The sequence below is a fragment of the Chiloscyllium plagiosum genome, unplaced genomic scaffold (assembly GCF_037043375.1).
Source record: "Chiloscyllium plagiosum isolate Xiang-an unplaced genomic scaffold, Cpla_swu_hap1 HiC_scaffold_51, whole genome shotgun sequence".
Lineage (NCBI taxonomy): Eukaryota > Metazoa > Chordata > Chondrichthyes > Orectolobiformes > Hemiscylliidae > Chiloscyllium > Chiloscyllium plagiosum.
In genome coordinates this window covers 22,061,380-22,205,558 of record NW_028270189.1, presented here as the reverse complement: position 1 = coordinate 22,205,558, position 144,179 = coordinate 22,061,380, and the positions used below count along the sequence as shown (strand labels likewise).

At 43.4% G+C, this 144,179-nt stretch overlaps 1 long non-coding RNA gene across 5 annotated transcripts; it reads left to right on the top strand.

Annotated features, from left to right (window-relative positions):
* The first annotated feature begins 65,164 nt into the window (after window positions 1-65,164).
* LOC148135057 (uncharacterized) lies at window positions 65,165-137,437 on the top strand. Of its 5 annotated transcripts, XR_015755453.1 has the most exons (8): window positions 65,165-65,235; window positions 65,873-65,979; window positions 68,690-68,772; window positions 70,489-70,580; window positions 71,481-71,567; window positions 75,302-75,406; window positions 93,182-93,290; window positions 112,974-113,732. It is a non-coding gene; the product is annotated as an uncharacterized LOC148135057 (long non-coding RNA). The 5 variants fall into 5 exon arrangements; XR_015755454.1 differs by lacking the exons at window positions 75,302-75,406; window positions 112,974-113,732 and adding an exon at window positions 137,307-137,437; XR_015755450.1 differs by lacking the exon at window positions 75,302-75,406.
* The last annotated feature ends 6,742 nt before the right edge of the window (window positions 137,438-144,179 follow it).

Here is a 144,179-nt window from a genome sequence, read left to right as displayed (position 1 = left end):
ATAAAATACCAGGAAATGTCCTTTAAACAGCTCAGCACAGTCACTGCTCCCAGAACCACAGCCGCCGTCTTCTCACTGCAATATTTACTTTTCAGCTTCTGGCAACAAATGGCCACAAACCGATCAAAGGTGAAAGTGACGGTGAACCAGACAGAGCAGTCAGTGGCTGCATAAAGCAGGACGGCGTGGATATTACACACGGGGACGGAGACCCTCAGGAAATAAAACTGTTCCCGATAAACAATGGGAATGTGTCTCAGGATCAGGTCCAGGACAATGACCAGGAGATCCGCTGCTGCCATGGCCCCCAGGTAACGTCTGACACATGGAGACAATCCACAATCTTTATAAAGCAGGACGTAGATGGTCACTACGTTAACTGTGAGGAAGGAAAACAAACCCATTATCCATCAGCCCGGAGGCAAAGGGACCCGTTTGATCGGGGACCCAGTGAGATTTTCAAATCTGTTCCTGTATTCAGTATTATTACAATAATTGGAGCTGGAATAACAAATGGGAAGGTCTGAATTATTGACGAAAATGTGACATAAACCACAATAAACCTTCCCTCCCCAAACACACAGAGACACATCCATAAGGACAGATGGTTTCTAGAACATTCCCACACACTCGATCACTCGAGAGCAGACACAGGTCACTCCCTCCCAGTTCCTAATACGCAGGGTGACACGTTGCTGTCCTGAAGGATTCTCTCCCAGTTTCCTGAAGACAAACGGAGTTTGGGAATTTCTGTATTTTGGTCTAAATTGTGGTCGATCCTGTGTCGTGGAGAAATGTAAACGCAGGGAAAACGTAATCACCCCTTTAACTGCCTGAGGGGCCTTTGGAACAGTATCTCCTTCTCCCTGGAACGGGATCTCTACCCTCGGGATCTTATCGTTTGTTCAATTCACTGACGTCCGGCCATTCACAAACAATGTCAGGGAAAGACCGTTCCCGGGAATGTCAGTTATAGAATGTCGGGGACAGAACGTTCCGGGGAATGTCAGTTATAGAATGTTGGGGACAGAACCTTCCTGGGAACTCCTTGAGCTCTCCTTCACCTTCCCCCCTACCACCCCTCCCCTCTAACCCCCCCAACCAACATGATGTACTGTGCCTGGACACATTGTAACATTAATGGGGTGAGAGACGGAGGGTCCAATCACAGGAATGGGAACTGGTTATATCAGCTGAAATGGTTAGATATACCACATTGCTGAAAATGTGTTGCTGGTAAAGCACAGCAGGTCAGTCAGCATCCAAGGAACTGGAGAATCGACGTTTCGTGCATAAGCATATGGAGGATAGTGGGTTGGTGTAGGTAAGGTGGGCTTGGATCGGCGCAACATCGAGGGCCGAAGGGCCTGTACTGCGCTGTATTCTTCTATGTTCTCTGTTCTCAGCCCTTCATCAGGATTCTCCTGTTCCGTGGATGCTGACTGACCTGCTGTGCTTTTCCAGCAACACATTTGAAGCTCTGATCTCCAGCATCTGCAGACCTCACTTTCTCCTCGAAGATATACCACATTCTCAATCCACCTCACAGAACCAGCCCAGACACCATCAACCCAGAGGAGATATCTGTTCACCGTGGAACACAGTGTCGACCAGGCCAGTGCTCTGCTCAGTACAAACCAGCAATCTGTCTAGATTCATCCATTATACTGGTCAATACAATCCAACAATCTGGCCAGAGTGGAATACTGCACTGCTCATGTCAGAGCACTTATCTTCAAACGCAGGCACTTTGGGAAGCTGCTATAGAGACACCCAACTGCATTGATCTCTAAAACAGGAGCAGTTACCCTCCCAACATTGAGGACTGTGTACACCAATCCAGTGCATTGATCTGTAAACCAGGAACAGTTACCCTCCCAGCATGTAGGACTGTGTACACCACCCTAGAGCATTGATCTGTAACCCAGGAGCAGTTACCCTCCCAGCATGTAGGACTGTGTACCCCTCCCCAGTGCATTGCTCAGTAACACTGTGTTAGATCACTGCCCAGCATGGGGAAACTTCCAACCCATGGACTTTGGGAAGCTGCTATAGAGACACCCAACTGCATTGATCTCTAAAACAGGAGCAGTTACCCTCCCAACATTGAGGACTGTGTACACCACCGTAGTGCATTGATCTGTAAACCAGGAACAGTTAACCACCCAGCATGTAGGACTGTGTATACCAATCCAGTGCATTGATCTGTAAACCAGGAGCAGTTACCCTCCCAGCATGTAGGACTGTGTACACCACCCTCGAGCATTGATCTGTAAACCAGGAGCAGTTACCCTCCCAGCATGTAGGACTGTGTACCCCTCCCCAGTGCATTGCTCAGTAACACTGTGTTAGATCACTGCCCAGCATGGGGAAACTTCCAACCCATGCTGGAAGTGACAGGATGTGCAGCCCATCCATTTACAACTCCATATCTCCATTGGGCCATGACAATGGGGTGCAGTGGGTGTGAATATCACTACCAGAGAGAGATGGCGGGGAATCAGTTTAAATATCACCACATGGGAGGGGTTTGGGGTATAGACAGAGTGAGGGGGAGACTGAGAGACAGTATCATGGAAGGAAGTGTTCCCAGGTTTCAGAATGCTGAAATGTAGACACTTCGATAACATCCTGGAACATGAGCCTGTCTTCCCAGGAAAGATGGGAAAAGGGATATTGGTGTGAATGCAGATGAGTATTTGTTCTGCATCTTTGTAACTGGAAGTAGTTTCAAAAGAGTTTATGCCTCTTTGGGCTGAATCGCACAGTAATTTGTCTTTGTGTGATTTTCATTCAGTGTGACAGATGGACTATTTGCACAAGGATGAGCTAGTTTCCTGATGTTATCTTATCGAACTCACCTCATGAACTGCCCCCTCCACCCCATGGTGTCCCTCTCATTCAATGCCAGTCCGATTCTCCCACCCATCGAGGCTGGAGGTACACACCATCACCTGGGTACCCCTGGATATTCCATGATCCCTAGCAATGGTGCCGCCTTTAAAATGTCAATGGGCAATTGTTGGAGCTTTCTCTGTTACAAGCTGTCCTGCAAAGTTTACCCTGAGCATGGCAGATAAGGGCTGAAAATGTGTTGCTGGAAAAACCCAGCAGGTCAGGCAGCATCCAAGGGGCAGGAGAATCGATGTTTGGGGCATGACCCATTCTTCAGGAATGAAGAACGTGTGCACAGCAGGCTAAGATAAAAGGTAGGGAGGAGGGACTTGGGTGAGGGGCGTTGGAAATTCCTGAAGAAAGGCTCATACCCGAAACGTCGATTCTCCTGCTCCTTGGATGCTGCCTGACCTGCTGCGCTTTTCCAGCAACACATTTTCAGCTCTGATCTCCAGCATCTGCAGTCCTCATTTTCCCCATGGCAGATCAGGGACAATTACACCACGGTTTGTCGACAGGGACATGGAGGTCCTGGTGGATGGGCTGGTAGGGGGACACACACCACCAGACCCAACGAACATGGTCTGAGCTCACCACCCAGCTCAGTGCGGTATCTGCAGTCTGAAGAAATGTCGAGCAATCCAGAATAAGGGTGAATAACCTTCCTCACTCTGTCAGGGTAAGGGTCACTGTATTTTCACTGTATATCTGTTATGGCACATACCCCCAAACAAGGCTCATTGTTCACCACTCTCACTACTGCAGGCAACAGCTTTTCTCTCCCTCTCTCGCTCCTACCGCCATGTGTGGAGATTCTGAAACATCCACATCCCACCGACCGAGTAAGGAGCAATGTTCAGTGAAGGGCAAGTCTCATTTTAAACCCACTGGCAGCTCCGTTTCCCTCCGGCACAACTTAGAAGGCGTGGCCCTGATGCCATCTCCCTTTTGTGTCGAGCTGGTACAAATGGAATCCCCACGGTCTCGGTGGGTAGGAGGGTGGGCTCACAACACATCGTCACCACCACCTCCCAGGAATGGAGCATGGAGGCTCCCTCCTACACCTCCCCCTGTAAACAGCTCAGGTACTGAAACTAATCTGTGAGAGTTACTGCTCTCCCAACCTGTCCTGATATTTTCAATTAACCATAATTATATAATTGCAAGGCTCTCTGCTCCTGCAACCCCTTTATAACGGAGCAGCCTGTTTTATTTTGTCTTTCAACGTCCTTCCTACCAAATTACATCACCTCACACTTCTCTGCATTGATCCCCATCTGCCCGAAAATTACACCAACCCGTCATTGTCCTGTTAGTGTTCCACACTGTCCTCCATTAACTTCACAGTTCTTCCAGGTTTGGTGGCATTTACAAACATTGAGATTGTTATCGCCTCACAGTCCTCAAGAAACAACTGAAATCCTTCCACACGCACAAGTGTGAGTACGTGAAATACTGCTATATTCCCATGGACGGAGTTGAATAATGAGATGTTGTCAACAGACCAACAAAAATCCTGACACACACCAGACATAGTGAATGAAGTATTGACAAACCATGGATCAAGAAAAATCCGGATAGACTCTGCTTACCTTCATTGACATTATGGTATTAATGTTATGAAGTTGAAAGTGTGTACTGTACCTTTGATAGAGTGAATACTGTCCTGAACTGAGAGTTTCCAAGCGTCTGTGTACATGAGGGATTGGCAGACCCAGAGTATCAAGGACAACAGAAAAATATGTCACATTTCGGTGTTAAGTAGATCCCTGAGCTGCTTGTGGCTTGGACAACGATTCGAATTTTACCAATCAGCTTAAACTATACCACAGGAAACTAAAACCAAATCAAGTTTGAATTTATCGGTTTTCAAAAATTGCACCAATGAGATGATCCGACGTCGTGGATATTAAAAATGAAAATTGCAGACAGAGTAAATGCCTTCAACGCAGATCCAAAAGATTAGGAAACACTCTCTATCAAAGGTACCTGTTCATATCGAACATATTCGCAGTAAAAAGACAGAAGATAACCCAGGGAGATCTTTAGCAGCAAGAAGACACACAAACAACAGCTGCTGTGTGATTTTGAAAGTAAATTAGTGCAAATTTAAAAAGTGTCTTATTGAAAGAGTGTATCGTTACAGAGTTGGAGTGGGGTAATAAACAATTAAGAGAAAGGGGCTCTCAGAGTCCAGAATGTTTGATGTAAAATGTTCACTTTTAGAGTTAGAAAATTAATTGATGTTATTATTTAAACTGGAATTTGCGAATTCTCTGTCACTCATATTTTAACAGCTTCCGAGACGAATTGAGTATTTCTTTATGTTTCATTTAAGTTACCAGATGAGCTTCACGCCGTGTCCTAACCATTCCCGTTTGTGTCTGTTTGTGTCTCTGTGGTGCTTAAAGTGATGCAATGCCACCCCCTGCTGGCCGTTCCACGCCACTGCAAAGGCATTGGCAGAGGGTCAAAACCAACAGGGATCCATTCAGAGAGGGGGAGGGAGAGGGCAGCTGTTCACAGCACCATCCAAACTGATGTCTTATCCATGTACTGATCTAAATGTCCTTTAAAAGTTGTAACTGTCTCTGCTTTCACCACTTCCTCTGAAAGTTCATTCCACACCCAAGCCAGCTTCTGGATAAAATAATTACTTCTCATGACTTTTGTAAACCTTTTTCCGCACACTTAAAACATCCCTCAGTTTTGAATCCCCAACTCTAGGGAAAGACATCAGCCCTTCAACTTATCTGTATCCTGTATGATTTTATAAACATTTGTGAAGTTACCCCTTAATCTGATACTCTCCGGTGAAAAGAGCCCCAGCCTACCCAGCCTCTCCTTGTAACTCACGCCATCCATTCCCAGCAACATCCAGGTTAATCTCTTCTGAACCATCTCCAGCTTAATAATGTCAAGGTCAATAATATCACAGTGAATAGTCAAGGTATTTTCTAATGGTACGGGGAGTCCAAAGCTAGCGGACATAGGTCCATCGTGAGAGGGGAAACACTTAAAAGTGACCTAAGGGGCAGCGTGTTCACCCAGAGGGTGGTATGCCAATGGAATGAGCGGGCAGGATGACCAGACTGGGCACAGTATTCCAGAAAAGGTCTCACCAAAGTCCTGTACAACCACAACATGACATCCCGATTCCGATAATCAAAGGACTGACCAATAAAGACAGTGTGTTAAACACCTTCTTAACACACTATCTGTATGAGATGCAAATTTTAAAGAATTATACCTGACGACCTAGGTCTCTGATCTGCAGCACTGCCAAAGACCCTACTTTTAATTGTATAGGTCCTGCTTTTGTTTGATTTACTAAATCCATTACTTCGCATGAATCCAAACTAAACTCCACCTGCCACTCGTCAGCCCAGTGAGTGATATTACCACCTCCTAATTTTCCCCGTTTAATTTTAAAATTCCGTCCCCGTCTCCAGGAGGCCTGCACACTCCAGCTTGATTTTCACAAAGACCCTGAGCTTAGGTTGCCTTGTGTGGTTAGGGGTGGGGGAGGGACAGATTGCAGACACAGTCAATGGGGAGGAGGCGCTGGACAGAAATCAGCGGCCTGGTATCATTTCATGGTTATAGGAAGAGGGCAGTCACACACGTTATTGGTGGGTAATACTGGTCGGTGCTTTGGGTCCAGAAATTATGGTCTTTCTCCGTTTCTGATGTTCAGTAAAAATTATCTATTTTAGACCCTTCATAGTGCAGAGTGTGTCTGCAGACTTCTTTCCCTAATATTGGATACTACAGGTAATAGAGATTAAAGATGTTCGTAGTTAATTTCGATGGCACAGCACGTGGACTCAACATCCTACAGTTGAGACAAATGTCTTGCACTTGTTTAACAATACAACGTGTTTTGTGTCGTTCAGTAATGGTAACCTGATTACAATAAATCCACATCGAGCTGAAAGCTGGTACTTCAGATATGATCCAAAATCTGGATATGTTAGTGTAGTGGGTAGTGGCAATGTCTCTGAGCCAGAGCTCTCGATTTGATTCAAATTCATGAACTTCCGTAGTAGTGTTCCTGCTCTGTATTAGAAGGTCTGAATTCAAGTCCTGCCTGTTGCAGAGGTATGTCAGAACAGGCTGATGAACAAACACACAGGAGAATAATGTTACGGCTTTATGTGTATTGCCGAGTGATGCTAGTGTCCCTACCTCCGGGCACAAAGTTCTAGGTGTAAAGCCCACAGAAGTGTTTCACAATACATCGGAACAAACTGATTGAAATGGATTTAGAATTGTGACCTGTTGGAGAAGGAAGAGGTGTCAGTATTGACTGTCAGAATTTAGGCCCAGGATGACTGAAAGTACAGCTATTCATGTTGATTGAAGTCACGTTTCGCCACAGTAGCAGTTTATAAAATCAGAATGGTCATGGATAAGGTGAGTAGTCAGGGTTTTCCCCAAGTTAGGAGGCGTCCAATACTAGAGTGCATTGGTTGAAAGCGAGAGGATAAAGGTTTTGAAGTGGCCGAAAGGGCACCTTTCCACACAGAGGGTGGTGTATGCATGGAATGAGCTACCAGAGGAAGTGGTGGAGGCTGAAGCATCTACAGCATGGAAAAGGTATCAGGATGCTGACAGACCCGCCAAACGTTTCCAGCATTTTCTTTATTTGTTAAAAAAATACATTTATTTTAACACAGGTATTCTGAATACACCAAACATTTTATTTTTTAATGACGCAGGGACATGTAAACTCATCTTTCAATCGACTGAGACCATTTTCTGCTCAGGGTATGGCTATGTGTATGACAGCAGCAATGATGCACCTACATGGGGCAAGGAATGTGATGGAGACATAGTTTGGACAATGTACAAGGAGATCTCACATGGTCCAGTTTGGGAGAGGATGACGTTATTGTGTGATTCAACTCAGAGAGGGAGAAAATGTAATCTGCCCGAAAAGGAACGGCCTATTGCACTCTCTCGCTCCCTCATTGCTCATCACAGCAATGTGTGCGAGCTAAAAAAAAAAATCTACAGTCATTGTTTCCATTTTTTTATAATTCCTGCAGTGTGGAAACAAGCCCTTCAGCCCAATAAGTCCATACCAACCATCCAAAGAGTGACCTTCCCAGGCCTGTTCCTTTACATTTACCACTGACTAACGTAACAAACCTAGAAATCTCCAAACACGATGGACAATTTAGCATGGACAATCATCCCAATCTGCACAGTGGGAGGAAAATGGAGCACCCATTAGAAGCTCACACAGACAGGGGAAGAATATGCAAACTCCACACTGATCGTTGCCCAAGACTGGAAGTGAACCTAAGTCCCTGTTGCTGTGAGGCAGCAGTGCAAACCATTGAGCCACCGTGCCACTCTTGAGGTTATCCCTGACCAGAATTAAATGGAATCTCCTGACTGCGTAATGCAAAGGGAATTCAGCAAAATCCAACTGTTCCAGGATGAAATCCCATTGCTAGCAGCTTGTGGGAGTAGAATATCTTCAGAAGCAGAATAACATTTTGGACAATCTATCAAATTTTCCTTTTGTCATGAGTTACACTAATATCTGGACAAAGTTCTTTCAACTTCAAATTTCAGAAATTTTGTTTGTGTGTGTGTGTGTGTGTGTTTCTCAAAAGGAAATATCGATTCTTTATTTGGATTCTTTATCGAATCCAAACTGTTTGCCATTTATATTTCCATCATAGTTTGAGTAACATTGCTCTGGATCATTAACGTGTTGTTTCAGCTGATTAAAGAAACTAGCCTGAAGTGTTGCTAAAACTGACCCTGACCCAGTCTGAGACCGATATCATCGGCCATATCACCGACCTGGTTACAGTTAACATTTGTTGTGAGCAGTGGAGGAGTGGGACTAGAAAAGGAAACAGTGACCCCAAAAGCTGGGGAACTATAGACGGGTGAGCCTGATGGCAGTGGTGCGTGAGTTGTTGGGGGGGATTCTGAGGGATAGCATTTACATACATTTGGGAAGGCAAGGGCTGATCGGGGTAGACAACATGGCTTTCTACATGGGAAATCATGTCTCATTAATTTGGTTGAGTTTTATGAAGAGGTGACAAAGAAGATTGATGAAGGCAATTTGGTAGACATTGTCTATATGGACTTCAGGAAGGTGTTTAAAAAACAAAGAGCAAAGAAAATTTACAGCCCAGGAACAAGTCCTTTGCCATCCAAGACTAAGTCGATCCAAATGTACTGTATAAATCTGTCGGTCAATTACTAAGCATTTGGATCCCTCTGCTCCCCACCTACTCATGCATCTATCCAGGTGTATGTTAAATGAATCTACCTGCCTGCCTCTACCACCGCTGCTAGCGACGCGTTCCAACCCCCACCCTCTGTGTGAAGTATTTACCACGTGTATCCCCCTTTAACTTTGCACTTCTCACTTTGAAAGCACGACCTTCCGTTATTGAATCCTTCACCCTGGGAAATAGCTTGTCTCTATCCACCCTGTCTATATTCTTCATGATTTTGCAAAGCTAAATCAGGTTCCCCCTCAATCTCCTTTTTTCTAGTAAAAATAAACCTAACCTACTCAGCCTCTCTTCGTAGCTGGTATTTCATTCTGATTGGTTGACAGATGAGTAAGGTTCAGTCACGTGGGATACAGAAGAAGCTAGTCACAATTGGCTTGAAGGAAGAGGGATATTTTTCAGCCTGGAGGCTTGTGAGCAGCAGTGTGCTGTAAGAATCAGTACTAAGTTCACTGCATTTCATTGTTTATGTAAAGGAGTTAGATGTGAATATCGGGGAAATAGTTAGTAAGTTTACAGATGACATCAGAGAGGTGGTGTAGTAGATTATCTCAGAGTACAACAAGACCGCAATTAGATGGGACAAAGGGGCAAGGAATGACAGATGACGTTTAATTTAGATAAATACAACGTTTTGCATTTTGGGAAGGTAAATCAGGGCAGACATTATACACTTAATGGGAAGATCCTGCGGAGTGTTGCGGAACAAAGGGGCATAGGGCTGCAGGTGCATAGTTCCTTGAAAGTGGAGTCGCAGGTAGACAGTGTGGTGCAGAACACATTTGGCACATTTGCCTTAATCAGACAGAGTATTGAGTACAGGAGTTGTGGTGGCATGTTGCATCTGTGCAGGGTGTTGGTAAGGCCATTTTAAGAATTCTGCATACAATTCGGTGTTCGGCAAAAATGACTTACACGGATGTTCCTGGTCTGGAGGGTTGAGCTTTAGGGAGAGGTTGATTAGGTTATGGTGTTTCCCCTTGGACTGTCAGAGGTTGAGGGGTGACTTTATAGAGGTTTAAAAAACCATCGGGGCATGGATATACTGAACAGTCACGCTCTGCTCCCCAGGGTAGGGGAGTCCAGAACAAAAGGGCATAGATTGAAGGCGAATTATTTCGAAGGGAGCTGAAGTTTAATGTTTCACACAGAGAATGGTGTGTGTACAGAAAGTGCTGTCAGAGGAAGTGCTGAAGGTGGTTACAATCGCACATTTCAAAAGTATCTGAAAGAGGAGGGATATTGGCCAAATGCTGACAAATGCAACTAGATCAGATTTGATATCTGATCGGAATGAACAGATTGGACTAACGGGTCTGTTTCCGTTCTGCATGATTGTCTGATTCTATAAGAGGGATGACGAAAAATTCTGACAGAACCTTTCAAGTCGGAATTCTCTTCACTGGAAGTTTATTGTGCCTCTATATTCACATTGATTGAAAGCTGCATGAGGTAAATATTTGACAGAGAAGTGAGTCATGCATAATGGGATATAGACAGGAAAGTGGGGCTGAGACCAGAACCTGATCAGCCATAATCTTAGCGCCTGATGGGGAAGGCTCAAAGTGTCTAATGACCAACTCCTGCTCCTCAGTCCCATGTTTGTATATTCCATTCAGCCCCTCAAACCTACTAGACAGGAGCAGTTGGAGGCTACTTACTCTTGTAACCTATTGCACAGAAACAGAGGAGACCATTCTGCCCTTCAAGACTGCCCCTCACGCTTTGAGATGATTTGGGAAATGTAATTGAAAAACTCAGGCACGGGTATGAAAGAGGCCGCTCATCTCTCTTTACAGTGCTTCCCCTATCTGCAACTTATGCTTCATTTATTTGTCATGTTGTAGACCCAGATTCACTGTGAATACAGCCCAAAGAATTCACCCAGAGATGGCTCACAAAATCCTCTGATTTCACGGACTGCAATATTCAATCACAGAACATTCATGAAAATAACACCCACTAACTTTCCAATAACAGAATGGGAGAACATCAGAAACAGGGGCAGGTCGTTCACTCCCCAAGCCTGCCTTGTCCTTCACTAAGATCGAGGCTGATCTGCTCTTGGTCTCAAATCCTCTTTCATACCCAATTCCTCATAGCCCTCAACTCTCTGACAGATTGATATCCATCGACTTCCTCTTCAAATACTTCCAGTCATCGAGCTCCCTGACCACTCTTGAGAAGAAAAATCCTGACATTCAACACCACCTGTTTGAAGAACACACTTGCTGCTCCGATACCATGGCCTATTGATGTGAACAAAAGAGGTTGACACAAGGGTTCAGGTACAAATGACTGGCCCTGATATCAAGGCAGTGGTTGACTTCTGTTGACATCAAGGAGCTTAACAAAACTGGATTTAATGGGTATCAGAGTAAACTCTCCAGTGTTTGGAGTCAAACATGGCACAAAGGAAGATGTTCATCATCTCAGTCCTGGGTCAGCTCTGTGGGAGTTCCTCAGGGTAGCTTCCTCTTCACAAACATCTTCAGCTGCTTCATCAATACTTCCCTGCCGCCATCCTCCCCACCATAAGATCAGAAGTGGGGATGGTCGCTGAAGTTTCCACAATGTTCAGAATAATTTGACGCCCGTCAGCTCCTGATCCAGCCTGTGTCAATGCCAGGAATACCCAGACTCCATTGAGACTTGTGCTGTTAAACTGTCCGTAATATTCATGTAAAAGCACTGCCCGACACTACGCAATGCCACAGTAAAACAAGAGTTCATTCAGCACCTAACGCTGGTTTCACAGGGATATGAGGAAGCCATTCATCCCATTGACACTATTGGAGAAGAACAAGGACAACTCATTCAGTGGCTGCAGCCTATTACTCAGGAAGAGAAGGAGTCTAGTGTGATGGACCACACCAGAGTCCCTCGAAACTATTTGAAGGCAATAGCCTAGACTCTAATATTTTCTCACAAACTTTGAATTCTAATGTTTTCTTATTTTAAAGGAAATGTAAAGTGTCTGTTCCAGATGCAATGTGACTGGTCAAACTACATGGTGGCAAACAAAACCCCATTTATTGAAACATGAAAGTAGAAATAAAATCAAAGAAAGAGCAATTTAGAAAAACGTAATTCTATTGGACAACTTAACACAATAATAGATCAAGGAGATATTACTAATGAACTAGCCCAACAAAGGAAATTTCCATAAACACAGCCCTTGACAAAAAAGGAAAATTCAGGAATTGAAAACAGCATCAAGAGAAAATTCAGAGAGAGTAGCAGCCAGGAGACATTTCCTGAAGATTCCAACTCTGTGCAGAACCCTATCGTTTTTGATGTTACTGAGAAACCAAAACCCAGTGATTCTAATCTGTGCGAGCTGGCCATACCCATTCGGGCTGCATTAAAATAAACCCAAGGCCTCCCTAGCTGTTACTCAAGTGTTCTTAAGTAGCCAGCATTCAATCTCTCTCTTAAAAGAAACCAGGACAGAAAAAAACCTCTTAAAGCTACAGTATCATCACATTTGCCAGCACATCAAACAGGAACCAGGGGTAACCCAGTCAGGTTCTTGGTCTTGTCCAATCGGACGAGGAAGAAGCCAATCAGTCCCTTGAGTCATTAAACACAGGAAAAGGAGGAGGCCACTCAGGCCCTGGAGTCTTTTACACAGGAACGCTAGGAGGCCATTCCCACCTCAATGCACTTACACGGGGGCAGAATAAAGTAATTGATGATTATTCCTGATGAACTGCTTATGCCCGAAACGTTGATTCTCCTGCTCCTCGAATGCTGCCTGACCTGCTGTGCTTTTCCACCAATCGACTCTCTACTCTGATCTCCAGCATCGGCAGTCCTCACTGTCTCCTGATGCTGTAACATGATCAACAAGTGAAGTAGAGGCTGCACAGACAGACTGCTCCACGTTGTTCCTCCTGACTCCGCTGCTCATGATACGCACGTGGGACTTTAACGTGGTTTTCTAGCGGTGAGCAGGGAACCATATGTATTATATGAAGTCTCGAGAAGGCATCTTTCATCTACGAGAAGCCAGCCTGGTGTTCTCTGTGTAGAGGAAGCTGGTGGGAAGGTATGTGGCTGCTGTTGGGGATTGTGAGCAACCTGACGTTCAGTATGGGTACACACGCTGATTGCATAATAACATGGGGAGAGTTAATTTAGGCATATGAACGATTAGAAATTCGCGTTAGACTGATGAATGGACTCTCGAAGTTCAAATAATGCTGATCTTGCTCATGTTGATCTTGTCTAGTGCACGTCCTGTTCAGTGTAACCTGTATGCCTTACACTGTCCAAGTCTATTTACACCCTAGGATCTGCCTGGCCATGCTTACTATGATCTTCCTCCACTGCTCATAAATAAAGTGTTTCCCTGTACTGAGGTACATGTGACAATAAATCAAACCAATCAACCCTGGGTAAATTATGGAATTTCTCAACCTGTCAATATCTCTTTTGGAAATAAGTGATCACTGCCACTCCTCGTGTTTCAGCATCACCATTTCTTCGTCTCTCACAGCTCTACAGATTAAACACTAAGCTTCTTCACTCTATTCTCATGTTACCATCACCCGTGTCTGTGGTAAGGAGATCATTCCTTACAAAGGGAATCAAATCTGTAGAGAGTGCCCCAAATACTCTCTCAGCAAGGCTCGACAACAGCAGGAAGATGGCTTTATTATGTACTCGAATCATCTTACAGTGAAGGACAGCATACCATTAACTGCACCCATTACTTACACAGGGTTTGATTCAGACCGGTCAGCATAGACTTGTGAGTGGGAGATCATGCTTCCCTAATTTCTTAGAGTCCTTTGGTGAAGTGACCAAGAAGGTTGATGAGGGCAGAGCGGTAAACGTTGTCTCTGTGGATTTCAGGAAGGCCTTTGATAAGGTTCCACATGGCAGGCTGCTCTGGAAGGTTCCATCACGTGAAATGCTGGGGGAACTGGCCAATTGGATACACAGTTGGCTTGATGGTAGGAAGCAGAGAGTTAAGTGGAAGGATGTTTGTCAGACCGGAGGTTGAGTCCATAGCTGTTTGCTATCTATGATCTGGTTGAGAATGTACAAGGCATGATTAGTAAGTTTGCAGATAACACAAAAATAAGTGGTATCGTGATTAGTGAGAAGATGATCAGAAATTGCAGCAGGTCCTTAATCAGGTGGGCACGTGGGCCGAGAAATGACAAATGGAATTTAATGTAGAAGTGTGAGGTCTTGCATTTTGGAATCTCAAATCAAGATAGGAGTTCCATGGTGCATGGTAGGTTCTTAAGGGGTGTAGTGGGCAGAGAGACTTTGGCGGTCAGGTTCTCTGAGAGTGGAGTCACAGGTAAACAGGGCAGTAAAGAAGGCATTTGGCATACTGGCCTACATTGAGTATAAAAGTTAGGAATTTATGTTGCAGTTACACAGGACTTTGGTAAGGCCGCACTGAGAGTACTGTGTTCAGTTTTGTCACCTTGTTATAGGGAGGATGTTATGAAATTAGAAAGAGTGCAGAAGAAATTTACAAGGATGTTGCCAGGACCTAATGGTCTGAGTTATAGGGAGAGGTTGGACAAGCTAGGACCTTTTCTTTCGAGTGTAGGAGACTGAGGGGGGAAACTTATAGAGCTGTATAAGATCATGTGGGATATGGATAGGGTGAATGCTCTCAGTCTTTTCCAAGGTTTAGGAAATCGAGGACGAGAGGGGATCAGTTTAAGGTTAAAGGGGAAGGAATAAAAGGGAACCTGAGGGGCCATTTTCTTACACAGAGGCTGGTACGTGGATGAGCTGCCAGAAGATGTGGCTGAGCGGGTACATTAACAACATTTCAAAAGCATTTGGATAAAAATGTGGATAGGAAAGGACTGGAAGGATATGGGCCAACTGCAGGGAAATGGGGTTAGCGTTGATTGACATTTGCAAGGCGGAGTCAAACCCTTCTGTTAATTAAAACCAAAGTCCCAGAAAAGTTCGCCTCGCCTCATAATCTGTTAAAATATGAGCGATGCAGATCTCCTACATTCCACTATTTAAACAAAAATTAGCAAGTTCGTTTCTTAACTTTAATAGTGAACACTAAACAACAACTATTCACAAATACAAGGCCCTCTTTTCTTAACTACTTACTATCTGACTCCAACTCTGTAAAAAATGATGTTCCAACAACCCATATATTAAACGCTACAATCTCAAAACCACACAGTGTCCATCTTCCCCGCTGTCTTCACTCTTCCAGCTGATGATCTCCCTGGGCTATTTTTTTTTAATTGCAAGTAGATTTACATGAACATGTGTCTTTGATAGTGATTGTTTGAAATGTCCAGTTAGCACTCCTGCTCTACAGCAGCTACACTGCTGTTGGATAGCAGTGGCTCTCCCTCTAGTGTTCAAAATGCTGGGTTTATATACTCCCCATGATACACTAATTCTCATAACTTGATAGCTTTCCAGGTGTCCAAACAATAATATTCAAATTCCGTTGGCTTCTTGTATACATTGCTTGTATTTGAATTGCCGACAAAACAGCAACCAAAACTCGGGTATCCATTTCCCAGCTAACTGTTACATTTGGAACAGCTTGACCTTTAGCTGGAATCTGTGGCTGTAATTTCTATTCAGCAAAATCCGTTCTGTCTTAAAGTGACCAGACATGTTTTCGAATTCATTATATCTGACCCCTTCAGAAAAAAAAAACATGAACCAGCAGGATGAAAAGATGGCTTCATTTCTTTTCATCTAATTCTTAATCAAATTATTTCGAAATTCAGAAGTATTCATCTCAGCTATACCATACATATTAATTCTGCACACATTTATAACACTGCAATAAGTCAAATCTTATCTGAACTTTTTCTTTTAAATGCGCGATAACGCATCTGCTATCACATTTTAGGACCAACAGCATGTAGATTTTGTAAGTTTAAAGTCGGTGTGATAAGACTCCAATGAAATAGTCTCGTATTCTGATCTTTAAATATTCCAAAAAATGCTAGGGGTTTGTTGTTGTCCACAATCATCTCCAACAATTCCTTTGTCATATAAACATTAAAATATTGTCAGTCCAGTGCGGAACTTAATAATTCTTTTTCAATAAATGGAGATTTTGTATTTTTGTTCTGGTGGATATTGAATTTTTTTCAACAAGTCGCGAATTGGCCATTCAATTCCATCATCATCTTTCTGTATCAATACATCTCCGACCATTATATCCCGAGCGTCAAACACAATTTTCAAAGGGTTTCAAAATATTTGGTATAGTTAAAACCGTTGCTGTGATTAATCCTGCTTTAAAATTCTCAAATGCCTCCTGGCATTGTTCTGTCCACCACAATTCTGTGTTCTTGTTTAATAAATCCATCAGTGGTGCCAATACACTGCTGAAGTTTGCAACAAAATTCCGATAGAATCCACTCAGTTCCAAAAATTGAAGCACCTCTTTCTTTGAGGATGGTCGTGGAAATTCCTCAAAGCCCTTCATCTTTGTGTTCCATGGGGTCAACCTTCCATGTCCAACGTAATGTCCTAAGAACGTCAGCTCTGCCTTCGAGAATTCTGTTTTCTTTAAGTTTATTACCAAGTTTTCTTCTTGTAATCGTTCAACATGCTCTGCCAACTGTAACATGTGAGCTTTCAATCACTTGCTAAAGATCACTACATCATACAGATAACCTGCACAATTTGTACATCTGGCCACAACTCTGTTCCTGAGTCTTAAATGTGTCTGGAGCATTATTCATTCACATGACGTACTCTAACTTTTTTTTGTCATATCCGGTATCTTTACCAGATAGTTGAACTGACTCAACATTTTTAAAAAATTTGAATGGGGCCACTAAACTTGGCTTTAAAGTGATTTCCTTGCACTGGTGGCAATACGATTTCCCATCATCCCCACGGGAAATCGTCAAAGTTTCAGAGTTTTTATCTGCCACCTGCTTCATTCCATGCTGTATCCTCTCCAGGTGCTGTTTAGCTAACTCACCTACACCATTAATTTCTCCCTCACCTCAGACACACAATCCAAGTGTGAGATCTTTGATTTCGGTCCTGCCAATTTATATTTAATTAATTTCAAAGGACCTCTCACCTCATGTATGAATATAAATTCAAAGGAAGTAAACTGAATAGATTTATTTCGGGCATCTCTAATGGCAAACAATATAATGGGACACCTTTATTCCAATCAGTCGGGTAATTCTGACAGTGCGCCGTTAATATTGTCTTCAGCATCTGATGCCAACTTTCCAAGATTCCCTGGGATTCGGGATGCGATGTACTTGATTTAAACTGCTGTGTGCCGAAGCTATCCATGACGTCATTAAACAGCTGAGCGGTAAAATGAGACTCTTGGTCTGACTGAATCACACTGCGTGGCCCACAGTGAGTAAAGAAGGCTACCAACTCCTCCACCTCTCTTTTTGACTTAACACCCCATAATGGAATTATCCCTGGAAATTGGGTAGATACATCTATTATGGTCAGCAGATATTGCTTTCCACTTTTATTTAAAAAGGGGAGCTCCACAATTAATGATAAGCCATGTGAAAGGTTCTTCGAATACAGGAATTGGCAACAAAGGTGCTGGTCTTAATACTGCCTGTGACGTACCTACCATTTGGTATGTATGACATGTACAAGAAAAATTAACCACGTCCTTGTGCATTCCAGCCACTAGAAATGCTTTAGCCTGAGTCTTCCGTGCATCAACTCCTTTGGCTTTTTCTTTCGGTTTTCCTTCCTGTTGTAACTTATGACAGTGGGATCTTGTTCCTACACAGTCTGGAAAAATCCCTGGGTATTTTTCTTTTTATTCCCCTGTTCCCTGATTTTACTTTGGCTTCTCCACCACAAGGGATGCCTTTCCCACCTTGGATCCTGCTAAATCGTTCCCAAGAACAAACTGTATTCCTGGAACTGACACCCTGTCACTCAATCTCACTGTTACTTCCCTAACTTTGATTTGGAATTCCAACCTAATGTTTCACAAGTGAATGTTTAATTTCTGTCCCCAGTTCACAAATTATCACGCTGTTGAGTAACATGTCAGAAAGAGAGAAACTACTTCCATCTCTTACTAATAGAGGCGGAGGGAAAGTGAGGACTGCAGATGTTGGAGATCAGAGTTGAAAAGTGTGGGGCTGGAAATGCAGAGCAGGTCGGCAGTATCCGAGGGGCAAGAGAGTTTCCGTTTTTGGGATGAGTCCTTCATCAGGAAAATGGGAGGTAAGGTAGGGGTAAGGGGATGAGAATTAAATAGGAGGGTGGATTGGAGTTGGGTGGAAGGGAGCTTGGAAGGCGATAGGTAGATGCAGGTGGGTCTGATAGTGATAGGTAGGAGAGGAGGATGAAGTGGATAGGCGGTAGGACAGCTGGAGCCCTCAAACCATACAGCATCAACGTTGACTTCACCAATTTCAAAATCTCCCCTCCCACAACCTCATCCCAGATGCAACCGTTCAAATTAGCACTGCCCTCTTGAACTGTTCTAACTGTCCATCTTCCTTCCCACCCATCCACTCCACCCTCCCCTCCGCCCTATCACTATCACTCCCACCTACATCTTCCTATCGCCCTTCCAGTGACCCTCCAACCAGCCCAGCTCCGACCCTCCGATTTATCTTTCAGCCCACTTGTCCCCCTGCCACATTTCTGAAGATGGGTTTATGCCTGATATGTCGATTGTCCTGCTCTTCGGATGCTGCTTGATCTGTTGTGCATTTCTGGCTCCTCACTTCTCAACTATTAGAGACTGAACAGATCCCGTATCCTGCTAAATTATAACTTCTTGTTCTCCCCCCACACCCCATTTTTTCTTAGTAAGATTTATCTACGGAGACACATTCTTTATAGAGATCAGGCACTGACTCCATACACAGCCCCTGCTTAGGCTGTGCACTCTCCTGCAGCTCCTCGATTCTACTTGGGGTCTCCTTTACCAGGTTCACTAATACCACTGGCTTAAACTCTTTTACCACATCTTTTCCCAAAGTTTCTTCCTTCAACCTCCAGTACTGTGTGTCCCAGCTTACTGCAGTGAAAACACATTTTCCAGTGCCCTTGTTAAACCATCGGCACTGTAATTTTATGTGTTCCACTACGTTATAGTGAGAACGCCTGAGACCTTTCACCTCCTTTCAGCCCCTTGGGCTTTTGTTTTCACCTGTGGTAAACTATAGCCAGTGTGCTTTTCTCTATGTATTGTAGTGTAGGATCTCCCCTTCTCCCAATTTCTATCCTTCACAAGATGAAAATCCTCCCAGAAGCTACATTTCATCTCATGAACCAATGCATACTTAACTGCCATTTCTGCTGCACTTCTCACTTCTTAAAATTCCTGTTCATTCACATGAATTTCTTCGATCTCTGGAAGTGAGTCTTTAAACTCGTCCAGCAGAATAATCTCCTATCGGGCCTCACAGGTCTTATCCATTTTTAAGGCCTGCACGCATTTATCAAAATGACCGTGGTTAATTCTTTCAAACTCAATATAACACTGACCAGGTTCCGTCTCTATATTTCTGAATCGCTGTCTATATTCTTCTAGACCAATTCATAAGCACTCAACATAGCCTGTTTGACATCTGCATAATCTCTTGCTCCGTCATGTGAAAGCACTGCACATACCTCTCAAACTGTGCCATCCATCTTAGTCTGAACTACCATTACCCACAAGTTCACTGGACACGCCATCTGACAAGCCAATTTTGCAAATGAAATAAAAAAGGTTTTGGCCTTTTTCTCATGAAATATGGCAATGTATTAACACAGTTGTATCCATCCCTACGTTCTCCCTTCATCTTCATTCTGCTAATTTAACTTTCTTATCTAGTTCCAATCTTCTGAATTTCAAATTCTCCCTCCCTTCCTTTTTCCTCTCTTTCTCTATCTTTTCTCTCTCTTTCTGTCTCTCCCTTTATCTTTTAACTCCAGTTGCCCCCCACCTTGCAATTTAAGTTTTATCTATCTCGACTGCAGTTGTCCGTTTCTCTGATGAACCTAAGTGCTTGACCAACTCCATTATGAATACAGCTTTCCTTATGTCCCTGGTTAAACTCAATTCTAATCTACATGTTAATTCTAAAAGTATGCACATCCTTTGTCTTTCTACACTTCCTTGGCAAATTTGGGAATCATCTTCAAACTTCAGAACCTCTTTTGTAATGCTAAAAGCCATTTATTTTAATTTAACCAACCACAAGGAAACAAAATTAAATGAATGTTGTCACCTCTTTTTTTTAAGGTCTAGGTCACTAACTTCAAAGTGATGTAATCTGCTTGGACCTTTTGTACCCTAAATCTGTCCTTATTCCATGCGACAAGCCCTCAAGCTGTTATGATGTCGATGTCTAACACCTGTGTTAATTAAAATCACGCACTCAGAAAAGCTCACCTCGCCTTGTACTCTGTTAAAACACGAGTGAAAGAAAACCCCCAAATTCCACTACTAAGATAAAAATAACCATTTATAAGTATGTAAGTTAGCTCACTAAGCTTGAAAGTTAGTTTTCAGATGTTTCCTCACCGTGACTATTGAACATCATCAGTGAGTGTCTCTGGTGACGCACTCGTGGTATGTCTCGTCTTTCTATTTATAGGTCTTAGTTTCTTAAAGTGCGTGATGTCATTTCTAGTTTTTTTGTTCAAGGGAAGGTAGATAGCATCTAATTGATGTGTTTATTGATGGACTTCTGGCTAGAATGTCATGGTTCTAAGAACTTTCGTGCGTGGCTTTGTCCTAAGAAGTGTGTGTTGTCACAGTCAACATGGTGACCTTTTTTGTCTGCACGTATGGAAACTAGTGATAGTGGGTCATGTATTTTGGTGGCTTTGGTGTTCATATATCCTGCTAGCACGACAACAGTTCAGATTGAAATGGAGGAAAAATTATTTTATATACACTGTTTAATCAGTGTGTGTTCAGATAAGTAACATTTTTCATATGTGTACAACACATTCTGAATGAACAATGGACACACAGTCAACGAAACATGATGCACACGATGTATAACATTTATTAAGCATTAAAACATTTGATCCTCATCTGAAGTGATACCTTCCCTTTCTCTCAACGTTCCCCCTTTTCTGGGATTCCGAACTCTAGTCTCTCATTCTTACCAGGTTGTCTGTTATAAATTCTTGCTTCTCGTGTCCCAACTTATTTCAGTTAATCCTCTTTCTACAAGCAATTAAATATGTTGACCTGCAGGGTTCTTTCCAAAACTGGTGTCTGTCATATTATTGGAGAGAAAAGTCATGGCATCAGACCCAGCATTTGAACATGCTCTGTTGTACATGCACAATACAAAGGACTAGAGCACACAGGAACTGCCAAAACAATGAGGGAAGTACATCTACTTCTTTCGATAATGTAGTTTTCTAATTTTCCACATCTCCATATCAATATCCTCACTCTCTCTCGTCTCTGTATCTAGTTAAGAAATCCACCAGTCATTCTTCGTTGCCCATCTCTCAAAACTCCTTCTTTCAGTTTATACGCAATGCTTTCTTCACGATGTAATGTGGTTATAATTAAGCAATGTAACTACAAAGACATGCGGGAGGAGCTGGCCCGAGTTAATTGGAAGGGAAGCTGAGCAGGAAAGACCATGGAGCAGCAATAGCAGAAGTTTGTGGGGATAATTCGGAAGATAATACCAGAAATTCAACCCCAAGAAGATGAAACATACTCATGGGAGGACAAGGCAGCCATGAGTTACAAGGCATCAAACCAAAAGAGAAAACATACAATGTGGTGAAGATGATTGCGAATCCAGAGAATTCATTGGCTCTGAAACTACATAAGGCTGGCATCACAGACACTACGAAGCTCTTAATCATGGTCAGGGAGAGAAGCAGAGGGAAACACATTCACTTTAAACACAGAATATGCCATTTTTCAAGGAAAATTATTCAGGTGAATTAAATATTTGAATTAAGATCAGTTAAATGCTTTTGCGGAATGTGTCAGATTGGAAGCAAGACCCGGGGAGACAGACCCTCAGCAGAATGAGAGTATGAAAATTGAAGTATTTCCATATCAGAAAGTGCAAGGCTCATGGGTGAATGGGTCTCAGTGAGAATTGGGGAACAGACAGCAGAACTGCATTGCAGATATTGCAGCTGGAAACTGTGTATTCATGTAGTGCTGTAGACCACAGCAGCAGGAGAAGCAGACCTGCATTCAACCACAATCTGTAACTTTTTGCCAGGGTAACACCTCAGTCTGTCATTACCATCAACACCATCTATGGCTCAGTGACAAGTGTGGGTGAACATGTCAGATTCAGAATCACATGAACTTTAACCTGATGCTAACTCATTAAAGCTACCGCACTTGGCCAAGAGATCTGATCGAAACACTGCAGTCCTGTCACATTCAGTCATAAATGGTGATGGACGATTAAACAAATGACTGGAGGAGAGGGCTCCACAAACATTCCTATCCGACATAATGGATCAGACCGCACATCAGTGTAAAAGAGAAGGATGTTTTATCTGCGCCATCTTCTGCCAGAAGTATTGAGTCGATGATACACCTCACCCTCATCATGATGCCCATAATATCACAGATTCCAGTCTTCAACCAATTTGATTCGCTGCACGTGACATGAAGAAACAGCTGAACACAGTAGATACGACACAGACAATGGATCCTGACCCCATTCCTGCAATAGGCTGAAGACTTGTGCTGCACAAGAAGCTGTGGCCCTGGGGAAGCTCCAACTCTAACATCGCCCTGGCAATGTGAAAAATTACTCAGCTAAGTCCAGTCCCCTAAAACGGGAAAAATTACAATCTGACCAATTACCACCTCCTCAGTCCCATCATGACAGTCAAATTGGCGGGAGTTGTTTTTGACAGAGCTGTCACGCAGCACAGAAATAACCAGCTCAGCATGGTTTTTGGCAGATCCCCATGTGGCGATGGTGTTGTTGTGGAATTGTCACTGGATTACTAATCCAGACGAGGCTAATAATCTGGCAGCGGGTGGAAGTTAAAGATAATTAATAAAATATCGAGATCTAAAATGTGCTGTCAGTAACAGTGACCTGAAGCAAATATGGATTGTAACCAGAATTTCCTTCTCCAATGTACTTTTAGGAAGTGAATCTCCCATGATTTCCTGGGCTGGCCGAAAAGTGACTCCAAAGACGCTGACATGTGATAAACATTTCAATGGTCTCTGAAATTGCCAAACAAGGGCACTCATTTGTATCAAACTACTACGAGGTCTGAAAGGATGAAACCGGACAGAACACCCCGCCTCAGCATCAATGTCGGAAAAGAGAATGGGAACACAGTCCTGTCGACCCTGCAGAAACCTCCTTCCTATCATCTGAGAGCTTGTGACAGCATTTACAGAGCTTTCCCACAGACTGCACAGAAACATCCGGTATGGAAAACACATTGAGCCTCCCCATTCTAGTTCTTGGAAAAAAATCTCCTCAATGCACTTATACACGATATACATATCTGTTAATGTGAGTAACCTTGGGAAACTATAAAATAGGCGGTGCAGTAGTACGTTTGGTCCATCGAGTTTGCTAACCAGTTCAATATAATGATGGTTGGCCCTTCATTTCCATACCATATTCCTGCTCTCCCACTATCCCTTTACTGTCTGTAAATCCTTATTTATAATCAGTGTCTCGGTTTCCAGGTGCGAGCGAATTCCCCCGGTTCCCCAGTCAGTGAGAGCAGATATTTATAATCATCTCAATGCAGAGTGATTGCCTGTACCTAATACTGTGCCCCCTTGTTTTAGAAGTCCCAGCCAGGAGAATTATCATCCCTGCTTCCAATCTGTCTCACCCTATCAGAGTTTTGTATATTTCACTGAGATCTCCACTCATTTTCCTAAACCCCATGGAATACTGGCCCAGTCGCCCCAAACTCTGCTCCCACAACAAGCCCGTCATCCCAGAGATCAGTCTGGTCATCCTTTACTGCTCTCCATCAATGTCAGGTTTGTCCTTTATTAGGTAAGGAGACCAAAACTGCACACAATATTGCATAATGTTCAAGATGATATCTCACCAAGTCCCTGTATAGCTGCAGTAAGACACCCTTTCTCCTGGATTCACATGCAATGAAGGTCAACACACCATTTATCTTCCTCACTGCTTTCTGTTTCTGCAATATTACTTTCAGTGACTGGTGTACAAGGAGATGCAGATCCTTTTCAGCGTTGCAGCTCCCCACTTGGTGGGTCTGTTTACACTGGGCAGCGTGCCAATGCCATGCCCAGTATTGACTTCTGGTTGCAGAACTCACTGCGCTGCAGGGACCTCAGAGGTTCATGCAGAAGGAAACAACAAAAAGGAACATCCGTCCCTTTGTACATCAACATGTTTCAACCAATCCTTTTCAAATGGTAGGCTGCCAATTTATAATTTTCATCAAAGGGCACACCGTCACCTCTATCCACATTGTTCTCCATCTGTCACGTATTTACCCATTCACTCCACTTGTCTTAGTCTTCTCGGTGCTTTTTTACATCCTCACCCACTCACAATCCCACATCCGTTAGTGCTGTCAGCAGGCTGGGATATATTGTATCTGATTCCAGCAACCAAATGTTTAATGGGCATTGGGAACAGCTGGGCCCCAAGCACCGATCCCTGCGACACCTCAGCAACCGTCCTCTGTTAATTTCTATTTATTTATTTCGTGAATCTCGGAGTCACTGGCAGGGATTGCTTGACCCTTTTGCCCTCGAGAAGGTGGTGGTGAGCTGCTTTGTTGAACGCTGCAGTCCACCTGCTGTGGTTGACCTCTAATGTCATTAGGAAGGGAATCCCAGGATTCTGACTCAGTGACTGGGAAGGAGCGGTGATAAATTTCCAAGTCAGGATGGTGAATGGCTTGGAGGGAACCTGAAGATGATGGTATTCCCATACATCTGTAGCCCTTGTCCTTCTAGATAGACATGGTCGTGAGTTGGGAAGATGGTATCTGAGGATCTTTGGTGAATCATTTCATTGCAGCATGTCGATAGTAAAACACTGCTGCTGCTGCTGAGCGTTGGTGGTGGAGCATTGTGGATGAAGGGACAGTCAGACTGGCTGCTTTGTCCTGGATGGCATAAAGCTTCTTGAGTGTTGTTGGGGCTGCACTCATCCAGGCAAATTGGGAGTCTCCTATTACACTTCTGACTTATGCATTGTCGATGATGGACATACGTTTGGAAGTCAGGATGTGAGTTACTCGCCGCAGTATTCCTAGCTTCGGACGTGCTCTTATAGTTACTGTGTTCATGTGGCGAGACCAGTGAGTTTCTGAGCAATGATTACACACCAGGAATCTGATACTGGGGGATTCAGTGATATTAACACAATTGAATGTCAAGGGACAGGTTAGATTATATTTTATTGGTGATGGTCATGGTCTGGCATTCGTGTGGGCTGAATAATACTTGCCACTTGTCAGCCTGGATACTGTCCAGATCTTGTCACATTTGAACATGGACTTCTTCAGTATCTGAGGAGGCACACATGTTGCAGAACATTATACAGGCATTGGCGAACATCCCCACTTTTGACCTTAAAATAGAAGGAAGGTCATTGATGAAGCAGCCCTGAAGAAGTTTTCGGTCACTGCTCGAGGGACTCCTACAGATTTGGAGCTGAGTTGACTGACCTGCATCAACCATAACCACCTTCCTACGTGTCAGGTATGAATCTAACCAGCAGGGGTTTTGCCTCTGAGAACCATTGATTCCAGTGTTGCTAAGGCCCCTTGATACCACACAGGGTCGAATGCGGCCTTGACTTAAAGGGCTGTCACACTCACCCTACCTCTGGGATTAAGCTCTTTTGTACATGTTTGAACCACGGTAATGAAGTCAGGAGCTGAGTGGCCCTGGTTGAGCCCAAACTGGGCGTCATTGATCAGGTTATTGCTGGACAGGTTGCTGCTTAAAAGCACTGAGACATTCCACCACTTTACTGATGATCGAGAGTAGACTGATGAAGTGGTTTTTCTCCGGATTTGTTCTGCTTTTTATATATAGGAGATACTTGGGGTAATTTTCCACATAATGAGGAAAAGCCATTCTTGTAACTGTATTGCAACAGTTTGGTTAGGGGAGTGGCAAGTTATGGAGCACAAGTTTTCAGCACTATTGCCAGAATGTTGTCAGATTATGGACCCTATGGAGTATCCAGTATCTCCAATAATTTCTGGATATCGCGTGGACTGAATAGAATTGGTTGATGACTGGTAACTGAATCGCTGCGGACCACTGGAGGAGGCCGAGATACGTCATCAACTCAGCACTTCTGACTGAAGATTGTTGCGAAGGCATCAGCCTTATCTTATACACTGAAGTGTTGGGCTCTTCCATCATGGACAAAGGGGTTATTTGTGGAATCTCTTCCTCCAGTGATTTGTTTAATTGTTCCCAACGTTTCTCGACTAGATGTAGAAGACCTGCAGAGCTTAGATCTGAACCGTTGCGTGTGGAATCACTTACCTCTGTCTATCACTTACTGCTTATGCTGTTTGCGCACAAATAGTCCTTTTTGGTGGCTTCACCAAGCTGACACCTCATTGTCAGGTATGCCTGGTGCTGCTCCTGCCATCCTGCACACTCCATTGAACCAATGTTGATCCTCTGGATTGATGGTAATTGTTGCGAGGGGGATATGCCAGGCCATGAGGTTATGCGGGAGTACAATTCCACTGCTATTGATGACGCACAGCACCTTATGGACATCCAGATTTGAGCTGCTAGATCTGTTCGAAGTCTGTCCTATTTAGCACCGTGATAGTACCACCCAAAAGGGTGGAGGTTATTCTCAATGTGAAGGTGTGTGACTTTGTCTCCACAATAACTATGTGGTGGCCACTCTTACCGATACTATCATGGACAGCTACTTCTGCAACTGGCAGATTTGTAAGGCTGTGGTCAAGTATGTATTTTCCTCTTGTTGGTTCCTTCACCACCTGCCGCCAGTTATGTCCTTCAGGACCCGGCTCGATCAGTAATGCTGTAGCTGAGAAACTGTTGGTGGTGAACATTGAAATCCCCCACCCAGAGTACATCCTGCGTACGTGCTACCCTCAGTGCTTCCTCCAAGTATTGGTCAGCATGGAGGAGTACTGAGTCATCAGTTGAGAGAGGCTGGTACATGGTAATCAGCAGGAGGTTTCCTTTCCCAGGTGCAAACTAATGCCATGAGACTTCATGGGATACGGAGTCACTGTTGAGGATTCCAAGAGCAATTCCCTTCCAACTGTATCCCACTGTGCCGCCACTTCTGCTGTGTCCGTCCTGCTGATGAGACAGGAGATATCTGGGGAAGGTAATGGGGAGTCTGGGACATAGTCATACTCACAGAATCATACTTTTCAGAAAATGTCAGGCTATTACTTGACGAGTCTGTTTATTTCTATTCACTGATTCCTGCCACTGTCCCATTCTAGAAACATGTCCATATATTAGTCTCAATCCACTCAGATTTGATTTTGCAAATTGGGCTTGGAGCTTTACCAACATTTTTCTAAAAATCAAAATGTTTTACATCAATTGCTTCTCTTTCATTTGTCTCCCAGTTTATTTCTCAAACATAATTCCCATTTCATAAATCTATGTTAGTGTTGTCTATGACCATTACTTTCAGCAACAATAATTTCTGCTAAACCATTTACTTACTATGTTTATTGTTCCATGTACTCTACCATTTTCCCACAATACACTCGGTTTTCCTTGTATTGTTAGAAAGTTTTGTGAAGACAGAACTTAAGTAGTGGCTTCATAGTTCTGCCATTTCCCTGTTCCCCATTCTCCATTCTCTGGTTTCAAACTGTAAGGAAACTGCACTTGTCTTCTCATATTTCTCACATTGACATAATTTAACAAGCTATCACTGTTTACTCTTATAACCCTTATGAATATAACTCTTCAGAAATCCATCAATTCCTATCTTAAACTGCTCAATAATTGACCTTCCACACCATACACTCACAGGGGCATAGACTCTGTGCCGACAGAAATAGAGCACGATCTATACTAGTCCCACTTTCCGACACCAGGCCCATAGCATGGAATGTTATGACACTTCCAATTGCTCGTCCAAGTACTTTTTAACTATTGTGAGGTGATCATTCCCCTCTCAGGAAGTAATCCCAGAACCCCACACCTCGAGGTGAAAAAAATGTTTAAATCATCTCTCAACCTCAAACTCTTCACTTTAAAAGTGTGCTCCTTTGTTCTTGACCCTCTGACTAAAAGGAACAGCTGCTGTCTATCCACCCTGTCCGTGTCGCTTATAATCTTATCCTTCTGAATCACTGACTCCTCAGCTTTCTCTGCTCCAAAGTAAACAACCCGAGCTTATCCAGCCTCTCTCCACATCTCATATGTTCCATCCCAGGGAACATCCTGGTGAATTACCTCTGCACCCTCTCCAGTACAATCACACCCTTCCTGGAATGTGGTACCCGGAGGTACATACAGTACTCCATTTTGGCCGAACCAAAGTGCTGTATTGCCCTTATAATATACACCCTGATTAGGAAACGCTACAACCCAAGGTCCAATTCTTAACTAGTCCATTAACCTATCCAGAAGAAAGTAAGGAATGCAGATGCTGGAGATCAGAGCTTAAAAAATGTGTTGCTGGAAAAGCGCAGCAGGTCAGGCAGCATCAAAGGAGCAGCAGAATGGACGTTTCGGGCGTAAGCCTTCTTCAGGAATCTGCCCGAAATATCGATTTTCCTGCTTCTTTGATGCTGCCTGACCTGCTGCGCTTTTCCAGCAACACATTTTTAAGCATTAACCTGTCCAGTCACATTCAGGGATGTGTGGAGAAGCACAATCTGAGCTTGCCAGTGTGCTGCCATTCATTGAGTCCTCCCATGCCTGGTTACATCTCCCAAAGTGCATCACCTCATATTTATCAGGTTGACATTCCATCTGCCATTGATGTGCCCATCTGACCATTCCATCTGCATCTTTCTGTAACTTAAGGCCTTCCTCCTCACTGAGAAACACCCAGCCAATCTTTATGTCAAACATACACTTACTTATCACACCTTCCCAACTCTCCACCTAGCCCCCTCCACATTCACATCTATATTTTGTTATGAATAACACAAACAATAAGGGACACAACACTGATCTCTGTGTTACACCAGGGGACACTGGTCCCCATCACACAAACAGCCTTCTCTCACCACATTCTGTCCTCTGCTACTAAGACAGTTTTCATTGTAACTTGTCAAGTTATCCTTCTTGTGAGATTTTATTTTATTTTTCAGTTTCCCAGGTGGACATTTGTCAAAGGCCTTTCTACAAAACTAAACAATCAACTTCCTCACACTAATTCAATCAAATCCATTACATGTCACTTCCTTCTGATAAAGTCATGATAATTATCCCTGATCAAACCTTGCGACTCTGTTTGGAGTTCAATTTTCTCCTTGCCTATTTTATCCCGTAGTTTCCTTAACAGTGATCGAATACTCGCTCGTCTATAGTTACCTGATCTATTTCTCCCACCCTTACTGTGAAATGGAATCGTATTAGCAGTTCTCCAGTTCTCTGGCACCTCCCCTATCGTCAGATTATAAAAGAGAACAAAGCCTCAAATCCAATCTCGTATTTTACATCAATCTGTTCAAGAGCTTCCCAGTCCATCTTCTTGAAATCTCTACCTGCGTCCTCCTTCTCCCAAGTAAAATAGATGTGAAGGTCTCATGTAACAATCCATCAATGTTCTCCAGCTTGACACACAGATTGCCCCTTTGGTTTCTAATGGACACTAACTCTTTGCTGAATATTCTCTTCTACTTGTCCGTGTAGAATATCGTGGGATTCTTCCACATCTCGCCTACTTGTACTTCTCCATGTCCTTCTGTTATTCAGTCCCCTTATGTTTCTAAATTTCACTGCAATCACCTCTCATGTTTTGAAACTCGATATCACAGGCTAAGTTTCCACATCAGACAATCTTGCCATTTTAGGGATTAATCTGGATAATACCTTTTGCAGTTTCTCTATAGTCAATATGTTCTTTCTTAGATTGGGACTCCAAACGGTACACAATACTCATAGTGTAGTCTCATGAACATTCGATGCAACTGGTGCACGACATCTTCTATATTCCAATTACATTCACATGAATGTAAACCTAATTTTTACTTTCCCATTTGCATATGTTCTTCCTAATACCTCTCGTTTTAACTTTTCTTATGATCTTACTGTGTGAGTTCATAAAAAAAAAAGCTCATGAATCTCCAACTATATGTTATACATTGGTTCTTCCTTGCGTATGTCCACAAGAATCATCTTCAACCCATTCCAAAAAATGTTTGCCACTTCTGGTTTTCCTTTCATCGGTACATTCTCACACTCCCCAATTATGTTATTACCTTCTAAATATCTAGTAACATGTTCTTTGTAATCGAGTCCAACAGATATCTGACTGTGATGACAAGATAACTGGTCTGTAGTTCACCACTCTCCAAATTCATCCTTTCTTAAACTAGTGGATAATATTTATAACCTTTGCCTTATCCAGATTGGCTAACTGCCTTTCGGGAATGTGTCGGAAAATAATGTGAAAATCGGCGATGCAATCAACATGTCTCTTGCTGGTTCCTCTGAAATTCGTGTATGATGTGCATCTCGTCTGTCAGATTTATAAATACTCAATCCAGCTTTCTTTTCAAAGATGACCCCAACACTGATAAGAATGATCTTAGATTTTACGAACACTTGGTATTTCTGGAAGAGTTTATGGACATTCTTCCATGAAGATAGAGGCAAATAACCTATTTCTTTTCCCTGCGATTTCTCTGTTCTCTGCAATAAATTATCCTGAACGCACACCAACTGTTCCACATTTGACCTTGTTTTTATTTTTTTCCATACATTGATTGACGCTTTTTAGCATCTTTATGTTTTTCTTTCGTTTGCACGCTTTTTCTCTTTTTGATTTTCTTCTCAGTTTCTTGGACATCCTTTGCTGGGTCCCACATTTCTCTGAATCCACTGGCTTACTGCAACACTTGGCATTTTTCTAAGCTGCCTCCTTTCATCTAATTGGTAGATGAAGGTGGGGTTGAAAGTGATAGTCGGAGAGGAGGGCGGACTAGATTGATAGGAAGGAAGGTGGACACACAGGAATGTTCAAAAGGGCGGTGCTGATTTGGAAGGTTGGAGTGGGATCAAGTGGGATTAGGGGAATGGGGAAATGGGGAAATCCACTATGATCCCCTGTGGTTGGAGGGTCCCAAGGCAGAAGAGGACGCTTTAATCCTCCAGGCTTCTGGAGGCTCGGGTTCGGCGATGGAGCAGGCCCAGGACCCTCATGTCATTGTCAGAATGGGAAGGGGAGTTAAAGTGCTCACCCACTAGGCGATGGTGTCGTTCAATGTGGCTGTCCCAAAGATGTTCCCTGAAATGATCTACAAGTTGACCTCCTGCCTCGCCAATGTAGAGAAGACCACATTTAGTGTAATGGATGCAGTAGATGAGGCGTTCTGTCTCCCTTCATCACCTATCACTTTCAACCCCACCTTCATCTACCTATCACAATCACAGCTACCTCTCCCCTGCCGCACCCTCTTCTCATTTATCTCTCAGCCCCCTTGGCCCATAAGCTTCATTCCTGATGAAGGGTTTATGCCCAAAACATCGATTTATCTGGTCTTAGTATGCTGCCTCACTGTGCTTTTCCAGCACCACATTCTTCGACTCTGATCTCCAGCATCTGTAATCCCCACTTTCTCATCACACCTTCAGGGCTTGCATGACTCAGATTTCTAACGGTTACTTCAAATTCAACAAAAACTGCCGTGTACTCAAACAGCGTAAAAGAAAACCAATACATTGTGGTCACTGTTCCCAAAATGTCATTTCCGTCAAAAGTTACAATTAGCTCTTCTGATCACTCCATACCAATTCCGAAATAACCAGATCTTGAGCTCAGTGCTCGACATAATGTTCATGTAAACCATCTCACACGCGGTCATGAAATCAATTTTCCTAGCATTAGCATTCAATTGGGTTAACACCGTTTAGATAGAATTTAAACATATATTATTATTGCAGTACCCACTAATGTGCATCTCTCATTTCCCGTTTTATTACATGTCCAGCATTTGTGTTGCAGTTTTCACTTTGTTGTATAACTCCCATCAATGTTTGCTCCACCTTATTAGATTCTGTGGAATCTGAGTGATGTGGGCTCTGGAGTGATTAATGTAAGAGATCATTTCGCCACATCGTTTATGATCTTCTCAAACTTTAATTTCTCCAGATCTCCTGTTATGCTGATGGAGTAGAGAAAGAGAATGATCTTCCAACAATGCTCTGTATTCCCCCAGAGAGCTGAGGCAGCTCTAACCTGGGTGGGAACCTTACAGCAGGCTGGTAAAGTTTTGCTGATGCTGTACAGGGTCTTAATGAGATCACATCTGGAGTAGTGTGTACAGATTTAGCCTCTTCTATGAAGAAAGGATGTTGTTATATTGGGAGCAGCTCAGAGATGGTTCCCTCAACTGATTCCTGCAATGAAGGTGCTAGCTTATACCGATAGGATGACCAGGTTGACCCAGTAGGCATTGGGGTTTACAAAAATCACAGATGATCTAATTTCAACATAGATGACAGAAGGAGTCAACATGTGAAGCGAATTACACAGATAGTGGAGGAATCCATTCCGTTCTCCAGCCTGTTACACAGGAACAACAGGAGGATATTCTGGCCTTCGACCCTGTTACACCTAAACAGGACGAGGCTAGTCAGCCCATGGAACCTGACATACATTTACAGAAGGAGGCCAATCAGCCACTCGAGCCTATAACAGTAGGCCATGCTGCACCAGTATCCTGTTAAACAGCAACAGGATCAGTCCATTCAGCGTCCTCAAGTCTGTAACATAGGAACTGGAAGAGATCACACAGGGACTGCAGATTGTAAAACTGGGATAACAGGAGGTCATTCAGACCCACCAAGCCTATTGCAAGGCACTTGGATAAGGATAAAAACTATCTGAGGCTTCTTTCATGAAAAATCAAGAAGTAATTTAGACACATGTCTATTGTATGGGAACAGGAGAATACCAATCAATCCCTCTGTCCCATCTCCGGGATACATGAGGAGACCGTTCAGTATATCCACCTGTTATGGAGAAGTATGAGAAGACCCATCAGCCCCTCAAAATGTTAGACAGCAACAGGAAGATTCCATAATCTCCCAATCCTCTGAAGTATCAACAGGAGGAGCTCATTCTAGCCTTGGAGATGACAACATGGGAACACCAGAAAGACGTCAGCCCATCGAGTTTCTACACCAGCAGGATGATGAGTCCATTCAGCCACATATGACTCTTACACCGCAACTGGAGCAGATCTCTTAGAAACGTGTGCCCATTAAATAGGAATTCAAAGAAAACGTAAAGGCTTTCGAAAGGGAAGAACTTATAATAATGGTATACATTAGGGACTAAAGTGTAGCAATAAACTATTGTAATTTAAGGCTAATTGTTAGAGTCCATTGTTCAGGACACTTGCAAAGTTAAACCACAATCCTTCAAAGTCAACATGGTTTTACAAAGGACAATCAAGTTTGAAGTGTTTGCTTGAGTTATTTGAAGATGTCACAAACTAGGTGGATCATGGGAGATGGAACACATCTGGTCTTCCTGAAGGCATTGGATATGTCGCTTCTCCAAAGAGTAAATGGTAAGATCAGACAGCATGGGTTCAGGAGTAATTTATTCGCTTCGATGGAGGATTGGTTATCCAACAAAATGGAGTCAGATGGAATAAATGTGTCATTTTATTTTGGCAAATGCAATTTTTTGGGTGCCATTGATTTCAGTTCTCATGCCTCATACATTTGCGATCGATGGTATTACTGTACTCGGTTGAGGGATAGAAAATAAGATGCCACATTTTCAGATGACACCCACATCGGTGGGAAATTATTTCGGAATGATGATGCAAGAGATTTTAAAACTATATGGATCGGTTGCGTGAATGGGCCAATATTTGGCAAGGATAGTTAAAGGGAATAAATATGGGGATATTCAAGTTGGTCTGTATAATAAAAAGACAAATTATTATCTAAATGGAGAGAAAGTTCAAAGTGCTTAGGTGCAGAGGGATCTGGGTCTGCTTGCATATCACAGAAAACCTGCCTGCGGTTCTGCAAATAATGAGAAATGCAAGCATAATTTCAGTGTTTATTTATAAAAGGATAGAGTAGAAAGGTGCAGCTATGCAAGGCATTAGTGAGGCTGCAACTGGAGTATAGTTTGGGTGGCCCGCAGAATGAGGTATTTCCATTGGAGACAATTCAGAAGAGCTTCATTAGATTGCTTCCATTTTTGAAGTGCTTGCCTTATGAAGAGAAATTGAGCAGTTTAGACCTATACTCACGAGTTTATAAGAATGAAAGGAGATCTCATTGAGGTCTGTAAAATGCTAAAGGTAATTGAAAGTGTAGATGTGGAGTGTATTTTTTATTCATGTGGCGCAATCTACAACAAGAGACTGGAGTTTTAGGATGGAGAGATGGCAGGAAAGTGGAACAGAGGCCGTGGTGACATCAGACTCATCGAGGGGTTGGATACCTCACAGATACTCCTTGTTCTTATTCAACCTTTTCTGTGTTGCCCAGGAATAGGGGAGGACTGGGTACCATACACGAAGCAGGCACTCAGGAAAAATCAGTCTCTATCAGTAAGTGAGACCGTAACCAGTAGGGTCACACACCGACCAGCGCTGGGTTCTCAAATATTTGCAATCTATATTAATGATCAGGAGGATGGAACAGATATACAGATGCTGTTTGGTGATGTCGCTGTGTTAAGCAAGAGATTAAATTAGCAAGAGAAATTGGAGAGTCTGCAAATAGATTCAGAGAGGTAAAGGCAATAGGTAATAGTTTGGCAGGTGGAATTTAACATGATTTCACCTGTCATTTCATTTACAGGAATAATGGAAGGCAGTATGTTACTGAAATGGAGAGGGATTACAGGACTTAATGATACTGTGTACTGAGGGGTTCAGTCAGATCCGTTCAGACATGGGAGGTTTTGCTCCATCCCTGATCATCTGCTCCCAGACACTCAAAGTGACCCTATTGCTCTCCGTACACATGGAATACTTTGATGTGGTTGATTGGTGGTGGGGATGATATTTAGAAACGTTAATCAAGGGGACAGCCTTTATCCAAGATATATTCATTTCTTTCTACGTGGAGACCCGATGATGATGGGAATGGCTGACTGCTTCTGAATGAAGAGGCCGTGACTGCCAAAAGGACAGTGAGTATTCACCAATACAATGTACAGTGATGGGAACATTAATAGAGAGAGAGAGAGAGCTCCTACAGTTCCTCTACCTCTCCCCATTGACATGGATACTCTGCAGATGCCATGTACACCATCGGGAATCCCACTATACTGGATACAACCAGCAGCACCCCGCTGTGGGAGAACAATGTATTTACCTCATCTACCACATATATCCTACATTAGCGAATGGTGACATTGATGTTGAGATACTGGGAAATGATGGATATGTCACCTAGTCCTGCCTGGAAAGTTCTGGATCATAGAAGCTGAATGGAACAGTGACCCTATCAGCCACTGGCAGCACCATCCCACCACCACCACCCCCCCCCCTCCCCACCCCCACCCTGGTGTGAAGCTGCAGGTCGCGTTGAAAGAGGTGACACCGCTCTGTGACCAGCTCCTTGTTCAGTCAGGGCCCCTCACACTCTGCTCCTGGGTCAAGTGGAGTTTGGGAAGCTGTTCCTGAAAACCCTATGTGGATACAGCAGATCCCTTTCTCCACACACACACTCACTGTGTGGTTTCACAGCTTCCCCTCTCTGCAGCTTCTGCTCCATTTGTTGTACATGTTGCAGGCTCAGATGCTGTAATTACAGTCCCCATGCTCCATCCAGTGTTGGGTCACCAATTCCTCAGGTCTCCCTGAATGTCTGAGGCAACTTACAGCACGAGCAAAGCATTCCCTGCCCCTTCACTAAACTTTCAATTACAGAAGTCAGTCAGAGGCCCCCCGCTACAAGTGTTGTGGACCAGACCAGATCCCCCCAAAATATTTCCAGAAGGCCGTTTAGACCCAAACCTTTCCTTATTTTGAATATAGATGTGAAATGTGCGTTCCAGATATGTTGTGACTGGTCAAACCACTCGACATTAAGCAAAATATAACCTATTCAAATGCTTTAGTTAAAATACAGTCAAAGGAAAGAACATTTTGAGATAGCTTATATTTTGGAACACTTACACAAACAATGGATACCGTACCTTTTGGTTTACACCGCTTGGCACAAAGATATATTCAAATACAGATCCTTACAGCAGTTTTCCAATCCAGGAGGAAACAACATGAACAGAGATCTCACAGAGAAAAGCAGTTGGGGATCATGTATTGAAACTTCCAAAACTTCTGGGATCCCCAGCAGGTTCGGAATGCTGCAGCTAAAAGCAAAATGAGGAAATCTGGTCTGGGATAGCTGGCCATTGTTACCACCGTTTTAATGAAACCTAAAATCTCAGTTATTTATTTAAACTGTTTTCAGACAGCAGTTCTGCACCTCTGCCTTTAACATCTCTCTTTAAAAAAACCCAAGAGAAAATAACCTTTTTACAGTGATAGCATTCTCACAACTCCATCTTTAATAAAATAATCCATCAATACACAATGGTGGATTCATTTTAGACATCCTAATCTTCCTCTATTAGTAGACTGAAGTGCATATATATTACATTGACGCTGAGCATACAAATATTCACATCTATTTCGATTTCAGTCATTTTACTCCTGCCACAGAATGCCTTTGTCTTTCTTCATCCAAGTCTCCACAAAGTGTCAAAACTTAGGTTTTCTCGCCCTGTCACCTGTGTGGTTTCAAACCGAATGGCACCAACAATAAGCTCAATCGAAACAGACTGGTATTTTTCTCCCTAAACTACTCCAAAATCTTTAAGGGGTCACGATCACTGATAAAGATTTGTCTCTTGTATGTTATTGGCAATGTAAATCTGAAATGTTGCAACACCAACACCAAGCTCAAGACCTCCTTCCCCATTGTGGAATAAATCTGTTGATTTTCCACTGGACACTCCAACCACACGTTACATAATGGAGCACTTCTAATCTTTCCAATAGTCCTTCTGAATGACATAGTTCCTCATGTCTCAGCATAAACGAATTACATGCTTCTGTACCTCTTAATGCTCTAATCTCTTTACCTGCTACTCCTGGCCTATGCCAGTAAACCTTAACAAGACCTCACACATTCTTCTCCATCTCTCACAGAAACCAAACTTTGATTTCTGAACTCAATCATCATCATCAGCCATTTCAGCTTCTAATCTTGCCGTTTTAACTCTCTGCTCTTCCACACGAGTTCTCACGACTGCAAGAAGTGAATTGTTGAACTTCTCCAAAATAAGAATCTCTCTAAGAGGGTCATAGGTTTGCTCTGTTTTTAATACCCTTACTCGCCTTTCAAAATTACTTTGTTTGATCCTTTCAAACTCAATGTGCGTTTAACCAGGGACACTATTTTAGGTTCTTGTAACGCTGTCTGTCAGTTTCTGACGCAGGCTTATATGCACTTCAGATGGCTTTCTTCACCACTCCATACAGGCCAGATACCTCCTCCGATAGGGATGCAAATACCTATCAGCTTTGGATCAACTAAATCCACATGGTCGCCGGCGTCTGCATTTGTTTAGCCACTTTCTCAAATTAAATTCAAAAGGCTTCCCCACCCTTCTCATCAAATTTAGAGAACGGCTGGATTCATTTAAACAGAACCCCATTAGGCCATTGGTTACAATAGGGTAGCTCAACCGCACTATCCTCCTCGTCCCACCGAGATTCTACCTTCATCTCCGCCTTCTATGTCAACTTTACCCTCTAATTGCTAACGTTTTAAGTTGAAACTCTCTGATTTTCTTCTGTCCTTTTCTCTCTTTCTTCTTAATTTCCCTTTCTTTTATTTCTACTTTTCATCATAATTCAAACTCTTTCAATTCCTTCTCATGTTCAAAGAATATCCAGGTTGTCTGTCAATTCCTACAGCTTTGCCATCATTACCTTTTGTAAAAGCCCCAACTTTACTTTTCCACACCCAGAGAACTCTTAGTAACTGAATCTTTATACACAAAATACTGTTTAAACTAACCGAATTCAACATCCAGAAAAAAGACACTTTCAACTACCATACTCGAACTTTGAACCCAATAGTCTCCCGGTGCATACTCTCCAGTGTCTGCATGACCTTATTCTGGATTCTCTGGTTTCGTCCCACAATCCAAAGGTGTGCATATCAGGTGTATTGGCCATGATAAATTGTTCATAGTTTTCAGGGATGTGTGGGTTAGTTGCCTTCGTCGGGGTAAATGTGTAATAATAGGGTAAAGGAATGGGTCTGTGTAGGTTACTCCTCGGAGGATCGGTGTGGACTTGTTGCGGAGAATGGCCTCGTTGCAAATTCTAAACCCAATTTGGTATTATCGATTTAGAACCGGACAAGAGTCCCCAGTTGGCAATAGTCGAACCAGGCTGCCTCAAACTGTTTTAAGAAGGTAGGTTGGATGCCAACCTTTCCTTATTTTAAAGGTGAGTGTTCCAGGTGTCAAACTATTCAAACCACTCACCATTAAGCATAGCACAATATATTTAAACACTGTAATGAAAATCCATAAAAATGAAGATGAATTTAGAATAATTTAACTATTGGAAATCTTAACTGAATAATGTTTACAGTACCTTCTACCATTGAACTGTCCCAATATACTAACATCCCATAAACACACTCCCTGGCAAAAAGGAACATTCAGGCATGCATCCTTGCATACAGTTCTCCAATCCAGGAGGAAACAGCATCAAGTGAGGTTCCAGAGAGAATAGCCGATATGGATAAATTACTGAAACATACAACCGTTCTGGGACCCCAAGCACCTGGTGATTATTATCACTACAATAAAAAAACCTAGAAATCCTCATCTGTGCCAGCTGGCCACTGTTACTGCAATTTATTGAAAAACCCTAAAAGCCCCATAAGTTATTTACTTGAGCCGTTTTCAGTAGGAGGTTTTGCCTTTAAGACCTCTTACTAAAAAAAGGGAGAAAATAACCTTTTATTTAAAAAATGACAGCATTGTCAGGCAACTTATATGCCTGGTCCTTTACTCAGTGAGCTTGCTCGTGTTACTGATCGCAAGGTCACCTGAGAGGGACAGCCACAGGTACAGACCAAGTTTCAAGGATATTTTTCATAACTGCTGAAACACTCCTGACAATGGACCATCACATGGGACATACCAGGAAGTGAACAACAGCTTGACACCCCATTTCATTATTTCTGAGCTACACTAGGGAGCCAAAACCCAAGGCCAGGGAAAGATACAAAGGGGCAGAGAGATTCACATTAAAGACAGAAACAGACAATTAATTAACCGAAAAGATGTTGTGGAAATATGTGGAAAATGTCTGGGCAGTGGAACTAACTGGAGAATTGAGATCTTCAAGAGTAAAATTACAAGAATGAGAACATTGAATGAAGACATTGTCAGATCAGCTGGAATGGTTTGTTACATCAAATTCGGAATCTGCTTCACAGAACACCACAAACAACATAAACTGGGACAAGATGACAGCCCAGCATGGAGAGCTGTGCAGACCATGCTAGTGTGTTGCTCAGTAAACTGCAGGATCTGCACAGCATAGAGAGTATTGCAAACTTTACTATCATATGCTAACTATACTCGCATCAGATTACTGCCTACAATGGGAAGGTTTGCCCTCTCTGCCTGTGTGTGTGTGTGTGTGTGTTTGTGTGTGTTCATCAGAGTCTGAGAGAGAGAGTGTGTGTGTGTGTGCGCGCGATTGGTGTGGTTGAATGCGAGACTCATTGTTTGAGAAGAAACGCACATGAAGAAAACAATTTTAAGTATGATCAACTGGCAGGCTTTTTTGTTAATCAATAGAGAGAACGACAGAAGTTTCATGGACAGATGAGGTAAAGTATTTAAGAATGTTAAAATGAAGGCATTGCCAGACACAATAGCAATATACATCGGCGTACACATGAATGACAGATGGATGGGAGTTTGGTGTGAGTTAGAATCAGATTTGTTTCAGCAGGTTTGAAGCCGGGAGCGTCAGTAGCAGATTATTGACTTCATTAAGCCTGTACTTCATAGCTCAAGGTTCAAACCGCAGATGGAATAAACCAGTGAGATATATTCTAGAGTGGTGAGTATTTCAAGTTCGAAATGGTCATGGAATGGTGTCAAGAATCAGCTCATAGTCAAAAGGACCTCCCACAGTTGTGACTTGTCTGCTTTAGCTGCAGATATTGGCCAGGGATGAGATGTAAACAGTGACAGAACAGTAGACGGTGACCTCCATGCTCTTAACAGCAAAGGCAATGATAAAATGCATTGTGGTTCTCCCTGAAACTGAATAGATCAACATAGAGACCCGTGAGTAACACTGCCAGAGCAGAGAGCGAGACAGTAATTGAACACCTTCATTGATGCAGTTAGCAGTAGTCTGTAGAGTGAATATCTGGATGGAGAGATTCAACAGGAACAATAATAGTGGCAGGAAGTGTAGACAATATGAAATAACAATAATACACTCATAACTGGTTTATAGAAAACAAAATCTGGATAGTGACACTCACCAGGAACACCAACAATAGCCAGGAAGGGATAATAAAAGTATTGAATAACGCGAAGAGCATAATAGATCTGCGATGATAAAGACAACCAATAAAATGCAGAAAGATACCAAACATAATCGGATAAGCTCCTGTATATTGTTGGAATTTTCCTGTCTAATGTTCTCAGGTTCTGATCCATTGTTGGAACATTCCAGTCTAATGTTCTCAGATTCTGATCTCTCCTCCCCCTCTCTCTGGATCTGCTGATCCCTATCAGTGCTGTATTTGATGCTTCCGCTCATGTTATGGGTTGACACATTGAACGGAGACCATTTATCATTAAAAGATGGAAACCCTCCACAGGGATAATTAGAATCCATGGAGATTGGCATTAATCACAGTCACTGAACAAATCAACTCAGTTAACCAATTCAACACACCACTTTTCATTGACTGGTTTTGGATGGAATGGATGAGGGTTGCTGACCTTTCAATATTCTTAATCTTTTTTTTTTCCTTGTATATGAGAGTATTAACAAAATACTGCAGCGGTCTATATATGTTCCACTCTGTTTATGAAAGGAGGCAGTTATAAAATAACAGATCTGCTGCGTAAGAAAAACGTCGGGTGGGCAATTTTCTAGATACCTGAAACAAAGTACAGTACTTATTGACCAGTGTGGGGCTACTCCTGGTTTTAATGCCCTGTTGTCAAATCCTTTCATAACCTTGAGACAGGGCATTGAGACTGCTGCTCAGTAACAAGCCAAAGCAATTCTGTCCCTATTGGCCTCTTACAGAAGGCATTCAGCCCATATTTGCCTGTTGCTACTTGAACAGGTGGAAAGTTGGAATATTGGCACATTTTGTCAACAGAATCATTCAAAACAAAGGAATGTGTTGCTGCAGCTGTATAAGGTGTTACTGAGAGGGCACCTGGAGAACATTGTGTTGTTTATGTTTCTGTAACTGAGAAGGAATAGGTCTCCATTAGATACAGTTTTCCAGCTGCTCATAATCCACGGGTTGCTGTGTCTCGGATCTGTTGCACAGGGACAGGAGGAGGCCATGCAGCCTCTCGAGTGTGTTATCGAAGAACTGGAGGAGGCCATTAAGCCTCTTGGGTCTATCACAGAGGGACAGCATTTCCAGTGTATTACAGAGGGACAGGAGGAGCCTATTCAGCCTCTCAAGCCCGTTATAGAGGCACAGGAAGTGGTTATTTAACTTTCAAGTTTGTTGTGCATAAATATTAGTTTTAAATTAGTTATGGAATCGGAAATACCTGATGTCAACATTAAAGTTCTAACTTCGAATGAGGCCAGTTTTGAAAATGTTAGACGTGCCCTGTGAAAGGCTGATTGGGATACCCTATTCACAGATGAAGGGATGGTTGGTAAATGCAAGGCCATGAAAACGTGGTTTCAAAGAATCCAGAGCTAATGTGTTCCTATTAGTGAGATGGGCAAGGTTGGTGAGTGCAGGGAGTGCTGGATGGCTAGATATATTGATGTTCTGGTCAAGGTAAGGAAAGAGGCATTGGTCAGATAAACAGAGCTGAAATCAAGTGAATCCCGAGAGGTGTATAAGGGCAGCAAGTGCATCGTCAATGGGGAAATCGGGCCAGAAAAATGTGGACAAGAGATGGCTTTAGAAATTGGGTTAATGATGCATTGAAGAAATTCTACAAATCCTTTAATGGCAAAAGATTAACTAGGGAGAGAATAGTGCACCTTAAAGATCAGTAAGGCTACCAATGTATGGAACCACAACAGATTTGAGGGATACTAACAAGTATTTCTCCTCAGTATTTAATGTGGAGGAGGTTACAAGAGCGAGAGAATGAAGAAATATGCAGTGATACCTTGAAAAGTGTCTATATTACAAGGAGGTGTTGGACATTTTAAAACACATAAAGGTGAACTAATCCCTGGGACCTGACAGTTGTATCCCAGATGTTTGTGGAAAGCTAGGAAATAGATTGATTATGCATCTTGCATATATATTTGTAACATTGATTTCCACAGGTGAGGTGTCAAAAGACTGGAAGGCTGCTAACATAGTGTCATTATTTAAGAAAGTAAGGCAAAAAAAAACAGCAGGTAACCATAGATCAATGAGCATGACGTCAATGGTGACTAAATTGTTGGAGGGGATTTCGAGGAAAAGGATCGATATGCTTTGGAAAGACAAGGACTGAAGAGGGCTTTGTACATTGGAGATCACATCACACTGACTCGATGTAATTTTTTGAGGAAGTGATGAAGATGACTGATCAAGACAGGACAGTGGATGTTGTCTTTATGGAATTCAGTAAGAAAACCAAAATGCACTACATAGTAGACTGGTTAACAAGGTTAGACTGCCTCGGATCCAGGGAGATGTCGCCATTTAGATTCAAAATTTTCTTGAATATTGGAGACAGAGCGTGACAGTGGACATTCGTTCATTAAACTTGGAGACATGTGACCAGTGGCGTACCGCAAAGATCAATAGGGGGTCCACTGCCTTTTGTCACTTATACAAATCATTTGTACTTGATTATATGAAGTATCGTCAGTAAGTTTGTAGATAATACTAAATTTGTTGGTGTCGTCGACAGTGAAGAATGATCTCTCAGACTATAATGGGTCTTTGCTTAGGTGAACCGAGGAGTGGCAGATGGAGTTTATTTTAGTTAAATGTGAGGTATAGCATTTTGGAAAGACAAATCAAGGCAAGACATGTAGGTAGGGTCCCGTCGAAAGCTGCAAATCAAGGAGAACTTCATAGAAAGTATCGAATCCCTACAGTGAGGAAACAGCCTATTCAGCCCATCGAGGCCACACCGAACCTCTAAACAGTATCCCACTGGACAAACCCCGACCCTATCACTCTGAGCCTGCATTTCCCCTGGCTAATCCACCTCGCATCTACATCCCTGGGTACTTTACACAATTTAGCATGTCCAATCTACCCTTACCTGTATATCTTTATACTGTCGGAGGAAAAAACATAGCATCTGGAGGAGACTCATGCAGACACGGGGAGAATGTGCAAACACCACACATGCAGTCATTCAAGATGGAATTAAACCCAGATCGCTGCACTCTGAAGCAGCGATGCTATTCACTGAGCTACTGTGTCACCTTGTGGTGCAGGTTCGTTCCTTGAAAGTGCCGTCACAGGTAGACAGCGCAGTGAAGAAGGCACTTGATGATCTTCCCTTTATTGGTGCGTGCTTTGAGTCTAAACATTTTCTCCACATGTTGCATCTGTACAGGACATTGATTTGGCCACTTTTGTAATTCTGCCTTTAAGTCTGGTCTCCCTGCTGTCGGAAAGACTTTGTCAAACTTGAAAGAGTACAGAAGAGATTTAAAAGAATGTTGCAGATGTTGGAGGGTTAGAGTTACAGGAAGAGTTTGATTAGGCTGGGACTATTTTCAAGTGTTGAGGCTGAGGGGTGACCTTAAAGAGGCATATAAAATCATGAGGGGAATAGATAAGGTAAGCAGTCAACGTCATTTCCCAAGATAGGCGAGTTCAAAATTAGAAGACAAAGGTTTAAGGTCAGAGGGGAATGACTTAAATAGGGACATGAGGGACAACATTTTCACTCAGAGACTGCTGTGCTTATGGATTGAACAGCTAAAAGAAGTGGTGGAGGCACTACAATTACACCATTTAAGAGGCATTTGGATGAAAATATGCATGGGAGGTATTTAGAGGGAGATGGGCCAAGTGCTGGCAATGGGGATATTTGGACGGCATGGACGACCGGATTGAAGAGTCTTTTACTGTGCTGTACGTCTCTGAGACTCTTTTGCCACTTGAGTGTATAACACAGGAACAGGAGGAGGCTATTCAGCTTCTGAATTCTGTCAGTCAGCTTGTTTGCTCAATTACTGAGAGTAAAATACAAAACTACATCATTCAGGTTTTGTTGGTGATCTACAGAAGCAGGAGAATGGCTTTTACTCAAGAGAAGCTGTAAGGAATGTGAAAAGGCCATTCTGTCCATCAATTCCATTCCCCAGTCGCAGCGGGTAAGCACAGAGCTATTGGAGCCTTTTACACAGGAACAGGGGGAGGACGTCTATTTTCACAAACTTGGGATTAGGAGGCAGTCATTCAACTTCTTGAGACTTGGACACTGGAACAGGAGGCAGTCACTCAACTGCTTGAGACTGGGACAAGGAAACAGGAGAAAGTCATTAAACTGGTCGAGGCTGGGTCACTGGAACAGGAAGCAGTCTTTCAACTGCTCGAGTCTGGGACACTGGAACAGGATTCAGTCACTCAACCATTCGAAACTGGGCCACAGGAAATCTGTAGGCTAGTGAGGCCCCAGGGTCCTATTACGCAAGAACAGGAGGAGGTGCCTCATTTCCCACCAGTAGGGGACACTGGGAGAGAAGGGGAGTTTGCTTGGAACAACATAAATACATGAATAACTTGCATTCGTGGTCCATTCAATCCTAAATTCACTAAAAACCCCACCATTCACTAAAACCACGGCTGATCTGATTGTGATTTCCTCATTCCATTTTACGGATACTCCCCTCTCAGCAGCCTCTGCTCCATTTGTTGATCGTGTTGCAGACTCAGATGCTGTAACAACAGTCACTATGACTCATCCAGAGGGATGGATCTAAGGATGAGTCAGGATTTGAAGGGTCCAATAACAAGAATGAAAACAGAAAATAAAGGCATTGCCAGATGTTTAGTTCTCTCACAATCCCAATCAAACTCACATAAACAGCCCATCAATAATACATTCATGATGGAGCACTGTGCAGATATGGCTATCATACTGCTGAATGCAATATCCAGAATGGTACTCTGTGCAGCCCACACCAATGCTTGATCTGTAATCCTGGGATAAATGTCCAGTGTGGGGAGCTGTGCAGACCGCACTGGTTCATTCATATATAAACCCAGGGCTGTTACATTTTTCGGTAACACTGCATTAGATCACTGCCCAGTGTGGGGAAACTTGCAGCCCATGCCGGAAGTGACAGGATGTGCAGGTCCCATCCAGTTAGAGCTCCATATCTCCAATGTACCTTGACAAGAGGTGCTGCAGATGTGAAAATCATTGCAAGGGAGAGATGTAAATGGAAACAGTTGAAATACCAATAGTTCTGATTAAGTCGAGTATCACACAAATATTTAAAGATGAAATAACTGAGATAACATCCTTTGAGATTTTGTGAATGGTGCAAGGAGGTCAGGAGGAATGTGATGTTATAGTGGTGGCACTATATGCCTCCAAATCATCAATGGGAATTGGAGGAAGAAATATGCAGGGAAACTGGTGAGAGTAGCAGGAGCAATAGGGTTGTCATAATAAGTGATTTAAATTTTCCTAACATAGACTGGGACTTCCAGAGGGTTAAGAACTTCAATGGAACGTAATTTCTTAAGCTTGTTAAGGAAAGATTCCCCAAGCAGTATATAAAGGGTCCTACAAGGGAGGAACAAACTCGACCTACTGTTGGGAAATAGGGATGGATAAGTGACGGAGGTAAAGCGGGGGAGTATTTTGGGAAAAGTGACTGGCGTTGTATTAATTTTAAAATAGTTATGGGGGGAACAAAATTGGTCCACAGATACAAGTTATAAATATGGGCAAGGTATATTTTGTTGGAATTAGAAAAGGGATTGCAGAGGTTAATTGGAGTAGTTTGTTTTCATGTAAAAAGATGTCGGGTACGAGGGAGGGCTATGAAAGTGAGATAGCTCTAGTTCAAGGTTTCCATGTTCCTGTGAGGGTGAAGCGAAAGTGAGGCTGGATGAGTAAACCCCGGATGACAAGAGATATTGAGGCTCTGACCAGCAAAAATGAGGCGTGGCTCAGGTACAGGCAGCTGGAATCAAGGGATTCCCTGGAGGTACACAGGGGAAACAGGAGATTACCGAGGAAGGAAATCAGGAAGGCGAAAAGGGGGTATGAGGTAGCCTTGGCCGAGAAGATTAGGGTGAATCCAAATTCACTACAGTAAAGAAAAAACATCTAGAAAGAGAATAGGGCGTCTTAAAAACCAAAATGGGCGCGCAACTGTAAAACGTAAATAGATGGTTGAGATTCTCAATTTCCCCTCATGAAGAAAGACATGAAGACCTGTGACATTTGGTAGGTCAGTTGTGATATCTTGGTACAGTCCATATCACAGTAGAGGGGCTGTTGGACATATTAGAATGCATAAAGTCAGATAAATCTCTTGGACCTGACTAGATATATCCAAGAGCACTGCAAGAGGCGAGAGAAGACAGGGGCCAAGGACCCGGAAGTCGGGGCGGTAACAAATGGAGTGCCCTTCTGCAAGGAGGGTTGCAAAGAAATGCCTGGGAAAAATAGACCAGTAAGCTTCACACCTGTTTTCGGTAAACCACTTGAGAAGTTTCTGGGATATAAGATATGCATGCATTTGGAAAGACAGAGTTTGACTTGGAGCAGTCAGCATAGCTTTGTGCGTGGCAGATCATGCCGTACAAATTTTGTTCGAGGTTTTTTGAGGAAGTGACCAGGAACGTTGACGAGGGCAGGACGGCGGATATAGTCTATATGGATTTCCGTAAGACCTTTGGTAAGATTCCACATAAAAGCCCGCTCTAGAAGGTTAGATCGCATGGATTACAACGTAAACTGTCAATTTGGCGACACAATTGTTTTGTCATTATGAAGCAAATGGCTATGGTGGAGGTATGCTTGGTAGACTGGAGGCCTGTGACGAGTGGAGTGCCTGTGGGTTCGATACTGTCTCCATTGCTGTTTGTTATCTATATCAATGATTTGGACGAGAGTGCACAATGCAAGGTTAGTAAGTTTGCAGATGACACTAAAATAGGAGGCATCGTTTACAGTGAGGAACGTTATCAGAAATTGCCTCAGTACTTTGATCCGCTGGGTAAGTGGGCTGAGAAATAGCAAACGGAGTTTAATACAAATAAGTGTGACGTCTTTTGGAAAGTCAAATTGAGGTGGGAGTTTAATGGTGAATGAGAGGGCCTTAAGGAGTATAGTGGAACAAAAGGATGTTGGAAATCAGGTGCACGGTTGTCTGAATTTGAGTCGCAGATATACAGGAAAGTGAAGAAGACTGTTGGCACACTGGTCTACATCAGGGCATTTTATATAGAAGTTGGAACGTTATGTTGCAGTTGTACAGGATGTTGGTATGGCTACAGTTGGAGTATTGTGCTATTTTTTTTTTTCACCTTGCCGTAGAAAGGATATTATTGAACTAGAAAGAGTGTAGAAGAAATTTACAAAGATTTTTCCTGGGCTAAAGGGTATGAGTTATTGGGAAAAGTTGGACAGGTTAGAACTTATTTCTTTACAGCGTAGAAAACTGAGGGGGTTTATGTAGAAGTGTAGCTCTTATCAAAACATGACAGCCATGCATAGGGGTGAATATTTCATTTTTTTTGCAAGTTTGTGGAACCAAGGACGAGAGGACATCTGTTAATGTTTGGAGAGGACAAAAATGAAAAGGAATCTGAGGGTCACCTTTTTTACAGAGTGTGTTTTGCATATGGACTGACCTGCCAGTGGAAGTGGTTGGGGCGGGTACAATAAAACCATTGAAAAGGTATTTGGATAAATACATGGATAGGAAAGGAGCAAGGGCAGGGAAATGGGGTAAGTGTGGATGTGCATTTTGTTAGGCAATGACCAGCTGGATCGAAGGGTCTGTTTCCATGCAGTAGAAACGTATGACTGTAAATACGTGTGTTTCGGGATAGAGACAGAGGGACAGACTGAGAAAAAATGTCATTGAATGATATGTTTGCAGGTTTCAGAATGCTGAAATGAAGACATTTCGATAGTATCATGCAACAAGGTTCAGTATTATGAAGAATTATGAGTGAATGGAATATTGCTGTGAGTTCAGGCGATGGAGAGAGTTGACTGAGCATTTATTCTGCACCTTTGTAACTGGGAGTGAGGACAAGAGCGTCTTCGGCTCATTGAGCTGTTTAAAACAGTAATTTGTCACAGTGTCATTTTTATTGAGTGTGACAGAGGGATTGTCTGCACGAGGCTGAGCTCGTTTCTTATCGAACTCACCTCATTAAATACCCCTCCCACCCCACCCCATTCTCATTGAATGCCAGCCCGATTCTCCCACCAATCATGATTGGAGGTAATCACAGTCGCCCGGATGCCCCGAGATATTCCGTGTTCCCTGGCACTGGTGCAATCTTTCAAAGGCCAACTGGCACACAGCTGAGCTTTCTCAGTTTGGAGCTGCCCTGTACATTTTACCCAGAGCATAGTAGATAAGGGGAAATTCTACCACAGTTTGTTGGCGGTGCATGGTGTGCGTCGTGGATGGGCTAGTATAGATGGGGACCATTCCCTTCCCAGAGGGGACCATACCACAAGACACACTGAGCATGGTCTGTGCTCACCACCTAGCTCAGTACAGTATCTGCGGCCTGAAGAAATGTCCAACAATACAGGACAAGCATCAACAACCTTCCCCGCTTGTCAGGGTCAGAGTCACCATATTCTCTCTGCTCCCTCACACTCACTGTATATCTGTTATAGCAGGTACAAGGCTCATGCTCCACCACTTTCACTGCCGCATGCAGCAGCTTCGCTCTCTCTCTTTCTATCTCTCTCTCTGTCTCTCTCTCTCTCCCCCCATACAGTTAGAGAATATTCCAGAGAATACCAATTATGGAATGTTTCAGATAGTGTTCCAAATAATGCCCAGTTTCAGGAAACTGGCAGTTCCCCAGTGTGTAACACATAAGAGGAAGGAATAGAGAGAATGTTTTCCAAATCACTCACATTTCAAACTATGTTGAGGCCATTCAGCCCGTCAAACGTGCTGATCTGATGTTTTCCTCGGCTGATCTGATGCTTTTCTCAGCTCCGTGTTACAGGAACCTTCAGTCATTCTACCCCCTGGGTTTCTGTCACTGTCCAGATGGCAATCAGGTATATTTACCCCAGTTTTCTTCAAGCTCCTGTTTTAGGGCATTTCCCATAGAACACACTCTCCACACAGTACACTCCATCAATTATATACTTGCATGCAAGGGTCAGCATGCTTTACTTCGACCAAACAAAAATCTACGCATATTTTATGGTTATAGATCACACTTAGTAATTCTGATTATTTCACTTGACTCAAATTAATGATATTAAACCAAAAATAGCTTCTAAACACGTCTTGTTATAAAATACAATTTCGAGCAGAGAACGTTTTACCCTCAGCCATTATCCTGAATTGTACCACTTTCCTTGTTATGAATTGTTCTCTTATCCTTTGTCTGTGACTGTTTCTGTGTGTAACAGTTATACTGTCTCCCACTCAGTTGGGTGGACGGCAGGTTTGTGATGTAGAGGGAGGCCAACAGCGCAGGGTCAGTTCCTCACACTGACAGAGGTTACCAAGAAGGGGCCGCTCTCTCAACCTCACCCCATCACCCGAGGTGTGGTGATCTTCAGGATAAACCACCATGAGTGGTCTCTCGAATGAGAGTTCTTGTGGCATTTATTCTACCAATGTTAGCATTTTAATATTTTTAAAAATATCTTTATTGAAAAAAGATTTTTAATATTATAATTACACAACTCAAATAACTGATAAAAATTACACCCATGTGTATATACATACAAAACACGTTAAAAACACTAAACGGACAGAAGAAAAACAAAAATAAACAATAAATAAAGAATAAATAATGCAGTTCATCGTAACAAAATGATAGCTCACGTTCTTCAAGGGCATTAATTGATATCCATTTTTATGTTCATTATTCTTCCTCTCTGGATATAAGATTCATTACATAATATCGTCAAGGCTGTATAAACCCCTTCTGAGAGTGGCAGATAAGCCTGTATCACGGTAATCCAAAAAGGTCTGCCATATCTTATATAAATCTCTGTATTTTAGTGCACCATACTGGTGAGAAAATCCGACTGGGTGTTCTCCATGAAGAGCTTACATCGAACCAACAGACCCGGGGTGGGTGTTTGGGGTGGGGGTGGGGGTGGTGGTTTCAAACATCCAACACGACAGAATGTTTTTCCTAGCACAGAAAGTAAGGGCATTTTTTCACATGTGCATCTGTGTAAAGTACCTTGGGCAGGCTCAGGAAAAGAGAACCCAAGTCCATCTCCAATTCAGTCCCCTCGACCTACTCTATCACACCTGACACAGTGCTCCAATATATATGAAGCCTGCAGCAGGACCACAAGCAATGAGTAAGAGTGCCTGTCGTCGTTCTGCATTTCGGACATGCTGAAAATAATCCCACTTTGAATTTTGGGAGATAATCTGGGTTCAGATAGACCCTATGAAGAATTTTCAACTGCATGGAATGGGTCCTATTACAGATCAAAATCCTTCAAGCATTTTCACAAATGTCCTCCCATCTCTCCGAGGTGTTCTGAACTCTCAACACTCTCTCGCAGACATCACAAAGCTGCACAGTCTCGTCTGAGGGGACACACTCCAACTAATGATAAAGGGTACTGACAGAGAGTGTATTCTAAGCAATAAGCATCCACTTCTCTCTATCGGATCTGTAAGAATCTGTGTTTTTTTTTAATCAAAGCTTTGATCGAAAAAAAAAACAGAAGATTTCCCTACTAGGTAGTCCATACTTATGAGTCATTTGATCAAATGATGTCTTTCTTTCTCCCTCAAATAACACATGTTGGCTCAGTAGATAGCACTGCGGCCTCACAGCACCAGGATCCAAAGATGTGCAGGTTAGATGAATTGGCTATTGATAAATCACCCGTAGTGTTCAGGGATGTGTAGGTTGGAGCATTAGTCAGGGTAAATATAGGATGGTAGGGGAATGGGTCTGGATGGGTTACTCTTCAAAGGGTCGAAGCGGACTTGCTGGGCCCATGTGCTTGCATCCACACTGTAGGGATTCTACTAATTCTAAATCACTCAAGCAAGGCACGCCCCTGGCTACCCACAGTTTAAATCTGGAATCCATTATCCCTGGTTGACAACCCGGGATACAAATTACAGGGGTAAGAAACATGGTTTTGGTTGAATTGCCTCTATCTGACGCATTGTCATTCATGCTTTAACAGTATTGATAATTATTGGGTTATGGCAATACTCCAAAAATGTTGTTATTTTGTCTAAGACCAGCAGACTAGTCAGGGTTCACTTTGTCTGAGACTGTTCGATATTTAACTGACTTGACACCGAGTCCTCAGTGGCCCAGACACTAACATAGGATAATAAAGAGCTTAATTGATAGCTTTTAATCTGGGAGATCTAGTCCCCACAATCTGTCGCTTACGATGCCAAAAAAAGAGCTCAACCAGCCATTAAGTTCCCTAACTATCTGTCGGGGAAACATCAAAGGAAACATTCACACGGGGTATAGCAAATAAGGAAGGAAATTCATTTTAAGGACAGCTATCCGACCTAACCAGGATGTTGGAAGTGCCTCCCATCTTTGAAGGTCTTGTTTAATTTTGTCAAAAAAATGGACATAGTTCACGTTAAATAAATGATTTAAGACTGATGTACTGAACATACTGAAAGAGGGAAACCACCCCCGTGACCATCTGAAAGAAAACCAGTATTTGCCTTCAACATCAGGTATTTCCCTGAGACCTCCCATAGGCATGGCCACAAACTTTGTAAAATTAATCTTATAGCCAGAAAAGCGATAAGACAATTAATGCATTGCATCACGTGAGCTGCTGAAACTGTGGGATTTGAAAAAAATCATAAGACCCTCATCTGCATAGAACATAATCTCATGTTGCTTCTATCTTACTTCTGGGTCAGGTATGTTGGGGTAATATTCCCAATTGTGTTGGATGCCACCGTGTCTAAAATTGTTGCAGGGATGGGGAAGAGATCAACCCTCGTGTGGCATTTGCGCGGGTTAAAGAAGAAAATAAAATCCCTACTTGTGAGGTAGATCTGCCTCCAGACATCCACCAGCTCTAGTTCTGCACACAAACCCATTAATTGCTTACATTATAACAAGGGTATTGGGGGACATTTGGACATTCTGTCCACCGTGTGTCCATCAGACAGTTGAAATCTCCTTCTACAATCATGTGCCACGATGCAAGATAACTTAATTTGGAAAATGCATCTGCCAGGATTTTAATAGGGTGCGCCAGGGGGCAATAAGCATTCAAAATACTGTATTATTTCCCACAGTTCAAGTCTTTGGGGGATGATGATCCTTCCGTGAGTGTCTAATACAATCTAGTAATTTAAATGGAAGATTCTTCTTCACTAGTATGGCTTCTCCCCACTCCTTGTATTAAAAGACAAGAAATAAACCCTATCAAACCCGCCCTGCTATAACGTCAAATGTTTCTTGTCATCAAGGTGCATCTCCTGCAATAGGACAACATCCACCCTCCCTTTTTGAAGACTAGAAAGTACATTTTTCCTCTTTACTGGCAGATGGTTCCCCTTAATGTTGCAGGTACAATGTTTAAGCACATCATTATCCATAACGCACTGTAGCAACATTTCAACTCTAGAGTTTCACATTGAATTACACATCGCTGATCATTAATGAAAAAAAAGACTCATTGAGCCTATAAAACAGTACAAACTAAAACTACTACAACTAACAAGCTCTCAAAACTTTCCAAAGCTAAACACATAAAAAACCAAAGAATGAAATATTCAAAACGCCAAAGACACTCGATTGGGGAATTCCCCCCCCCCCCCCCCCCCCACCTCCTACTGGGGAAGCTTACATATCTCAAAACGTTATCTTGTGCTTGCTAACAATATGGAATCCAGGGCAATTAACAACAAAAGTCGGACTTGAACTGCCCTTCGGTCGGCACTTAGCCATTGCAACTACCTTTGCAACTCCCTCCAGATTGAGCTGCACCCCAGATAAGAGCGAAGAAAGAGGAAACGAGTAGTAATACCAATGAAGAAATTAAAAATGAGTACTCTACCCATTCCTGACTATAATTTAATGCTGGTTAATACCAGAAAAATCCAACAACATTTCTTTAGGAGAAACATGATTATCTAAATATCCAGCTTACTTTAAGATGTCCACAAAGTTTTCGCTTTCTCTGGAGAGTCAGACGAGTTCGTGGATCCATTGAAAGCAATACAGAGCACCGCTGGCTACCGTAAGGAATACTGAATCCAGAGTTCCCTTCCCCTTCTTTTGATCTCATCAAAAGATTTTCTTTCTTGAATCACCGCCGCTGAAAAGTCCTGAAAGAACATAATCCTGGAGCCCTCGTGAATTAAACCCATCGGATCTTTCCACTGGGTTCTGAAAGCTTCCATAAGTCTTTGTTTGTCCCCTGAACTATGTAATCGCGTAAGGACGGGATGAAGGCGTTGGTCTGAGTCTGACTTCCGCGCCGTAACTGTCTCCCTCTTCACCCGTCCCTCCTCAGTTTCGAAGTGAAGGAATCGCTGCAGCCAGTTCTTGAAAAAACTCACCAGCTGACCACCTTCTGTCCGCTCCAGCAAAGCGATGATGTGAATATTCTTCATCTTACCCCTGTTCTCGCGCTCGTCATCTTGTTCAGTTAAGGTGCAGAACTGTTTTTCAAGGGTGAGGATCCTCTCCCAAGAGGAATCGATCACAGTCGCTGTCGCTGCAGTTCGCCGCTTAGCATCGTCTGTTCTGTTTCCAAGGCTGTCAAGTTGCTGCTCATGTTTTGGAGCACGGCTGAGAGCGGCTAGAGCCACGGCTGAATCCTTCTTCAATCATGCCTTCATTCGTTTCACGTAACTTGATGAACTCAGTGACCAAGGCCTGGTGAGTAACTTGGTCCATCGAACGAGCAGAGTGGGTTGCAGCTATGGCCTCAGGTATGCTCGATGCTTGTTGGGACTTACTCGATCCTTTCCTCATGTTTTGTCACTTCACTTTGACAAATCGGGATTAGTAAAGATGCTATCGCTCTTTTAGTGTTGAATTTTACGTAAATGGCTGGGATGGGGTGGGTTAGAGAATCACTTTGCCCGTGTGTTGATGTAGAGCCCAGCAAAGCAGACCTTCTGGATCACCGCCGTCTAGTATTGTCGTTTGTATAGTCCAAATTTATTGTCATTGTCATAGAACCTCGACAGTGTGGAGGCAGGACGTTCCGTCCATTAAGTCCACACTGACTCACCAAACAGCATCCCACCTGGACGTGCCCCACCAATCTTATCCATGTAACCCGGCATTTCCCATAACTAACCCCCCTAATCTATGCACCCTGGGCACTATGGGCAATCCACTTTAAACTGCACATATTTGGACTGTGGCAGGAAACTGGAGCACTGGGAGGAAACCCACACAGGCACGGGGAGAATGTTCAAACTCCACATAGAGGGTCGCCCGAGGTTAGAAATGAACCCAGCTCCTTGGTGATGTGAGGCAGCAATGCTACCCACAGATCCAACATACACCTCCGTTAGTTCTGTTAGTAACCTGTGGCTGAGTAATGAACTAAGCCTGACTTGTTCTTATCACTGGACCTGACCCAGTCTGAGACCTTTATTACCGGCCGTATCACCAACCTGTTTACATTTAAAATTTGTTGTTAGCAGTGGAAGAGTGGGACGAGAAAAGGAAAGAGTGACACCCTCCATCCTCTGTCACAACTGTAGTGAGAAAAAAATCACAAAGTGGGAATTCATTCAAGTGGGAATTCTCTTTCCCAGAAGTTTGGGATGGCTGAATCTTTACATTATATCAAGGTTGGCTTCGTCTGATTTTCCATAGACAGGTGAATCAGGGATAATGGTGCATGGAGAGAAAAGTACAGCTGGAACCACAATGAGATGAGCCATGACCTTATTTACTGGTGGAGTAGTGTCAAAGGGCCGAATGGCCCACTCGTGTCCCTCAGCTCTGTGTTCTGATGTTCCGTTCAGCCCTTTGGATCTGCTACATAGGGGCCGATCAAGGCCACTCCGATGGTTAGGTGCAGTTTTGGAAATGTACTGGGAAAATCCAGGCTGGGTGAGGAAGTGACAGTCACCCCCAATCTATGTTTCCAGGCTTCCCCTCTCCGCAACCTCTGCTCCAGATGTGAGTGGTGTCACAGACTCAGATTTACTGTGAATACAGCCCCCATACCCTACCCAGCGTTAACTCAAACAAATCCTCATTCACCGAGTGTAGCATTACATAACACAACTTCCCGGAAAATAACCAGTTACTTTGCAAAAGCATAACATGTGAAATTAATAAATAGTAAGAAGAATAGGGTATTCGGCCCCTCAAGCTTGCACTGTCTTTTAATACCACATGGCTGATCTACTCCAGGGCTCGACTCCAATTTCTTCCCGAAACCTTGTATCCGTCCACACCTCTCTGGGTTAGGGAATTCCAGACATTCACTACCTTCTGAGAGAAGACATCACTTTGCATTTCAGATAAATACCGAATATAGAATATCGATTTCTATGTCCTCGAGTTCGAGACTCCACTCAGGAATGGTAACAACCTTTCAACATCTACCTTCTCAAGTCCCTTCTACGTCTTGTATTTTGCAGCAGTATCACTCCTCATTCATTTAAACCCCAATGAATAATCGCGTCTCCATTTTACAGATTCTCAATAACACAACCCTTTCATCCCTGGAAGCCGGCTAATGAACCAACCTACTTATTTGCTGCCCCAACATGCTGACTTTATGTTTCATACACAGGAACACTCCAATCCCTTTGTACTGTTCTTTTTCTGGAAGTTCTCTCTATTAAATAACAGCCTGCCTTTTGATTCTCAGTGTCATCCTCAAACTCGAATGTATATTGCACTCAGCTCCCTCCTTCAGACTATCAGTATAGAGTGTAAATAATTGATGCCATCGGACTGATATACCTTTATCATGACGATCCATTAATCCTGACTGTCCGATTTCTATATGTTAAGCAATCATTATCCCATGTTAACACATTTTCCGTAATCCTACGAGCTTCTGTCTTGTGTAAGCACTTTTATTTTGTAATACCTTGTGGAAAAACTCTGGAAAGCCTGGTGTCTAAAAGATCCCCTTTATCAAATCCGCTTGTTACTTTCCCAGGCATCTCCAGAAGTACTTTGCATGATTTTACAGGGCAAAATATAATTTATCTTTCACACAACCTCACTCAATCTGCGTGAAGCTTTTCTGAATGTCCATGCTGGCCAGGTTTTCCAAATTAAGCTAGTCCCATCTGCTTTCATTTGGCCCATATGCATCTAAATGTTTCCCATCCATATGTTTGTCCAAATGAGTTTTAAATGTTTTAGCTGTACATGGATTTACCACTCTTCCTCTGGCAGCTCATTCCATACCCACGCCACCCAATGTGTAAAAACACTGCCCCTGCATCCCTCTTAAATTTTCCCTCTTTCACCTTAAACCTGTGCCTTCTATCGCTGAACTCCCCCATCATGTGGAAAAGACCTTGGCTATTCACCCTATCCATACCTCTCATGATTTTAGAAACTTCTCTAATGTTATCCCTCAACCTTCTACACTCCATCCAATACTAACTTCAAGAACATCTATTTAAAGATAAATAATGCAAATTTGAAACTATAGTAAACATGACAGGTAAACAATACTGAGCCCAAACTTCATACTGTGATTTGTTTTTTTTCCCCATTACGATACTAAGGCAGCATGAAACGCTTACTAGTGCCAATAAGAAGTCAAGCACCTGATATCCTTTGTCTAAAGGAGGTGATGATCTCGACAGTGAAAACGCATTTATGGCCAGATCTTTATAATGCCACATAGTCAACATTCTCCCTCCTGGCCTCCCTATGACCTTGTGTGCTTGTGTCTTCTTTATCTTGCACTCAATAGAGAGAACCTCCTACTCCTTAATTTAAACCCATTTTATATCAGCTTCTCGTTCACTACTGCTAAAAGCCGGTTTATCTTTGCCACTCCCTCTTTTCCCTGTCACCTCTGGCAAACTATTAAAAAGCCAAGTTTCCAATGCTTTTCAGTTGTGAAGAAGTGTCACATTGGGCTTGAAATGCGAACGCTGTTTCTCTGTCTCTGCAGATACTGACAGACCTGCTGAGTTTCTCCAGAAATGAATAGGCACAGAACAAATTTTCACAACACAAATAACTATGGATACTGGCAATAAAAATGCCAAAATTGCTTGAGAAACTGGGAGCTTTGTCGAGGGTCACTGGACCTGAAAGTTTAACACTGCATTCATTCCAGAAGATGCTGCAACATCTTCAGCAATTTCTGTTTTTGGATAATTTTCAATGTAGGATGTCAAAGATGCTCAAACATCCTGTCCAACATGGAGTGACGAATATTGGGAACTGAACAATAACGCATGGTGCGCAAGTTCCTTGACTCTTAAACAACATAAGTCTGGCATCACTGACACTACGGAGCTCTTAATCATGGTCAAGGAGAAAAACAGAGGGAAACACATTCAATTCCAATACAGAAGGTGACATTGTGGAAGAGAAACGATTTAGATCATTACTTTAAATGGATTGAGTTAAAGTAACAAATTAGAGGCGTGACACCAGGGAGAGGCCCTCAGCAGAATGACAATGTGACAATGCAAGTGTTACCGCATCAGAAACCAGGTTAGGTAGAGAATACAGGGCTGATGGGTGAATGGGTCTCGGTGTGAACTGGGGGAAAGTCAGTAGAATTGAATTGTAGATATTGCAACTCAAACTGGGTTATTATTTGATGCTGTAGACCACAGCAGCAGCAGAAACAAAATTGTATTCAATGACAATATGTAATATTTTCCCGACGATAATTCATCAGTCTACCATTAGCATCAGCCGATCCATGGTTCAGTGATGAGTGTGGCTGAACATGCCAGGGTCTAAATCACGTGGACCTAAACCTGGTGACAACCCAATAAAGCTACCACACTTAACTGGTTATATTCCGACCAGCGGAACTAATGTCTGATGGAGAGGGGAAATGATCCTAAGACTAACAGATCAGATCTAAGCTCTGTCGTCCTGCCAAATCCAAACATAAATGTCGATGAATGATTAAACAATTTGCAGGAGGAGAGGACTCCACAAATATCCTCATCCTAAATATCTGAACAGCCCTGTACGTCATTGAAAAAAGTCAATGATGCGGTGTCTGCACTATCCTCAGCCAGACTTGTTGAGTTGATGGTCCAACTCACACTCATCATGATTCCTGTAGAATCACAGACGCCAGCCTTCAATCAATTCGATTCGCTGTACGTTCATGAGGAAACAGCTGAACACGACAGATACGACAAAGGCAATGGACCCTTACTCCATTACTGCAATAGGACTGAAGACTTGTGCTGCACAACAAGCCGTGCCCATGTGGAAGACGTTTCATTCCATCTCTAACTCTGACATCTCCCTGGCAATGAGGAAAATTACTCAACTATGTCCAGTCCCTGAATAGGAGAATAATTACAATCTGACCAATTACCACACCCTCAGTCCCATCTCGACTGTCAAATTGTTGGGAAAGTAGCACCAAAATGATCAGGTCAGTGTGGTTTCTGATCGGTCCCCATGTGGACATGGTGCTGTAGTGGACATAACATTGGATTACGAATCCAGACCAGGCCAATGCTCTGGCAGCTGGTGGAAGTTAAGAATAATTAATAAAATATCGAGACCTAAAATCTGGTGTCAGTAATAGTGTCCAATGTTGATTGTAAACATCGATCTCCTTCCCCAATGTACTTTCAGGAAGTTAATCTCCCGTGCTTTCCTGGTCTGGCCGAAAAGTGACTCCAGACACACAGACATGGTCTCTGAATCGGCCAAGTGAGACACGCAATAGTATCAAACTTCCCTGATGTCTTAAAGGATAAAACCTGACAGATCATCCGGCATCAACCTCGTTATCAGAAAAGTGAATGGGAAACACAGTCCTGTTGACCCTGCATGGACATCCTTCCTAACATCTGAGAGCTTGTGACAACATTTACAGAGCTTTCCCACAGACTGCACAGACACATCGGGAGAGGAGGAGGTCATTCAGCACATTGAGCTTTCCCCATGCTAATTCATGGCGGAACATTTCCTCAATGCAGTTTTCCCCACACAATGTTCATATCCTAAAATATGTTTAAACATGATGGGCCTTCGGCTTGTTTATTAAGTATGATTTGACTGCAATGCGATTCCTGAACCATTTTCTATAAAGTGAAATATCATCTCTGCTTCAAATCCGTCACACTCTGTCAGAGTTTTATATATCACAGAGATCTCCACCCATTTTCCTAAAGCCCGTTGTTTACAGTCCGAGTCACCCCAAACTCTGCTCCCACAACTAACCTGTCATCCCAGAGATCAGTCTGGTCATCCTTCACTGCACACCCTCAATGTCATATTTGCCCTTTATTAGGTAAGGACACCAAAACTGCACACAACACTGCACAATGTTCGAGATGGGGTCCCACCCTTTTACAGTTGCAGTAAATGAGCCTTACTCCAGTATTCTAAATCCCCCTGGAATGAAGGTGAATACACCATTTATCTGCCTACCTGCTTTCTGCTCCTGCAATATTGCTTTCAGTGACTGGGAAACAAGGAGATCCAGATTCTTTTCACTGTTACAGCTCCCCACTTACTGGGTCTATGTTCACTCTATACAGCGTGCCATTGCCATTCCCAGTATTGACTTCTGTGTTCAGAACTCACTGCCCTACATGGACTCGGAAGGTTGGGCAGAAGAAAACTAAAATGCAGCATAAGTTCATTTATTGCTCAAAATTTTCAACCAATCACTTTTCAAATGATGGGCTGCCATTCAATTGATCCCATCAAAGTACATAACCTGTCATCTCTGCCATTGCTCTCCATCTGCCAGGTATTTGCCCAGTCACTCCACTTGTCTCAATCACCTTGGAACCATTTTTACATCCTCCTCATCCACTCACAAGCTGACATCATTTAGTGCTGTCAGTGGTCTTGGGAATATTGCAATTGAGCCCCTCAACCAAAAAATATGATGTGTATTAGGAGTAGCTAGATGCCAAATCTCGATCCTTGTTATATCCTCCAAGCCTTCCATTCAAAAAACATTGTTTTGTTCCTACTCACTGTTTCCTGTCAGCTCTCTCATTCTAAAACCATGATCATATATTAGCCCCAGTCCCACAGAATTCGAATTTGCACAAAATGCTTGGGGATTTATCAAAAAAATCTTTCTGATTTTCCAATCGTATTGCGTTGATACCTTCTCTATAATTTTGCTCAAATATGATTCCTATTTCATAAACCTCTGTTGACTTTGTCTATGCCTATTAATTTAAGTCCAATATTTTCTCTAAAACGTTTTAGTTGCTAATTTCATTCTATTCACTTTTTCTCACCAGATTAAAGTTCAGCAGTATTGCGAGGAATCTTTGCTTTTTTAAACAGTGGGTGGGAACCATCCCACATCTTGCTAAAGGTTCGGTTCAGTCTGATACATAGAGCCAAAGGTCAAGCAAACATCACACTTTCCATTCACTTCTACAAAGGGCTGACATCACATTTCTTCAGGATTTAAAGTATTTTATAAATTACTTATAAAATCATTTGTCACGTTAAAGAACTGGACAATAAATGTCATTGTATACAATAAGAGTGAAGCCTGTGACAGCAGAGTTAGCTTTGGAGGACAGTGTGTGCACTTTCTAAATTCTGGGAGCACTTTGGGAGACTGCTCCCAGATGGTGATAGTGAGCATATCTGGAATGCACTGTTTAGATTTGGGAATCCATGGGAAACAATCTGTGGTTTCACTAATACTTGGCTTGCGTTGTTGGTGTACAGTAAGCAATTCATAAGTAGCTTTATGTATTGGTGTTGACTACCTGAATGGTATTCAAATCTGCCAGGTTGCCTTCAATAGTGTGAATGCATCTATTGTAAATATTTGGAATATTACAGAACTGCCCAGTGCTTGGCAAATTCAGGGGGGACAGAAAATCACTGAGTAATTTGAAATTAAGAATCCAAGAGGACGTAACCACTGAAGTATTCAATTCAAATAGTTAAATGAAATGCTCACATCTAAAATACCTGTAATCCATAGGAATGGATGGACTGACAGAATTGGGATCAAATTCCTGGCTGGAGAGTGTGAAATGTGCTTTGATAAAGTCACCTGCATTTACCAACAATAATTTGGCAAGCTCAGAAATTTAAAAAACAATACAAGCTTCATTGCTGCTCCAGTCGGGTCCCAAACTCTGAAAAAAAACAATGTTCCGGTTTATTGCATACACTCTGAAACATGTGTTTCTTCTACAGATCTTGCAAGTTTCCCCAATGAGCATAGTCCATCTGAATGATGTTGCTAACTTTGGCCAACTCATTTCTTTCCGAGCCTCTATAACCTGAAGAGTGACCAGAAGCAATTACTCCACATAGGTGGGAACATTACCGACGAGGATTTTTTCCTTCAGAATTGACTTCCATATATTCAGTGCCCAGAACAGACAAAAAGCTTGTTACCTTATATAGAGCAATGATTCAGTGGGAGTAAAATGCTAACCTTTTCTTGCTTAACAATCACGCTGCCTAAATTTTAAACATGAACACTTCTGAATAGTTCACCACATCCTAATGAAATATTTTGTGCGAAACAAATCACATGATCCATAGTTATTCAGATAATAAAACAAGTTTGTTCATTGAAGAAACCAGAGGAAAAGGTCATGAAACAATGTGAGTTTGACATACCTCAATCATCATTGCAAGTGCATTCTCTGCGTAAATTCTCCTTTTCCTCATCGAAGTATTTAACTTCTTGAATAATTGAGAGAATGAAGTCACAGTTGTACAACACAAAATCAGACCCTTCAGTCCAACTTGCCCATGCTGACCAGATATCCAAAATTAATCTAGTCCCATTTGCCAGCATTTGTTCCATATCCATCTTAAACCCTTTCTACTGATTATCAGTTTATTTTACATATCAGACTTGAAATACTGAACTTTTGTTTCTCCCAACATTGGTGAAAGAAATCATAAGTTCATTCATCCAAATTAATTTTGTAATCTTTCACAAAGAAACAAGTGAGAACAACATATAGCTGAGTGCAAAACAAAATACTGCAGCTGCGTGATATCGAGAAAAACTCTAAAGCTGAGGCACTGATATTGCACAGGTTTGTCAGCACGGTTTCAATTATTAACAATAATTTAGTAATGTCGTAGCCTTCACATAGTAAAGGTAAATGTGAGATATATGAATTTCATGAATTGATTCCTATTGCACTTTGAGAAGATTTAACCAAGAATAATTTTTGTTGATAAAAGGAGAAAGTGACGACCAAAGAAGCTGGACATCAGAGTCGAAAAGTGTCATGCTGGAAAAGCACAGCAAGTCAGGCAGCATCCGAGAAGCAGGAGAGTTGATGTTTCGGGCATAAGCCCTTCATCAGGAATCACAGGCTTCAGAAAAATAACTGGCATAACTTATGCCAATCCATATGCAGAAGGGTCAGAGCATGTTACTATCAGATTAGAGACTAATTTCAGATTTGGTACCATTCATGCAACATTTCAGTATGATATTTACATATGTACCTAAAAGAGAAGTTGTCTAAAATTACAAGCTCTAGAATGATTATACGATTAAACCTGGAAATAAAGCTGGTGAACAAGAATGGCAAAGTGAAGTCCCATCAGTATCGCCTTGGGCAGTGTCAAGTAAGAATTTGACAACAGAGTTATCACTTTGGTGGAACCTGCAGTCTGGCCAAATTGCAGCAAAAATCTGTTCAATTTTATCTGCAAACTATAGAATGCAAAATCCTCCTTGCATAATAATGAGGCAGCATTTTGGGATGTCATTTTTAAAATATATTATTTTCAAAGTTACTCACAATTAACAGTGATCACTTGGTGCTGTCTGCATAACACAGTACGAAAAGGAATTAACAAAAAAAACATTATAACCCAAATTCAGAGTCACTAATTCATTGATATTGCATGGGTCCAGCATTTATAAGTAATCAATTTTTAAAAATAAATACAGATACATTTACTAACTATATTGGAGTACAGTCAAGTTTCTTACTGAACAGTGACAGGATTGGACAGAGTCCGCATGGATTTAAGAGAGGGGAATGATACTTAGCAAATCTACTGAAAGAATCTACAGAGTCGAGTCTTAAAGAAAAAATTGCAGGACATTTGGAAAAGCTTATCATTAAACATGGTAGACTGGGTTTTGTGAAAGAGAAACTATATTTGACAAATTTACGACAGTTCATTGAGGAGATAACAAGCAGGGCTGACAAAGGGCAATCCAATGATGTTCCGTATTTGGATTTTAAAAATGTAAATGATAAGGTGCTACATAAAAGTTAATTGCACAATTTAGGAGCTCATGGTATCGGGGTAATGTATTAGCATGGACTGAGGATTGGTTAACCACACTGGCTGTTGCTGAGTCCTCACTTGGAGTACTGTATACAATGTTAGCTCCCATATTTAATAAAGGATAAAGTAACATCGGAGACCATTCAAAAAAGATTCACTTAGCTGCTTTGAGGACAAAAGGGTTGACCTATCAAGAATAGATGAGCAGGGGTGATCTTATGGAAACAAGATTCTGAGGAGCTTGACAGGGTAGATGTTGACTAGATCTTCGAGCACCAGTGAAGTCTCAAACCAGGGGATATTACGAAGGGAACATACATTTTAGAAAAAGTAAAGAATTTTTTCTCTCAGTGAATGGGTAGAATTTTCTCGCCCAAACAATTGTGAAAGTTAAATGTGGGAGGGGAATGGTTGGGTTACTCTTCGGTGGGTTATTCTGGCTTGTTGGGCTGAAGGGCCTGTTTGTTTCCACACAGTAGGGAATCTATGATTCAATCACAAATTATTTTAAAAGAGGGCAGATAGATTTTTGAAATATTGAGCAGTTGAGGGCTATGCGGATCAAGCACAAAAGAGGTGTTGAGGTCTGGGTTGGCCCAGCCATGATCTGATAGAATGGGGGAACAAGCTGGAGGGGATGAATGCCCTACTCCTGCTCCGATTCCTTGAGTCTCCGTTTCATGTTTTTTTTGTTTCCAAAGAAGAGCGTGATACAATGTGCTAAAGATCTCAGATGTGAAAAAGTGGTGTTTATGTACTGATTCAGGTGGCATTGATTCATCAATCACAGCTATACAGTCATGAGTAGGAAGGCAATTCCCTCCATGAATAAAGGAAATCTACTGCAGAGCTCACACAAAGGGAATTCTTACCCTCAGCAAACTCTCCCATCACATTACCCAACATATCAGCTAAAGCAGGACACACTGCGCATGCTCTCGCCAACAAAGGGACCCGGGTGATTGATGTCAGCACCGGACCAATGAAAGGACGGTGGGCGGAGCTGGAGGACCGAGCGGGATGTTAGTCCTCCAACCAATCAACGTGAATGAAGGGCGGAGCTAAACTAAACCATGTGATCCCCCTCGCGCGCGGCGCAGAGTCGCTGTAATGAATGCTCGGGAAGTTGTGGAGAGAAAGGATACGGTAAGGAAAGAAATAAACAGGGAAGCGGAGAAAAACTGTGTTGATATGAGCGGAGAGGTTTTACAAACAAATTGTGCGCATCGGAAAATACAAATTTGAACGTCCCAGTCCCGTGTTTGCAGTAAATGGGGAATTGCCTCAGCGCGGCTGCAGGCCTGAGTGAGCGCCGCCATCTTTATTCGGGACAACGATTCACTGGACACATGCGGAGCCGCCATCTTTGTAGGGGGCAAGGTGCAGCCAGGCGCATGTGCAGCCTTTCTCTGGTATAGAGTCATTGTGATCATAGCAGCCAATACTGCTCTGATTCTCCTCTGGGCTCCCTCATAACCACTTTGTCAATATCTAGCTTCCTCAGTCTCGAACCATGGGTGTATTTTTGGTCTGTTTACTACTGTATTATTACTTTTATAGACCTTTGCAAATGAGTTTTTCACTGTGGCCCAGCCCCTGACCATGCGCTGCTCTATTATCAGATTACTTTTTTCTTGAATATTTTTGACAGTCAAGAATTCTTTTCTCCAATAAGCAAATGTATTTTCCTTCCATTTCTGATTATCAAATTCTGCACCATTTTCATTCCCTGTAAATCCATTTTGCACTCCATGAAACATCAACTGTGTTTCTCCTTCCACAGATACCAGTGATTAATGCCAAAACCCTGTTGCCTGTGGAGAGGGTGATGTTTGACTTTCTTGTACAGCTGCAGTTTGTGTGGTGAAGGTGCTCCGACAATGTGGTTGGGTAAGAGACATTACAGAGTATTCATTACAGCAACAGTGATGATTTGAAAATAATGTCAAATCAACAACAGTTTGTATTTTTATTATCATGCTTATAATTTCACAAAAATACTATTGAGAACTTTAGACATAAGGCCAGAGATGGAGATATTAGGTCAGGTGACTAAAAGCAGGTTTTGAGGGATGTCTTAAAGGTGGAAAGCAGACCTGTGAGATTTTGGCTGCGAATTTCAGACCATGCTGCTTCAGTAACTGTAGAAACAGCCACACAGATGAAGTAATGAATTAACAAATGGTTGGGAGTCTCAAAGAAAATGGGTTGTCGAGGTCTCAAAGGGTGTGTGGTGCAGGAGGCTAGGGATTATCACAGCCAGGAATTAAATCAAGTGTGAGAAATTTAAATTGAGGGATATTGGCCACATGCTGGCAGGTGAGACTAGATTGGGTTGGGATATCTGGTTGGCATGGACGGGTTGGACCGAAGGGTCTGTTTCCATGCTGTACATCTCTATGACTCTATGTTGTTGCTTATGAATAGGAGACTTTTGATGAATCAACAAGCAGATATTTAGATGTTCTTGAGATTAAAGGGAGGTTGAATGTGGGAAGCTGGCCAGGGAGTGAGTTTGGATAATGAAGTCTAGAGATAACACAATGTGGATGAAAGTATATGAGCTGAGACAAGGGTGAAATCAGCTAGAAATAGTGATCTTGGAGTGGGACTGAGCTATCACCCTCACCTCACCTCTGGGATTCAGCTGGTTGTCAGGTTGTGAATCAGGCGGTGACACAATCGGGAGCTGAGTGGCCCTGGTGGAGCCTAAAGTGAGTGTCGCTCAGCTGGCTGTTGTTGAGCAGCTGCTGCTTGGTAGCCCTGTTGATGACTACTTCCATCACTTTACTGCTGATCGAGTGTGGACTGCTAGATGGAAATTGCCTGGGTTGGATTGCCCTGTGTTTTTGTGTTGAACATCCCTGGGCAATGTTTCGCATTTTTGGTAGATGCCAGTGCTGGAGCGGTACGTGGCTTGGTTGGTGGCAAGTTCTGGAGCACAAGCCATCAGTATTATTGCCAGAATATTGGCAGGGCCTGTAACCTTTGCACGACTTAACCATTTCTTGATGTTATTCAAACTGAATCGAACTGGCTTAAAACTCACATCTGTGATGTTGGAAACCACTGGAGAAGGCTGAGATGGATCATCCCACTTTGCACTTCTGGATGCAGATTGCTGCAAATGCTGTCATCTTATCTGGTGAATGGATGTGTGAGGCCCCTCCATCAGTAAAGGTGGGGATATCTGTGATGCTTCCATCAGTGAGTTGTTTAATTGTCCATCATCGTTCACAACTGGGTGTGGCAGAACTGCAGAGCTCCGATCTGTTCCATTGGATGTTGGATCACTTAGCTCTGTTGCTTGCTGCTGATGCTGTTTGATATGCAGGTAATTCTGTTTGATAGCTTCACCAGATTAGCACTTCATTTTTCGGTCTGCCTGGTGCTGCTCATGGCATGCCCTCCTTTACTGTCCATTGTGATGGGTGAGAGCAGGATTTACAACCCCATGAGATTACAGATTGTGCTGGAGTACAGTTCTGCTGCTGTTGATGTCCCACAGTGCCTCATAGATACCCTGTTTGAGATCCTACATCTCTTTGAAGTCTGTCTCATTTAGAACTGTGATGGTGCCACTCAACACAGTGGAGGTTTTCTCAACTTTAAGGCAAGGCATTGTCTCCAAAAGGAACATGTGATGGTCGTTCTTACCGATACTGTATGGCCAGGCGTATCTGCAGCTGGTCAATTCATAACAATGAGATCAAGTATGTTTTTTTCCCTCTTGTTGGTTCCCTCACCACCCGCTGCAGACTCAGTTGAGCAGCTATGTCCTTTAGGACCTGGCCAGCTCAGTCAGTAATTCTGTTGCAGAGCTAGTCTCGATTGTGGACATTGAAATCCTGTACCCAGAGTACGTTTGACACCATTTTATTGCCTCAGTGCTTCCTCCAAATGTTGTTCAACACGAAGGAGAACTGATTCATCAGCCAAGGGAGGACAGTACGTGGTAATCAGCAGGAGCCATGAGACTCCCAGGGCGAATCCTCCCTGTCTGTACACCACTGTGCCACCACCTCTGTCTGGTCTGTCCTGCCGGTGGGACAGGACATATCCAGAGATTTTAGGAGAAATTGAAGACTGCAGATGCGGAGGTCAGAGTCAAGAGTCTGGTGCTGGAAAAGCGCAGCAGGTCAGGCTGATGAAGGGCTGAGGCTCAAAACGTCGATTCTCCTGCTCCTCTGATGCTGCCTGACCTGTTGTGCTTTTTCAGCACCACACTCTCGATATCTCGGGATGGTGATGGTGGTGTCTGGTCATTGTCTGTAAGGGATGATTCCGTGAATATGACTATGTCAGGCTGCTTCTTGACTAGTCTGAGGTACAGCTCTCCACGTTTTGGCACCAAAAACTAGATGTTAGTGAGGAGGACGTTGCAGCATTGAGAGGGCTGATTCTGTGATTGCAATTTCTGGTGCCTTGTTAGATGCCACATGGTCCATTCAGTTTCATTCCTGTGTTGAGACTTGGCAGTGATTAGTACAATGAATAGCTGGATGGGCTGCTGTCAGGTTGGCAGGATTTTTTTCACCATTGACAATGATTCCATGGAAATCAGGAGATTCCTAATTCCAGTTATTTCTCGTGAATTCAGATTCTACCATCTGCCAAGACGGGATTCGAACCAGGACTTCAGTCGTTTGTTTTAATATTCTGGATAAAAGCTAAATACATCAGGTTTGTTCACTCATTTTAAATATCACTAACCCTGGATTTGTTTCTTGTAAAACACTGTCCATCATCCTGTCTCCTCCATCCTCCCCTCCAACAACGAGTGAGGGGCACATGGAGTTTCTCTGTCACTAAGACTGAGATAATCCGATCTGCTGCTTCCCTCCCTCCCACTAGCCCACTGAGCCAAACTGCCTCACGTGGTGTTCCTGGTTTTTGTCCTAAACCTACATCTTTCTCCAGTCTCTTGTTAAGCCTTATCAGAGCTCATCTTAACAATTTACCCAACGCTCGCTAAATCACAGACTTTCCAACACTCTGTCTCCTCCTCCTCCTCACCGATTCACAGATCTTGTTCTGTCGGTCTGTCTTTTCTGGTTATGCCCTTCTCTCCCCTTCTTTGAAAAACCTCCTTTTGACCTCACGGTTTTTGGAAAATCCTGCTCCATTTCCACTCTCTCTTTCCTTTCTGAATTCCTTGCATTTGGTGTCCCTCCAGTATCTATCCTTGCTCTCTCCTCTATCTCACCTACATACTGCCAGGAGTTGACATTGTGAAAAAGCACCATGTTAGGTTTCACATGTACACTGACACTGCCCAGCTCTCCCTCCCCATCATCCCTCTCCATTACTCCACTGTTACTCAGTTACCAAACTGCTTATCACATTCCCACTACTCGATTAGCTGCAGTTTCCTCCAGTGAAACATTGTCACGGTTAAACCCATTGCCTTCAGTTGTTATTCCAAATTCCTTTCTCTTACTGCTGAGCCTCTCCCTCTCCCTGGTAACTGTCTGAGGCAGAAATATGTTCTTCACAATATTGCTGTTATATTTGACCCCAAGGTGACCTTCTGATCAGACATCTACACAATCCCAAACACCAGGGAATTCCAATCTCTTAAACATTGTTTGTCTCCACCTCACCCCAGCTCCATTGCGACTGAAACCCCTTACCCGCCTCTGTGTCGCCTTAAACTTGACGAATCTGAAGCAGAACCCTTGATTCCGCGACTGACCCAGAATCTGTTTCCAGACTCCCTTTTCAGTATTAACACTCGGAAACATCCACTCAGTATTTATCCTGTCAAACCCCTTAAGAATCCCATCTGTCTCAATGAGATCACCTCTCTTTCTCCAAAATCCAGTGAGTAGAGTCCCAACCTGTTCAGCCTTTATTTAAAAGATAATCCATCCAAACCAGGGATCATCCCAGTGAATCTTCCCTGCTGAAAAATGTGTTGCTGGAAAAGCACAGCAGGTCAGGCAGCATCCAAGGAGCAGGAGAATCAATGTTTCGGGCATAAGCCCTTCTTCAGCTTATGCCCAAAACGTTGATTCTCCTTCTGCTTGGATGCTGCCTGACCTGCTGCGCTTTTCCTGCAACACATTTTTCAGCTCTGATCTCCAGCATCTGCAGTCCGGACTTTCTACTCGTGAATCTTTCCTGAAATGCCTCCAATAAAGTGACACATTTCCGTATCTAAAGGGACCAAAACTGCTCACTTTACTCCAGATATGGTGGTCTCACCACCACTTCCTCATGTTACTCTCAGGTATATACTCCAAACTCTCATACTGAAAACCCTCTAAACAAAACATTCCATTCCCCTTCTTGATGACCTGTTGTAACTATGTACAGTAATCCTGCGCCAGGAGGAGGGGATGGTGTGGGTTTCTAACTTGAACTGAGAGTGACAGATTTTATAAACTTGTATTACAGGATATTACAGGTGGACATTCAGATGGTAATCTCAGTAAATGTTCTGCCAAACTCTGAATTACTCAGTACATCAGGACCTGGATATTCGCATTGTGAGTATTGCATTCCAGATCAATCCCTTTTGCTGCTTAAAAATTCTCCTTTGAATCATCACATTCTCTCAAAAGGTCTCCCCAAACCATCATGTGTTATGTAATCTTTTTATAATGATGTAATGAGTGTAAGGTTTATTATTCGAATGTGTAATTTTTGTATAAGAATGTCTCAGAGAGGGAGAGAATATTCTTCAAGGGGAGAGTAACCATTTTGAGGGGAGGCTGTTGTTTATTGGTATCAATGACATAGGAATAGAAGAGTTCACATTGTTGGATCATTCGAATCTCTTGTGGGGTAGAATTGACCTCCATCAGAAGGATGGATTGTACCTGCACTGAAAGGGAAGAGTTGCTAGTGCTATTCAGGAGGCATTAAACCAGTGAAGGAATGGAGGTAAACTCAAAAGAGTGAGGAAAGAGCCAAGTCTGAGGCTGGTATAGTTCAGGCGTCAAACAGTCAAGGCAGGCAAGGGCAAGGCACAGAATGAGGTAGGACTGAGCAGTTACACTGCATTTATTTCAATGCAGGAGGCCTGATAGGTCAGGCAGAGGAGTTCAGGGTATGGTTTTGAAAATGGCACTGGGATATTACAGCAATTACAGAGGTATGACTTAAGCTACTGGTCCTAACAATTCCTAATGTTCCAAGGTATAGATGCTATAGCAAGGATAGAAAGGGGGCAACAGAGCAGGGGGGTGAGGTGGTTTTGATGAGGGATAACATTATGGCTGGGCTTCAGGAGGATATTCCTGGAAGTACATCCAGGCAAGTTGTACAGGTGGAACTGAGAAATAAATAGTCAGCCGGGAATTGAGAAGCAAATTACCAACAGATCACTTATCTGTAAGAATAGTATGATTGTATACAAGACTTGACCTTTTTTAATTCATTCACAGGATGAGGGTGTCACTGGCTGGGCCTCAAGGGCAGTTAAGATTCAACCACGTTGCTGTGGGTCTGGAGTCACATGCAGGCCAGACCAGGTAAGGATGGCAGATTCCTTCCATGAAGGATATTAGTGAATCTCATGGTTTTTTTTTTTGCAACAATCAACAATGGATTCATGGTCTTTAATAGATTCTTACTTCCAAATTTTTATTGAATTCACATTCCACTGTCTGCTGTGACGGGATCCAAATTCTAGGCCCCAGAACGTTATCTGGGTGTCTGGATTATCCATCTAGCGATAGTATCACTAGACCATTGGGCAGGGTGAGTGACTGAGGTATCAGTGGGGCAGCACATCAGCACCAAATATCCCATGGTCTCTGTGGAAGGGCTGGGGAGGGAAATATATCCCTGGTGGTGGGGTCTGACTGTAGGTAGCGGAAATTTCAGAGGTTAATGCGCTGTATCTGGAGATTCGTGGGGTGGCAGGTGAGGACCGGTGGATTATATTCTTATTGTGGTTGGAGGGGTGAGGGGAAGGTGGAGGTACAGGAAGTGGAGGATATGCATTAGAGGGCATTGTTGATCACGTGGGAGGGAAATGCAGTCCTTGAAATAGGAATCCTTTCTGGGATGTCCTGGAGTAGAATTGCTTCTCCTGGAAGCAGATATGGCAGAGGCGGAGGAATTGGGAGTACAGGTTCATGTTTTTACAGGAATATACTCAAGGGAAATCAGATGAGCAAAAAGGGAACATGAAATATCTCTAGGAAATGGTTTAAGTAGAATCCAAAGCGATTCTACAAATATATCAAGGATAAAAGAAAAAACAGACAAAGAATACAACTTCTTAAAGATCAAGAAGGCCATCTGTAGAACAACAGGAGGTGGGAGAGATACTATGCTACTCTTTTCTGGAGAGTTTGGAGAACTTGATAGTTAACAACAGTGATAACTTGAAAAGTGGAGGTGGTACTGGATGTCTTAAATGGCATCAAGGTGGATAAATCTCTGGGTCCTGATCAGGCATATCCCAGAAATTTGTGGAAAGCTAGGAAAGCAGTGCCCCTCCCTGAGGTATTTATATCATCGTTTGTGACAGGTGAGGTGCTGGAAGACAGGTGTTGTTATTTTAAAAAGGTGGTAAGGAAAGGCCAGGGAACAAGAGAACAGGCAGCCTGAAGTCAGTGGTAGGCAAGATGTTGGAAGGGATTCTGAGGGATAGGATTTACATGTATTTGGAAAGACCAGGAAAGATTAAGGATAGTCAACATGACTTTGTGTGAGTAATTCTCTCTTTCTAACTTGATTGAGTTTTTTTGAAGATGTGACAAAGATGATTGATGAAGGCAGACTGTGGACGTTGTCTATATGGACACTGAACGATGTTCCACAAAGCAGACTGGTTAGCAAGGTTAGATAACATGGAATGTTGGGAGAACGAGCCATTTGGATACAAAACTGGCTTGAAGGTAGGAGGCAGAGGGTGGTGATGGAGGGTTGCTTTGCGGACTGGAGGCGTGTGAGCAGCAGTGTGCTGCAGGAATGGATATTCGGTCCTCAAATAAATGACTTGGATGTAAATATGAGATATAGTCAGTGGGTTTACAGAAGACACCAAAATTGGAGGTGTAGTGGACAGCGAAGAAGGTTAGTTCAGAATACAACAGGATCTTGATCAGATGGGCCATTGGAGCAAAGAATGGCAGACGGTGTTCAATTTAGACAAATGCGAGGTGCTGCATTTTGGAAAGGCAAATCAGGGCAGGATTTATACACTTAATGGTAAAGTCCTTCGGAGTGTTGCTGAACAAAGAGACCATGGAGTTCAGATTCATTGTTCGTTGAAAGTAGAGTCGCAGATAGGCAGACTAGTGAAGGTGGTGTTTGGTATGCTTATATTTATTGGTCGATGCATTGAATACAGAAGCTGGGACATCATATTGTGGCTGGACAGGACATTGATTAAGCCATTTCAGGAATTCTGTTTTAAGTTCAAAATCCCCTGTTCTGGGAAGGATGTTCTGAATCTTGAAAGAGTTCAGACAAGATTGACAAAGACTTTGCCAGGGTTGGAGGATTTGGGCTACAGGGAGAGGCTGGGGGTAATTTCCCTGGAGAGTCAAAGATTGAGAGGTGACTTCATGTAGATTTGTAAAATCATGAGGGGTATGGATAAGGTGAACAGCCAGGGTCTTTCCCCAACCCCCCCCCCCCCCCAGGTTAGGTGGTTCCAAAACAAGATCACATGGGCTTAAGTCAAGAGAGCAAAGATTTAAAAGGGATCTGAGGAGCAAAGTTTTCAAGCTGTGTGTGGTGTGTGTATTGGATGAGCTGCCAGATGAAGTAGTGGAGGCTGATACAATTACAACATTTGAAAGGCATCTGATTGGGTACATGAATAGGAAGGGTTTCGAGGGATACGGATCAATAGCTGGGAATAGGATTCCATTAGTTTAGGATTCCTAGTTGGCATGGACAAATTGGACCAAAGATCTGTTTCTGTGCTGTACATCTCTGTGACACGAATAAATGAAAATAAGATGTGTTCCTCTTTTGTAGAGAGCTAGCAGAAGCACAGATAATTGTATGTGGAGCTGAGAAGGTTAAGCAGTGAGTTTGACCAGCTGCAAATTTGTGTCTAGGATATTTAATTTGCAGAGAGAAGGGAATTGTGAACAATGTCACAATTTTAGTAACTATTTTCAGGTAATTGGCAAATAATATGTGAACATGTGAACAATATTTTATTCAGTAAAGTCTGAGCATCTGGAACTGTCTGATTGGCAGCTGGACACAGACTCAGCAGTTATTCATAAACAGATTTGGAATTTTACTTTTTAGGGGAAGATTTGGGGGGGCTATGGGCAAATGGGAAGGGAATTGGGACAGATGTGCAGCATCTCCAGAGGGAGAGAGTACAGTCCCAATGGGCTGAATAGCTCCCAGCCCCTGTGCTCTGTGATACTGCCCCATTCACTATGAATGATTAAGCTCATCCCAGGACAGAGAGAGGGAGGATCCCACCACTCACCTCACAATGGGTCTCGTGTGATTGATGTCAGCGCAGGCCAATAGGGGGCAGAGGGCAGTACTAGAGGACCAGGTCGTACCAGTTTGTCTTCCAACCAATCAGAGTGAATGAGGGCATCCTCAAGGCTGGAACTAAAGAAAGGCACTTGTAGCAGAGATCTGAGAAACTGGAGGACATGAGATAGGGAGCGTTCTGTGGCTGGTGAGGAATTATATAAATAAGGAAGAGTTGTGAGGCTGGATGAGGTGACAGTGATCATGAGAGTTGAGGATGGAGGGATTTAGAGTTAGTGAGGATTAGAGTCATAATGTTATCCAGCAAGGAAACAGGCCCTGTGGACCAACCAGTCCATGCCAACCATAATTCCAAACTGAACTAAGTGTACGTGCCTACGCTTGGTCCACATCCATCCAAATATTTCCTATTTATGTACTTATCTGAATGTATTTTAAATATTGTAATTGTATTCACAGCTACCACTTCCTCTGGAAATTCATTCCACACGTATATTTTTTTTTAAAACCCTGATGTCTTTTCTCAAACCTTTCTCATTTCTTCTCAAAATGAATGCACCCGAGTTTTGAATCCCCCTCTCCCCCGGCTATTCACCTTATCTACACTCTTTCTGATTTTATAAACCTCTAATAAGGTCACCCCTCAACCTCATGCACGCCAGTGGAAAAAAATCCCAGCCTATCCAGCCTCTCCTTAGAACACAATCCCTCCATTCATGGCAACATGCAGGTAAATCTCTCCTGAACCTGCTCCAATTTAATAATATCCTTCCTATAACAGCACAACCAGAACTGGACAGAGTATTCCAGAAGAAGCCTCCCCAACGTCCTGTACATCCTCAACATAACGTCCCAACTCCTGTACTCAAAGGTCTGAACAATGAAGGTAAGTGTGCTAAGCACCTTCTTAACCACCCTGTCTACATGTGACACAAACTTCCAAGAGTGAAGCCCTCGGTCTCTTCGTTCCCATATCACTACTCAAGGTCCTACTTTTATTGAGTGTAAGTCCTACCCTCGTTTGTTTTGTCAGAATGTAGTATTTTGCATTTATTCCAATCCAAAAGTCCTTCAAGTATAAAGGCAGTAAGAGTATAATTAAGAGGGAAATCAGGAGGCAAAAAGTGGACGTGAGATAGCTTTGGCGAATAGGGTTAAGGATAATCCAAAGGGCTTTTATAAATACATTAAGAACAAAAGGCTAACTAGGAGAAAATAGAGATCAGCAAGGCAGTCTTTGTGTGGGGCTTCAGGCGATGGGCGAGATAGGGAAACAATACTTTGCATCAGTGTTTACTGTGAAGAAGTACATGGGCGATATAGAATGTGGGGAAATAAATTGTGACGTCTTGAAAAATGTCCATATTACAGAGGAGGAGGTGCTGGATGAGTGGCTAAGGAGCTGGTGCAGGGGAAAATGATTCACATTTTTGCATCATTGTGATCTCCTCTGGAGTAGAGTTGACCTGATAAGAAGGATGGATAGTACCTGATTTGGAAGGTGTGTAATATCTGGGCAGGGAGATTTGTTAATGCTACTCAGGAGGCATTAAACCAGTGAGCGAGTGGGTGTGATTGCAAATAGATAGTGAGAAAAGAGGTATGTCTGAGGCTGGTGCAGTTCTGAGGTCAAATAGTCAAGGCAGGCAAGGGCAAAGCAGAGAATGAGGTCAGACTGAACAGTCACACTGCATTTATTTCAATGCAAGAGGCCTGACAGGGTAGGCAGATGAGCTGAGGGTATGGTTTTGAACATGGCACTGGGATATAATGAGTATTACAGAAACGTGGCTCAGGGATGGATAGGACTGGCAGCTGCTATAGGAAGAATAGAAACGGGGCCAAGAGAGGGGGGGGTAGCGTTTTTGATTAGGGATAGCATTATGTTTGTGCTTAGGGAGGATATTCATGGGAGTACGCCCAGTGAAGTTATTTGGGTGGAACTGGGAAATAAGAAAGGCATGATCACCTTATTGCGGTTGTCTGCGTGGATTGCATCTGGGTTCTCTGGTTTCCTCCCACAGTCTAAAGATGTGCAGGGTAGAGTGGATTATCCAGGCTGAATTGCCCGTAGTGTTCAGGGATGTGGAGGTTGGGTGGACCTGGAAAATGCAACATTACAGGGGGAGGTTAGGAGGCTCTGAGCGTCAGTATCGATGTGATGGACTGAATGGTCTCATTCCACACTGTTGGGATTCTGGGATTCTCTGATAATTCTATTAATTTTAAAATAGTTACAGAAAATAATAGACCAGATTGTCCAATTTAGAAACTTAACTTTTCAAAGGTCAATTTTGATGGCACAAGGCAAAAACTTTCATCTGACCCCTCAAACCTGCTCTGCCATTCAATAAGATCAGGGTTGATTTTTTCATGGCCTCAGCTCCACATTCCTGCTCTCTCACCATAATCCTTCATCCTTTCCTGTTCACAAATCTACCTTTTGCCTTAAAGGCAAATAAAGTTGATAGCTCAACTGCTTCACTCAGCAGGGAATTCCACAGATTCACAACCCTTTAGCTGAAGAAGTTACTCCTGAACTCAGTCCTAAATCTGCTCCACCTTATTTTGACGCTACGTTCTCTAGTTTCTCCCATCCCTGGTGAAAATAAACTCCCTGCTTCTATCTTACTTACTCCCTTCATAATTTTGTTTTTTTTCCCATCCAACCTCTCATTCTTCTAAATTAAAATGAGTATAGAACCAGTTTTCTCAATCTCTCCACATACTCCAACCCTCTCAACTCCAGGCCCTCCTCTGCACCCCCTCCAGTGCCAGTACATCTTTGCTGAAGTAAGGAGATCAAACCTGTACACAGTACTCCAGTTGTGGCCTGTACAGCTGCAGCATCACCATCCCTCTAGCAAGGAAGCACAATATTCCGTTCACTGCCTTAATTACCTGCTGCACCTGCAAACCACCTTCCTGTGATTCATGCAGAAGGACACCCAGCTCCCTCTGCACAGCAGCCTGCTGCACGTTTTCACCATTTCATCATCCAGTTTGCTGTTAGTTCGACCAAAATGGATGACCCCACATTTCCCAACATTATCCTCCATCTGCCAGATCCTTACCCACTCACGTAACCTATCTGTATCCCTGTGCAGACTTACGGTGGCCTCTGTACACATTGCTCTACCTCATCTTTGTATCAAATGTGAACTCTGACACCGTACACTTGGTCCTCAACTCCAAAACATTTGTGTAAATTGTAAACAGTTGTAGTGCCAACACTAATCCAAACACCCGTTTATCCCCATTCTTTACTTTTTGTTGGTTAACCGATCCTGTATCCATTCTAATACATTACCCATAAAGCCGTGCAGCCTTTATCTTATACAGCAGCCTTTCATGCGGCAACTTGTCGATTACTTTCTGGAAATCCAAATACACCACATCCACCGGGTCCCCTTTGTCCAATGCATTTGTGATGTCCTCAAATAGTTCAAGTAAATGCGTTAAACATGAGCTGCCTTTCATGAATCCATGCTGTGTCTGCTCAATGGGATAGTTTCTACCCAGATAATTCGCTACTACTTCCTTGAGAGGTTCAAGCATTTTCCCCACTACAGAAGTTAAACTAATGGGTGTTTTTTTTTAAATAGTGGCATCACATTTGCAGCTTTCCAATCTGTCAGATACGTCCCAGAGCCCAGCAAATTTTCGCGAATTATCATGAACACATTTGCTATTTCCCGGCCATCTCTTTTAGCCCCTGGGATGCATTCCATCACGGCCAGGCACCCCTTTTACCTTTAGGCAGTTCCCATTCCCAGCACTTCCTCTTTACTGAGAATGATTGATTCTCTGTCCACATCTGCCATTGCCTCCATAGACCTGTAAAAATGAGACAATGAGAGTACACAGACAGTATGTTCCTGTTTCGGGCAACTCTGGGAGGCGTAGAGAATGCTGCCTGTCGAGAGAAAATTAAGGAGGGATATGGCAGGTACAGACAGCTGGGTTTGAGTGGATCCCTGGAGGAGTATAGAGACAGTAGGAGAATACTTGAGGGAAACCAGGAGGGCAAAAAGGGGCCAAGCGATGGCTTTGGGAAAGAGGTTTAAGGAGAATCCAAAGAGATTCTAGAAATACACTAAGGACAAAGAGTGACCAGGCAGAGAATAGGGACCCTCAAAGATCAACAAGACTGACTATGGAACCGCAGGAGGTTGGAAAGATTCTATATGAATATTACACATTGGTTTTTACTGAAAAACGGTATGGAAGCTAGAGAATTTGCACAAATAAATAGTGATAACTTGGCAAGTGTCCATGTACAGAGGAGGATACCCTGAATCTCTTAAAATGGATAAAGGTGGATAAATCCCTGAGACCTGATCAGATGTATCCCACGAATTTGTGGGAAGCTAGGGAAGTGATTGTTGGGCCCCTCCCTGAGATATTTGTGTCATCAATAACCACTGGTGAGGTCCTGGAAGATGTGTGCCATTATTTGAGAAAGGTGGTAAGGAAAAGCCAGAGAACTATAGACCGGTGAGCCTGAAGTCAGTGGCAGGCAAGTTATTGGAAGGGATTCTAAGGGACAGGATTTGCATGTAATTGGAAAGGCAAATAATTGGGGAGAATCAGCATGGCTTTGTGCATGGACATCGTTAACATGGACTTCAGGAAGACACAATGTTCCACATAACAACAGACTGGTTAGCAAGTTCAACATCATAGAATATGGGGAGAACTAGCTATTTAGATTTAAAAAATGGCTGAAAGGTCATTCATCACAGAGATATACAGCACAGAAACAGACCCTTCGGTCCAACCCATCCATGCCAACCAGATATTCCAGCCCAATCTATCCCACCTTCCAGCACCCGGCCCATATCCCTCCAAATCTTTCCTATTCATATACGTATCTAGATGCCTTTTAAATGTTGCAATTGTACTAGCCTCCACCACTTCGTCTGAAAACTCATTCCATACACGTACCATCCTCTGTGTGTAAACGTTGCCCCTCGGGTCTCTTTTATATCTTTCCCCTCCCACCCTAAACCTATGCCCTCTAGTTCTGGAAGCCTCCACTCCAGGGAGGAGACTTTGTCTATTTATCTTATTTATCCTATCCATGCCGCTCATGATTTTATGTACCTCTGTGAGGTCACCCCTCAGCCTCCGACACTCCAGGGAAAACAGCCCCAGCCTATTCAACCTCCCCTTGTCGTGATTTCGACCAGGAGCAGATTTGTCTCCAGGATATTTAGTTGACAGAGAGGGAAAGTAGAAAGTTTGTCACAATTTTTAGTAACTGCATTCATGTAACTGGCAAATAATGCAAGGTAAAAATGAGAAGATTATTTTACTGAGTCAGTTCTGAGCATCTGGAACAGTTTGAACAACAGCTGAATGCAGATTCAACAGTTACTGTCAAAACAAATTTGGAATTCAACTTTTTAAGGAAAGATTTGGAGGGCTATGGACAGATGGGAGAGGAGTTGGGACAGATTTGCAGCATCTGCAGAGGGAGAAAGTACAGCTCATATGGGCTGAATAGCCCCCAGCCCTTATACTCTGTGATAATGCCCCATTCACTGTGAATGATGAAGCTCATCCCACCGCAGAGCCATCGAGCCATAGAGATGAACTGCACAGAAACAGACCCTTCGGTCAAACTCGTCCATGCTGACCAGATGTCTTAACCTAATCAAGTCCTATTTGCCAGCACTTGGCATATATCCCTCTATACCCTTCCTATTCATATACCCATTCAGATGCGTTTCAGATGGTGTAATTGTACCAGGCTCCACCACTTGTCCTGACCGAAAATTCCATGCATGCAGCATCCTCTGATTGACAGAAGTTGCCCCTTAGGTCCCTTTTAAATATTTTCCCTGTCAACTTAAACCTATGCCCTCTCGTTCTGGACCTGTCTATTTATCCCATTCATGCCCCTCATGGTTTTATAAAACTCAATGAGGTCACCCTTCATTGGGAGGATCCCACCAACATGACACAATGGGGCCCAGGTGATTGACAGCAGCTGCAGACCAATAGGAGAGTTGGCGTGATCCTCCAGCCAATATAAGTGAATGAGGGGTGTGGCCAGCAGGCCAACACGTGACCATGAGCTGTGCAGGCGCAGTGTCACTGTGAGGGGGGGACTCAGTGAGTGTGATGGGAGTGGCATAGATTGGGAGAAAAATGGAGTTTGTGGGTACTGGGGCGGTTTATAAACACATGATGTAGGCTGCTTGACATGAATTACAAGCTCCCGCTAAATAAAAACCAGAAAAAACTGTGGATGATGGAAATGATAAACAACAACCAGAAAGTGCTGGAAAAGCTCAGCAGGTCTGGCAGCATCTGTGAAGACAAGTCATAGTTAACATTTCTGATCCTATGAACCTTCCTCAGAACTGATGTGACTGAGGAAAAAATGTTGGTTTATATGCAGAAGGTATAGGCTAAAGAGTAAATGATTGGGAATAGAGCCCAAAGAGAGAGAGAGGAGAAATTGGACAAAGGAGTGTATATCGATCTGGCTGGGGGAGAGTGAATAGCTGTTTATGGGGACTGTTAGTGGCTAATCACAGTGTGTAATAGCAGGCTATATAATAACAAGGCCTGGTGTGTGGGGTAGGGGGCTAGGATGCTAGGACGTGGGAGAGTTCAGGATCTAAAATTATTGAATTTGATATTGAGGCCAAAGGGCTGAAGGGTCCCCGAGTGGGTGATGAGGTTTTCTTCTTCCAGCTTCGTTAACATGTGGCACTGGAAACACACAGCAGGTCAGGCAGCATCCAAGTAGCTGGAGAATCGACATTTTAGGTATATGCCCTTCATCAGGAATGTGCGGTGTGGGAAAGAGTGCTGAGAAATAAATAGGAGGGGGTGTGTAGGTTGGGGGGGGAAGGGAGCTAGGAAGGCAATAGGTAGATGCAGATGAGAGGTAATGGTGAGAGGGTGGAGTGGATAATGGGGAAGGAAGATGGACAGGTGGGTCAGTTCAAGAGGCCAGTGCCGAGTTGGAGAGTTGGAGCTAGGATAAGGTGGGGTGAGGGGAGATGAGGAAACATTGATGCTGTGTGGTTGAAGGGTCCCAAGGCGGACGATGAGGTGTTATTCCTCCAGGCTTCGGATGGGTCGATTTGGCGATGGAGGCAGCCCAGAATCTGCATGTCCTTGGCGGAGTGGGAGGGGCTGTTGAAGTTGTCGGCCACAGGGCAGTGTGGTTGGTTGGTACGTGTCCCAGAAGTGTTCCCTGAAATATTCCGCAAGTTGTTGTCCTGTCTCCCCACTGTAGAGGAGACCACATCGAGAGCAAAGGACTCAATAGGTGAGATGTTTGAATGTAAGAACTATCTCTGCTGAATGTGGAAGGATCCTTTGGTGTCTTGGATGGAGGTGAGGGGAAGGTGTGGGCACAGGTTTTCCACCTCTTGCTATGGCGAGCGAAGGTGCCTGGGAGTGGAGGATGGGTTGGTGGGGAGCGTGGATCTAACAAGGAAGTCACAGAGAGAATGGTCACAGAGAGAATGGTCTCTGAGGAATGCTGAAAGGGCTGGGGAGGGAAATATATCTCTGATGGGGTCTGATTGTAGGTGGTGGAAATGGTGGAGGATGATGTGTTGTACCTGGGTGGAATGTGAGGACTTGGGGGATTCTATCCTTGTTGCAGTTGAAGGAGTTGGGTTCAAGGGCGGAGGTGTGGGAAGTAGAGGAGATACGGTGGAGGGTATTGTTGACCACATGGGAGGGGAAATTGCTGTAATTGAAATACGGAGCCATTTGGTATGTTCTGGAGTGTTCTGCCAGTTTGTATCAAGCTTCACTGGAACATTGCAGTAAGCATGAGACAGGGATGTTGGCCAGGGAACAGGCTCGTGTGTTGAAGTGGCAGGCAACTGGAAGCTCAGGGTCTTTTTGCGGCAGAACGTACATCAGCCACCATTTCCATCACAACCACTGAGATGCTGCCAGACACCGGTTCCTGTTCCCTCCATTAACAGCTATGCACTCTCCCAGCCAGATCGCTATCCAGTCCTTTTTCTTTCCAAATGTTCCTTTGGGCTCTGTCCCCACCTATTATTCACTCTTTAACCCCTGTCTCCTTTGCCATTGCACTGGGAGCTAAATTGCCCCTAGTTTTCAGAGACGTGTAGGTTAGGTGCAAGATAAATATTTGTCTTTACTATTCATCCTGCACTGACTGTGAGTTTTGTTGTGTGAATTCATTTTATGGGATATTAATTGAGACTGGGATCTCAAAAACAGGTTTTTACAGTCAGCAGAGACATCAGGACCTGAATATAATTGGCATTTAACTGTGAAAACAGAAAGGTTTGTCTGTTCTGTCTATGAGAAAATATCATTTAGTGGGCGGCACGGTGGCACAGTGGTTAGCACTGCTGCCTCACCGTGCCTGAGACCTGGGTTCAATTCCTGCCTCAGGCGACTGACTGTGTGGAGTTTGCACGTTCTCCCCGTGTCTGCGTGGGTTTCCTCCGGGTGCTCCGGTTTCCTCCCACAGTCCAAAGATGTGCAGGGTCAGGTGAATTGGCCATACTAAATTGCCCGTAGTGTTCGGTAAGGGGTAAATGCAGGGGTATGGGTGGGTTTCACTTCGGTGGGTCGGTGTGGACTTGTTGGGCCGAAGGGCCTGTTTCCACACTGTAAAGTAATCTAAATCTAATCTTCAATACTTTTGTAAAGCAAAAATCAGAGAGATTGACAAATTTGTGGCTGGATCACCCTTTGGGTGTGTGCTCTGTTCTGGGCCCTGCAGCTGAGGAAGGAGATATTGCCCTGAAAGGGAGCACAGATTTATCCAAATTGCACCTCATCTCTTTGCAGGAACTGTCAGATTTAGTCCCCAATCACCCACTTCGTAATGTTAACCTGTAAACTCTTTATTTTCAGTTCTCTGCAAGCTACCCATTAAAATTCCTATGGACTAAAATTCCAGCATCTTTTCAGGTGGAATGTTCCAGATTCTGACAACTGAAAATGACAGGGCTGTACTGAGAATGCTGCTTGGCTCAGTGAGTGTGTTTTGGAGTTGGGTGAAAACAATGAGGTGAGACAGGGAGAAGGTGAAGCTGAAACTCAGGTTTAGTTCAGGCCATTCAGAAATTCACATGGCCCCAATGGGAATAGCCAATTTTTATGAGATACCTGCTGAATATTTTGTAACAGATTTTAAAGTATAACATGTTAGCTTCAGTAAAGGTCAGGGCTTTAGATTATAATGGACATGCTTGAAGTGAAGAAAGGTTGCTAGCTCATTTAAGTTCTCGCGATAGGAGAACTAGGTGAATCTAGAGAGACATTGTTACAGGAGACCTCAGATCCACGGTATTCTCCTCTTGTACAATGTGGGAAATAAGGGATGCTTCCAGTGTCCCTGGCGACAATATGTGCAGGAAGTGTGCCCATCTGCAGTTACTGGGAAACTGCTTTTCAGATCTGAAGCTGTGAATGGACTCACTGTAGCTCATCTGCAATTCTGAGGATGTTATGGACAGCACGTTCAGTGAGTTAGGAAAGGGAATGGATGACTATCAGATCAAGTAAAAGGCTCAGGAAGGAAATGCAGGAGTTCCCAGTGATCATCCCGTTATCAAACAGATACTGTATCCCGCTATCAAACAGATACTGTATCCCGCTTCGGATTCTGCACAGAACAGGAGGAAAGAGAGTGACGGGGATTCAATAGTCAGGGGTACAGACAGGTACTTCTGTGGCCACAGGCATGAATCCAGGATAGTATGTTACCTCCCTGGTGCCAGGATCCGCGATAGCATGGATAGGTTATTGGACATTGTGGAGCTGGAGGGTAAACAGCCAGTGGTGGTGGAATCCTCTCACTATGCAGACTGTGTATCATTTACATTCTCCACTGCTTCTCACTCATGTCTGCTTCAAAAAGAGGGAATCACTGAGAAACACGGAATAAAATGGGGTCAGAGTCTCTGGTATTAAACTGTTGAACACAATGCCCCCATCTTCTCCATATTGGTCATCAAGCACACAGGCCCGCTGCGATCATCTCATACCTTTTTGATATTAGAATAGATGATTGGTTAATGTTTTGGGGAGGCAAATGAGCAGAGAGGTTTAGTAGGAAATTCTGGAGCTCAGGGTGCAGGAATCTGAGTTAAAAATGGGCTATCCTCAAGGCTGGAATTACAGAAAGGCACTTAGCAGAGAGATTTGTGGGGATCGAGATTACAGAGATAGGGAGGATTGTGTGATTGGAGGATGTTACAGAGATGCTTATGATAGCAGAGATAAGGAAGAGTTGTGAAGCTTCATGAGGTGACAGTGATAGGGAGAGTTGTGAACACGAAGACACCGAGAGTTAAGAGTTTCAAAGTTATGTATCATGGAAATGGATCCTGTGGTCTAACCAATCCATGTCGACTATAATTCCACCTAAACTAATCACACCTGCCTCTGCTTGGCCTATATCCCTCCAAATATCTCCTATTTATGTACTTATTCAAATATCTTTTAAGTATTGTAATTGTATTCACAGCTACCACTTCCTCTGGAAGTTCAACCCATAAGTGCAAAAATAGAAAAACTCATGTCTTTTTAAAATCTTTGTCATCTCTTCTCAAAGTGTATGCACCGGTGTCTTGAATCCCCCTCCCATGCAGCCATTCATCTTATCTACATAGAACATAGAACACAGAAGAATACAGCGCAGTACAGGCCCTTCGGCCCTCGATGTTGCGCCGATCCAAGCCCACCTAACCTGCACTAGCCCACTATCCTCCATATGCCTATCCAATGCCCGCTTAAATGCCCATAATGAAGGAGAGTCCACCACTGCTACTGGCAGGGCATTCCATGAACTCACGACTCGCTGAGTAATGAACCTACCCCTAACATCTGTCCTATACCTACCCCCCCCCTTAATTTAAAGCTATGCCCCTTTGTAATAGCTGACTCCATACGAGGAAAAAGATTCTCACTGTCGACCCTATCTAAACCCCTAATCATCTTATACACCTCTATCAAGTCACCCCTAAACCTTCTTTTCTCCAATGAAAACAACCCCAAGTGCCTCAGCCTTTCCTCATACGATCTTTCTACCATACCAGGCAACATCCTGGTAAACCTCCTCTGCACTCGTTCCAGTGCCTCCACATCCTTCCTATAGTATGGCGACCAAGACTGCACACAATACTCCAGATGTGGCCGCACCAGAGTCCTATACAACTGCAACATGACCTCAGTACTCCGGAACTCAATTCCTCTACGAATAAAAGCCAGTACGCCATATGCCTTCTTCACCGCACTATTTACCTGGGTGGCAACTTTCAAAGATTTGTGTACATGGACACCAAGATCCCTCTGCTCATCCACACTACCAAGTATCCGACCGTTAGCCCAGTACCCCATCTTTTTATTACTCTTACCAAAATGAATCACCTCACACTTAGCTACATTGAACTCCATTTGCCACCTTTCTGCCCAGTTCTGCAGCTTATCTATATCCCGCTGTAACCTGCCACATCCTTCCTCACTGTCTACAACTCCTCCGACTTTCGTATCATCCGCAAACTTGCTCACCCAACCTTCTAACCCCTCCTCCAGGTCATTTATAAAAATGACAAACAGCAATGGTCCCAAAACAGATCCTTGCGGAACACCGCTAGTGACGGCACTCCAAGATGAACCTTTGCCATCAACTACTACCCTCTGTCTTCTTCCAGCCAGCCAACTCCTAATCCAAACCTCCAACTCACCCTCAATGCCATACCTCCGTATTGTTTGCAGTAGTCTACCATGGGGAACCTTATCAAACGCCTTACTAAAATCCATATACACCACATCTACTGCTTTCCCCTCGTCCACCTCCTTAGTCACCTTCTCAAAGAATTCAATAAGGTTTGTGAGGCACGACCTGCCCTTCACAAAACCATGCTGACTATCCTTGATCACATTATTCCTATCCAGATGTTCATAAATCCTATCCCTTACAATTCTCTCTAAGATTTTGCCCACAACAGAAGTGAGACTCACCGGCCTATAGTTACTAGGGTTATCCCTACTCCCCTTCTTGAACAAGGGAACCACATTTGCTAGCCTCCAATCTTCTGGCACTACTCCTGCAGACAACGAGGACATAAAAATCAAGGCCAATGGCTCTGCAATCTCCTCCCTTGCTTCCCAGAGAATCCTAGGATAAATGCCATCAGGCCCAGGGGACTTATCTATTTTCACCCTTTCCAGAATTTCCAACACCTCTTCTCTACATACCTCAAAGCCATCCATTCTACTTAATTGTGACTCAGTACTCACATTGACAACAATGTCCTGTTCCTGATTGAATACTGACGAAAAGTATTCATTCAGTGTCTCCCCAATCTCTTCAGCCTCCACACGCAACTTCCCACTACTATTCTTGACTGGACCTATTCCTACCCTAGTCATTCTTTTATTCCTGACATACCTATAGAAAGCCTTAGGGTTTTCCCTAATCCTACCAACTAAGGACCTTTCATGTCCCCTCCTTGCTGCTCTTAGCTCTCTCTTCAGGTCCTTCCTGACTACCTTATAACTCTCAATCGTCCCAATTGAACCTTCACGCCTCATCTTTACATAGGCCGCCCTCTTCCATTTAACAAGGGATTCCAATTCCTTATTAAACCACGGCTCACTCACACGACCCTTTCCTCCCTGCCTGACAGGTACATACTTACCAAGGACACTCAATAGTTGCTCCTTGAACAAGCTCCACATATCAATTACACCCTTGCCTTGAAGCTTACTTTTCCAGGCCACACATCCTAAGTCATGCCTCACAGCATCATAATTTCCCTGCCCCCAGCTATAACTCTTGCCCTGTAGTGCACACTTATCCCTCTCCATCACTAGAGTAAAAGTCACCGAATTGTGGTCACTGTCCCCAAAGTGCTCACCTACCTCTAATTCTAACACCTGGCCTGGTTCATTACCCAGAACCAAATCCAGTATGGCCTCACCTCTTGTTGGCTTATCTACATATTGTGTCAGGAAGCCCTCCTGCACACATTGGACAAACACTGACCCATCTAACGAACTTGAGCTGTAGCTTTCCCAATTAATATCAGGAAAGTCCCCCATAACAACCACCCTATTACTTTCACTCTTCTCTTGAATCATCCTCGCAATCCTTTCTTCTACGTTTCTAGGACTATTAGGAGGCCTGTAAAAAACTCCTAACAGGGTGAGCTCACCTTTCCTATTCCTAACCTCAGCCCAAACTACCTCTGATGGCGAGTCTTCATCCATCGTCCTTTCCACAGCTGTAATACTATCTTTGACAAGCAATGCCACACCTCCCCCTCTTTTACCCCCACCTCTGACCCTACTAAAACATTTAAACCCTGGAACCTGCAACAGCCAATCCTGTCCCTGTTCTACCCATGTCTCCGTAATAGCCACAACATCGAAGAACCAGGTACCAACCCACGCTGCAAGTTCACCTACCTTATTTCGTGTACGTCTTGCATTGAAGTATACACACTTCAAACCACTTTCCTGTTTACAGGCACCCTCCTTTGAAATTGATGCCATGTTCCTAACCTCCCTACACTCCAGGTCCTGCACCCTAAAGCTACAGTCTGGGTTGCCATGCCCCTGCAGAGTTAGTTTAAAGCCCCCCCCAAGAGCACTGGCAAACCTCCCACCAAGGATACTGGTGCCCCTCAGGTTCAGGTGTAGACCATCCTGTTTATAGAGGTCCCACCTTCCCCAGAAAGAACCCCAGTTATCCAAATACCGGAATCCCTCCCTCCTGCACCATCCCTGTAGCCACGCATTTAACTGTTCTCTCTCCCCATTCCTCGACTCTCTATCACGTGGCACGGGTAACAAACCAGAGACAACAACTCTGTTCGTTCTAACTCTGAGCTTCCAACCTACCTCCCTGAAAGCCTGTCTAACATCCTCAGCGCTCCTCCTACCTATGTCATTGGTGCCAATGTGGCCCACGACTTCGGGCTGCTCCCCCTCCCCCTTAAGGACCCGGAAAACACGATCAGAGACATCACATACCCTTGCACCTGGGAGGCAACATACCAAACGTGAGTCTCTCTCGTTCCCACAAAACCTCCTATCTGTGCCCCGAACTATCGAGTCCCCAATTACTATTGCTCTGCTCTTCTTCACCCTTCCCTTCTGAGTAACGGGGACAGGCTCCGTGCCAGAGGCCTGAGCCCCGTTACTTACCCCTGGTAAGTCGTCCCCCCCACAAGTATCCAAAACGGTATACTTGTTCTTGAGGGGAACGGCCGCAGGGGGTCCCTGCACTGGCTGCTTCCTCCCAGTCCCCCTCACTGTCACCCATCTATCTGCCATCTTTGGAGTTACTACTTCCCTAAAGCTCCGATCTATGACCCCCTCTGCCTCCCGAATGATCCTAAGTTCATCCAACTCCAGCTCCAGTTCTCTAACACGGTCTTGGAGGAGCTGGAGATGGGTGCACTTCCGGCAAGTGTTTTCAGCAGGGATGTCCATGGCATCCCTCACCTCAAACATGTTGCAAGAGGAACATTGCACTGCCTTCACTTCCATCCCTCTGAAAGTAACCTTTTGTAAAAAAAAAAACTAGGTCTAAAGAATAGAACAAGCAAAATGCAGCACTTACCTACTTACCACACCGGGTCTTATTATTTAGGTTAGAGGAGGAGGGCGGGTGGGAGACACTACCTCTGTAGTGCCTCGGGTTCTTCTCCTGCGCGCTTTTAAAGGGAAAAAAAACCTACCCGACTGCCCCTCCGGTCTTCGTCACTTTCCCTTGCTGCTCCCGCTCTTTCTGTAAAGAGAGAAAAAATCACCGCTGTCCGCTACCGGTAAGTAATTTTAAAACAAACTGTCTTACCTTAGCTGCTGCTCACACTCCATGATTTTATAAACCTCTAATAAGGCCACCCCTCAACCTCCTGCTCTCCAGTGACAGACATCCCAGCCTATCCATCCTCTCCTTCTAAAACAATCATTCCATTCATGGCAACATCCTGGGAAACATCTTCTGAACCTTCTCCAATTTAATAACATCCTTCCTCTAACGGGGACCAGAACTGAACACAGTGAAGAGGCCTCACCAACATCATGTATAACCTCATGACAGGGTCCCAACTCCTATACCTAAAGGTCTGAGCAATGAAGGTAAGCGTGCTAAACACCCACTTAACCACCCTGTCTACATGTGACACAAACTGCAAAGACCTGAACCCCTCGGTCTCTTTGTTCCACATCACTACTCAAGGCCTTACTTTTAATTAGTGTAATTAATTAATGAGGCTAAAGGAGATTTTGTTTTATTAAATATAATATCTTACATTTATTCAAATTAAATTCCATCTGCCACATTTCAGCCCATTCACCCAATTGATCAGGATCCCTCTGTATTCGTGGATAACCTTTTGTTAATGTCTACCTTAACAGTTTTTGATGTCACCCACAACAAACCATGCTTTGTATATTCTAATTCAAACCATCTACACACATGACAAACAAAAATGGACCCAGCACCGATTCCTGGAGAACACTGCTGGTCACGGGCCTCCAGTGTGAAAAACAACCCTCCACTATTACTGTCTCCTATTGTTAAGCTAATTTTGTATCCAGTTGGCAAGCTCTTGCTGAATCCCATGGGATCGAACTTTACAACTTCGTCTCCCCTGCACAACCTTTTTAAAGGCTTTACTAAAGTCCAAATAAACAATGTCTGCCACTCTGCCCTCATCGATCTTCTTGGTGACTACCTTAAAAATCTCAATCAAGTCTGTGAGACACCCTGTTAAGTAACCATGTTGAGTGTCCCTAATCATTCCTTAACTCTCCAAATACATGCAAATCCTATCCTTCTGAATCGCCTCCAACGGCTTACCCACCACTGAGGTCTACAGTTCCTGGGCTGCTCCTTATACCCCTTCATTAACAAAGGTACAACATTAGCCACTCTCCAGTCATCAGGCAGCTCACCTGTAGTTATCGATTACACAACTATTTCTCCATGGTGCCCACAATTTCCTCTCACCCAAACTGTTCCCGTCCTATCACTTCAGTCACTTGCCCTGTCTGATCAGACAAGAAAAGGTCAGGTGTTGCTTGCTTCCTGATAGGAACATTTAAATATTGATAAAGAACATTTCTTGAACTCATTTAACACATTCTTTACCAACCAAACCTTTCACACTATCGTAATCACCTACTACTATAACCTTATTGTTGTGACTGTATATCGGAGATCTCTCTGTATATTTGTTCCTTATATTCTCCCTGATTATTGCAGCGTCTATAGTGCCATCTGACCAAGGTGATTTTTTTAAAGTTTGAAAACACCATTTTGTTTTTAAAAAATCTTTCCTCTGCGATTTAAATATAAATCTCTTTTTGTTTATTCACTCAGATGTGGATGTTTACCCTGAGGGCAGTTAGGAGTTAACCACATTGCTGTGGGTCTGGAGTCACATGTTGGCCAGACCGGGTGAGGAAGACCGTTTCCTTCCCTAAAGGGCATTAGTGAACCAGATGGGTTTTTTCCTAACAGTCGACAGTAGTTTCATGGTCATCATGAGCCTTTTCATTCGAGATTTTATTGATATCAGATGCCACCATCAGCCATGGTGCTACCATCTAACCGTAATCCTCGGAAGATTGCTCATTTTACTCGTCTAGCAAGAATATCATCTGGCCATTGCCTCCCTTTTTAGCAATGTATTATTTTTAAAAAAGCTCCATCATTCTCAGTGTACAATTTGAGGTAAAATTACACACATGCAATTTCTGAAGCTGGAGAGGGATTACAGAGACAGGGAGGGATGTGGGTCTAGTGGGGGATTGTTGTCCAAACATCACTGTGGTGTACATGGACTGCAGCATTTCAGGGCGGCCGTTCACCACCACTTTCTCCAAGACACATAAAGGTGGCCAATAAATACTGGTCTGGGCAGCAAAGGCAACCTCCAGTGAATAAAACCGAGCAGTGACCTCTCCCAGCTGACTGGTTGTGCAGGTATAAACCGCTCGGAAATGCAGCTTGGAGAAAAGAGAAACAAACAGTGACATTTCACAGCTGCCCTCAGAGAGACCTCTCTCTTTGAGCTGCTCACAGCCGAATCAGCTCAGTGGGTTTCAGTCTCTTGAAACATCAATTTTAGACGGTTTTATTATATTAATAGTGAGAAAGGGGAGGGTTTCTTTTTTATGTCTTTCGGTCTGCTCTTTAAATGTTTAAAATATAAAGCGTAAGCATTAAGTTATTCTCGGGCAGTATTTTTCGAGCAGTAAGACTGTGCCTTTGTCTTGGTCTGTAGATTGTTAAGGCGGAGAGATGGCCTGTTGTAGAGTGGCGTGCTGTTCCTGTCGGATGTTGGAGATTAGAGAGAGTTTCAATGATCCTGATGATTGTGTCTGCAGGAAGTGTGTTTGCAAATCCTATCAGATCACATGGATTGGTGGAGGAGTGATTAAAGGCAGTGAGGTATTGACAGGAGCCGGGGGGTGTGATAGGTGGCAGTCTCAGGATTACAGGACACTGCAGATACAGTCAGGTAGATGGGTTACCTCTAGGAAAACTAGGAGGGGTAGGCAAGTACTGCAGGAATATCCAGTGGTTATCCCCAGCTCAAACAAGTGTACTGTTTTGGAAAATGTAGGGGGTAATAGACTTTCAGGGGAATATAGCACTGACTGCCAAGTTACTGCAACTGAGACTGGCTCTAACATAATGTAAGGTATACCCAGTTCCACGCAAACGATGGTGTTAGGGGACACTCTAGTCAGGGGCACAGTCTGCCATTTCTGCAGCTGACAGTGAGACATCAGAATGGGGTGGTGCCTCCCTGATGCTAGGGTCAAGGATGTCTCACAGAGGGAGCAGAATATTCTCAAAGGGGAGAATAGCCAGTGGGAGGACATTGTACATTGGTACCAATGGCATAGGAAGGGGAAAGCATGGGGTCCTGATGAGCAGGGAGATTTGCTAGTTCCACTCGGGAGGCATTAAATCAGTGAGGGAGTTGGGGTAAACCTAAAGAGATAGTGAGAAAAGAGGTATGTCCGAGGCTGGTACAGTTCAGATTAGACTGTCAAGGCAGGCAAGAGCAAGCCACAGAATAAAGTGGGACGGACCAGTTACACTGCATTTATTTCAGTGCAAGATGCCTGACAGGTCAGGCAGATGGGCTCAGGGAATGGTTTTGAACATGGCACTGGGATATTATAGCAATTACAGAGGCATCACTCAGGGATGGATAGGACTAGCAGCTTAATATTCCAGGGTGTAGATGCGATAGAAAGGGGGCAACTGTACAGGGGGAGTGGCGTCTTTGATTAGGGATAACATTACAGCTGGGCTTCGGGAGGATATTCCTGGGAGTACATCCAGGCAAGTTACTTGGGTGGTACTGAGAAATAAGAAAGGGATAACCGTCTTACTGGGATTGTATTATAGACTCTCTCCCAATAGTCAGCGGGGAATTGAGACACAATTTTACCAGGAGACCTCAGTTATCTGTAAGAATAATATGGATGCAATTTTAAGGGGTTTTAACTTTACCAACATAGCCTTGGAGTGCTGTAGTGTTAAGGGTTTGGATGGAAAGGTATTTGTTCAGTGTGTACGAGAACATTTCAGATTCAGTTTGTAGGATGTACCTACTAGAGAAGGAACAAAACCTGACCTGTTTTCTTTATTCATTCACAGGATGAGGCTGTCACTGGCTTGGCCAGCATTTATTGCTTTGTTTAACCGGAGGGCAGTTAAGAATCAACCACGTTGCTATAGGTCTGGAGTCACATGCAGACCAGAACAGGTAAGGATGGCATTTTCCTTCCCTACAGGTCATGAGTGAACCAGATGGGATTCCCAACAATTGACAATGGATTCATTGTCGTCACAAAATTAATTTTTCCAGATATTTATTGAATTCACGTTCCAAAATCTGCTGTGATAGGATTCAAACCCAGGTCCCCAGAACGTTATCTGGGTCTCTGGATTAATTGTCTAGCGATAATTTCACTCTGTCATCGCTGCCTCTTAGGAAATGAGGCAGGGTGAGTGACCGAGGTATCAGTGGGGCAGCACATCAGCACCAAAGATCCCACAGTATTGTGGCTTAGTGGTTAGCGCTGCTTCCTCAGCACCAGAGACCTCTGGCGACTCTGTGTTGGAGTTGGCACGTTCTCCCCAGTGTCTGAGGGTTTCCTTCGGGTGTTCCAGTTTGCTCCCACAGTCCAAAGATGTGTAGGTTAGTTGGATGAACCACGTTAAATTTCCCATAGTGTCCAGATGCAGTAGATGAGGTTTTGGGATGTGCGGAGAAATCTCTGCCTGATGTGAAAAGATCCTTTTCGTGTCTTGGACAGAGGTCAGAGGGAGGTGTGGCCGCATGTTTTACATCTCCCGTGGCAGCAAGGGAGGGTCGAGGGTGTGGAGCATGGGTTGGTGGGAGGGGGTGGGCCTAACAAGAGGGTTGCCGAGGGAATGGAGAGGGAAATATGTCTGTGGTGGTGGGATCCGACTTTAGGTAGCAGAAATAACAGAGGTTAATGCACTGTATCTGGAGATTAGTGGAGTGGAAGGTGAAGACTGCAAGGTTATAATCTTATTGTGGTTGAAGTGGTGGGATAAAGGTGGAGGTGTGGGAAGTGGAGGGTATGCATTGGAGGGCATTGTTGATCAAGTGAGAGGGAAATTGTGGTCCTTGAAGTAGGAGGCCTTTCTGGGATGTCCTGGGGTGGAATTGCTCCTCCTGGGAGCAGATATCGCAGAGGCAGAGGAATTGGGAGTACAGGATCACGCTTTCATACTTGAAGGAAATCAGGAGAGCAAAAAGAAGACATGAAATAGCTTCAGGCACTGGTTTAAGTAAAATCCAAAGAGATTAAACAAATATATCACAGACAAAAGATTAACTCGACCAGAGAATAGGCCCCCTTAAAGATCAACAAGGCTGTCTATGGAACCACAGGGAGTGGGAAAGATATGCAACTATTTCTTGCCATTTTTTACTGGAGAAGGATATGGAAGCTCAGGAGTTTGGAGAAATAAACAGAGATAACTTGAAAAGTGTCCATGTTACAGAGGAGGTGGTACTGGATGTCTTAAATCACATCAAGGTTGATAAAGCCCTGGAACCTGATCAGGTGTATTCTGGAAATCTAGAAGTGATTGTTGGGCCTCTCCTGAGATATTTGTATCGTTGATAGCGACAGGTGAGGTGCCCTTATTTTAAAAAGGTGGTAAGGAGAGGCCATGGAACAAGAGAACAGTGAGCCTGAAGTCAGTGGCAGGCAAGTTGTTGGAAGGGATTCTGAGGGACAGGATATCCATCTATTTGGAAAGGTAAGGAATGATTAGGGAGTGTCGATGTGGCTTTGTACGTGCACAATTGTGTCTCACTAACTTGACTGAGTGTTTTGAAGTGACAAAGAAAATTGATGAAGCCAGGCGGTGAATGTTGTTTATGTGGACATTCAACAAGGTTCCACAAAGCAGACTGGTTAGCAGGGTTAGGTAACATGGAATGCAGGGAGAGCAAGCCATTTGGATACAAAACTGGCTTGAAGGTAGGAGACAGAGGGTGGTGATGGACGGTTGCTTTGCGGACTGGAGGCCTGTGGTCAGCAGTGTGCTACAAGGATCGATATTGGGTCCTTAAATAATTGACTTGGATGTGAATGTGTAAGGTATGGTCAGTAGGTTTACAGAAGGCACAAAAATTGGAGGTGTAGTGGACAGTGAAGAAGGTTAGTTTAGAATGCAACAGGATCTTGATCAGATGGGCCAATGGCGCAAGGAATGGCAGATGGAGTTCAATTTAGACAAATGTGAGCTGTTGGATTTTGGAAAGGCAAATCAGGGCAGGACCTGTACACTTAATGGTAAAGTCCTGGGGAGTGTTGCTGAACAAAGAGACGTTGGAGTGCAGGTTCATAGTTCCTTGAAAGTAGAGTCACAGGTAGGCGGGGTAGTGAATGCAGTGTTTGGTACACTCCCCGTTATTGGTCAATGCATTGAATGCAGCTGTTGTCACGTCATATTGTGGTTGTACAGGACATTGATGAATGCTCTTCTGGGATTCTGTTTTCAGTTCCAATCTCCCTGTTTTCGGAATGATGTTGTGAAACTTCAAAGGTTTCAGGAAAGGTTTGCAAGGACTTTGCCAGGGTTGGACGGGTTGAGCTATTGGGAAATGCTGAATAGGCTGGGACTATTTTCCCTGGAGAGTTAGAGACTGAGAGGTGACCTTCTAAATGTTTATAAAATCATGATGGACCTGGATAAGGTGAGCAGTCAGGGACTTTTTCCCGGGTTCTGTGGGTTCAGAACTAGAGGACACAGGCTTAAGATGAGAGGGAAAAGATATAAAAGGGATCATTTTTCTCAATGAACAGAGTTATCAGAATCTGGAACATTCCACCTGAAAAGGTGCTAGGATTCGAGTCCATAAGGAGTTTACAGGTTAACATTATGAATTGGGTGATTGGGACTAAATCTTACAGTTCCTACAAAGAAATGAAGTGCAATTTGGATCAATCTATGCTCCCTCTCAGGCCAAAAAAGACCCTGAGCTCCTGGTTGCCTGCCACTTTAACACACGAGCGTGTTCCCTGGCCAACATCTGTCTCATGCTTAGGTGCAGTGTTCCAGTGAAGCTTGTTGCAAGCTGGCAGAACACTCCAGAACATACCAAATGGACCATATTTCAAGGACTGCAATTTCCCCTCTCATGTGGTCAACCCCAATGCCCTCCAGTGTATCTCCTCCACTTCCGACACCACTGCCCTTGAGCTCCACCCCTCCAACCCTTAACTCTCACACATTGTTATCACATTGCCTGCCATTACACACTACCCACGATTAACCACTAATTGTCTCCGTTGACAGCTATTCCCCACCTACATCACTCCACGATTGGAGCTGCCAAGGACACAAACCTCTAGAATATCCTCCCTAACCCCCTCTGTCCTCCATTAAGATTGTTGGGCCTCTCCTGAGATATTTGTATCATTGATAGCGACAGGTGAGGTGCCATTATTTTTAAAAAGGTGGGAAGGAGAGGCCATGGAACAAGAGAACAGTGAGCCTGAAGTCAGTGGCAGGCAAGTTGTTGGAAGGGATTCTAAAGGACAGGATAAACGTGTATTCGGAAATGATTAGGGAGAGTTAAAGTGGCTTTGTTTGTGCAAAATCGTGTCTCACTAACTTGAGTGTGTTTTTTTTCTTGAAGAAGTGACAAAGATGATTGATGGCAGCCTGTGAACGTTGTCTCCATGGGAATTGAACAAGGTTCCACAAAGCAGACTGGTTAGCAAGGTTAGATAACATGGAATGCTGGGAGAATGAGCTATTTAGATACAAAACTGGCTTGAAGGTAGGAGACAGAGAGTGGTGATGTAGGGTTGTTTTGTGGACTGGAGGCCTGTGAGCAGCAGTGTGCTGCAGCAATGGATATTGGGGCCTTCAATAAATGACTTGGATGTGAATATATGAGATATGGTCAGAAGGCACTAAAATTGGTGGTGTAGTGGGCAGTGTAGAAAGTTAGTTCAGAATACAACAGGATCTTGTTCAGATGGGCCATTGGAACGAAAAATGGCAGACTGAGTTCAATTTAGATAAATTTGAGCTATTGTATTTTGGAAAGGCAAATCAGGGCAGGACTTCTACACTTAATGGTAAAGTCCTTCGCAGTGTTGCTGAACAAACAGACCATGGAGTTCAGATTCATTGTTCGTTGAAAGTAGAGTCGCAGATAGGCAGACTAGTGAAGGTGGTGTTTGGTATGCTTATATTTATTGGTCGATGCATTGAATACAGAAGCTGGGACATCATATTGTGGCTGGACAGGACATTGATTAAGCCATTTCAGGAATTCTGTTTTAAGTTCAAAATCCCCTGTTCTGGGAAGGATGTTCTGAATCTTGAAAGAATTCAGACAAGATTGACAAAGACTTTGCCAGGGTTGGAGGATTTGGGCTACAGGGAGAGGCTGGGGGTAATTTCCCTGGAGAGTCAAAGACAGAGGTGACTTTATGGAGATTTATAAATCATGAGGGGCATGGATACGGTGAACAGCCAGGGTCTTCCCCCCCCCCCCCCCCCAGGTGAGGTGGGTCCAAAACAAGAGCACATGGGCTTAAGTTGAGAGGGCAAAGATTTAAAAGGGATCTAAGGGGCAACGTTTTCAAGCTGAGTGTGGTGTGTGTGTGGAATGAGCTGCCAGATGAAGTAGTGGAGGCTGATACAATTACAACATTTGAAAGGCATCCATGAATGGGATGGGTTTTGAGGGATAGGGCCCAATAGCTGGCAAATGGGACTCCAGTAGTTTAGGATCCCGAGTTGGCATGAACGAATTGGACCGAAGGTCTGTTTCTGTGCTGTCCATCTCTATGACACTAATAAATTAAGATGTGTTCCTCTTTTGTGGAGAGCTAGCAGAAGCACAGATAATTAAGTTAAGCAGTGATTTGGACCAGGTGCAGATTTGTTTCCAAACAATTAATTTGCAGAGAGAGAGGAATTGTTAGCACGATCACAATTTTTCGTAACTACTTTCAGGTAACTGGCAAATAATGCAGAGTGAAAATGGGAACATTATTTCACTCAGTAAGTTCTGCGCTCCTGGAATAGGCTGAACGGCAGCTGGACACAGATTCAGCAGATGTTCTCAAACAGATTTATAATTTTACTTTTTAAGGAAGGACTTAGTGGGCTTTGGGCAAGTGAGAGGGGAGTTGGGACAGATTTGCAGCATCTCCAGAGGGAGAGAGTACAGTCCCAATGGGCTGAATAGCCCCCAGCCCCTGTGCTCTGTGATACTGCCCCATTCACTGTGAATGATGAACCTCATCACTGGGCAGAGAGAGAGAGGATCCCACCACTTACCTCACAATGGGGCCCGGCTGATTGATCTCAAACAAGTACACTGTTTCGGAAAGCGTCGGAGGTCACCCTCTCAGGGGCATATCGCACTGACAAACAAGGTACTGGTACAGAGACTGGCTCCAATGTAATGTGAGGTATATGAGGTGCCTGGTAATCGATGGTGATAGGAGATTCTCTGGTATAGGGCACAGACTGCCGTTTCTGCAGCTGACAGTGAGACATCAGAATGGGTGGTACCTCCCTGGTGCCAGGGACAAGGATGTCTCGGAGAGGGAGCAGAGTATTCTCAAAAGGGAGTATGATCAGTGGGAGCTCATTGTACATTAGTACCAATGACATCGGAAGAGGAAAGGATGAGGTCCTGACGAGAGAATATAGCAAATTATCCTGGAGGATTAAAAAGTAGGTCTTCGTGGGTAGTAATATCTGGATTACTCTTTGTGCCGCATGCTAGTGAGAGTAGGAACAGCAGGATAGAGCAGATGAATGTGTGGCTAAAGATCTGGTGCAGGGAGAAGGATTGCCATGTTTGGATCATTGGAATCTCTGCTGGGGTAGAATTGACGTGCATAAGAAGGATGGATTGTACCTGAATTGGAAGGTGTCTAATATCCAGGCAGGGAGATTTGCTAGTGCTACTCAGGAGGCATTAAACCAGTGAGGGAGTGGGGGGTAAACCTAAAGAGATAGTGAGAGAAGAGGTATGTCTGAGGCTGGTACAGTTGAGAAGTTAGACAGTCAAGGCAGGCAAGGGCAAGGCACAGAATGAGGAAGGACCGAGCAGTTTCACTGCATTTATTTCAGTGCAAGAGGCCCGACAGGGAAGGCAGATGAGCTGAGGATTTGGTTTTGAACATTGGACTGGGATATCATGAATATTACAGAAACGTGGCTCAGTGATGGATGGGTATAGATGCAATGGGAAGGATAGAAAGAGGGACGAGAGGAGGCAGAATGGCATTTTGGATTAGGGATACCTTTATGGTTGTGCTCAGGGAGGATATTATTGGGAGTATTTCCAGTGAAGTTATTTGGATGGACTGGGAAATAAGAAAGGGATGATCACCTTGTTGTGGTTGTCTGCTTGGGTTTCGTCTGGTTGCTCTGGTTTCCTCCCACAGTCCAAAGATGTGTAGGATGGGTGGGTTATCCAGGCTGAATTGCCCATAGTGTTCAGGGATGTGCTGGCCAGGTGGATTGCTCATTGGAATTGCAACGTTATAGGGGTAGGGTAGAAGGCTCTGATGTTCAGTGTGGATGTGATGGGCTGAATGGCCCGCTTCCACGCTGTCTGGATTCTCTGATAATTCTACTAGCTTTAAAATAGTTACAGAAAATAATAGACCAGATCTAATAGATAGCTTTCTAAATTGGACAATTTCGATGGCACAAGGTAAGAACTTGCAAAATTTGTTTGCGGGAAGTTATTTCCAGGGAAAGGGATGGCTGGAAAGGGGGAACATAAGAACATAAGGAAGAGGAGCAGGAGTAAGCAATCTGGCCCCTCAAGCCTGCTCTGCCATTCAATAAGACCAGGGCTGATCTTTTCATGGCCTCAGCTCCACTTTCCTGCTCTTACTTGTAACCCTTAATTGCTTTCCTGTTCAGAAATCTACCTTTTGCCTTAAACACATTCAAGATGAAAGCCTCAGCTGCTTTACTCAGCAGCAAATTCCACAGATTCACAACCCTTTAGCTGCAGAAGTTCCTCCTGAACTCAGTCCTAAATCTCTCCACATACACCAACCCTCTCAACTCCAGGCCCAAACTAGTGACCCTCATCTGCACTCCCTCCAGTGCCAGTACATCCTTGCAGAAGTAAGGAGACCAAACCTGTACACAGTACTCCAGGTGTGGCCTCACCAGCACCCTATGCATTTTTTTAGAATAAGTGGCATCACGTTTGCAGCTTGCCAATCTGTCGGAACTGTCCCAGAGTCAATCAAATTTTAGTGAATAATCACATGAGCATTTGCTATTTTCCCCCGCCATCTCTGGGATGCATTCTATCAGGGCCAGGAGACCCATCTACCTTTGGGCTCTTAGCTTTTTCAACAGTACCTCTTTACTGAGAATGATTGATTGTTTTGATGTCCACATCTGCCAATGCCTCCATAGGCCTGTGATAATGTGAGTACAGACACAGTATTTTCCTGTTAAGGCCAAGGCTGGTAGGTGTAGAGAATGCTGCATGACTAGAGAAATTGAGGCTCTGGTCAAGAAAATGAAGGAGGGATATGGCAGGTATTGAGAGCTGTGTTTGTGTGACTCCCTAGAGGAGGAAAACTCTCGGGAAACCAGGAGAGCAAAAAGAGGACGTGAGATAGCTTGGGAAATTGGTTTCAGGAGAATCCAAAGAGATTCGACAAATATACTATGGACAAAAGAGTAACCAGGCAGAGAATAGCAACCCTCAAAAATCAGTTAGGCTGTCTATGGAACCGCAGGCAGTGGGAGAGATTCTGTCAGTATTTCACATCAGTTTTTACTGAAAAATGATATGGAAGCTAGAGAGTTTGGAGAAATAAATAGTGATAACTTGGCAATTGTTCATATTACAGTGGAGGAGGTACTGGATGTCTTAAAAAGCAGAAAGGTGGATAAATCCCAGGAATCTGAGCAGGTGTATCCCAGAACTTTGTGGGAAGCCAGGGAAGTGATTGCTGGGCCCCTCGCTGAGATATTTGTATCATCGATTGCCACAGACAGGGTGCTGGAAGATGGGTGCCATTATTTGAGAAAGTTAAAAATCACACACCAGGTTATAGTCAAACAGGTTTAATTGGAAGTGTGCTTCCAATTAAACCGGTTGGACTATAACCTGGTGTTGTGTGATTTCTAACTTTGTACACCCCAGTCCAACACTGGCATCTCCAAATCATTATTTGAGAAAGATAGTAAGGAAAAGCCAGGGAACTATAGACCAGTGAGCCTGAAGTCAGTGGCAGGCAAGTTGTTGGAAGGGATTCTCAGGGACAGAATTTACATGTCATTGGAAAGGCAAGAAAAGATTAGGGATAGTCAGCATGGCTTTGTGCATGGAAGTCATTAACTTGGACTTGAGAAAGACACAAGGTTCCACATAACAGACTGGTTAGCAAGTTCAACACCATAGAATACAGGCGGAACTAGCTATTTGGATACAAAATTGACTGGAAGATCAAAGAGTCATAGATGTACAACACAGAAGCAGAGACCCTTCGGTCCAACCAGTACATGCTGACCAGATATCCCAACGCAATGTAGTCCCACCTGCTTGCACCCGGCTCATATCCTTCCTATTCTATACCCATCAAGATGCCTTATAAATGTTGCATTCGTCCAACCTCCACCACTTCCTCTGGCAGCTCATTCCATACACATACCACCCTCTGTGAAAACGTTGCCCCACAAGTCTCTTTAAAGTCTTTCCCCTCTCACCCTAAACCTATGCCCTCTAGTGCTGGGATCCACCACCCCAGGGAAGAGACTTTGTCTATTTATCCTATCCATGCCCCTCATGATTTTATATACCTCTATAAGCTCACCTCTCAGCTTCGGACGCTCCAGGGAAAATAGCCCCAGTCTATTCAAAATCTATTCAACCCCCAGCTGAGCTCAAATCCTCCAATCCTGGTAACTTTCTTGTAAATCTTTTCTGAACCCTTTCAAGTTTCACAACATCCTTCCGATAGGAAGGAGACCAGGTTTGTACGCAATATTCCAATAGTGACCTCACCAATGCCCTGTACAGCCACAACATGACCTCCCAACTCCTGTACTTAATGTTCTAACCATATGCCGCCTTCACTATCCTATCTACCTGCGGCTCCACTTTCAAGGAGCTATGAACCTGCACTCCAAGGTCTCTTTGTTCAGTAACACTCCTCAGGACCTTACCATTAAGTGTATAAGTCCTGCTAAGATTTGATTTCCCCAAATGCCACTCCTCAGCCCATTCACTCATCTGATCAAGATCCCGTTGTACTCTGAGGTAATTGTTTTCACTGTCCACTACACCTCCAACTTTGGTGTCATCTCACTAACTATGCCTGCTATGTTCACATCCAAGTCATTCATATAAATGACGAAAAGTAGTGGACCCAGCACCGACCCTTGTGGCACTCCACTGGTCACAGGCCTCCAGTCTGAAAATCAACCCTCCACCACCACCCTCTGTCTTCTGCCTTTGAGCGAGTTCTGGATCCCAATTGGCTAGTTCTCCCTGTATTCCATGAGCTCTAACCTTGCTGAGCAGTCAGTGTCTTGGTGAAGGGTGCTTTTAGGACTGGAAGCCTGTGGTGAGCAAAATGCTGTCAGGCTGGGTGCTGGGTCCACTGCTTTTTGTCATTTATATCAATGATTTCCATGTGAATATAGGAGCTATGGTTAGTAGGTTTACAATAGACACCAAAATTTGACGTGCAGTGGACAGTAAAGTTACCTCAGAGTACAATGAGACTCCGATCAAATGGGCTGAGGAGTGGCAGATGAAGTTTAATTTTGATGAATGTGAGGTTCTGCATTTTGGAAAAGCAAATCAGGGCCGGACTTCTACTCTTAATGGGAAGGTCCTGGGCAGTGTTGCTGAACTAAGAGATCTTGGAGTGCAGGTTCATCGTTCCTTGAAAGTGGAATCATAGATAGGCAGGGTAGTGAAGAAGGTGTTTAGTATTCTTGCCTTTATCGGTCAGTGCATTGAGTACAGGAGTTGTGACGTCATTTTGCGGCTGTACAGGACATAGAATTCCAGAAGTGACTGAATCAGCTTTCAGTCCTGGTCTCCCCACTATCGGAACGATATTGTGAAACTTGAAAGGATTCAGAAAATATGTTTCCAGGGTTGAGGGATTGAGCTATAGGGAGAGGCTGAATAGGCTGAGGCTGTTTTCACTGGAGAATCGGATGCTGAGGGGTGACCATAGAGGTTGATAAAATCGTGAGGGGCATGGATAGGGTAAACAGCCAGGGTCTTATTCCTGTTTAGGTGAGTCCAAAACTAGAAAGCACAGGCGTGAGGGAAAAGATTGAAAAGGGATATTAGGGGCAAAGTTTCAAGCTGAACGTGATACGTGTATGGAATAAGCTGCCAGAGAAAGTGTGGAGGTTGGTATAGTTACAACATTTAAAACACATCTCATTGGATATGTGATTGGGAAAGGTTTAGAAGGTTATGGGCCAAGTGCTGGCATATGGGACGAGATTAATTTAGGATATCTGGTTGGCCTGGACAAGTTGGACTGAAGGGTCTGTTTCTGTGCTGTACATCTCTATGGCACTAATAAATTAAAATTAAGATAGGTTTCTCTTTTATGGAGAGTTAGCAGAAGGTCAGACAATTCTCCTTGGAGCTGAGAAGGTGAAGCAGTGATTTCGACCAGGAGTTGATTTGTTTCCAGGGCATTTCATTTACAGAGAGACAGAGTGAGAAATTTTTAACGTCACAATTTTTAGTAACTACTTTCAGGTAACTGGCAAATAATGCAGATTAAAAATGTGAAGATTATTTTACTCACTAAATTCTGAGCATCTGGAACAGTTTGAAAGACAGCTGGATGCAGATTCAGTAGCTATTGTCAAAACAAATTTGAAATTTAACTTTTTTAAGGAAGGATTTGGAGGGCTATGTCCAAATGGAAGTTGAGTTGGGACTGACTGGCACTATCTCCAGAGGGAGAGAGTACAGCCCCAATGGGCGGAATAGCCTCCAGCCCCTGTGCTCTGTGATACTGCCCAATTCACTGTGAATGATGAAGCTCATCCCAGGGCAGAGCCGTAGAGATGTACAGCATGAAAATAAACCCTTTGGTTAAACCAGTCCATGCCAACCAGATATCCCAACCTAATCTAGACCCATTTGCCAACACTTGGCACATATCACTCTATACCTTTCCTATTCATATACCCATCCAGATGCCAAATTTGTATAATTGTAGCAACATCCTCCACTTCCCGACAGAAGATTCCATACACGCACCAACCTCAGTGGGAAAAACAATTGCCCCTCTGATCCATTTTAAATTCTTCCCCTCTCATGTTAAACCTATGCCCTCTCATTCTGGACTCCCCCACCCCAGGGAAACGACCTTGTCTATTTATCCTACCCATGCCCCTCCTGATTTTATAAACCTCTGTGAGGTCACCCCTCAGCCTCTGATGCACCTGGGAGGATCCCACCACTCAGGTCACAATGGGGCCTGGCTGATTGACACAGCTTCAGACCAATAGGAGAGTTGGCGTGATCCTCCTGCCAATGGGAGTGAATGAGGGGTGGGTCCAGCAGGCCAACACATGACCATCAGCTTTGCAGGCGCAGTGTCACTGTGAGGGGGGACTGAATGTGAAGGAGTGGGAGAGACAGCAGAGACAGGGAGAGAGATGGAGTTAGTGTGGACTGGGAGGGTTGATAAACACTGTTTCAGTCTGCTGGACCTGAATTAGATACTCCGGGGAAATTAGAACCAAAAGAACTGCGGAGGCTGTAAATCACACACAACAACTGAAAGTACTGGAAAAGCTCAGCAGATCTGGCAGCATCTGTGAAGAGAAATCGGTTCGCATTTTGGGTTCGGTGACCCATCCTCAGGAGCTGGTGCTACTCGGAAAAAAATGTTGGTTTTTATGCAGAAGGTAGTGGTTAAGGAGTAAATGATAGGGGGGGATAGAGTCCAAAGAGAGAGATAGGAGCAGTTGGACAAAGGAGTGGATAACGATTTGGCTGGGGGGGGGGGGGGTGAATAGCTGTTTATGGGGACTGTTAGTGGCTAAACATAGGTAGTGTGTAATGGCAGGCTATGTAATAACAAGGCCTGGTATGTGGGGTAGGGGGCAAAGACACTAGGACGTGGGAGAGTTCAGACCTAAAATTATTGAATTTGATGTTGAAGCCAGAGGATTGCAGGATCCCCGACTGGGAGGTGAGGTGTTGTTCTTCCAGCTTGCGTTAAAGTGTGGCCTTTTTGCAGCCACAATGTAACTCATCAGTCACCATTTCCACCACTGCCACTCAGATGCTACCAGGTTCCTGTCTCCTCCACTAACAGCTTTCCACTGTCCCACCAGATCGTTATTCACTCCTTTGTCTTTACAAATGTTCCTGTCTCTCTTTGCACTCTGTCCCCACCTATTATTTACTCTTTACCCCTATCTCCTGTAGTCCAAAGATGTGCAGGTTCAGTGAATTGGCCCAGCTAAATTTCCCGTAGTGTTCGTGGATGTGCATTAGTCTGGGGAAATGGAGAGTAATAGGGAGGGGAATGGGTCTGGGTGAAATGAACTTCGGAGGGTGGATGTGTAATTGTTGGGCCGAAGAGCCTGTTTCCACGCTATAGGGATTCTACTTTTCCCAGCTGTTTTCGGTTCTGATGAAGGGTCACAGAACCCGTGATGACCCTTGGTGTTTGCAGGAGGTGGAAAGGGGAGAGTGGCAGCAGAAACCGGATGAGATGTATCAGTGTAGACTGGGAGGGTTTAGTCATACTCTGTGCAGGTTGTTAATCTGAATTAGAAAATCTTGGTCCCACATTTGCAGCAAAGAGGAAAACAGCTGTGGGCCTCAGGCAGTGAGAGGTCCTGGGTTATGGCCGCCATCTTTATTTGGGGTAAGGTACAGCAAGGCGCAGGCACATGTCCTCTTTTTTGGGGGGGTGGGGTGATTTCAAGAGGAGTGTTTACACATCAAACACATACCAAGAGAAGTGTTCGCCTTCACTATTCATCTTGCACTGACTGTGAGCTTTGTTTTGCGAATTCATTTTATAGGATATTAATTGAGAATAATTGAGACTGGGATCTCAAAAACAAGTTTCTACAGTCCACGGAATAATCACGATCTGAATATCATTGGCATTTAACTGTTTGTCAAAAGGTTTGTTCAGTCTGAGAAAATATCACCAATAGTTTTGTCAAGCAAAAAGCAGAAAGATGTTCAAGTTCATGGTCAGATCACCCTTTGGGTATGTGTTCAATTCTTGGCCCTGCAGCTGTGGAAGGAGGTATTGGGCTGAGAGAGAGAGCACAGATTTATCCAAATGCCAGATTTAGTCCCAGTCACCCACTTCATGATGTTAACCTGTAAACCCTCTACTTCCAATTTCCTGCAAGCTTCTCATTGAATTTCCTTGTGGACTCAAATTCCAGCACCATTTCAGGTGGAACATTCCAGATTCTGACAACTGTCTGTTCATCCAGAAACTGCTGAAGTCCATGTTGACTCTAGGGTTGCAAAGGGCTGAACTGAAAGATGAGATGCTGTTCCTGAGCTCCCATTGAGATGCATTAGAACAGTACAGGAGGCCGAGGGCAGTGTAGGTGTGAGCAGACATTGAAAATGACAAGGCTGCACTGAGAGTGCTGCTTGGCTCAATGAGAGTGTTTTGGAGTTGGGTGTAAACAGAGTGAGGTGAGACTGGGAGAAGGTGAAGCTGAAACTCAAGTTTAGTTCAGGCCATTCAGTAATTCACGTGGTCCCAATGGAAACAGCCAATTTCTCAGTGATACCTGCGGAGTATTTAAGTTTTTAAAGTATGGCATATCTGCTGAAGTAAAGTTTTTTTTTTAATTATAATGTACATGTTTGAAGTGAAGGAAGGTTGCGCACTCATTTAAATTTTCTTAATGGGAGTAACGAGATAAATGTAGAGAGATGTTGTGATATGGCACCTCAGACCCGTGGTGTGGTCCTCTTGTACAGTGTGGGAAATAAGGGACGCTTCCAGTGTGCCTGACGGCTATGTGTGCTGCAAGTGTGTTCATCTGCAGTTACTGGGAAACTGCTTTTCAGACCTGGAGCTGTGAGTGGACTCACTGTGGAGAATCTGAGAATGTTATGGACAGCATGTTTAGTGAGTTAGTCACACTGCAGGTGAGGGCTACACAGGCAGAAAGGGAATGGGTGACCATCAGATCAAGGAAAAGGCTCAGAAATGGGGTGCAGGGGTCCCCAGTGGTCATCCCCTTCTCATACAGATACTGTATCCCGCTTGGGATTCTGTAAGGGTGGGAATGGGTGGGGTGGCTTCTCGGGAAATCAGCACCAGCTAGGGTCATGCCACCACAGAGAGCTCCGCTGCAAAGAGCGGGAGGAAAGAGAGGAAACACGGCTATAGTGACAGGGGATTCAATGCTCAGGGTTAGGGCGGGCACTGCTGTGACCATAGACATGAATCCAGGATGGTATGTTACCTCCATAAAGCTAGGATCCGCAATATCATGGAGCGGCTGCAGGACTTTCTGGAGCTGGAAGTTAAACAGCCCATGGTGGTGGAACACACAGATACCAACGACATTGCTAAACAGAGGGATGGAAGAGCTGGAAGTTAAACAGCCCATGGTGGTGGAACACACAGATACCAACGACATTGCTAAACAGATCTAGCCTGAAAGCTAGATATAGGGAGAGCAGAGATGCATTAAAATGTAGATCCTGAAATGTAATAAGGTCAGACTTACTCCCAGTGCCATGTGCTACTGAGAGCAGGAATAAGAGGGTAGATCAGCTGGATGTGTGGCTGGGGAAATGGTGTACCAGAGAAAGGTTCAGATTCTTCAGGCACTGGGACTGTTTCTGGGTGGGTCCTATACCAGCCTGACCGGTTACCCCTGGGCAGAGCTGAGACAAATCTGATGGGGGCTTTTGCAGTTCCATTGGTGAGGTTTTAACTAGTCTTGGCAGGGGGTTGGGAACTAAAGTGTCGGCTTAGATGGGTCAGATTCAGGTCAGGGAATGGGAGGTAGAATATTAGTGATGTAGTCAGCAGCTCAGAAAGCCAAAGAAAAGGAGGATTAAACAAGGATTGAGTCCCTCTTCAGCCATCAGTCCTGCCATCTCAGAAATGTGAGTCAACAAAATATGGAGCTGTATACATGTCTATGTGCTTCAGCAAAATGGTGGAAATCTGCAATAAGAACATAAATTGCTGGACATCCTCAGCAAGTCTGTCAGCATCTGAAATGGTGACAGATGCAGGAAACATTGCAGCCTGGAAGAAATGTTTAGATGATCACACCAAGATGTTACATGGAGTGCCAGAACGTGGGACTAGAATAAATAGGCGTTTGATGACCAGCATGGATACGATGGGGCAGGAAAATTGATGTTTCGGGTCAGGACTATTCATTCGGACTGACAAACTGTCCTGACCCAAAACATCAACTTTCCTGCCCCTCTGATGCTGCCTGACCTGCTGCACTTCCCCAGATCAACATTGTATAAACTCTGACTTCCAGCATCTGCAGCCCTTAATTATCTACACATCCCAGGACCCAGGCTGGTGCCCCTCCTTTACTCTCTCTCAGTAACCAGGAGAGTCTTCCTTGGGAAAGGGGAACAAAGGTACACGCAGTACTCCAGGTGTGGTCTCGCCAAGGCCCTTCCAGAAAGGGATCCCTGCTCCGGTACTCGAATCCTCTCACTAGGAAGATCACACATCATTTACATTCTCCACTGCTTCCCACTCCTGCCTGCTTCTGAAAAGAGGGAATCTCAGAGAAACACGGAATAAAATGGGGTCAGAGTCTCTGGTATAAAACTGTTGAACACAATGCCCCCATCTTCTCCATATTGGTCATCAAGCGCACGTTCCTGGTGTAATCATCTGAACACTTCTTCCAGGCTGCAATGTTTCCTGCATCTGTCACCATTTCAGATTCTGCCAGACCTGCTGAGGATCTCCAGCACTTTGTTTTCTCTGTTGTAGAGTACTGAAAGGGGGAATTTGTAGTTGAGAAATTCACATTGAATTTCATGTTCAGTTTTGATAGTTACTTGATCCGTGCCGATCTGGATATCATTGGCCTTTTCATCTGGAACGAAAGATGTGCATTCTGCCTGTGGACGAATATCTCAAATGTCAGCGTGACTGGAAAAAGTACTGAGACAGCGAAGTCCATGTTAGCGTGGGGACTGTGGAGAGAGATTTCATTTGGTTTTTGAAAGTCTAAAACATCATGGCACATTTCCCAGGAACAGTTAAGCCCCAGATTGGTTTTGTATGAGGACAATTTACCATGAAACCAGAAAGACAAAAGGATTCTTGCATCATGGAAAAAGCTGTGAAAATGGAATTGTTGTAACGGAGTGAATTATCGATCATGGATTGTAATCCATTGGTGTTGTCACGTCGGTTCCAGCGCCGTGGGGAAACACTGGAAATGTGATGAGTGCAGTGTAGGTTTCAGTTATGAAACTGGAAAGGTGCAGAAGAAATTTACAAGGATGATGCCAGATCTCAGGGGTCTGAGTTACAGGGAGAGGTTAGACAAGCGAGGACTTTTTTGTTTATAGCAGAGGAAACCGAGGGGGAATATATTAAAGAAGTGTATAAGATCATGAGAGGCATGGGTAAGGTGAATGCACTCAGCCTTTTTCCCAGGGAATTCAGGATTGGAGGGTATCAGTTTAAGGTTAGAGGAGAAAGACTAAAAGGGAACCCTGAGAGGCAACTGTTCTACACAGAGGGTGGTATGTATATGGAATGAACTGCCAGTGGAAGTGGTTGAGGCGGGTCTGTTAACAACATCTAAAGGGCATTTGGACAAATACATGGATAGGAACGTTTCAGAAGCAGATGAGCCAAGTGCTTGGAAATAGGGTTAGCGTGGATGGACATTCTGATTGGCATGGGCCAGTTTGGGCCAAAGTGCCTGTCTCTGCTGTAGGATTCTATGACTTAAGTGCATTTGCTATTTCTCCCCCTAACTCTGTTGGTATCTTGGGATGTATTCCATCAGAGCAAAGAGACTTGTCTACCTTTAGCTCCATTAGGTTGCCCAGCTCTAACTCTTTCATGATAACGGTTATTTATAGGTCCTCACCTTCCTCAGTCTCCTTATCAATTCCTGGCATGTTCTTCATATCCTCCACTGTGAATTCTGACTGCTGTGTCCTCATATTCCTGAACCCTGCTGAGTAGGAATAAATAGGCACAGAACTCTGAGAGGTCTTCTTTGAGTCTTTATTGATGAGACATGGTAGTTACCTGGATATTTTACGTGCAAAATGCCTCCAGGCAGCATCAGGTAACTCCCCGCCTGTCCGGTGTACGGCTCCCATTCTTCTACCTTTGTGGTTTGTGACTTTGAATAGAGACTATCTCTCAGGATTATCTCAATGGCAACAGCAGTTAAAAAGTCTAGTTCTGTTCAGCACTTTGTGGTTAAACCACGCACCCCTCCCCCCCACGCCCCTTTGGCTCCCTCAAGTGCCTGACAGGCGCTTCAGTTTCAGTGGGGCTGTCTATCAGGATTCTGATGTGGAGGAGCCGGGGTTGAGGTGGGATCAACAAAGTTAAAAACCACACATCACCAGGTTATAGTCCAACAGGTTTATTTGGACATACAAGTTTTTGGGGTGTGCTGTGAGTTTTAACGTGATCAGGATTATCTCTATGGTAACAGTTAAGTGCTTCAACAATTACAGAGGCCATATGTTCTCCAAACAATAGGTTCCCCTCCAATAGTGTAAACTGCTATTCTGTCCCTGCAGATAGCTACTCATTACATTTTATCCCGAATCCCATCAAGCTTTCTGTTGATCTTTGAAGTTTTTCTAATCTCCTGGTTTCTCCTTGGTTTTTACCAATTTGTATGTTTTCTATTTCAATTTGACAGACTCCATTATTTCCTTACCCACCCACGGCAGATTACTCCTTTTCCTACAGTCCTTCCTTTTCACTGATATATGTTTTTGCTGAGCAGTTTGAAAAATTCTTTGATATTCCTCCACTGTCTGTCAACTGTCCCACCCTAAAGTCTTTGCTTCCAGTCTATATTAGCCAACTCCTGCCTCATCCTATTGTCGTCTCCTTTGTTTAAGCACAGGATCTTGGGATTGGATTTAATCTTCCCGTTTTCCATCTGTGTTCTAAATTCAACCAGACTTCTCAAGTCTTTTATCAGATTACGTGGGGAGGCGGTGTTTTGGGTTTCATTGTCAGAGACCTTGGCTTTGTAGTAAAGTACAGGATAGATATTCCCAACAGAGTATTCTGGACGGTGTGAATGTCCTACACAGTCGAAAACCATAAATCACTGTGTCCCCTCAGTGTAAAATTGCAAAATCATTAACTCCTACTCGCTTCCTCACTATCTAAGTTTGGAATGCTAATCCATCTGAGTATCCTGCATTTTCTGAAGGTGGTGATTTTTGGATTCAGCTTTCCAATTATTACCGTAAGAAGATAAGCACTGCGCACAGGAGAGTCAATGCAGCCCTTCGAACCATCTCCACCATTTAATGCGCTGATGATTGAGCTCACCTTGCTCTCAGCTGGATTTTCCCGCCTGCTCTCTCTCACCCTTCAACTCATTGCAAATTAAACATCTGTATCTTTTCATTAAGGTTGCTCATTGCCCTGGCATCCACTGCATTTTGAATAGGGAATTCCACAAATTCATAACACATTGAGATAGGTACATTCTTCCTCATGAGAATAGAATAGAGTCCCTATAGTGCAGAAACAGGGTATTCATCGATCGAGTCCACGCCAACCCTATGGTGAGCATCCCATTCGGACCCATCCATTCCCTGTAACCCTGCATTTCCTGTTGTTAATTGTCTAACTGGCACATCGTGGACCCTGTAGGCAATTTAGCATGGCCAATCCATCAAACTTGTGCATCTTTGGACTGTGGAAAGAAACCGGAACACCCAGCGGGAACCCACGCAGACATAGGGAGAATGTGTAAACTCCACACAGTCGCCTAAGGCTGGAATCAAACCCGGGTCTCTGACGCTGTGAGGCAGCAGTGCTAGCCACTGAGCCACCTCTCTTAAAATTTGCTGCCCCTTATTAACCTCCCCACCCCACAATTGGCTGAATGTATATTCCTTACATCAGAAATCGAGTTTTCTAAGCGGATGTCTCAGTAAAACGCAGTGACAACCCACATGTCCTGTGTGTCTGAATGGGGATCGGATACACAACACCCTCCACCCCACACTTTTCATTCACTTTCCAGAAACAGGTCTCCAGAGGCTTCATGGGGACTATAACTCCCACAATCCCTGAGGCAGGGATCACATGTGTGCAGGGAAACCTGGTACTGTACATGTACAGAATGTGAATGGGTTTTGGAGCATGTGTTTTGGGTAACCAGCAGAAAGCATTCACACTGTGATTGGGTGGAGAAGGGGCACATCTGCTTATAGTATTGATCAGTTGGGGGGGGGGGGTCAAAGTGCCATCACACTCACGTGGAACCAAGTTCCATTCCCAACTTGTTGTAATGCTGGGAATCGACCTCTGAGAAACAAACAAGGATCTGACCCATTCTCCCAGCCTGAAGGTTCCTCTTCTGTCCAGGATCTGCCATCTCCCTGTCTGTTTCCTTTTGTTTCATTCTGCTGTTACATTATTCACTTGCAGCAACTGAAGGGAAAGGAAGTGAACCCAGAAAGGGTGCAGAGTCTAACCAGGGACGGAAAGTGGTAGCATGGATCTGTTTATCAACAACTCCATGAGAATGGGGAGGGTGTACATTAGGGGACAGCAGAGTCAGAATGGTGGGAGAGAGTAAGTGGGCTGGACGGTTGCAGCTTTGGGGAAACAAAGGGGAAAAATATTCCAGAGAAATTAGAATTATCTGTTCTGAATTTCTAATCTGGACATATTCCTTTATACAGGGTGTGAGATGGTGAAGATTTGCAGACTGGTGATTAAGTTTAACAATATTTGAAGAGCCAAAGATAGAGAATCACTGGGCCAAAATCCTGCAACACTCTCCCTCCCAGCATTGTCGGTCTATCTGCACCAAATGGACTGCGAGTGGTTCAAGACAGCAGCTCACTACCGTGTTCTCAAGGGTAACTAGAGATGAGGAATAAATGCTGGCTGAGTCAGTGATGCCCATATCCTGGAAATGGTATCTATCTCTAGTTGCTGAAACCCGGTTGATGTTACTGCAGGATGATGAGGGATGCTGAGTACATCCTCCAGTAGGCAGCACCATCACATTACCCCTGCCTACACCTACACAGTAACACAGCAACATCAACATCACTGGAACAAAAGGCAGTGAAGCCAAAGGAGGACTTCGATATAGTTCTTCGAGGTAAAGTCATGAAAGGGGATTGGAACACAGCAGGGACAGGAGACTGAGCTGGATGGTCAGCTGTTTCCCATTGAATGGTGGAGCAGGATTGAAAGGCTGAATGGCCTCCTCCTGCTGCTATCTCCCAGGTATGTATATAGTCATGGAGCCCGGGTCGGAAGGAGTAGGCAGGGCAGGATTCTCCAGGAGATTGCACTTGCACAACAGTTTTCAGTGAGGGATGGTTTGATGGATTTTATGTAACATTTATCTTTAACACAAGGTTTGTACATTTTGGCTTTAAAATGTTGTAAAAGTTTTTTGCACAGCAAATAAAATTAAAGAAAATTAATTGAACTGTCTGAATATAACAGTTTTAAAGCTTTCAACCTCCTATAAAACAAAATCCTGTCTATTCCCGGACACCATCACTTTCCAGTTACTCAAACCTCAGGGAAATATTGCCTCCCTGTCTGAGGTTTGATTTAACAGCTTTTCAGTTCTCGTTCAATGAGCTGTGAAGCGTTCTTTTTCCCCATTTCTCCGACCCAGAAATGTTATCACAGCAACCTTTCCACCATCAAAATCATCATTACGCCATTTTGCTTTTGGCTAACATATAATCACCAGCAGTGCAAAAGTGAGGACTGCAGATGCTGGAAACCAGAGCCTAGATCAGAGTGGTGCTGGAAAAGGGCTTTTGCCAAGACATTGATTTTCTGGCTCCTCGGATCATGCCTGACCTGCTTTGGTTTTCCAGCACCACTCTAATCTAGACATATAATCACCAGCAGTAAACCATTTGTGTTACCAATTGAATATTTATAAACAAAGCCCATTACTGGCCAAGCAAACCATTACAAGTGACAGAATGAGAAGGGACAAAATCGAGGTAGAGTTGTGGGGAGGGGGGCAATGGTGGAGATAAAGCACTGTATCCCCTGAGATGCCCACCTCTATCTGAAGGCATCGAGAGCACTGATGCATACCACATGTTCCTTCTCCAAGGACACCCTGCTGTGTAGCCTTTATCCTCAATCATAGAATAGAATCACGACAGTGTGGAAGGAGAGCATTGGCCCATCAAACCCCACCGACCAACTGAAGAACATCACGCCGAGAGCACTCTTACTGTAACACTGCATTTCCCATGGCTGATCTACCTAGTCTGCACAATCCTGGATCCTGTGGTCAATTTAGGACTGATCCACCTGACCTGCACATCTTTGGACTGCGGGAGGAAACCAGAGCAGCTGGAGGGGACCCACACTATCATGGGGAGAATGTGGGAACTCCACACAGGCTGTTGGCCAAGGCTGGACTCCAAGGCTGTGAAGCAGCCGTGCTGCAATCACAATTTAAATCAAAACAGATGATCCCTGCTCCTTGTCACATTGCTGTTTGTGGACACTTACTGCCCAGAGAGGCATCCTGAGGTTCAGAAAGTGGCAATGTAAGTTCAGTCAACTCCAGCCCAGTTAATGTGGTTAACAACAACAACATCAATACTCCAACAGTGTCATCATGTACAAGGTCCACTCCTGACTCTGATGGATAGTAACATCAGAATGAGAATCCTGCAGTCCACACGGTGTAGGTGTATGACCACTTCCCTGTGAGCACTCACTGGTCTCTCAATCATGTTGAAGATGCAGCAAATCCCTTGTCACACAGAGGGGTGAACAGCTCCTACCAGAGTAAACCCGCTGGAGTCTCTGGGGCAGGAATAATCACTGAATCCCTTCTCTCACACTAAGCATCTGAACGGTCTCTCCTCAGTGTGGGCTCCTTGGAGTCTCAGCAGGAGCGATGAATCACTGAATCCCTTCTCCCACACTGAGCATCTGAATGAGCTCTCCCGCGGTTTGGGCTCACTGGGTTCTCAGTGGGGCAGGATGAATTACTGAATCCCCTCTCACACACTGACCATCTGAATGGCCTCTCCCCTGTGTGGGCTCACTGGAGACTCCGCAGGTGCTGCATTTGAGTGAATCTCCCCCCACACAGAGAACAAGTGAATGACATTTCCCCAGAGTGAGCTCACTGGTGTTTAAGCAGGTCAGAGGACTGAGTGAATGCTTTCCCACACACTGAGCAGGTGAATGGCCTCTCTCCAGTGGGAATGCACTAATGTCTCCGCTGGTGAGAGATTTGAATGAATCCTTTCTCACACATGGAGTAGGTGAAGGGTCGAAATCCACTGTGCCATCTCTGGTGCCTCAGCAGATTGTAAGATGGAGTAAATCCCTTCCCATACGTGGGGCAGGTGAACGGCCTCTCCGCAGTGTGACTTTGTCGGTGTGTGTCCCACTGGGAGGGGTAAGTGAATTCCTAATTCTGATTGAGTACATCCTCCTATTTTGTCAGTTGTTATTGACAATCTCATTCCCCCGCACCAGAACCTGTTCCAGTGTGACAGAAACAGCAGAATGGACAGCTGCAGCTGGTCACTGGACACGAACAGTTCACTCTCCACCGATGCTGCCAGAACTACTGAATTTTTCCAGCAATTTCTGATTTTGTTTCTGATGTCCCAGCATTTGCAGATGTTTAGTTTTACAATACTCATCTTGTGTGTTGCAGAGGAGTTTATTGATGAAATTAGAGGGTTTTGAAAGTTGTACGTTAGGTCACACATCAGCTATGATCATCATTAATGGCAGAGTAGGGTTGAGGGGCTGATGGCCTCCTCCTGTTCCAATGCAAGTTATCCATCGGCAGCTTGTGGTAACATTTCCCCTCACTGTTCACTTCACCTCCATGTCGAACACACTGTTACTGACTGAACAAACCTCCTGTGTTTGAACTCAACCTGCCCCATGTTCAGTGGCTCCCTGCCTTGCCACCCGGGTTAACTCATCATGGAATGCTGTCTTGTATTACTGCAGGAATTCCCACAAGGACTAATCCTGGAGTCTGTATCTCCTGGGATCCACAATCACCGTTTATTTTCTTCTTTCTATTTCATTCTGGCTATTGAACTCTCGGTTTCAATCCATTCTCCTGTCATGCTCTTCAACATGTCCATGTGGGAGGGCTAGAGGCAGCTGGGATTTAATGAAGGGAAGTCGGGGTTAGGCGGAAGCACGAGGAGTGGTGACAGCAAAAACAGTTCTCATTGTAACGGCAGAGTTTCCACATGACCCAGTGAGTGGTGAGGCACCTGAGTTTGGAGGGGGAGACATTCAATCAGGGATTTAGTAAGACACTCAGACATTGACCTGTCCATCTGATTGTTAACTCAGACAGATAGAAAGAAAGATGCACATTTAGATAGCACTTTTGATGATCTGGGGCAATGAAACATGCTTCCAACCCAATGATTTCAACCACAAATCTCTGAAAACACAGACACAAAGCTTTCTACTTGTACCAGGCTGTCTCTGAGCCTCCTCTTGAGAAAAGCGTTTTCAGCTGTTCAGCCTTTCCTGGTAATTATAACCGCTATGTTCCTGTAAGATTTGTGACTGAACCTTTATTTTCCTGTTCCTTGTGAGTGATGAAAGTAGCAGAAACATGTCCTGACCTGTGAGGGGTTTCGGTTGGAGTATTTATATTTACACACCCATTCCCACCTTCACATACAGTATGAAATTGATGTAAAACTGAAGGGAAGGAGTGAGCGAGCACCCACAGAATCATATGTATCTGAGTTAAATGAACCTGGCATGAGGAAAATGTGACAACAATCACAACTAGTTAGAATCACAGAATCCAGTGGGTGCAGAAAGAGTCTATTTGGCTCATCGAGTCCACAATGAGCTGCTCACCCACCATATCCCCATAAACCCACATTACCCATGGCTAGCCCAACCCACCTGTATTGCACACTGCGGCCATGTTAGCATAGCCAATCCAGTAACGTTACACATCTGTGAGAAGGTCACAAATTACATCCAAATGCTGGGAATTGTGGATGAAGGCTCACAAAAACTTGACTCTGACACAAATGCTTTGCTTTTCAAAATAAAGTTTGGGGGAAACTGCAACCGGAAAGATTTCTGATTATCTCAGGAGGAAGAGAATTCAAAACTCGCGCCATTGACCCAGGGGGCGCAGTGATAGTTACAGAGGTCTGGGAACCATCAGAAATGTCACAAGTTGTGAGCAAGGTGGGAGTGAGACAAGGACAAAAAGGCAGTCTGTCACACGGGGGAATGCAGGAGAGATTAAACAGCAGAAATGGTCGTCCCGCAAGGCCAAGGGAATGGAGTGAGGGCTGGGAAAGAAACAAGGAAACAAGGTGTGCAGCTGTCAAAGAAATACATTTATAAAACAGATTATAAAAGCATATTTGGCAGAGTTCACAGTCTGAAATTGTTGCTTTCAATGGTGAGTACAAAAAGCTGTAAAGCCTAGGGAGTTCTATTACAGTCAACACATATGGGATGGGCCAAGTGGCCTCGATCTGTGCTTTAACTTCCTGATAATTTTTTTCTGACATTTGTAGTTCAAGTCTGATGACGCTAATAACTTTTCAAATTGTACTGGAGTTTAATATTCTGGAGAAATGTTAAATAAATCACACTGATCACATTCTGCCAATCTTAGTCCATAACCCTGCATGTCCCAGCATTTCAGTGACATCCATGTCCTGCCGGTGGGACAGGACATACAGGGATGGCGACGGTGGTGTCTAGGACATTGTAAGCTAAAATTCTGAGCGTATGACTGTGTCAGGTTGTTCCTTGACTAGTCTGCATTCCAGCTCACCCAATAAGATGATAGCAGGGTGAGACACTACAGTTGGAGCTCCTCTGCTCGCCAGTTCCTTTCCTTTCTGCTTTTTTAAAATTTCTTTCTCTCTCACTCTCCCCTTTGCAGACTCTGACACAAGTGTCTCAACATTGAATCATGACAATTAAAAAAAACAATGTCTCTACAAGAAAACCAATGGAGGAAAATATATTATTCTTGCATCAACTGCATTTTTAAACAAAAACAATCCTTTTCAATAAACACTGTCTCATTTTTTCCCTCAATTCTATCAAGTGAGCTATTATATTTTGTCCCTCAGTTTACGGATCTTAATAAATATCCAATCAATTTCAGAGCAACAGGCTGACAAATTATTGAACCAATGTATCTGTTTAGGATTTAGCATTAGTTATTAAGTCATTACCATTACAATAATTTGCATAATAATTGGTCTGGGTAACAAGTATTCTGAGATTCACAATTTAATTTATTGACTGTTTGAAAAATGGTGCAATATATCTTTTTTTCCAGAATTCTAACAGTAATTATTAAGGCATTTGCATGATAATAATTATTATATGCTTTAGTTTAGTCTTGCTAACACAGCAGTGAAGTTTATATCTGAATTTAATCCAATATTCCCTAGTACCTATACAGTAATATAAAAATCAATTTTATTTCCAATCAATGCACCTACAAAAGAATCCATTATTTCTGCTGCAACTCGCACTGTTATAAATATGACTTTTGCTCATTTGAATGATCTGTGTAATCCCAGCCTTATAAATTTAGAAAAGCCTAATTACTTTTCCCTACAATAATTTCTGGTCATTTTTGCAGATAGCACAGTCAAATAGCAAGATGAAATTTATCATTATTCTTAAGTATGCTAATAGAGTTTTGAAAATCTATATGTTGCTAATATGTAATAATTGTTCATTTCAGTCCATAGAATATAGAACAGTACAGCACAGTACAGGCCCTTTGGCCACGATGTTGTTCCGATCCTTTATCCTACTCTAAGATCAAACGAACCAACATGCCCTTCAGTTACTATCATCCATGTGCCTATCCAAGAGTCGCTTAGATGTCCCTGATGGATCTGAATCTACTACCACCACTGGCAGTGCATTCCACGCACCCACCACTATCTATAAAGAAACTATCTCTGACATCTCCACACAACTTTCCCAATTCACCTTAAAATTATGCCACTTTGTGGGGAAAAGTCTTTCATCATCCACTCTATCTATGCCTCTCATCATCTTACACAAAGCTATCAAGTAAGCTCTCACCCTCTTTCACTGCAATGAGCAAAGCCCCAGCTCCCTCAATATTTCTTCAGAAGACATGCCTTCCAGTCCAGGCAACATCTTGATAAATCTCATCTGCACCTTCTCTAAGGCTTCCGCATCCTATATATAATGAGGTGATCAGAACCGAACACAATATTCTAAGTGTAGTCTCACCACTGATCCATAGAGCTGCAGCATAAACACGTGGCTCTTAGACTCAATATCCCTGCTAATGAAAGCCAACACACCATACACTGTCTTAATAACCCTATCACCTCGGATGTCAGCTATGAGGGATATATGGGCGTGCACCCCACAATCCCTCTTTTCCACCACATTGTCAAGAATCTTGCATTTAATCTGAAAATATGCACTCAAATTTGAAATTCCAAAATGAATAACTTCACATTTTCCCAGGTAGAATTCCATCTGCCACTTCTCAGCCCAGCTCTGCATTATGTCAATGTCCTCTAGCAGCCTACAAAGGCTCTCCACAGTATCCACAACTCCACCAACTCTCGTGTCATTGGAAACTTCCTAACCCACCCTTCCACTTCCTCATCCAAGTCATTTATAAAAGATCACAAAGAGCAGAGGCCCCAGAACTAATCCCTTCAGAACACCATTGGTCACCGTGCTCCAAGCTGAAAACTATCCATTTAATCTCACCCTGTCTTCTATGGGCCAGCCAATTTATTATTTAACCAGGCAGGTTTCCCTGTATCCCAGACCTCATTACTTTCTAAATGAGTCTACCATGTGGAACCTAATCAAACACCTTGCTAAAGTCCAGACATACCACATCCACTACTCTGTCCTCACCAATGTGTTTGTCACATCCTCAAATAATTCAATAAGGTTTGTGAGACATAACCTGCCGCTCACAAAGCCATGCTGACCATCTCTAATCAATCTATCCTTTTCCAAATAATCATAAATCCTGTCTCTCAGAATCCTCTCCAATAATTTGCCCACAACTGATGTAAGACTGACTCATCGATGATTCCCAGGAATATTTCAGTTGCCTTTCTTGAATAAGGGAATGACGTTTGCCACCCTCCAATCATCTGGTATGACTCCAGTGGACAGTGAGGATGCAAAGATCATCGCCAAAACACAGTAATCCCTTGACTCCCTTCCCATAACAACCTAAGTTATATCCTTTCTGGCCCAGGGGACTTATCTATCCCCATGATTTTTCAATATTCTCAGCACATTCTCCATCTTAATATCGACCTGTTCGACCATATCAGCCTGTTTCACATTGTTCTCACAAAGAACAAGGTCCCACTCACTCGTGAATACTTAAGCAAAGTACTCATTCAGGACCTCCCCTACCCCCTCTGACTCCTGGCACAAGTTTGCTTCACTCTAAGGGGTATAAATATGGAATTATATCTCAGCACTGAATTAAAGATATTGCAGTGTACAATCACTCGATTACTTTGAATATTGAACTGTATTTTAACTGAGAAAACACAGTTAAATTGATTTGATTATATTTCACTTCATGCTCACATTTATTGTATTTCGAACCACAATAAGTTTCCTTTTTACGTATATAAAACTTACTTAAAATTAATCGCATGTTTATGTAAAGAAAATCGAATTACCATCTGCTTGTTCCTTCCTTTTTCAATGCCTGTTCAGTTTGAATTTGTGAAAGTTGTACGTTGTTGAAAGGAAGGGAAATTGTCTTCAGCTGAATATTCACATTGAGTGACTGATGCATATTAGAAATCAAAGTACAATGATCACACAGTTTTGTCAATTTGTCTTTCAAAGAATTGTCATGAGATTCCTGTTTATTTAAGTTTACCATTCCTTTATTCCATTGTTATTGTAAAATATTGTTTAATTTCCAGTCCATTACACACAGAAACTACCTGATTAATTCCCATTCAAATTACTGCAATAAACAGCTGATGAGTTTTGATTTGAGTTACCACATTAAACATAATATTGCAGTCCTGCCGTCCTGAGTGGGAACATTATGAAAGGAGCTTGTGGAGCTGTGGCAGGGTCTCTATTACTAGACCCGAGTGAAGGTTTCAAATCACAACTTCAACAGAAATATATCAAGAGCTGCTCTGAATGGTGATTAGAGAGTACACAAGCACAGATTGAATTGCTTTTCAATCCAACATTAGATCTGCTTTTATCTATTATAAGAATAATCACAAAATGTGATACTTATTTGAGTCAGGTTACCAAGAAATATGTGTACACGTATCCCCTACTTTTGGAAAGTTTGCTTTAGCCACTTTGCTTTTACAAAAGACTTACATCTGTCCCTGCTTTCTCTAACTGGAAGAAATCTGAAGAGGATTTTCACTTTTACGAAAAAAAAGGAAAAAGATTCAAGCTTCTTCGATTTACGCCTTTTCAGCTTATGTAAGGTTTCATAATAACGCTGTACTTTCAGATAGTGGGGATACCTGTATCTAATTCTATTGCTTATAAGTTCCTGGAGAATATTTGAAAATGTTGCAGAATTAAAGATTACGATGAGATTGATCCTTTATTTTGTTGCAAAGGGGCAAGTTCAAACAATTGATACACATTAAACATTATTCTGTCGTGCTATAAATTGGAAATAAAGTTGATATCTTCTTCAGGAAACTAACAAATGCTCCCACCTATTACTTGTCAGTCAGCTGGTTACCTACTATGTAACTAAATGTTGTGATTCATCTAAATATTCCTCTGTCCTTTGATCAAAGTGAATATGTAATTGTTGTTCAGTTTATGAATTGTCAGAAGCTTGTTTTTATTTTTCCATTCACCTGTTCATTTTGACCGTAAGATTGAAATGCTTTGAAAATATTCGAGTTTGTTAATTTAAAAATAAGGTTTGCACATCTCTCACATATCTCACTTCTTATATTATGATTCAAGAATGTTTTCTGGTGGGATTCTAGTAAATACCAAACATTTGTTGGCTTCAAATAAGGTCTTTAACACCCAGTTATCAATCTGTTGTTAATGTTTCAGCTGTTACATTGACATTGATTAGCTACTCATTCAGAGAGATCAACTGACAATTATAAACTACTTGCAGGATTATTGAATTGAGAAAACGATACAGACGTGGAAACATTTTTTTTCGAAGGAATTGCTTTTTCATTCATATGTGTAGGCTGTTCAAGAATTCTATATCGCCTTCCATTGGTTTTCTTGCCCAGAATGTAAATTTATAATTCATGTGAATTTTATTGTGTTCTGTATTTTGAAATTTGTATCAGATTTAAGAAGAAAAAGAGGAGCAATTAACATGAAAACTTCAGTGAATAGAAAGCGCAGTAAAGTAAATTGACAGAGGTAAATTTTAGTATTGTCTCTGAATGTTCAGTCAAATATTTCTAATAGCAAGAGCGTTGTGCCTGTAAAGCACAGCAGGTCAGATAGCATTCAAGAGAAGCAGAATCAACGTTTTGGGCATAAGCCCTTCAGGAATCTTTTCGATACACCGGGTTTGGAGTAGTGAATCCTATATAAGATATGTATTTGCTAAACTCTGTGTGCCTTATTCCAGGCACCACGCTTGCAAGCGTCTAATAAACAAACTGATTGCTTCAGATCTTGTCTTGGGCTGAAATTATTGAAGTAAGTGAGCATTGTTTCTCACAGTCTGTAATTTAAATTTACTGTGCTTTCTATTCTCTCAACTTCTCATATTAATTGCTCCTCGTTTTCTTCTTAACTTTGAGACAAATCTCAAAATTCCGGGCACAATTAAAGCGATATCAATTATAAATTAGTATCTGGACAAGAGAACCAATGAACAGCTACATAGACCTCTTGAACATGGGGGCTGGGCATTGAGAACAGAGGATCAGTGGTTAACACTCCTGTCTTACAGTGTTATGCACTTGGGGTTGATTCCATCCTCGGCCATATGTTTGTGTGGAGTTTGCATGTTCTGGTTTTCTCCTACAATCCAAAGATATGCAGGTTAGGTACATTGGCCATGCTAAGCTGTACGTTCTGTTCAGGGATGTGTAGGTTATGTGCATTAGTCAGGGGTAAATGTCCAGTAATCTGAGAGCAGAATGGTGCCGAGTGGATTATTCTTTGGAACGTCAGTGTAGACTTGTTGGGCCAAATGGCCTGTTTCCACACAGTAGAGATTTCATAAACTTAGAATTGTGTTTCGCTAAACAAAACTGACAATTTTTTTAAATGTTGCCTTTAAAACTTATCTTTAACTGTCAATTGTCAATCTTGTAAAATATCTCAATGTTACTGAAATCAATGTTCAAACAAAACACTGCACATAAAGCCACACAAAGATCTTCATGACCATCTAATTACTGTTCAGTGGAATAATCACAGTAAATATCTTATTGTTCCTGAGATCAATTCCCACTATCACAGTAAGGATCTGGTTATCATTCCCTTCAATAAATGCAATCGTTATCCTCTGGTATTTCAGTTCAGTCGTTATACACCATACTGGTTGGTCAAAGCATGGTTATTCTTTATTATGAAGGGCCAAGGGTTCTAACGGCAAGAGATGTTGTTCGATCTGATTTGTTGTATGTTCTCAAACAAGTTTTCACTATAGATATTTCAAAAAATGTGTTTATTTGGTCTTGTTCAACTGCTGATGCTAACATTTTCATTTCATGTTCATTAAGCATATTTGGAGAAAGTGAGGAAGCTGTGGTGTTGGAAAAGTGCAGGCACATTCAAATTTGTCTGTCACATCTACCATTGTCTGCAGGCACGTTTCATTCTTGTAGGCACATTTTAGCTAATACAAAACAATTATATATTTCCTTCACATAGTTTTCATTCTTGATGAGTAGTGCTGGAAGAGCACAGCAGTTCAGGCAGCATCCAAGTAGCTTCGAAATCGACGTTTCGGGCATTTGCCCGAAACGTCGATTTCGAAGCTACTTGGATGCTGCCTGAAATGCTGTGCTCTTCCAGAACCACTAATCCAGAATCTGGTTTCCAGCATCTGCAGTCATTGTTTTTACATAGTTTTCATTCTTGTTGACTCAGCTCTTGGTTGAAACCATTATACACTGGTGTGAGTGCATAAACCTTGCATAAATAATTATGTTGCAGAAGTGACACTACTTTACCTATATCCCAAAATTTCCCCCTTTTTCTTTAATTACCATTTGTTATCTTCTGCATTTTTCTTTTAAGCATTGTCCCCAAAATTCAGAAGCATCATTCCGGAGATTTCATCCATCTTGGACTCACTCATCCCCTCATTATTTAATCGACAAAGTTCCTCTGCCTGATTCCATTTTAGGGGTATCTGTTTTATTAAGGCTGTCTGAATCAGTCTTTGGGTGAGTCCTCGTATACAGGGCATGATGCAACAGCCAATGGCTACCAATACCCCGGCTACTACTATCAGGGAAGTAAGGATGAAAACCACCACCCCCTTCCATTTTCCAAACCATGATTCACGCCATCCCGTGAGAGATGTGTCTACTCCTGAATTCTCAGCCAGTTCCTCTGCTAAGGTAGTCAATCCCCTTAGCACCCGAGTAATTGAACCATCAGGTGCCGTGTTATTAGGAATAAAGGTGCAACAGCTTCCTCCTAACATCACACATACACACCCTTTTTCTGCTAAAATCATATCGAGGGCCATTCTGTTTTCCCATGCCATACTATTTGTCACATCAAGCTGTTCTGATATTCCTTTAACCACATCTATTGTATAATTTATAAATCGCTGTTGATTATAGAAAATGTAATTTATCTAATCTACATTTTTATTAATTGTTACCCACCAAAAGAGAGCTGACTCATAGGCTGCTGCAATATGATTACGAGCCTTGAACTCATCAGGTACCCTCCTAGGGACTCCTACAGAATCGAGATAAATCCTGTCATCGAAAGAAGTGTCTAACAGTGATCTCTTACTCCTTCCCTTTTTCCCCACTATCTTTTCCTCCTCAAATGCCAGGATAAATGGAATTACCAATTGTACAATTGCACATATCCCTCTCCAATCCGGTGGTAGGGTGGGTCTCAATATTTCGCCTCCACAGTACCACCACAGATCCGCTCGGGGAGCCTTTGGTGCTGAGTAGTTCCCTCCCTTGTCCGTTTTGGTGACATTCTTAATCTCTGTACATACTTTCAGCTCCCCCAAATCTCTAGACCGATTTGTACCTCCTCTACCCACACACGACGTGTGATTTCCAACTGCGGTTGAAAACATAGCGGGGCTTTTGAATCTTTCTTCTCCAAGGGAGCGAAAATAAGAGATAGGGAGGTACAATTCCTATCATTCCATGCAGTCGCATCCTGATACAGGGCTATCATACATATCATGTCCTTCCTGTCTCACTTCCACTCAAGCAGAAAGGGAACCACCTGGGCCACTGGACTACTGGAGGCACATGCATAGCAATTGCTCTTGTTCAGACTTTTTACACTATACTTTAACCATTCAACCCAGGCATTTGCATCCCCGTATCCAGTTTCTATTTTGATGGTCTGTTTCAAGTCCTTCATCTCTATAATTTTTACTACTTTAGGATCATCGGGAGGGGTGAAAGGTTGTACCTTATTATCCAATAGTTCTGCCCGTTTTCCCTGTCCTACGCTAATTTGAAAACAATAGCCCGAGAAATCCTTCCCGTTTGCTTACATTTCTATCCCAAATGTTTTATCTAATTGTATTTCATAGGTGCCCACACCCTCCCCCCACCTCCCAGAATTGCTTTGAGCCATGTGGTTTTCTTTATCATTAGGTATATTGGGTTAGACTTTTTATCGGGACAATCGCAAACTGGTCGGAAGGAGGGCCCAGTGTACTGTGACGAGACCATTATACCAAGTACCATCCCCAATGGACTTAAGATGTATCTCTGAGCTGCGGTACTGTCTCTGATTATCTACATCCCCACAATTTACTAAGTTACATGCATCAGATCTATTGCTTGCTGATTATCAGACTCAGGGACCGTTAATCACACATATGAAAACTATATTTGACAAAATCCCAATACTAAGAGAGCTAGCATCATAATTCTAAGCATCCCCAACATTCTAAAAATTGTGCTGAAGCACAAAAAACCTTAATACACAATCCTACATAAATAATCCCGCGCTCGTATCGCCACTGTATAATCAGTTACTCTAAGTCTATTCAGCCTGAGTTTCAGCGGGTCTTGCGTTGTTTAGGCTGTCCAGACTTCTTCCTCAACTGGACATTTTACTAGCCCTTTGATCCGTGTGTAGTGAGTCCAGCCTTTCTCCGCTGTCCTTATTGCCGTTTCGGTCAAAGGATCCTGATATGGCCCTTCCCAGTCCGGCTGCAATTTAGTCTCTGTCCATGATTTTACTAAGCCCCAATCTCCTGGCCGGATGGGATGGGCGGTGAATTCAAGGGGCGGAGTCTGTGCCAATAAACCCTGTTTCCTGAGGAAAGACAAAGCGGCGGACAAGCCCAGTATATACTTCTTTAGAACAAGTCTTCAGTTTCGGGAATTGTCAATTCTCCGTTCTTTCCCAGATAAGGTAATGCAAGTATGATTTCATCGGGGTTAGTCCCAAATCTTTCCTTGGGGCTGTTCGTACTTGCAAGAGAGCTATAGGTAAACATTTGTTCCAAGGGAGTCTGGTTTCTATTATCAATTTCGAGAGCTGTCGTTTGAGTGTTTGGTTCATTCTCTCAAGCCTTCCTGATAATGGTGGGTGCCATGGAGCATGGAACTCCCAGAAAATTCCCAAACCTTCCATTACCCCCTGTAACACTTCAGAGGTAAAATGAGTTCCTTGGTCGGAATCTATATGGTTCACGAGCCCATATCAGGGAATTATGTGCTCTAATATTGTTTTAGACATCACACTTGCAGTGGCAGTAGATAGAGGGTATGCCTCAACCTAACCAGGTAGATGATCTACTATGACCAGCATATATTTTAGTCTTCCTACTCTGGGTAGTTCAGTATAATCTTCTTATACACTCTGAAGGGTCTCAATCCTGGGTCTCTTCCTCCCGGGGTCTGTTTTCTCAGGACTTTCTTATTTACCTTTGTGCATATTATACATCCTTCACATATTTATTTAGCAATTGTATATATTCCTTTACATCCATATTCCCTAAGAACTAAATCACACATTGCTTGTACTCCCCAATGGCTGCCTTGGTGTAGGACGGCCATAATCTCCCGCATCATCATTTTGTTTAACATTTCCCTTCCATCAGGTAACTTCCAATGCCCGTCAGCTGTCTTTGTAGCCCCTAAATCTCTCAATTCTCTTTCTTCTCTTTCAGTAAGTATAGAAGCTTCCAGGGATCAGGGACAGTAGGTATTAGGGAATGAATCAGCACTCCTTGTGGGTCCAGGCCTGCTTCCTTAGCCACTTCATCGGCTAATCTATTCCCCCTAACTTCTGGTCCATTTCCTTTCTGATGACCATTTACATGCACTACCACTATTTCTCAGGGGAGTAATAGAGACTCCAAGACCCATTTAATCAGCTCCTCATGTGCTAATTCCTTCCCCCGGCTATTGATCAGTCCTCTTTCCTGCCAATTCTTTCCAAAAGTGTGCACAATACCAAATGCATATTTGAGTCACTGTATGCTGCTCCCTCTTTATTTTCTAATGCCCTAAGGGCTCTTTCCAATGCATAGAGTTCGCAGGTCTGAGCTGACCACCTATTTGGCAACCTTCCTGTCTCTACCACACTACCTTTCGTCCCGTCTACGACTGCATACTCATTATTTCTTTTCCCTTCAGTCTCCCGGGATGATCCGTCTATAAAATGTCAGGCTCCTGCATGAAGTGGAACATCTCTCAGGTCCATGCGGACCTTAGTTTGTTATTCTATAACGTCAAGGCAGTTGTGTTCTGGATTCTGAGGAGATTCTCCTTCCCTTTCCAAAGAAAGGCAGCTGGATTTAAACAATTGTCCGTGACCAACACTAGATCATCCTTTTGTATTAATATTGCCTCATACTTCAGAATCCACGAGTCTGTCAACCATCGCCCAGCTTTTTGGTTTAGGATCATTCTCACTTGGTGTGGGGTACTTACTATTAGGGCTCCCCCAAATGTAAGCTTTCTGCTTTCCTCCACCAACAATGCAGTGGCAGCCAGGGCCTGCACACACTCAGGCCACCCCCAGGATACTGGATCCAAGAGCTTCGAAAGATATGCTACTGGCTGTTTCATTCCTCCCCACCTCTGGGTTAATACTCCCAAAGCCGCTCCCTTACCTTTGGTAGCAAAGAGGTAGAAAGGTTTATCTAGAGAAGGTAAGGCTAACATGGGGGCATGGATCAGATCTGTTTTGAATTACTTAAATTGTTATTTTTCCTCTTCTTCCCAACTCAGACACTTTGGTTCCTCCTCTAATGGTTTGAGATCTAATTTATTCGTCTTTTGAGCATAAGAATCAATCCACAATCTGCAGTATCCAGTTAAACCCAAACAATTAAGATATTTCTGTTTATTCCTGGGCAACGGAATCCCCACTATTCCCTTTAACCGTTCCGGGCTTACCTTTCTCTTTCCCTCACTAACTAAATGTCCCAAGTATTTCACTTCTTGCTCCACATATTGTATTTTGTTTTTAGATACTCGCAGTCCCTGCTGACCAAGAAAATTCAACATTTTTTTTAGTGGCATCTACTACTCTTTCTCTTCTCTTTCCTGTTACTAAGAGGTCGTCTAAATACTGCAACAGGGTAGTTCCTTTGGGGCTGATAAATTTCTCCAATATTTGTTCTGACATCTGTCCAAATAAATTTGGGGATTGCGTAAACCCCTGGGGGAGCGCGGTCCACCGGTATTGCTGTTTCCGTCCTGTCTTGGGATCTTCCCATTCAAAGGTGAACAAATTCCTACTTTCCTCCGCCAAGGGACAAGCCTAAAAGGCATCCTTTAAATCTATCACACTAAATCATTTGTGGTCATGAGGGATCTTACTTTATAACGTAGAGGGATTTGGCACCACTGGGTGCCTGATCTGTACTATTCGATTCAATGTTGTCAAATCCTGCACCAATCGATAAGATTTCCGCACTGGTAGAATTAGGATATTATAAGGAGACATACATGGCTCCAACAGTCCATCTCTAGCCCCTCAATTACTGGCTGCAGTCCTCGTTTACCTTCTATGGAAATGGGATAATGTCGCTCATAAACAACGTCCCCTTTCCATTTTAAAGTTATTTCTAGGGGACGGATCTGTACTTTTCCACAATTCCCTTCTCTAGCCCATATAATAGGGTCTATCTCTCTCTCCACATCTTCTGTCAACATTGTCATTTGTACAACTAATTCTTTTTCCTGAATTCAAATCTCCAGTCCTAAGAGGATAATTAAATCTATCCCTAGTAAGTTACTTCCTATATCAGGGATATACAACAGTTCCCCTGTGACTGTATCCATCGGAACTTCTATCATCATAGGTTCAAATACTGGAACAGTAAATCTTTCCCCTTTTACCCCGAAAACAGTAATTGACCGTGTTGACATTCCTACTTTCTTTGGTTTAAAATTTAGTGATGACCGTGCTATCCCGGTATCTACTAGGAAGACTACCTCTTCCCCACAGGGTCCCACCTTCAAATTTATCCTGGTGGCTCCCCGGGGGCAGGCACCCCTAACACCTCTAATCTTCATCAAAATTCATGAGCGGAATTGCCCTTACTTCCCTTTGTAGATCAGTACACTCCCGCTTAAAATACCCGAGTTTCTGCAATAACAACATTCTGCCTGTGGAGACTTCCATCTCTGTCCCTGTCGCCAGAACCCTCTATCAAATGCTCCCCCTTGTCCTCTCCCTCTCCCTCTTCCTCTCTGTCCTACATGCTGCCACCCACCGCTCCGGTTGCTCATTATTGGTTCCATTCTTTTCTTAACTACTTCATCAATCGTAGCTACCATCATTTTTGCATTCTGGTTTTGTCTCGCAACGTCTCTCTTTGCAAACACTTTCTGTGCCTCTCTTAATAATTCATCTAATGGTTTTTCACTCCTCCCTTCTATCTTCTGTATCTTTCTCTGTATGTCTGGCCATGCCTTTGTCACAAAATATACTTTCAAAAGACCCTGTGCCACTGGGTCCTCAGGGTTCATTCCAGAATATTTCCGCATTGAGTCTCTTAATCTTTGCAAGAAAGCTGAGGGTGTCTCATCTTTCTCCTCTTCAACTTATAGGATTTATGCACATCTGGATAGGAATAATGTGATCAAGGATAGTCAGCATGGTTTTGTGAAGGGCAAGTCGTGCCTCACAAACCTTATTGAATTCTTTGAAAAGGTGACGAAGGAGGTTGATGAGGGGAAAGCGGTAGATGTGGTATATATGGATTTTAGTAAGGCGTTTGATAAGGTTCCCCATGGTAGGCTACTGCAGAAAATACGGAGATATGGCATTGAGGGTGAGTTGGAGGTTTGGATTAGGAATTGGCTGGATGGAAGAAGACAGAGGGTAGTAGTTGATGGCAAAGTTTCTTCATGGAGTGCCGTCACTAGCGGTGTTCCGCAAGGATCTGTTTTGGGACCATTGCTGTTTGTCATTTTTATAAATGACCTGGAAGAGGGGTTAGAAGGTTGGGTGAGCAAGTTTGCGGATGACACAAAAGTCGGAGGAGTTGTTGACAGTGAGGAAGCATGTGGCAGGTTACAGCAGGATATAGAGAAGCTGCAGAGCTGGGCAGAAAGGTGGCAGATGGAATTCAATGTAGCTAAGTGCGAGGTGATTCACTTTGGGAAGAATAACAAAAAGATGGGGTACTGGGCTAATGGTCGGATACTTGGTAGTGTGGATGAGCAGAGGGATCTTGGTGTCCATGTACACAGATCTCTGAAAGTTGCCACCCAGGTAAATAGTGCGGTGAGGAAGGCATATGGCGTACTGGCTTTTATTGGTAGAGGAATTGAGTTCCGGAGTCCTGAGGTCATGATGCAGTTGTATAAGACTCTGGTACGGCCGCATCTGGAATATTGTGTGCAGTTTTGGTCGCCATACTATAGGAAGGATGTGGAGGCATTGGAACGGGTGCAGAGGAGGTTTACCAGGATGTTGCCTGGTATGGAAGGAAAATCGTATGAGGAAAGACTGAGTCACTTGGGGCTGTTTTCACTAGAGAAAAGAAGGTTTAGGGGTGACTTGATTGAGGTGTACAAGATGATTAGGGGGTTAGATAGGGTCGACAGTATGAACCTTTTCCCGCGTATTGAGTCGGGTATTACAAGGGGGCATAGCTTTAAATTAAGGGGGGGTAGATATAGGACTGATGTTAGGGGTAGGTTCTTCACTCAGCGAGTCGTTAGTTCATGGAATGCCCTGCCAGTAACAGTGGTGGACTCTCCCTCTTTATGGGCATTTAAGAGGGCATTGGATAGGTATATGGAGGATAGTGGGTTAGTGTAGTTTAGGTGGGCTTGGATCGGTGCAACATCGAGGGCCCAAGGGCCTGTACTGCGCTGTATTCTTCTATGTTCTATGTTCTATGTTAACTTCAAAGGCTTTAGTCAAATTCTGCGACTTCGGAACTGCCTCTCTTATTCCTTTTAGAATCAGGTCTTTCAATTCCATCATTTCTTCCCTATGCTCCGGGTTTTGATTTTACCACTGTGTGTCTCTGAGGGGAACCTCCGTCTCTCCCTGTCCAGTATCCCCATTCCCAATGGGAAGTTCCCTGTCCCATATTTTAATGGCTGCTCCTGACATAAGTCCCCTTTCTTCCCCAGTAAATAGTACATTCAAAATAGACATTAACTCAGCCCAAGTATACAGACTGGGCCCCAAGAATTGATCAATTTGATCAGACAGCCCTACCGGACCCTCAACCAGGACCTTCATCTCCTTTTTAAATGTTCTGACCTCCCCACTGGTGAGGGGGGCACTTACAAACCCAATCTCTTTGTCCCCTATTGGTACCTCGCGAAGGGGAGAAGTCTTTATATTCTTCCCCTTTTTTGTTTTTGTTTTTCCCTCTTAGGCTTTCGTTTAGTTACTCCAGAGGCCTCCTCTACATCTACTTGATCTTCCCTTCCTTTTGTTGCGGATTGAGGGTCGGGAACAACAACATCCCTCTCCACCGCCCCTTCGTTCTCCTCTTGTGGGTCATCCGTTTCCTGTCCCTGTCTGTCTGTCTCTCCTCTCCCCCATTTTCACCTAATCTGATTTTATGGTACGGGGGGCGGGAGTGCAAACAGGAAAAACTATCCCAGGGACTGGGGGGGGGGGGGGGGGGGGCAGAGGGGGAATCCTTTGGCTTTACTACCATCATTCCCAAACTTCCCTTCCAACAGGATGCATAGTCCGCCTCTTCTTGACTAAAAGTTTATTTTTTATTCACATACAAATCTAAATACTGACATACCCAATCCTCATCCGAATCATACTTTGGCCAGAAGACAGCTGGATGGAGGATTGGTTCTTTGGTCCATACTAAACAACAATATTCAATCATTTTCTTTTTATCTTTTTCCCTTGTACAAGTGTTACTTGTCCATTCCCTCAACATCCTCCCCAACGGACTTTCAGGAGGAAAGTTACCAGGGACTTTTTCTTCCTTTACTCCGTGACAGTTCGACTTACTCTGCCTACCCCCCATTTCTCGGGCCTTTCACCAGTCCCTCAGCGATTAAATACCCCTTTTCCCGGCCACCAAGTTAATACTTAAAATTCAGTTTTCTGACGTTGGTCTGTGCACAGAGTTGCCTGGCCCCTTTTTTTCCATATTTTTTATCGACCTTCTTTCACTGTCTGATTCAGATGACTCTTTGTGGGATACGTACCAGCCGCCCAAGGGAGTGGACAAAACCGGGACAAGAAACCGCTCCTCAATTGTGAATGGGAGGCCTCTTCCCAGTGTCCAGGGCCAACCACTCCTCCCGGTGATGGAAGAATATCCCGGACAATCCCCCAATTGTTAGAAACTTCACCCACTCACTTCAATAATTTCATGCGAAACAAGATATGAAGCAATCAGTATGTTTATTATACACTTGCAAGCGTGGTCCCTGAAATAGACTCGCAGAGTTTAGCAAATACATAGGATTCACTACTCCAAACCTGGTGCCCATTACTATTGTTTCTCTCTTGCCTTATCTGGCCTTGTGCATAACAAAGTACAGGTTTTACTTGGCCTTTTCACCACATCCTGGCTGTGGTTAACTGTTAGGTATATCCTCCTTCACTGCGATCTATTTCCCCCACTTGTGACATTTCCTCCCTTACCCCAACCATATTGAACCTTAAAACCTTTCAATTGGGTTTCTTTTTTGTTTTGTTTTTTTGCAGAAACAAATGCTTATAACTGCTGCTTGTACAAGCATATCTGGCTTAACCTACACCCTCACAGCACCTTATCTATTTGTCTGTACGATCTACCATTGTTTGCAGTCACCTTTCATTCTTGTATGCACATTTTAGCTAATATGAAAACAATTATATATTTCCTTCACAAAGGTTTCATTCTTGTTGACTCAGCTCTTGGTTGAAACAATTGTACACTGGTGTGAGTTCATTTACCTTGCATAAGTAATTATGATTGCAGAAGTAACACTACTTCACCTGTAACCCACAGCTGGTAGTGTAGTGAACAAAGAAGAACAAAGAATACAGAAAATGTGCAGCCCAGGAACAGGCCCTTTGGACGGCCAAGCCTCAGCCGGTCCAAATCAACTATCTAAACATGTCGCCCAATTTCTAAGCATCCGTATCCCTCTGCTTCTCACTTACTCATGCATCTGTCCAGGCGCACCTGAAATGAATCTACCATGCCTGCCTCTACTACCTCTGCTGGCAACGCATTCCAGCACCTACCACCCTCTGTGTAAAATACTTTCCATGTCTATCTCCCTTAAACATTTCACCTCTCTCATTGAACGTGTGACCTCTCATTATTGAATTACTCATCTTGGAAAAAAGCTTATCTTTAGCCACCCTGTCTGTACCCTTCATGATATTGTAGACCTCAATCAGGTCCCAGCAATCTCGTTTATTCTAATGAAAGCAGAAGTAACCTACTCAACCTCTCTTCAGAGCTTGCATCTTCCATACCAGGCAACATCTGCGTAAGCCTTCTCCGCATTCTCTCCTAAACGTCCACATAATTTTGATAATTTGGATACCAGAACTGTGCAGAGTATTCTAAACGCGGCTGAATCAAACTCCTGTACAATTTTAGCAGGGCTTGCCTGCTCTTATACTCAATGCCCTATCCGGTGAAGGCAAGCATGCCATATGCCTTCTTGACCACTCTATCCACCTGTGCAGTCACCTTCAGGGTACAAAGAACCTGAACTCCCAGATCTCTCTTCTCATCAAGTTTACCCAAGGCTGTTCCGTTTACTGTATACTTGGCTCTGGAATTAGACTTCCCTAAATCATCACTTCACATTTGCTTGAATGGAACACCATTTGCCAATTCTCCGCTCAACCCTTCTGTCTATCTATGTTCCCCTTCATTCTTTGACAGTCCCCTATGATTTCTGGCTTCTCCACCAATCTTTGTGTCATCTGCAAATGTAGTGGCGAGATACTGGGCTAGCAACCCTTGGAGATTGGAACATGGCAGTTGTTCATCCCATGCAGCAAGGAACCATGTTTGGAAGATTTTTCCCAGTGAAGTACCACTGTTTCCTGATGTAGATCAATAAATCAAACTTTTTTATTAGGAGTCATGATTTAGAAGTTTACTGACGATACATAGTTGACTATAATGAATATTGTCAGTGACCGCAGGGATGTATCCATCAGGTGGAAAGGAAAAATGGTGAATGGAATTGAATCCAGACCAATGAGTGGTAGTGAATTTGGGGAGTTGGAACAATAACAGTGAGCATTCTGAGTGGTGTATAGGAACAAAGAGATCTTGGAGTGGACATTCACAGATCCCTGAAGATTGTTGGACAGGGAGATCAGTTGTTCGAGAGGTTTTTGGGTATTTTCTATTGTTGACCACAGACTGTGGATGATATTCGATCTTTAGCAACCGCCAGTTTAGGAAACAACGAAAGGAATGAGCACAAGTCTGGTCCATGCAATAATCTACATTTTTAAAAATTGAAAGATGAAAGATAGAGGGCTGAAGTATAAATCTTTGCCCATCAACCTACTTCACCACTCAATGGATTTACCACTGATTCCTCTCCAGGTCATGCTGGTATGTGCCTCAGAGGGTAATTTGCAAATGGTGGAGGTTCAGTGCATCTTCAAACTTGTCCTTATAGTCAGTACAATTTTTGAGCTTTGAAGGTTCTGTCAACAAAGCCTGGATGACTTACTCCAGTGAATCTTCTAGGTGGTGCACTCTGCTGCAATTGTGCCTGAGAAGTTAAGGGAATAAAAGTTCAGGTGTTGAACAATATACAGATTGGTGACTGCATTGTCGTGGAGGATGCCCAGTTCCTTCAGTGGCATTGAAGCTGCACCCACCTCGGCAAATGCAGAGAGTTCTGTTGAACATCTAAATTGTGAGTTGCGGACGATGTAGACTTCACGGAGACAAGAGTTGTGTTAATAATCAAACAAAGTCGACCCACGGACAGGTGTTTGTCGTCAACTTCTTTATATGGGCGGTCAGGTTCTATTTCTCCTAAATACTGGCTTCCAGGACGATTACACGGAGGAATTCAGTTACATTGAAGCCATTGAATGTCAATCGAATATGATTAGATTCTCATTTGTCAGAGTTATCTTCGCTGCATTTGGTCCTTCTGTGGGTCAATCCGATTCTAATCGCTTTCTGATTTCAATTCCAATTCCGGTCTGCGCCTGAAATTTCAACCCGTTTCCTCACCGAAATTTCTCCACCTGTCTTAATAATATATAAGGACGCTATAAGGGACAGCGCAGACTTACTAACATGTTGCTAACTCTGTATACAGTAGAACTTCGTGGAATGATTGGTTAGGCTGGGATTATTCTCCTTCAAACAAAGGAGGAGGAGGGGAACTTTATAATCACATAATAACGTTCAATATTCGTGGGATCTTGACAGGGTAGATACGGGCAGATGGCTTTCCCTATGCTCTGAGGAGAGCACCAGAGGACATAATCTCAGAATTAGATATTGCCCATTTAATTCAGAAATGAGGAGTAATTTCTTTGCTCAGGGGTCAAAGAATCTGTGGCATTTTCCAGTAACCACTGTTGAGACTGTGTGGTTGGGTATTTTCAAACAGTGCCAGATAGTTAATCAGAAAGATGATGAAACTTTGTCGAACTAAGTGAGCTGAAAGGAATTCAAGATTATCAGATCGACTATGTTAAAAATCACACAACACCAGGTTATAGACCAACAGGTTTAATTGGAAGCACACTAGCTTTCGGATCATCACTCCTTCATCAGGTATTAGTCAGGTGACTATCAGGTGTTGTGTAATTTTTAACTTTGAACACCCCAGTCCAACACCGGCATCTCCAAAACAGATCAACCATGAGTTCGTTGAATGGTTGAGCAGACTCCTTGGGCTGAATAGCATACTTCCATTTGGTTTAACATTTCGTCTAACGCCTTATTTTATTCATGAGTTCAGAATTATGAGGGGATGTGATGAAGTGACAGAAAAGGTTTATTAAACAGATCAGACAGATCAGGAACAAGGCTCATAAACTCAGGAAGAAGAAATATGCTGTGACCTGGGGGCAACAAATGACACTGGGCTCAGCACAGGTGGCTGTGTACAGAAGCTGCGATTGCTGAAGGAAGTTGCTAGATCTTATACAGTTGGAAAGTCAGTGATCACGCTGGATGATGGATTGTTGTATGATTCACACACTGCAGAAATTTGTGAAACAAAGAATTTTTTTCCATTGGAGAAATTTTCTGCGGTTCCAATTCCGAGTGACTGTTTGAAATAATGATAGATCTTTGTGAGAAGTGTTAGGTTAAAATACTCATGAACAACCCCAATGGATAAACTTGTGCTCCCAATCTCTTGTTTTTTTTTTCTCTTTCTTTCGATGTAAATTCATAGAAAGACAAGATGGAATGTCGGGCGGAAAGAAAAATGCGTTCCTTCTCATTCCACCAATTTCATCTCCAATTGAATAGAATGACTGCTCTCACTCTTCATTTCGACTTTAATGTGGTGTCGATTATTTGTGAGTCTCACGTGCAGTGAAGGGCAAAAACAAGATTCTCTATCCAGTGTATACCAGAGTGTGAGGTGCAAAGAAAAACTGCCAGAGCGGTGTGTAAAGTTAACAACCAGAGTGTGACTCGAACCAGTGAATGTGGAGCACAGCGATATAATAACCCACCACCATCATTTCTCGGTCTCCTCAGCACATTTTGTAGAGGGATGACATGTGACCTCATCAGGTTATATGTTGTGAACGTCATGGATGAGAAAGTTCCAGAGCGGAATCGAATCCACACCATTGTGTTTCTGCTTTCACTTGAATTATAATTAGAGGAAATTCCAATAAATAGCCATGCTGGTCAGAATGAATAGCTGTCAGTGATACATTCTGAGTCATAACTGAGTCAGAATGAAACAGGACAAAATTTACCGTCATATTTACACCTACATTTGACACATAATTTCTTCAGTCACTTTCTCTCTCACGTGAAGAAGCCATGGTGAGGGAAATAAAGGCGACGTTGTCGCTCAATGGCCTTCCTCATATGGCTAAACCTGAATTGGATTAAATCGCAAGACATGCTAATTTGTTCGTTTCATTTTAATGTTCCTGAAACCTCACAATGTTCATTGTAATAATCAGAAGTGAATTAGATATATCTCATTGGAACGATTAATGTTGTATTCAAATTTGCTCTGACTTTATTTCAGCTTAAGGAAAATACTGCTTAGAAAAACAGAGGGTTAAAGTGCAAAATAAAACCCACCAGTTTCGTTGCTCGTTGTTTTGGCAGATTTCACTGAGTATTAAATGGACCAAACATCATGGTGTTTATTCTCACATCTTTAACGCATGTGATGAAAGCAGGAAGTCGATCTCCAAGCAATTGGTAACTTCCCATTCATTATGTAACATATTCTTCTTCACAATAAATAAAAATCCACTCAGTTCCATTTACAATGCTTTAGGTGGAATATTATGACAAATCTTTCAAAATGCAGAGTTTTGGACCCGAATCTTATTCAGCTGCACACATTAAAGAAATGTCTTTACATTTAAAGTCAACCAACTGAGACATTGTTTCCCCGTAACTTCCGACCGACTACACGCCAGCCCTACACCTTTACCTAGCCACACGCTGTCTCTCTCCTTGTGAAATTTATTCCTTGTATGTCACCAAATGTCCAAATATTTTGAAAAAAAACAGATTCTCGGAGTGACAGCGATTCTGTTCTCATCATTGCTTTGTCCTTCAAAGGGTTTATCAAAGGTATTGAATGCCTGACATCTAGATGTTTACTTACTTGAAAGAGGGAATTTTCCACCTATTTACTCTGTCCAAACATTTCATCACCTGAAAACCCCCATTAAGTCTTCCTTGGATCAGGGATAACTGTTCTCAATTTTCAAAGAAGACAAGTGAATAAAATCTCATCCTCAGTACACCCCCATCAGCATCTTATCTAATGGCTTTACACCTCAGTAAACACCGTCATTAACAATTCATAGAATCACTAAATTCTACAGTGCAGAAAGAGCATTTCAGTCAATTTAGCCGGTGTTGACTCTCTGAAGAGCATCTCAACCAAACCTAGCTCCCCTCCCTATTTCCTTATATTTCACCTGAAGAAGGGGAATCCCTCCCTCTTATGATTTCAAATAAACCTGTTGGAGTATAACCTGACGTCCTGTGACTGCTGACCTTATCCCCGCGTTACCCATGGCTAATTCACCTAACTTACTTAATTCACTCCCTGGACACGAGAGGGCAATTTAACTTTGCCAATCAAAATAACCCTCCCTCTGAACAGCAGTGCGAATTACTGAGACAATGTTCCATCATACTGAGCAAATGCTGTATCATGTTTTAATGGTTTTATACCCTGGTAATAGCCTCATCAAAACAAATGAACCCAAATTCACTGTATCGAAACGCCACTCTGTCCTTTACAATTTAATTCGTGCTGCGGGAAATGTTTCTGCACTCATACTTGAATGTGTTTATGTTGTTTCTTCCTCACTTCCTGCTTCTTGTAAACACTTCAATCCGGAACAAGTCTGTCAAGTGCTTTTCATTCCAACACAGTCACAAGGTGAAGTTTGCAGAAGTCACGTGTTTGGCCGTTCACTGACACTCTGCCTCCCTGAGAGTTGCAGTCCTTCCCCACCTTTATTCAGGCAGCACTGTCCTTCGTGTGATATGCCTCATCGAGAATGGAAGGACAGGTATCAATACCCGCACTTGGGAATGGAGCGACAGTTTTAAAACGTTTACATTGTCCCCAGCGGAGAATTGAGCACTGTGACAGGCGGGGACACTAACCATTATACTACCGAGGGCAAAAGTGTCAAAGGAGGCCCTTCAACCAAATGTGGCCACACTTGTCAAAAACAACTGCCTAATGAACTGAATCCATTTCAGAATGCTTACCTCACAGCCTTATATGTCTTGGCATCAAAAGTTCACATCTGAATATTTATTCAGGTTATGAAGCTTTCTGCCGCTCTGAAAAATGTAGACAGTGTATTCCAAATTCCATACACCCACTAGCTGATAAAGCTTTTTCGCACATCTTCTCAAACGTTTCTGTCTTTCTCCTTAAGTCTCTGGCCCCTGCTGATCGATCCCTCCATCAATGGGAAACTCGTTTATTCAACCCTGTCCGTGCCCTAACTCAATCATATCGTGTACACATCTCCTTTGCACTGCATGAAACACTCCACTCTGTCCTGTCTTTCTTCACAACTGAAACTCTTCAACCCAAACAGTATCCCGGTAAATATCTCCTGCAATTTTCTCAGTATGATCACATCCCTGCTATAATGTGACTTGCAAAACTGCAAACAACACTCTTGCTTGAGCCTACTGAGCATTTGTTTTAAAATTTCTGGATTTGTATGAGGGCGATTCTAGCTAAGCAGCATTTATTACCCATTCCTAATTGCCCAGAGGGCAGTTGAGACTCAACTATATTGCTATGGGTCTGAAGTCACATGCAGCCCAGGCCATGTAAGGATAGCAAATTCCATCCCGCAATGACATCAGTGAAACAGATTTTTTTTTCAACAATTGTCAATGGATCTACAGTAGTCATTAGATTCTTCCTTGCAGATATTTTTTAATCCAAATTTGACAATTATGGCATGATGGGATTCAAGCCCGAGTACCCAGACTATTACCTCGGTCTCTGGATTATCAGTCCTATGAAATTATCACAAGATCAACGCAGAAAGCCATAAAAGCTGATCTTTAACAATAAAATGTATTTTCACCAAAACTGTCCTGGTGTTTTCCATGAGCCTGACACTACAATTGTCTCTGGTCAGTAAAAGCTGCTACATGGGGATTGATTTCACAACCCCGGTATCCAAATGGATCGATTTGTTTGAAGGTCCCGATGGTGGTACTGGGGCACGTTCACCCAACAACAGTGACCGCAGCAGCAGCACAGACAGAACAGTATGAATGTGAAAGAGAGTGATAGATTGAGCATTGCCCCAGAGAAATGGGAGGAGGGACGGAAAGGAGGTTTAATGATCGTGGGAAGGAGAGAAATCTCCGACAACGGGTATGTTTGAATCCTGATCTATGAAACGCAGAGATGTAAGAGAGCGGAATTTGAAGGTAAAACAATTAATATCTTAGCATGTGTCACAAAAAGGACAACGGAGAGAACACTTAGTGCCGTGATTTGGTTTCAAATCGAGGTTGCTGTGGTCACAATGCAAAATACCGACAACCACGATCACAGTAACCACAGAACAGGATGCTTGCAAGCAGCAATAAGTATACTAGCAGAGGAAATGTTCGGAAGAACAGCAAATGTACAGTATCAGTACTCAGCGAACAGTGACAGTCATGTGGGAACTGAGAATGAGCTGAATCTTTCAGTTCGATGTCCTCAGAGGCTGTAGAGATCCCTTGAATGAGAATGTTGAAAACTGAGATTGATCGATTTCGACAAAACATCAAAGACTCGGGAGACAGTACAGGATATTGTTGAAATGTTTGCTTCAATAGCATTTTAGCTTAACATCGGCACAGCCGCCCAGATCCAACTGGAAATGGGGATGGGAATGAGTGCGCAGAGTTACTCACTGGCTCCAGTGATGCAATAGGTGAGCGCCTTGTCCTTCTGTGATGGTACAGAGACGCAAGAAATTCCTCGGTTAAGTGTGCTCCTGCTCAAGGGAATGGTTGTCCCCGTTTATACTACCATAGCGATTTCCGGTGCATCTTTCTAAGACAGCTGAGTGGCACAACTGGAGCGTGTTGAGCCCTTAACTTTGCAGTGGTGGGTTTAACAGATGATTTTGCTATTTGGATCTGTGTTTCCGACACTGGCGGTGGCAGTTACATTTGCTCGCATCTGCTCAGTATCAGTTTCTTCCACACAGTCAAGGCTTCAACCTGGAGAAGGTGGTGTTGGGGTGATATTTTAAACTAGTCATCCTTGGCGACTGGAACACGGAAAAGGTGATGTTTACGTTCGACGAATAAACCTGAAATGCAAGCCTGACCTCAGGAACAGAGATCATGATTTAAATTTCCTGCAATCTCATTCATTCATGTCCCTTATGCAGTGGATTCAACCATCTTCACCCAGTCCGGCCTACGAGAGACTCCAGGACCAGAAAAAAAACATGAGCTGACCCTTAATTCAGGAATCCCCATCATGTGGGGAAGCAGGCTTGTCGGCCCTTCCAGTTCACAGGGTACATCGGAAGCGCATCCCACCAGACCCCAGAGTATTCCCTACCCCATAAGCCTGCATTTCCCATTGTTGATCCCTGTAACAGGCACACCTTTGGTCAGAGAGAGAAATAAAAACGCAAACACACAGAGAATGTGCAGACTGCCCACAGACAGACACCCGAGGCTGGGATCGCACCCAGGTTTGTGGTGTAGCCAGACAGCAACGAACGAGGGGCGAAAAATAAGTGTTGTCCTGACCAGTGATACTCACACCCTGTGGGTGAATAAGGAAGAATGAAAACACATTAACAACATGGAAAACGGGATTTGTACCTGTGTGGACACAATGTGAAAGGATCGTTCACCCTGTGTAGAAAAAAGGACACTGATACCGCAGAGAAAGCAGGGCAATGTGGGAACTGCTGGAAGGGATTCAATTAACCACAGAAATGGAAACTCATTTAATCAGTTACACTGGGGAGAGGCCGTTCACCAGTCCCGTGTGTGGGAAGGGATGACTGATCAAAACAACCTCCCAGCCTCCAGCAGGATTACATATCCCATCAGGTGTTCGATTATGCTGTCAGTGCTGCTGTTAATCCCAACCAGATATTTGCTCCATAGCGTCAATCATAGAGTCATACACCATGAAGGCATACAGGCCCGTCAGTGCAACCAATCCATGCTGAACATACTGCCAAACTAATCTACTCCCATCTGCCTCCTCCTGTACCCGTTGAGTGGTTATAATGCCCTTGTAGTTTTATTACTGTGTTGTTAATCCAAAAAACCAGGTAATATTTTGAGGACAAAGAGTTAAGGTCCTGGCATGACAGATGGTGGAGTTTGAATTCAATAAGCACCTGGAATTGAAGAATCTCGTGATGATCTAAATCAGTTGTATGGAAAATCCCATCTGATTCACTCATGCCAGTTCGGGAAGCAAATTGTCATATTCAGCTGCTCTTTCCCACAGGAGACTCCAGATGGATAATACCGCGGTTGACTCTAAAATGTCCTCTGGGAAATAACTGATGTACAAGGCATGAATAAATTTATTTTAAAAATCCCACTTTCCCATTCATATTTGGAATCAATTGTCCATTAAATGTTGCAAACACACCCTCATCCATCACTTCCTCAGCAAGTTAATTGCACACGTAAAACACCTTCCTTAAAAAAAGCCTCACATGACTTTTTTTAAAAAAAAACTGTCTTTTCATCTTAAACATATGCCCTCTCACCTTGAAATCCCCATCCTGAGAAAAGGCAGCTATCGTTAACTCTAACTTGCCTCTCAATAATTCACAAACTTCTGTCAGGTTGCTGTGGTTCTGTTCGCCGAGCTGGAAATTCTTGTTGCAAACGTTTCGTGCCCTGTCTAGGTGACATCCTCAGTGCTTCGGAGCCTCCTGTGAAGCGCTTATGTGGTGTTTCCTCCGGCATTTATAGTGGCCTGTCCCTGCCGCTTCCGGTTGTCAGTTTCAGTTGTCCGCTGTAGTGGCCGGTATATTGGGTCCAGGTCGATGTGTTTGTTGATGGAGTTTGTGGATGAGTGCCATGCTTCTAGGAATTTCCCTGGCTGTTCTTTGTTTGGCTTGCCCTATAATGGTAGTGTTATCCCAGTCGAATTCATGTTGCTTGTCGTCTGCGTGTGTGGCTACTAAGGATAGCTGGTCGTGGCGTTTCGTGGCTCTTTGATGTTCATGGATGCGGATCGTTAGCTGTCTTCCTGTTTGTCCTATATAGTGTTTTGTGCAGTCCTTGCATGGGATTTTGTACACTACATTAGTTTTGCTCATGCTGGGTATCGGGTCCTTCGTTCTGGTGAGTTGTTGTCTGAGGGTGGCTGTTGGTTTGTGTGCTGTTATAAGTCCTAGTGGTCGCAGTAGTCTGGCTGTCAGTTCTGAAATGCTCTTGATGTATGGTAGTGTGGCTCGTCCTTTGGGTTGCGGCATGTCCTCGTTCCGTTGTCTTTCTCTTAGGCATCTGTTGATGAAATTGCGCGGGTATCCGTTTTTGGCGAATACCTTGTACATGTGTTCCTCTTCCACTTTTTGCAGTTCTG